This window comes from Notamacropus eugenii, chromosome 6 (genome assembly GCF_028372415.1).
Source record: "Notamacropus eugenii isolate mMacEug1 chromosome 6, mMacEug1.pri_v2, whole genome shotgun sequence".
In the NCBI taxonomy this organism is placed as follows: Eukaryota; Metazoa; Chordata; class Mammalia; order Diprotodontia; family Macropodidae; genus Notamacropus; species Notamacropus eugenii.
Genome location: NC_092877.1, coordinates 257,299,349 through 257,443,527, shown reverse-complemented (window position 1 = coordinate 257,443,527; position 144,179 = coordinate 257,299,349). Strand labels below are relative to the sequence as shown.

The following is a 144,179-nucleotide window of genomic DNA, read 5'->3' as shown; positions in this document are numbered from 1 at the left end:
CTGGGACATGGTAGAAATGGAATGTTGTTATTTGAATGTAAAGTGAGAAAGCAATTGGTAGATAGTCATAAAACCCATGATGACAAAAATTGGGAACCACTGAAAAAATATTGTAAGAGTAATTTAAGTTAAATAATAACTTAAAAAGATGATTTCAATTATTGGGATAAAATGGATGAAAGAGGTTAGAGGTATACAAGTCACTAGCTAAGTCCTAGACTATTGTTAGAACTACGAGAAAAGAGAAGAAATCGATCCTTGAAATGTAATATATGAAAAAAAAAGAAATGTATGTGATAACTTTATCATATATTTAAAAAGAATAGATTTGCAGTTTCATGTGCAATCATCTTTTTTACTATATTATGTTACTGAAATGCTTGCTTTATTCCATAAATTGAAATAAAATAAAAACAAGAAGCCATAACAAAAAAAAATGTCGTATATGAAACAAGATTTGATGACAGACTGGAACTCAGAAAATAAAACCTAGAAGTACTCCAAGATGATGAACCAAAGCTATTAGACTCATAAGATCTGGAGTTAGAGATGGAGAATTGTCCTGCCCTGAAGGCCAGTTAAAATGTTATGGTCCCTTTCAATTCTATGGTTTGTCAACATTAAACTACTTATTCCCTCCTTTTTTTTACTCTTTACCTTGATAACTACTCTGTCCCCAAGAAAGAGTTCTCTTCTATAGCTCTATTTCTGTCTCTTTGATCCTTCCACCACTCTTCCTCCTCCCACCCTGTAATGATGAGCATCAACTGAGGCTTTGTGGCCAAAGAATTTTCCTTGAGCACTGGTCTGATTGTATCAGTCCCCTATCCAATAAAAATCAGTGGCTCTGTATTGCCTCTAGGATAAAATAGAAACTTGTCTGTTCAGCATTTAAAGCCCTTCACAATCTGATCCCAACCTTTTTTCCAGACTTATTTATTATTCCCCTTCCTTCACTCTATGATCCAGCCAAGTTGTCCTTGCTGTTTGTCACACACAATGCTTTCTTTCCCATGTCTGTGCCCTTGAATTGACTCTTTCTCATGTTTGGAATGCATTTCTTTCCCTTCTTCCTAATTTGCTTATTTTTATAGATGGCATTATCATTTCAGGCATCAGGAGCTCAAAACAGGCACAGAATCTTTGACTTCCAAAATACATCTTGATATATCTGTCCACTCCCATTGCTACCACCCAAGTTTTCACCCTCATTACCTTTTGCCTGTACTTTTATTCTCCTCTTAACTGGTCTCTCTACTCCCAATCTCTTCCCACTCCAGCCTGTATTTCACCCTGCTGACAAACGAATGTTCTTAACACACAGGGCTGATCGTATAACCACCTTGCTCAAAAATGTTCAGTGGTTATCAAAGTTCTTGCAGATCTCATCCTGTCTTTTCCTTCTTCGGTGGTATTTGTCTTTATATTATGCAGATCCTTGTTCCTGGAACACTGCACTCTGTATCACTGTATCACTGCATTCATTTCTGTCCATTGAAATCCTTCTCCTTCCAGTTTCAGTCCAAGAGTTACTTCCTCCATGATGCTTTACCCAATTCTCTCAGCTAGAAGCAACTCCTCCCTTCTGATCTTCATGAACCTCTTAGTTCACTCTGTTTGATCTTTTTATATGAGCTTAATCATATTATATCATTTCAAAATCGTGTCCATGTCTCACACCCTCCTCCACTAGACATAAGCTCCTTGAGGGCACAGAATATATCACTATGTTTCCCTAGCACCTAGTTTTATTATTGCAAGACATGTAATTTGTTTGTTGAATTCAATCATATTCAAGTTGATTTCTTAGTGAAAAAATATAGTATGGCTTCCTTAAGAGGTAAACAACCAAGATTTTTAAAGTCATAAGTCTTTCAATTAATCTGAAATTTCAGGTGGCCAACTAAAATAAACTCTGTAGCAGAAAGTGCACTCCTGTAAACAACACACTCAGTAATCTTCAGAATTATACACAGAAGCTGCTAGCATCTCAGTGTCTTCCCTGAAACAAGCTACAAAAAATTCTGGTCAAGATGACTGTTTAGCAGAGGCAGACCTCCTGATTCCCAAATATCTACTCCTACAAAACCAAGTATTCACCAAGCTGAGTAATTAGCAATAAATCCAATGAGAAATTACATCAAGTTATTTCTTTCATCCTATAATTGGACAAAATATCAGAGAGAGACCTCTGAGAAACAGAAAAGGAGCTCCAACTACAAATATTACAGCATTGCAGGATAGCCAACCAAGAACACCAAGGATAGATGTGACTTTCAAGGCTCTGTGTCTGGAGGCAGCAAGAGCACATGAGGAAGCCCCATGGTGAGGACCTTGGAAGTTCTGGGGAGTAACAAGGCAGCAGGAGGGACCAGTGCAGTCCTGCAGCACTCAGAGGAAAGCAGTTCAGAACCCATGGTTCTGAGGTCCCTAACATTCGTCCTAAGATATCAGAGAGATCTATCACTGTGAACCTCAAAGATCCAAGAAGAGGCTATCCTCAGGAGGCAGAGGTCAGTGCAGGAATCCAAAAGGTATAGGGCAAGACCAAGAAGGACCTGCTACCCCACCCAAAAATGGGGTAGAGTCTATCCCTAAGGAAAAGCTCTTAATTCAAGAACTAAAGCTGGAAAGACTGATATGCTGAAGAAAATACTGATCAGTATTAAAATCTATTGCAAATTAGTGATCCTTCCAAAAGAAGGAATAACTTCATAAAAACTATATGTAGAGACTTAAAGGAAAAAATTATTTTGCACAAGGCCTATATTAATGCCTAGAAGAAATGAAGCAACTCACAAAAAATGAAATAAAAACTCTAGAAAAAGTTAGGAGAATAAGTAGCTTAGAAGAGAAAGTTGTAAACTATATCCCCACGATGAGCTCCTTGAAAAACAAAATGGACCAAAGACTCTACGAATACCAATGACTCTACGAAAGAGCAAGAACTTGATATTTTCTCATAATGGGGATGTGTAAAGAATATACAAACATGAGGGAAAAGGAGAGAGGACTAGGCTCTTTGCTTTGTATCTGTAATCTTAAATGGGGGAAAAAAGGTTGAACACCCTCATACAAACACTTTGGTGTAGAAATATATCAAATTCAACAGGAAAATAAGAGAGGATGGTGTGTGGGGTGAAAGGGATTAATAGGAAGGATAATACTGGAGATGAAATCATTAGAAGCAAACAAACTTCCTGATCATGAGGACAGTATTAAAGGGCGGGTGTGGGGGTTTAGGGGGTGGAGGGGTAGAGAGAGAGAAACAGCTGGAATCTAACGAGGTACATTAGAGTTCTTCTTCAATACTTGAGCAATAGCTGAATAAATTGTGTTATATAAATATAATAACATAATGATGTAAATTTATAATATAATGTCAGTGTAAGAAATTATGAGAGATGATTTTAGAGGCTCCTGAGTAATATGAACTGACACAGAGTGAGGTAAGGAAAAACAACTTTGGCTTTAGCAAACTAATAATGCAATGAGCAGCTGTGCTCCACTCGACCTATAAGGAACCATGCTACCCACATTGTGACAGATAACTGATGTTAAGGGAGATATACATTTTCAGACAAGTTCTCTGTATGAATTTATTTTGCTTAACTATGTTTATTTATTACAAAGTTTTCTTTTTTCTCTATTTTTCTCTGTTTTTATTGGGAGGTGGAATGGGATGCTGGTGAGAAAGTAACAATAGTGATGAAAAATGAAAGACCTAATATTTATTAAAATGCATGGAGCAGAATAGGGAGCTATAAGGAAGTACAGAAAATCAGGACAGTCTTGAAAGTAATGGAGCTTTTATTATATACTTTCTGATGAAAGCAAGAGATATGAAATAAAAATTCACAATTCATAAAATTCTCTTTTGTGTTTTTTTTTTTAAAAAAAGCTGTAAAGTAGCCCACCTATCCTGGAGCCATTTTAAAAGCATACTTAACTGGAAATCTTTGAATACCATCTTCACTGTTGATTTCACATTACACATAGAACACATTAAGAGCTTTAAACGAATTCAAGTTGAAGTAATCAGTGAGTTTCTGTGTCAATATGCTATGACTACAAAGAAGAGGGCCTGATTTTCTTCTAGGGTCATGGGAAATAGTCTTATTGCTTTCTAGTCACATCTCATAGCTTTTAAATGGACATCAAGAAAGGTTCTTATTCTAATACCTGCAAAGGGTTTATTGTTGAGGCAAGTTAATAGGATATCCTGAATCAAGTTGGACATAATACACAGAAGGACTTAGGAAACATGCATCTTACATACCATTGAACAAGGCTTATTTGATTTAGTGTTCTGTACCCAGGAACTTCATCCAATATTTTTAATACCATTTCAAAAGGAACCATTTGAAACCTTGATTAAAAATGTATACTTGTATGTCAGGCTGCTGTATGTTATCAAGGAATCGGAATGTGCTTTTTCAAGGCCTGTTATACAATTTTTTGGAGCTTGACGAATAGAAACTAAGAAGCATTTTCTTGTGCTCTGACCCCCACAGCTATTCTAACCAACCTATCCATACATTTGCCATACCTACAAGATTACAGAAAGAAGTACAATTATCCATGGGGAGAGCACATGAAGATATACACCAGTACCAAATTGTAAAATCAGTTTAGGAAGGGCAACCATAGTTGTCTTTTCTAGGTTTTTAATTATGTGTTTGTTTGCCATGGTGGCCTAATTTAGTCAAGTAGATGAGCCAACATTAAAAGCTGGGAGGAGAGGTAAGTAATCCCCAGGGTGGGCTGCTTGTGCAGAGAGTTTAAAAGCCACATGTACAGAAGCAAAAGGCAAGGCACATTGGAGAAGGGGGTCCACATGATAAACAGGGAAAGGCTAGCAAATCAAATTTTTCACAATTAGTTGAACAACAACTGTGACAGGTTCAGCGCTTAACATTTTCATTTGTGTGCTCAAATTTGGTTATCCGTCCTCTTTTATGCAAATGTGATGTGACAGGAGAAGCTGGGAGCACTGAAGCAGGCCGATCATTCACAACAGGGGCTAGGTCTGTACAGCTGAGAGGCCTGGATTAAATGGACTGAATGCTGATGGATAAATGACATGAGCCTCCCTGAAAGCCTCATGAACTGATTTAAAACTTCTAAGGGAGGATGCCCAGAACATAATTATGCTTTATGTCCCAGCCTAAACTGTCAAAAATAAAAAGATAAAAGAAGAATATAAATTACATCAAATTAATATTATCTGCATTTATAATTTAGTTCAACCCAAATGTTTATTGCATGTTAGAAAATAGAAAAGATTGAGAAACCACATCTTTATGCTGCAGAATTCTTTTATGATAAAAGCAAACCTTTTAAAGTAAGGCATAGCAGAAGGACAATTGAAGAACTCCTATTTCTTCTTAAAGGGATGCTGCTGGCTAGGCTGCTCTCTGTACAATATTGGTATGGGATCTTGATTTTTCTTTAAATTGATCATGATTTCATAAAACTACAATGATTTCTTAAAGTACATTAGAACTTGTACAGTTCTTGTACAGTTATGGAGAGAGCACTTTTAAGTATATATGAGATTATTTCTAGGACTTTTGATGATGTCTATGGCCTATCAAGTAGAAAAGATTCTAAGCTTTAGGAAACACAGGAGTTTATCATCTAGTATGATACCAAGGAGAGTGGCAGAATTTCATTTCCTAGAGATTTTTCAATTTAATTCAACAAATATTTACTGAACGCCTACTGTGACCAAAACACTTTGCTAGGCACTATGGGGGACACAAAGGAGCTTATAGTCTAATTGTGGAGATAAAACATGCTCACAAATTACTGTAACAGATTACAATATGTGCCATGAGAATTCTAGTACAAAGTAAACAGTGTTCACAATATACTATGGATTCAGAAAAGTGAAAAATCACTCTTAGTTGAAAGCTCAGGAAAGGTTTTTTGAAAGTAGTATCATTTGGAATATAGGTAATATTTTGGGAGGCAGAAATGGTTGGCAGAAGTTATTTTGGGTAGAGGGAACACTAAAATCCAAGATGCAGAGATACAGAAAGTATTCAGAGCAGTCCGAGAGATGAGCAGGCTCTCTTGTCCACGCCTCCGACATTTATCAGTGGTTGTACTATAAATGGATAGTAACAAAGTGAGCATTGCCACCACACTAATAAAAGGTAAAAGCAAAGCTCATTGTAAAACTTGTGTATTTTACAGTTAGATTTATTGGAGGCAATGATACAAGCTGGATTTAAATGGATAGCAAAATGTGGCTGCTGTGAGAGCCGTCTTGAGTGTTTTCTGTTAAGAAGGCCATTCCTCCAGGCCTATGCTAGTCATCCGAATACAAAGAGCCAGTATCCACATGAGAGATTTCAGGACAAGTCTTTGTCACTGTGCTTTGAGGGTGATTTGCCCTTGTTTATTCAGAGAAAAAGCCTCTCTCTGATGTAGCTAAATAGAAATGTCTTGATTTTGATTTGGTCTTATAGTTTTAGAGGACCCTGATTGGCCAAGCCACTGGTAGCTAAGATCATGGGCAGTCTTTCTGAAATCATATTTGATCTGTTGAGCAAGTTTTCTTTGATGCACATATAACATTCTCAACAACCTTAGACACATGTGGCTTTTATTTGGACAGGAGGCCTGAAGTAGGCAATTTTTCTCAATTATCCAAAGATGGCCCTAGAAAAAGTTACTGTCTCCTTCACAAACATTACAGTGGGGGTAGGGGTGGGGGAATAACTAATGAACTTTTAGCAATATGCTAAGAATTTAAAAGTTCAACTTAAATCCATTAAATCTTAATCTGTAAATGAAACTTTTTTGTCGTAATATAGAGACTGATCAATAGTGGCCCAGTCCTTCAAGCATGTGCTGTGTATTATGCCTAGTGTCAACTCACATGGAGCCTTGCTGAGTTTGCTTCAGGAAATGCTTGGTAGAGATCCTTTGTCTCCCCCATTGTAGAGCATGCTCAGATATTTCCTTACTTTGTTTGCTGTCATCTTGTCTCTTGGTGATGAAATTGGATGTTAAAGCAGAATTGAATGTGCTTACAGACAAAAGTCTCCTCACTTTCTCTGTCTCTCTTTTTCTCTGTCTCTCTGTCTCTCTCTGTCTCTCTCTGTCTCTGTCTCTGTCTCTCTGTCTCTCTGTCTCTCTCTCTCTGTCTCTCTCTCTCTGTGTGTCTCTCTCTCTCTGCCTCTGTCTCTGTCTCTGTCTCTCTCTCTCTCAAATGAGGAAGAAGGAAGAAATGCTATAAAACTCTGGATGGGGGAGCTCCTCCTTAACTTCATCATCATGTGGCCACAAACACATGGAGCTTTTGTTTCTTCTGTATTTATTAAGTTTCTTTTCTGACATTTGGTGAAGGAATTCAGGGTATGGATGGACCAAATTTTGACCATGTGAGCTTTAAATGATTAGAAGAGCAACCAGAGGTCCTGCAATAAATTCATGGCAAAGTCAGCCCACAGTAATAGTAGCCATGCTCAGTGAAGAGCCAGTCCTAAAGAGTAATCTGTAAGAGTATTCCTTCCTTCCCTCCAGCCTAGCAGTGAATCCACCCAGCAACCAATGCGACATGTCCTACAAGTAAGGGAATGATTTGGCCATCGTCTAGACAACAGACGGAAGTGACCTTGATGGAGGGAATGCTTACAGCAGTCACCTCAAGTTTGAGTCCATTATCCCCAGAAACTGAGCAAATGTGTAGAGAGTAGGTGTGGTTTGGACAGATGTTTTTGGTACTTTAGGTCTTCTTTTGTCTTTTCAATAAATATCCCTTTGTGACGGTTATTAATGCCAACTGGTAAATATGATGCAGAGGTAGTTATCATTGGTTAGATATTAAGGAGCTGTCAGTAGGTTAACTAATATTGGGGAAATAACTGCTTCCATCCCCATGTGTTCTGCCATCCAGGGGCACCAGCTTTCTTACTGTTTGTCACACCAGTTATTCCCTCTGTTCACTCTAGGCATTTTTACTGGCTGACTATCTCCCATACCTGGACTTCTCTCTTTCTTCATGTCCTGCCCTGTCTTCCTTCAACTTCTGACTCAAAGTCTGTATCCTACAAGAAGTCATTCCCAATCCCTCTTCATGCAAATTCCTTCATCTTGTTAGCACGAGTTATTCTCATGTTGTTCCTCCATTAGACTGTGAGTTCCTTGAGAACAGAAACTCTTTTGCCTTTCTTTGCATTCTCAGCACTCTTAGCACAGTGCCTACCACATAGTAGGCACATTGTTAAATGCTTGCTCACTGACTCGTTGACTGACTGATTGACTGACTAGACAAATTATATTGCAGGGAATGCACTTGATGTAAGCTTATGCTCTATAGCATTAGAAAAACACTCCCATAAAAAACGAAATTCAAAATAACCTCACAGTCTTCCATCACACTCAGCAAAGTGGCAGAGACAACAAAACATGGCCATAGCCAATGTTGGAATGCTTGTGGAAAGACAGACACACTAAAGAGTTGCTGGTAGAATTATGAATCAGTACAGCCTTTTAAGGAAATAATTTTGAACAATGCAAATAAACTGACTAAAATATTCATAGATTCGACCAAGAGATTTCACTGAAAGGCTCCAAGTAGGTCACTGATAAAAAAGGAAGTATCCGTATATGCCAAAATACTTACAAAAGCACTTTTTATAACAGAAAAGAACTGGGGGAAAAAATAGATCAGAATGTCTAAACAGAGGGTGGCAAATGAATGTCAGGGAATATTACTGTTCTATAAGAAATGACAAGAATGGTACAGAAAAGCATGGAAAGACTTACAGGAACCAATGCAGGATAAAGTAAGCTGAACCATAACATGTAAATGGAAGGATAAACCACAAAAAAAAATCAAAAGTGAATGTTGTAGAATGACAAGGAATATCATGGCTCTAAAGAAGACACCTCCCCCATGGATGTTGAACAAGGTGTGTAAATATTTTTAGACTTTTCTTGATCTAGTGATCAATTTGGCGGATTTTTTCTCATCTTTTAAAAAAAATTCTTTTTTTTTTTTTTAATGAAAAAGAATTTATTTATTCATTTGTTACTATACATCAGGCACTGTGCCAAATGCTCGGCATACAAAAATGAGCAAAACGACCATCCGGGGCATCAAAGAGCTCTTACATTCTTTTGGGGGGTGGAGGGGAAGGAGACAAAAAAATGGAGAGCTACGTCGTGAGAAAGGGGTGGAGGACATGGGCATATAGTTTGGAAATAGTTGGGAAGTGGAATGAAGCGCTGGAGAAAGTTCTTCTGTCAGAATCCAGTGTCCGAGGCCCAAGGTTCAGGAGCTGGAGTGAGGAGGAGGAGGAAGAAGAAGAAGAATGACCAGATTACCGACAACATGTTTGCAAATGTCTTGTATTAGGGGATCCTTGAAAGATGTAACCTCATCCAATCTTGAGCAGCTGAGGGGGTGTCCTTCAAAGTCTTGGGCTCTGCACAGAATTTACGGAGGGCTTCCCGGGTCTCTTGGCATAGCTTCTCCCCCAAGGTGGCCTCCACCTGCCCACGCCAAGCTGCCCTCCACCTGCCCACGCCAAGCTGCCAGCTTGGGCCGTCCCTCGAAGACATCAAAACCAGCATAGAAGGTCTACATCAGCTCCTCCATCGCCATCAGATCAGCCACAGAGATCTGGTCACCAGTGAGGAAGGGTTTGTCCTGCAGCAAACTCTGCTCCAGATGTTGTAGAAGTTTTGTTATGAAGGCTATGTTCCTGTCCACTTTCTCCTTGGGGATATGAACATCAATGAAAGGGCCCAGCACCCGCATCCATAGCACTGCGCCAAATGTGACTCGAATGGAATCTGTATGCCAGAACAGGTATTCTTCAACCCGTGCCGGTGCCTGCAGGTCTGAAGGAAACCAATGATCTGGGGTCCTATATTTCTGACTCAGGTAGTGCAGAATGGCCACACTTTCTGCCAAGGTGAAATCTCCATCTTGCATGACCGGCACTCTCTTCAGTCTGTTCACTTTGGCAAAATCATCAGTCAGGTGCTGCCCCTGAAGCAGCTCCACCCTCTGCAGCTCAAAGGTGATGCGATTCACCTTGGCGAAGAGGTAGACGGCGCGGCAGGGCTGGGAGAGAAAGTCCAGGTTGAGTTTCAAGTCCATGGCTGCAAAGACCTGTAGGGATCCGATGGGTCCTCTAAAAAAATTCTTTTTCTAAAAATTGTTGTCTGGGAAGGGGGGGAAAGGGAATATAGAATATATAAAAATTAAATATATCCATAAGGTACTTGTTTTTAAAAAATTGACACCCTCAAATCCTCAGTGCCTCCTAGAAGTCTAAAGGGAGCTGTCCCTAGCTGAATTCTAGCTGATGGGAGTTATCGCTAACTGAACCTTTCAGTCTTAGTGGGAGTTGAAAGAAAGAGCCCCAAACATATCTGTGTGACAGTGGCAAAGAACTGGATACCTATTGACTGAAGAATGACTGACCTGCAGCACATGGATGTAAATAAAATATATCTACACCACAAACAACAATAACATGGTAGGAACTGATCTTTACTAAAGTACACGGAATTGGGAAAGTAATATATACGATAACTACAACGTAGATATAACAAATAAAAAAAAAATGAAACCAAAGTCTGTGTAATTATATTAACCAAGGTAGACCCAAAGAAGTGATGAGAAAACATACCTCCTTCCTTAATTTACGGAGATATTAGACAACAGGGATGAAACATTTCATAAATCATCATACTCCATTGATGTGTGGATTAGTTTTATTTATTTGCTTTTTAAAATTTCTTTCTTTTTCATTCTTTGTCATAAGGGATAGTTGATTGGGGAGGTGATGGCAGAGGGATATATTCAGAAACAAGGTGACATAAGAAATAAAATAACAATGTAAAAAGTAAATAAAAATATATTTTGTAAAGTTATCTTCAGGTTTCAAAGAAATCACTTCTTAAGATATACAAACAATGAAATCACTGCTACTATCTGCTATCATCATTGACTTGACAAACATTTTAAATTATAAAATTGATTCTCAAATAAAAATGCAAGCAAAAAAGGGTTAGGGAGGGAAATAAACTTTTATTAAACACCTACTATATGCCAGGCACTGTGATAAGCAGTTTACAAATATTATCTTATTTGTTCCTCATAACAATCCTGGTGTTATATAATGATCCTCATTTAACAGTTGAGGAAACTGAGGCAGATAGAGGTTAAGTGACTTGGCCCAGGGTCACACAGCTAGTAGTCTCTGAAGCCAGTTTTGAATTCAGGACTTCCTGACTCTGTGACCAATACATTAGCCACTGTACCACCTAACTGCCTTTCCATACCCATACTTGATTCACAGGCTACTCCCACTGAGGAAGGAAATCTCCCTAAATGAAGGTGGTGAAGGTGGTTTTTGTTATATGATGATAACAAATAAATGGATCCAATCCATGTATGAATTTAGTCCATCAGTTAACTTTACTATTGCAGGTAGAAGTGTGAGTGTGTGTGTGTGTGTGTGTGTGTGTGTCTGCGTGTGTGTGTGTGTATGTGTGTGTGTGTGTATACATACACAGGCACTCCAGGAACAGTGCTAAGTGCTAGAAATGAAACATATATCCATATACACACACACATATATATGTATGTATGTGTGTGTACATATATATATACATATATGTAGTCCTCAAGGAATTTACATTCGAATAGTCTATTGGAGAAGAAAATGTACATAAATTACTACAATATCCATACAAAATTGAAGAAAATAGCCTTAGAAAAAAAGATAAGAGCAGGGGCAGGATAAAGAAAGGCATCCTGTAAGAGGTAGATCTTGAATTGAGTCTTGAATGGCATCAGGGATTCTGGCTGATAAAAATACAGAAGCACAGAACACTGAACATGGCAAAATTCAACAAAACTGAAGGTATTATCAGATAATTCAGGTGAAGCATGGGGTACATAAGAGGTAGTAATAAGAGAAGTTGAAGAGATCCTAGGACATATTAAGAAGGATCAAAAATGCCAAGCTTGGGAACTGGAACTTGTCTCAGTAATGGGAAGCTACTCAATTCAATTAATGTCTGTTAAGTGCCAGACCTTGTGCTGGGGATATTACTGAAGGTTTTGAGTTGAATGGTTTAATTTGGTCCTATATGGAAGTAGGGCTATTCTTTGATTCCTTCAAGATTTTTGACTATGATTCTTGTACTATCTAACTCTTTTTCTAGCTCTTGGGCATGTTTCATGTGATATAGCATAATGCATGAGGAAAGATATTAGTGATTTTAGATAGATGTGTAATTAATGTCCATTTTGCATTATATAGGAAGGAAGGGAAGATGCAGAAAGAGTAAAAGAGATAAGATGGCCCAAAAAAACCAAAACCCACACTGTTTTGATGAATTCAAATCAGAAATAGATAGATTGATAGACAGACAAATGAATAAATGAATACATGAATAAGGATCAGTATGAAAACAGGACTTCAGAAGGCATGGCCTTTTGTGGTTATTTGTTTTGTAAATCAAGTTTTGACTATGTGTGTGTGTGTGTGTGTGTGTGTGTGTGTGTGTGTGTGTGTGTGTGTGTGTGTGAACTTAGTATGGATCTCAAGCACATAATCCTCTGCTGTGGAATTTATTATAAAGAAATTCAGAAAATACTAATATCACATTTTATTAATATTTAAAGAGGTACCAAATCTTTTTTAAAAAAAGAAAAAGACTGATTCTTGTTCTTTGTACAAAAGAAGAAACAACTACTAAAACAAGAGACATCAAACCTTATAAAAACAAAAGTTGGAAATGGACTATTAATGAAGCACTCAGTGCCAAATAAAGCCCTTTATAAAGAGCAAAGAATTCTCACTGTCCCCAATGAACTTCTCTTTTATGTTACAGAAAGAGAAATCAAGGGAGAGAAGTTTTAAAAACAACAAATACTCAGCTAGAGCTCTGTGTGATGCCACAAGTAGAATACAAGCACTCTTTCCTCCTTGTTATGTTCCTATTCCACAGCTCCCATTTGTAGAGATAGAAGTGGTATTCAAAGCCAGTCAGCATTGATGAGGTCTATTTTAGGAGTTCATTAACTGAACTAGAGAAAGATAAATTAGGCCAGTGGTTTGCCATGAAGGATATCTGCCTTTAGTCACACACAGTACATCTGTCCACAAATCCTAATTGCATGTGACAGACACAGCACCCACTTAACAATACTTAGACTTTGAATTATATTTTTATTCCTGTAGCACATCTGACTTTACCTTTTTAGAAGAAAAACAAAAGCAGTGATGCATTTTTAATCTGTAAATGCACTTCCTCACCATATAAATGGATAAAACCGAACCGTTCCACCTCAGCTAACTAGAACCATGCAGGGAAGGGGTCAGCCTACTCCAGCAACATAACACTCAACTAATAAGGCTGATCTGCTAAGCAATAGATGCACAGAAAGTGATACACAAAGGCCATGATGCTAATTCTGTCCCTATCCTATGAACAAGAACCTATTGCTTATTTCTACAACTCAATAAACCCAACTGTTAAAATGCTATGGATACAGATTCTTTGCTATTTTTCTTCCTTTCTGTTGTTTTGTCTGAAAATGTTAGCCAAATCTTTTTGTAAACAAACTCCTCTGACTGAAAGCAATGTGTATCTTTTGTGACACAGATTCTTCCGGTGCAAAGGACTCAAGCTACATTCTGGAGGTACACATGACCCCATTGTCACTCTACCTCACCTGCCTGCCAGATGTCCCATGCCTTACATCTTAGCATCGCTTGAAACTTTTCTACTTCCCAAGATCTTGAATATCACTTTCTTCTGTCATTCCTGGCTCTCTTTCCCATCTTAAATCTCTCCTTAACTATTGGATCCTTCTCTGCTGCCTATAAACACATCCATGTCTCTCTTATCCTCAAAAAACCTTCATTTGATCTGACCATACCTCCTAGATCTCTTATAACGTCTCTCCGCCCCATCTTGGCTAGATTCCTTAAGGAAGTCAATGTTACTAGATGAAATCATCTACATTCATTTCATTGGCTTATAAACACTCAACAAATCGACAAATGATCTAATCATTTAATTGAAACGTCTCTCTCCAAAATGATTTGCCAATCAATTTGCCAGCAATTTTTAAATTTTTTTCGGTCCTCAGCCTTCTTAGCTTCTCTCCAAACTTTGGCATTATCAATCCCACCATCTCTTCTTGAATTCCCCCTCCTCTTTAGATTTTCATGACCCCATTCTCTGCTGCTTCTTGTACTGTCTGACCACCCCCCCATGTCCTTTGATGGGTGTTCATCCAGGTCACCCCTCCGCACCAACCACAGGTGACCCTTAAGGCTATGTCCTGTCTTATATCTCACTTGGCCAACTAATGAATCAACAAGCATAAATTAGGCACTGTACTGAGTACTGGAAATTCAAAGAAAGGCAAAAACATGATCCCTGAACTCAAGAAACTCACATTCTAATGAAGGAGACCTGAAAAATGCAAATACAAGTTATATACATTCTAAATGAAAGGCAAAATCAGAGGGAAGACATTAGGAGTTTGGAAGAGGAAGGGAGAAGATGTGAAGACTGGGAAATCCCTCTTGCAGAGGCCAGATTTGAGCTGATTCTTGGAGGAAGTCAGGGAAACCAGAAGAGAGAATTGAGGAAGGAGAGCATTCCAGGTATGTGAGTAAAGCATAAGAAGACTGAAAAGGTAGGAAAGGGACAGGTTGTAAAGGGCTTTAAAATCTAAACAGAGAATTTTATAACTGACCGTGGAGTCACTTGCATTTATTGAGTGAGAGAGAGGAGTGACGTGTTGGCAGAAGTGGGGGAATTTGAGTCAGGGAGATCAACCAAAGGGTTATTTCAACAGTCCAGGCATGAGGTGGTCAAGGTCTATATCAGAGTAGTGACTCTGTGGGTAGAGAGTAGGGTACTTACATGAGAGATGTTTTGAAGGTAAAAGCAGGACTTGGCATAATAGTGGAGATGTAGGGTGAGTGAGATTAAAGACAATTACACCAAGGTTTTGAGTCTATATGACTGAGAGGATGGTGGTAACCTGGACAGGAATAAGAAAATTCAGAACAAGAGTGAGTTTGGGAGGATAGATAAACAGTTCTGTTTTTGCACATGTTGAGTTTGAGATATCTATGGGATATCCAGTTCAAAATGTACAAGAAACAGTTAGTGAAAATGGTTAGGGCTAAATATAAAGATCTAAAGATCTGGGAATCATCAGAATAGAGATGATAGTTGAACCCATTGGAGCTGATGGGATCAGAAAGCTCACTCGCAGCGGTGTCCAGCTCTTAAATCTATATGAAGGGACACTGGCCAGAGTACACTATAAACTCCTGAGGTTTCGCTGTAGTTGCTCCTACCGGCAAATATATGTAAGAAAAACAGAACTATGATCCAGGAAAATAGAGGGATCATAGGATCATAGATCTAGAGCTGAAAGGGCTCATAAAGATCATCAGATACAAGCCCCTCATTTAATAGATAAGGAAACTGAGGCCAAAAAAGCTGTGACTTGGCCAGGGTCATACAGCATGTAAAATGTCTAAGGTAGGACTTTAATTCTGTCTTCCTGCCTGAAAACCAGTTCCTACATATCAGACTTGCTTTTTTCCTTAGATATTTTTATTGCTCTACTCCATTTATCATTTACATAGCAATCAAAAACAATTTGGGGATTAAAGAATGCTTTGTTTTCACGAATTCTATAGACTTTTTGTGGGGTTTTTTTGGAGATGGGAGCAGTAAGGAGGTAACAGAATTTGGGAATGGGTTTTGGGAGCACAGAATTCCTATCAGGAATCATACCAGAATTAAAAGGAATTTTGTAATACTAAATCAGATAGTCAGTTGGGACCATATATTTTGAATCAGCACCAACAGCAAATAGTCAAAAGAAAAGAATTACTACTATTTTGGGGGCATTCTAGATGCCTTTTGTTGGCTTCTTGGCTAGGTGTGGTGACTTGTAAGATGTCAGCCAGCCTTTGCTAGTGTGTAGAAATCAGTGAATCAGGCTTAAAAATTCCTAACCTGGAGACTCATTCAAGCACACCTCTTACTTTGCTAAGATTAAGTGTTTTCGGGGGCGGAGTCAAGATGGCGGAGTAGAAACACACAAATACGCTAGCTCCGAACCCACAGCCCATGAAATATCTGTAGTAAAGAGCCGCCAATAAATTCGGGAGCAGGAGAAGCCACATAATAGTGGAGCGGATAAGATTTCTGTTCCAGAGGGACCTGCAAACCTCTCGTAAAAGGTCCGTCGCGCTGCGGACGCAAAGCCCAGCCCAGCCCTGCACCGAGAGGAACAGATCCCAGCGGACTTCAGGGACGGGATCTCCAGCGGCCGCGCGGGTCCCTCCACCCACAGGTGAGGAGGGTTGGTGAGAAGGTCTCTTTGGTGGGTCGAGAGGGGAGTGGGGTGCCCCCATACTCAGGCCCCCTCGGAAGGCAACAGCGGAGGTGGGAGCAGACCAGGGCTCCCCAAGCAGGCAGGAGCCCGGATCCATTGTTGAAGGTCTCTGCATAAACCCCCTGAGGGAACTGAGCCCATGAGGCAGCCCTGCCCCCACCTGAGCACCTGAACATAATCTCACACTGAATAGCAGCCCTGCCGCCGCCCAAAGCACTGAGGCTGGGAAGCAGCATTTGATTCTCAGACCCCAAGCGCGGGCTGGGAGGATCCGGAGGTGAAGTGGGTGTGAGGAGAATATTCAGAGCTCAAGTCACTGGCTGGGAAAATGCCCAGAAAAGGGAAAAAAAACCAAGACTATTGAGGGTTACTTTCTTGGTGAGCAGGTTTCTCCTCCCTTCCCTTCTGATGAGGAAGAGCGGTGCTCACCATCAGGGGAAGACACGGAAGTCAGTGCTTCTACATCCCAGCCCACTCAGTGGGATCAGTTCTGGGAAAAGGTCATAAAGAGCCCAAACAATTTTCAAAATCATGTTAGAGAGGTGGAGGAAAAACTGAGAAGAGCAATAAAAGATTAAGTGTTTTCCAGTTATTAAATAATCAGTACTATTCTCCTCATTCTCAAGTTCTCACCATTTGTCTAGGGATAGAGCCTGAACCTAAGGCAGCAAGAAGGGTCACAAAACATTTGCTACTTTTCTTTGAATTATCTATATACTGTCCATGCCTCGTATCCCTTACACAATGATACATCTATGTGAAAGAAGAAAAATCCTGAGGAATAGTTAGAATACACTTGTTTTTATTTCCTAAAAACTAGTTTAAAATTCCCTCAAAGGAATAAATGAGTTTCTTCTTAGTGTTCCAAAAGTGGCATAAAAGAGAAGAAAAAAATGGAAATAAATTAAAATTAAATTCATTCCCCCCGCCTTCTTTGAGTAGAAAACATAAGTAAATTCTCAAAGAACCAACACCCAGGATACCTCATTATGAGACATACTGAGGCAAATGAATTGAACTTCAGAGAAAAGCAACAACTGGAAATGTCTGAGAAGAGATTAAAGAAGTTAAGTAAGTCACTTGGACAAGGGACACCAAACAGTTTAATCACTAATGGATAAGAGATGAAAGAATTATGTAGTAAATTACAGTCAGTAATAGTGATTTGGATAAGATTTCTGATTCTGTGGATAAAGGAAAACTAGTTTCATCTGCTCTCAGATTGAGATTTGGACAACATGTTTAAATTATCATCTCCTGTTTAAATGAAGTCAAATAAATAGAAGGAAAAGTCCTATTCCACATAGTAAATGTGATATAGAGGGAAAAGCACTGACTCTGGAGTCAGAGGACCTGGGGTGAAATTCCACCTCATACTAACTACTTCTATGACCTTGGAAAAGTCACAATCGTCCTGGACCCCATTTTCTACATCTGTAAAATGAGAGTTGGACTACTGGCCTCGAAAGTCTCTTCTAGCTCTAAATCTAAGTTCCTATGTAGAAACTGAAGAGTGAGCCCTTGTGGTTCTAACAGGATAATGAAGAACATTTCTGCTAGACTTCCACTTAAAAGTTTCTGAAATTCCCTTCTAATGAATTCCTTCCTTCCTATAAGGGCTTAGGGACTGCCTCACCTTCCCCAAGACCCACAGATGAATGAGATTAAACCTCAGATCTCTACTAGTATTTTCTTCATATTTCTTCTTTGCCGTTATAATTTATAGTTTATAATATAGAAATTTTTGTCTTTTATTTCACACCTTAAATTACAAACTCTTATAGGTTAAAATAATAAGATATTATTCATTCAATCAGTAATTACTTGACTAATAAACTGTTTGGTTAAAATAATGTGGGTTTTTTTTTAAAATACACTTGTTTGTGAAGTAGGCATTTTGGGTCTTTCAGTTATAACCAGCAAGGGGAATTTTTGACCATGGCAGAAACAGTTTATGCAATAAAAGTTCAAAGCTTTTGTTAGAAGCTCAAATATATTAGGAGGGACAATGCAAGAATAGAATAGGGATGTTCTCTAGGTTTCCTAGAACTTTTTCTTCATCGAAATCAAATTTCCCTTTTAGACTAAGACACTGATAAGGAGAGAATAAGACGCAGGACAGGAAGACATGTTTGTCCCCCCCCCCAGTTTGGGGGGACCATGGAATGCAAGAAGTGTATTTCTTCTTTCATTTTCACTGAGTACTCCTTCAGGTCCTGTAGCCAGTGCATTTCTTTTCCTTTGGGACTTTACTTGAACGTGTAGAGTCCCATCTTTTCTGACGTTTATCTCTGGGCATACTCAGAGACATTATGGAATATTGGAAAGAGTAAGGGGTTTCCATGTCTGTAAAATAAGGTTGGATTAGCTGACCTCTGAGATCCCCCTCTGACTCTACACATATGATCATGTAATCTAAATTGCCTGCTTCAAGCAACCCATTTTAATGCCACAATCATAGCCATCCTCAAAGGGAATAAAAAAGGTCAAAGATTTGGACAGAGAATCCTAATGTTTCTACACTATGAATACTTTATTTGAGAAACAGTTTAGTAGGCACTAGATGTGACAGGCCCCAAATAACATCACATAAAATAACACTGATTATGTTTGAACAGAAAGGGAAGGACTCATGACTGAAGTGGGAGTAATTCCTGAATCAGCTGCTTACAGAGGCAACCAACTTCTTTGAGTTAAGACCAGACTTAGTACAGAGCTAGAAGAAACAAGAAAAAAGAAAAAAAGTGCATCCTACCAAACCAACTCAATCCTGACCTATTTAAACAAGTTATTGATGGTGAAAAATTGGTCATGGATAGCAGAAATGAAACAGACATCAGTTATACTAATTTCATACAGAAGTTTAGGAGATATAAATCAACTGCCATAACAAAGACTCCAAATGAATCACTCAGCAAGGCAATCTTACTTGCAAATGGAAGGAAATGGTGACTAAAGACAACACTGGTTTAGAATATAACATAAACTAATTTGTGAAATTTACAAAGAAGGACTATAGAAGATGGTGGATAGTATTATCTCATAAAGTAGAGAGAAGTAGAAGATGCCAATTTAAAGGAAAATTGACTTGAGGGCCAATTAAGCTAAGTCATCCCTAGAGGACATGAAGATGAAAATATGAAAGAAGACAGCAAACAGAAGAAAAATGAAAAATATTTGCAAAGATTTTTATAACAAATTGTTTTCAACATCAAGGACAGAAAAGTAGCCACATTTGCACAATCCTAGATGTGAGAGCCCCAATTCCCAAAAGATTGTTACATTAGATATTTTATGAAGCATAATTACCAAAGTCTTGAAAAAATCTGCAATCCTAGTAATAGAAAAAGTAACTGAGAGGAAAGGGAAAACTACCAACCTATATACCAAATAGTGCCAAATCCAATAAGGAAAACATCAATAAAAACCCATGACCTGAGATGTTTATGCACAAATGTACAAAATGTGGATACTAAGAAAGGAGAGAAATTTGACTAACTGCCTTGGTGGAATGAGACCTTCAGTTCAAATATGATTCTGAAAAGGATATACCCTTATTCCAAAAGAGGAAAAGAGTTGTATTATGTATCACTATATATTAATAAGATATGGTTGCAAGAAAATACGTGACCCAGAGAAATCACTGTAGAAAGCAGTTAGGTAAAGATCCACAAGGAAAAAGAAAGCAACATTGCCATGGGAGTGTATTACAGACCACCCGTACAAGAGCATTAAATAAATAAGGAGTTCAGGAAACACATCCCAAATCTAGCACAAAAACTTGACCATGTTGAAGGGAGACACCAAGCTATTTAGATCATTCCTAGAAGTCTCTCTCTGCCAAAATCAGATACCTAATAAAATGCATTGCTTGCTCCAAGCAATTATTCATCTTTCAAAATGTAGAGTAGATATGTAGGGGAATTATTATTCTAAAGCTAAATTTAAAATAACGAAATTAAGACATTAGCTGGAGAAACTTGATGCAAAGGTTATTTTTTATCCTATTTGACTCTTTTGTTTCTAATCTTAATTATGTTGGATTTGTTTGTGCAAAACATATATATGTGTGTGTACATACCTACATACATATATACATCATATAAAATATGTACATATCTCTATATATGCAGAGAGAGAAAGAGAGAGAGAGAGAGAGAGAGAGAGAGAGAGAGAGAGAGCCAATATGGGTTAATCAAGTACAGGTCATAGCAGAAAACCTCTTTACTTTTTTTTTTATGTTTTGTTACTAGTCCAGAAGGTCAGGAGTGCCATAATCATATTTTGACAAATAGTTTATATAAATTTTGATGAAGTTTCTAATATTATCCTTGTAGATAAGATGGAGAAATGACAACAAGAAAATAGTACAATTGGGTGGAATTTAAAATGGAAAGGGACCCCAGTCAAACTCTCCATACTTCCTGACTCTAAGACGATGAGGTGGCCTGGTCTCTGGAGAGGTTGAGTGAGGGAAAAAATCTGGACAGGAGAACACAGGAATGCCACAAAGATGGAAAGGAAGGGATTGAACTGCACAAAGGTGTACCTTATAAAAAAACTGGAGTAACATAAAGGGAAAGTTCTGAAAGAGAAAAAGTCCAAGAGAGAACTTTAGAACATCAATTCAGCTTCCAAGTAGATAAATCAATGGTGAGACTCATAAAAACAAACAAGAAATCTGGAAAAGGCAACAACACAATTAACAACTATCATACTTTAAAAGAAAGCAAGGCAAAAACCTCCAACAGGAAAGAGAAGATACAATATTCTACAGACTAAAAATAGATGGTTAAATGCAGAGTAGTTCAGGATAGATGGCACAAGCAAGTTCAAGAAAGCCTTTGTATCAGGAAAGGGGTGCTTGAGCAGAGTCTTGAAGAAGGTGAAGGATTCTCTGAGGCACAAGTGCAGAAGGAATGCATTCTGGGAAAGCAGTACAACCAGGACAAAGGAACAGAGATGTAGCTGGAGCTGGAGCGTGAGGCACACTGAGAAGGCCAGTTTGGGGGGACCATGGAATGCAAGAAGTGTATTTCTTCTTTCATTTTCACTGAGTACTCCTTTAGGTCCTGTAGCCAGTGCATTTTTTTTCCTTTGGGACTTTACTTGAACGTGTAGAGTCCCATCTTCTCTGACGTTTATCTCTGGGCATCTCTGAAACTAAGGTATTTCATTATGGTGGTCAGAGTTTTTCTTGGTTTGCTCAGAGTAGGGATCTGCTTTTGAACCAAGCTCTGGAAATGAAAGCTGTGAGGCGGGCTTGTTGGATCCTAATGTAGTGAATGGGTCAGATTATGTGCTTTCTTTAGGGAACTCCTGGAGCTCCTCTTGTCACTGGGCTCCAGGCCCTCTCCCTGCTGGAGTTGCTCCTATTTGGTGCTGGATTCAGTTCCAGGGTTTCTATACTGCTAGGTTCCCATCACAAGCTTCAGAAGCTGCTTTTTAAAAAATACATTTTATTTTTTTCCTTCAATTACATGTTGAAACAATTTTTTTTTAACATTTGGGTTTTTTTTTTTTTAATTTTTGAGTTTCAAATTCTATCCTTCCCTTCCCCCCTCCCTAAGATGGTAAAAGGATATAGGTTATACATGTGCAATTACATAAAACATTTCCATGTTAGTCATTTTGTACAAGAAGACTCAAAGAAAAGAAAAAGAATGAAAGTGTAAAATAGTATGCTTCCGTCTGTATTTTAACAATACCAGTTCTTTCTCTGGAGGCAGATAATATGCCCCATCGTTAGTCCTTTGGGATTTTCTTGGACCATCGTATTGCTAAGAATAGTTAAGTCATTCACAATTCTTCACTGAGGAATTAGTTACTGTGTACAGTGTTCTCCGGATTCTGCTCACTTCACTTTGTATCATGAAAGTCTTTCCAGGTTTTTCTGAAATCATACTGCTTGTCATTTCTTACAGCACATTAATATTCCATGGCAATCATATACCGCATCTTGTTTAGCCATTCCGCATTTGATGGGCATTCCTTTGGCTTCCAATTCTTAGCCACCACAAACAGAGCTGTGTTTAGGCTGAGTTCTGCCTATGGTCTTTCTCTGCATCTTGGTTAGGGGCACTGGTGTCTTCTTGGATCCTGTCCCAGAACAGGCTGACACTTCTGTCTCTGCTGGACCATGGTTAAGTTGGGACTCTGTTGGAATGTTGCCATCCTTGAGCACTATCTGGAGAAATGCGGAACTGGTCCCTCTATGAAACCCTGGCAAGGTTGCTCCTTCCTAAGATGAAGCAGTCAACTACAGGTTTGGGAAAGAGTTCCTTTCCTTGCCTAGAATGCCATGATGGATCTGCCTAGAATTACCCAGAGTCACTCTCCTGCTGTAACTCCCCTGGGAGAGTCTCCCCAGCTGGACTTGGGCAGTTCAGAACTCAGGCAGGGAACACTGGGTCTGCCCCAAAGGGATGGCTGCCCACCTCCACCCTCTGCAAGTGACTGTCCACCTGCCCCAACAGCTTGTCTATCTCAGGATTCCTGCAGGACCCTGGGGCTCCCTCTATGGATATCTGGATTTGGTTGAGGAATTGAGGTAATTCTTTCTACAACTTAGCAGAGCAGAGCATCTCTACATCCCGGTGGCATACTTGTAGGGAATCTGAGATTCTGTTCATCCTAAATAACCACCATCTTCTCAGACAAAAAGAAAAAAACTGTGAAAAGAAAGAAGAAAAATGAGCATGGTGAAGAAAAACAAGGATGAAAAGAGAAAATGAAGAAATAAGGGTTGAGTATTGAGAGAAGCAGCAGTATCAGGAACTTGCTGGGGAGGAGAACTCACTGAAAGGAAACTAGCTGAAGGGGGACCCACCCACAGGAAGGATGCTAAGCTTAAGCCCCTTTTAAGTAGCCGTTATCAAGGAGCCTCAGGGCTGTGAAAGTGAATTGAGCCCAAGGTGCTGGTAATGTGTGCAAGCATTTTTGTTGCCCCTTTAAGCTTTGTTTTCCAGAGACAGAAGTTGGGGGCAGAAGGCCTAGACTCAGGCAGGAGCAGAGAGAGCTTGGAATGGAGCAATGCCTTCTCCCTTGAGCTGCAACATGGAGCAGGAGTGGAAAGCTGCCTGCATGTGAAATCAGGCAGAAGCCAAGAGCAGTCAGCCCACAGACCTGCAGGAAAGGGAGCCATGGAGCTTGGGTCTTAGCCCTGAGTCAAGATGAAGGCTTTGCAGCAAGGTAGAAGCAGTGAGAATGCTTTCCTGCCTCTCCCCACCCTCCCCACCCCAGATGGTTTGGGACTCAGCCAGTGGAGCTGTTTATGGTGGGTGGGGGGAAGTGTTATATCCCCCAGGACCCAACCTATTGATTTTGTTGCCCAGCTGTCCCTCAAAACTTGGAAGCAGGAGCTAGAGCAGTGTTAAGACTTGAAGACTTGGACTCTTTGAGGTTCATTCGAGCACACCTGCATCTAAGAGTGCCAGGTGGGAGCCTGTAATAGCAGCATGGAAAGGACATACCCCAAGAAGACTTTTAGGATTTGGACACTTTATTTTGATTGAGGGGATTGTAACCTACTGTGACCGAGGGGTGGAGTGTGTTGTATTTTCTGCTATCACCAGGAAGTGTTGTGCAATGGAAAACGTTGGCCTGGGATTCCCTGATTGTATAAACATGTATTTTGAGATACACCGAATGATATATTTTGTCTTAAGCCATGTGGTCATCCTAGAGACATTTCTTAAGCTGTTGAGTTGTTAGCATAGTCCCACAAAAGGTATATCACCTTGTATTTGGTTTGTATATTTATTTTTACTTGTTTATGCATCCATGTGACTTCTCATCCCCCAGTAAAATGTGAGTTCCTTGAGAGAAAGAGCTATTAAATTTGTCTGTTCTATATAACTATCAAAGTCCCTAAGACACAGCAGGCATTTAATAAATGCTTGTTAAATTGAATTTAATTAAGCACAAGCAAAAGAATCTTACAGAACCTTACCACCCTTTTACCTGATCAGTGCACTTCAAAAAGTATACTCTACTGAGGAGTTCCTCAACCCAGAAATCCTAAGATTCTCTCAGAGAGTATTTCTTCCTACCTTGGTGTGACTTGGAGGTGAGTTAATCAAGAAGCAAGGCTAGAAGATAAGGAGTTTAACTAGTCTGAGCCGATATACAGTAGCTAGCTTGATAGCAAGGACACACAACAAAGGGAGATATACATCCATACAGGATTTTTTACAACCTAGAGAGAGGTTCCCCAGGAAAAGGAGTCATCAGGTAGAGCTGCATGTCTACTTTTCTAATTTGGAAGATTGAGTTGTTACAGGATGCTAGGTGATTTGGGGATGCATGGGTTAACCCTGGGGTCCAAGGAATCAGGTTTGTTACAATGGGATAATTTATTCTTCCAGTTAATCTCATCAGAATGTCCTTGGGCCATATATCTCTCCAAGCTAGTAGAGGTCTACTTCAAAATAGTATCAGTCAGGAACATCCTGTCCTTGCCAACCTGAGGGTGACAGCCCTGAAGTTCTGTTTCCTTCTTTGATCTCAAAAAAATTCTTCTCTCTGGGAAGATGCTTCCTCCAAACTCAGAGTATTCAGGTTCATTTATTTCTTCAACATCCCCAGTAGCTAAAATAACTTCATATAGTCAAATAAACCCAAGGCTCAATGTTCCTATATTTCTGGGAGACATTAAGAAATTCTGGTTCTCCCACTTCTCTTAAGCCATTGAAGATAATGTATTAAAGGAACTCTAGCTATATTATCCTTGGAGCCTACAGACCCTGAAACATCTGGAATAATTATTGTAGTTTCATACTAATTAGATATCACAAATTTTGACTGGTTAAATTCAAATTTACACATCCACAAACTGTAAGAATGAGAATGATCACTTTGATTTTTGGAAATAAAGTACTTTACCAAATACTTGTTTCTATTGAAGAGAAACATTTTCACTATAAAACAGAGCTTCATAAGGTGAAGGCAGTGCCAAATGAATGCTCAATTAAGTGCAAAATGCAAAGTAATCACATTTAAAATCTTAGACTTTCAGTGTTTGCTTTAAGCTGAGGTTGAAAACTTTCATGAAAAGTATTTGCAGAGGAAATATAGACTGTTTAAAAGTTGCATCTCTCGAGGAGCAGGGCCAAGATGGCAGAGTAGAAAGACATATATACTTAACCTCTTACCCCACAGCCCATAAAATACCTGTAAAGAAACACTATCAACAAATTCTAGAGCAGCAAAAGCCACAGAAAGATAGAGTGGAGGAGATTTCCAGCCCAGGGTGACCTGGAAGGCCAATGGGAAAGGTCTGTCACACCAGACTTGAAGTGGAGCCCAGCCCTGCCTTGGCGGCAAGACTCCGGGAGGAGCAGGACCAGAGCAGGGACAAAATTCCCAGAAGCAGAAGCAGTTCACAGCTCCCTCAACCCACAGGTGCCAAAGGTCAGTGAGTGGGCTTCTTCAACCTGAGCTAGAAGGGAGCAGGGTCCACCCCTGGACCCAGCCCAAGGTGGCAGCGAGGCAGCAGAGGCTTCTAGAGCCTGCAGCAGACTGGCAGCAGCTGGTGTCCATTGTATGTTCATCCTTCACTGACTCAGATCATGTCATGATGATGATGATAATGACACGACTTGCACTTTGTTTTGAGTGAGGAAGGGCTGTGCAGATCACCAGACTCATTTCTCCTCCAGAGCCTTCTGAATCCAGTGACCAGATATTCATCAGTATGACTGCAGATAACCCAGGATGAGGCAGTTGGGGTTGAGTGACTTGCCCAAGGTTGCAGGGCTAGTAAGTGTCAAATTGTTCCATTGTTGGAGAACTGAGTAGCTGATCTGAATCTCAGCCCTGAGCACGGTCCTGGGGTAAGCAGGAGCACTAGGACCCTCCTCTTGACAAAGGATTCAGAAATCAAGTAACTGGCTGGGAAAATGCCCAAAAAAGGGGGAAAAAATAAGACCATAGAAGGTTACTTTCTTGGTGAACAGATATTTCCTTCCATCCTTTTGGATGAGTAAGAACAAAGCATACTGTCAGAGGAAATCAAGGCTTCTGCATCTAGTACCTCCAAAATGAATATACAATGGGCCCAGGCCATGGAAGAGCTTGAAAAGTGAGTAGCTTGCTAAAGTAGACCCAAAAAATACCTTTAAAAATAGGCTCTCAATTGGAAAAAGAGGTCTAAAAAGGCAATGAGGAGAAGAGGATTTAGAAAGCAGAATTAACATAATAGAAAAGGAGGCTCAAAAGTTCACAGAGGAAAACAGTTCTTTAAAAAATGAGAGTAGAGTTCAGGGAAGCTAATGACTATATGATAAACCAAGAAGTTGCAAAACAAAACCAAAGGAATGAAAAAATAGAAGATAATGTGAAATATCTCATTGGAAAAACAACTGACCTGGAAAATAGATCCAGGAGAGACAATTTAAAAATTATAGGACTACCTGAAAGCCATGATCAAAAAAAGAGCCTCGGCATTGTCTGTCAAGATATTATCAAGGAAAACTGCCCTGATATTCTAGAACCGGAGGACAAAATAAATACTGAAAGAATCCACCAATCACCTCCTGAAAGAGACTTGAAAAGAAAAACTCCTAGGAACATTATAGCCAAATTTCAGAGTTCCCAGGTCAAGGAGGAAATATTGCAAGCAGCTAGAAACAATTTGAGTATTGTGGAAATACAATGAGGATAACACAGGATCTGGCAGCTTCTACATTAAGGGATCAAAGGGCTTGGAATAGGCTATTCCAGAAGTAAAAGGAACTGGAATTAAAACCAAGAATCACCTACCCAGCAAAACTGAATATAATACTTCAGGAGAAAAAGTGGTCATTTCATTCAATGATATAGAGGACTTTCAAGAGAAAATTTTACTTTCAAACACAAGAATCAAGAGAAGCATGAAAAGTTAAACAGGAAAGAGAAATCATAAAGGACTTTCTAAAGCTGTACTGTTTACATTCCTACATGGAAAGATAATATGTGTAACTCTTGAGACTTCTCTCAGTATTTGGGTAGGTGGAGGGATTATACAGAGAGAGAGAGAGAGAGAGAGAGAGAGAGAGAGAGAGAGAGAGAGAGAGAGAACAGGTTGAGTTGAATCAGAAAAGATATTCATAAAAAAAATGTAATTAAGGGGTGAGAGAGGACTATATTGGGAGGAGAAAGGGGGAAATGGAATGGGGCAGACTATCACTCATAAAAGAGATAAGAAAAATCTTTTTCAATGGAGGAGAAAAGGGAGGAGGTGAGGGGAAAAGTGAAGCTTACTCACTTCACATATGGCTTAAGGAGGGAATAACATGCTCACTAAATTTGGTATGAAAATCTCTTACACTACAAGAAAGTAGGGGAGAAGGGGACAAGTGGGGTGAGGGAGATGATAGAAGGGAGGGCAGATGGGAGAAGGGAGTAACTAGAAGTAAACACTTTTGGGAAGGAACAAGGTCAAGTGAGAGAATAGAATAAAGGGGGGACAGGGTAGGATGGAGGGAAATATAGTCTTACACAACATGGTTATTGTGGAAGTCTTGTGCAAAATGACACATATATAGCCTGTATTGAATTGCTTGCTTTCTCAGTGTGGATGGGTGGGGAGGGAGGAAGGGAGAGAAGTTGGAATTCCAAGTATTAGAAACGAATGTTGAGAATTATTATTGCATGTAACTGGGAAATAAGAAATACAGGTAATGGGATATAGAAATCTATCCTGCCCTTCAAGAGAAGAGAGATAGGGATAAAGGAAGGGTGGGGTGTGATAGGAGAGAGGGCTCATTGAGGGAAGGGGTAATCAGAATGCAAGGTGTTACGGGGTAGGGGGAGGGAAGAGATGGGGAGAAAAATTGGAACTCAAAATCTTGTGGAAATGAATGTCAAAATCTAAAAGTAAATAAATAGAACTATTAAAAAAAAAAGTTGCGTCTCTCAGTTTTGAAGAGCAGAAAAAAGAAACTGGCCTATCAACAACTTGAGGCCAAGTCTGAAATTCCCTTAACATCACATTATTGTTGCAATTGCCGTTGCTAAATAGCTGACTTTTTAATTAGTTTCTTGAGTTCACAGTACTGTACTCTCACCAGAAACCTATCGTTGTAGTATATAGATAAAAATACAATTTGCCTAAAAGAAAGGTCATAGCTCAATTGCAAAAAAAAAAGAAAAAGTTGCAAATTAACATGTAACGTACAATGAGCAAGTAGGCTTTCTAGCTTACCACATTATCATTTAAATCAAGTTTACAGGGTTTTTTTTGTGTAAAGCATGGGGAAAAAAAAGAGTAAAGGCACATTGCTTAGTCAGAATTTAGTCTTATACTTTGCCAGTCGTATTATAGGTACCTTTTTACTGTGGCTTAAGAACCTTAAGACCTTAAGAAAAGGCAAGATTCTATCTATATCACAAGTAAGCTTGCTGATGAGTTGTCTTTGAAACAAAAGTTTAAGATAAATCCTGGCTCTGATATGTACTAGACCATGTGATGCTTGGCAAGTTAACTTACTCAGTGTTCTAGGCAACTATCCAAGCCAATACTTGCAGAGAAGACAGGGACTATGTTGGCAGAGAGAGTTCCTGCACCCAGCAGTTCTTTGAACTGTTGAAATCACAAGTCCAGCCCCTGTTAGCTCAATTTTAGCCTTCAAGAATTTCAATACAGAAAAGCTCATTTTTCATTTTTTTACAACAAACCTGTGATTTCATCAGTGTGTCTGTGTGTGTGGCGGGGGGGGGGGGGGGGGGAGAGGGGGTTCCTCTATGAGAAAACTTAACCTCTGCCAATGCAAAACAACTCCTGCTCAACAGTAGGGAAAATTGTTGTTGGTAGCACTGGTAGTACAACTCAGAGCCTAAATTTGAACTCTGAATGTCCTGATGCCTTCTCTTTATACATCACACAACATTATATACTGTCTCTCCAGATGGAGCAATGACTTGGATTTATGGAATAAACAATCTTTGAAATAAAGTACTTTTGTAAGGAGGCTTCTAAAATACTTTAGCGTAAAACAATTTAGAAAATCACTAATATTACTTAGAAATTATAACTTTCTTGATCCCAAGGTCTGCTCATATGAACTATGATGGGTCAATTTTTGCACCTTTAAAGTAAAGACAATTTTTACTTCATTTATAAAAGATCTGGGGATTCATTCACCTAAATAAATTCAAAAGTAGTTGGCACAGAATTTCCAACACATGCCTCATTCCCAATTCTTATTTTGATTTTTTAAGGTTGGGTCTATCTTGCCCAGAGTATAAGTGTAGCAGCCACTCATGGACTCTTTCCTAATACTGATTAGCACCATTCTAATATGTCAACCGGAACCAGTTTTTCCCTTCTTGACTCTCCTGGCAACCCCTGGCCTAAAGGATCACCATATTGATATCAGATTTAGTGTGGACATTTGATTGGCTTTCTCTCTACTTCAGCTTAAGACCCCCAGGCTCAAAGAATCCACCAGTTGCAGTCTTCTGGCATGTTGGTCTCAAGTGAGTTTTTAAGAAGGTCCCTATAAAGAAATCATTGTACTTCTTCATGCTTTGTGTATGTAATTATTCACAGGGAAGACAAGGGAAAGAGGAAGCATGGAGAGGAAAAGGGATTTCGTTCCCAGTCCAAGTATCACTGATTTTATGTGCAAGTAAAGCTTTTTTTCCAGGAAAGAAAAGTCAATTACTTTTAGAGCAGTCCAACTACTAAAGTCTTACTCCTGGTACGAAAGTGACCATTTATCTTAGAAGGATAAAACTAGAACATGAGCTCTTGGTATATCCTACACATGCTAGAATGGCTTTGACTACACATCTGTAGTCAAAGGACCAGCCTAACTAAGTGTGGAGAGTACCTATTAGTATTCAGAACATGATTAATAGTTTCATTGATTCAATCATTGGATAAAGTTTTGTAATCCACAAAGCAGATGCGGACAGGCTATGATCTGTATAGCTGGAATGCAAACCCAGCAAACTGCTTTTCCCAGCTGGAAAGCAAAAGTAGCTTCAATAAAACAGATTCTGAATGTGGAGCCTTATTTAAAACAAATTTTTTTTTTGCTATTTCAATTGATTTCCTTTGCAATCCTGTGTTTTATTTACTGAGAAACATCCTGAGAAGTACACAGATCTCAACACATTACCAACTTTTAAAATACTCAATAAGCGATATATGAGCTTATCACACAAAACATCCCTAGAACAATCTTTAGCTTGCAAAAAAAAAAAAAGTGACAATAAAACAAGTACTTTTTAAACTTTCTTCAAGTTGATTGTTCCTAAAGTTTATTTAATTTTTCTTTTGGAACTTAGAAATTCCATTTCATAAAATTTTAAAGTGGTAAGACTGCCAGGTTAGTCTCCTGAAGCTAAAAGGCAGAGGAGTGCTGGATTTGGAGTCAGAGGCCCTGGGTTCAAAACCTCTCTCTGGCACTCCTTAACCTCTTGGTAAACTTAAGTCACTAAACCTGTTTCCATTAACACATTTTTAAAATTAGAAGGTTGCAAGTGTGGTGGCACATGTGTACAATTCCTACTCAGAATGGTACGTAAGGCTGGTGGACCTCCTTGAGTTCTCAGGTTCTGAGCTGGAAGGGGACACTCAGAGTGGGGATCTGCATTAAACTCAATTATCAATATGGTAAGCCTCTGGGAGTCAGCTGGCCACTTCAGTGACTGAGGAAGGAACAAACTGATTTAAATCAGAAACAAAGCAGAAGTGCAGGGGCCACTTCTAACCCACGACATAGGGAGACAAAAAAATTAGTAAAATAAGGGGCTTCTATTTAACCTGGTTTCAGCTCTAGACCTACGATCCAAAATATAGCTTAATGCTATGCATTAGCAAAGGAAGTATAGAAAATTCTATTATGATACTGGTCATTTGAAAACATTTTGAAAAAAAGTCATTTCTCAACTTATATTTAACAGTAATTAAGGAGAAAGTTCTAATCAAAAAACGAATTGATAGAATCCTCTCATAATGACTATGACAAGTCTGACTACTTTCAAAAGCTTTACAAGTTGCTTGATAATTTCATTGTCACTGTTTTCCCTTCCCCAAAACATACATGTACCACCACCCTTAACTGGTAACCAAATAACCAGCCCTAACCAAGGCTTGGGCTACTTTGGTTTTGTTTCACAAAATGGAAAAAGAAAAAGGGATAAGGAGGAATTTTCTGAGGGAGGTTAAGTTGGAAAAAAGTTAGATGTCTACATATGTGTGAAAAATACTACCTAAGGGGGAATTACATGATCTGTAAGCAGTTAAAAAGGAAAAGGAGGGAGCATGAATATGCATCACATGAAAAGCAGAGAGGATTGGAAGAAATGTTGGCTCATTTCCCACACTGAAAAAGTAAAAGTGATGTTACTCAAATAAGGGCAGAGAAAATAGCGTATGAAGGTCCAGAGAGATGGGGACTATCTGTATCTTACCAGGACCTAATTTTTTTAAATCTTTCTTTGCCTAGTCATTTGGAGTTGCTAAAAATAGTCACCACGCGGCAGCACTGGGGAAGGGGAAAAATTTCATTAAAGAATTGTTTTCAGGAAAATTTTATTTCAAAAATTCTCAAAATATAAAAATAACGAACATGAATATTTAACAAGCAAAACAAATCAGCTATAAATAACAAAAACATTGACACAAATATGTAATACTGTATTTCAAGCAAATAATATTAGTATTCGAGTTCAAGTTTTTATCACAACTCTTTCTCCCTTCCACTACCCCCCCCCCCGAAAAAAAACAAAAAAAGCTGGTACAGCTTAACCAGTTAAGAGTAGGGAATGTTTTCCCGTGCCAGGAGACTTTCTTGAAATGGGACATTCATGAGTACAGAATTCATCAATCCACAGAAACTGAATTGGGACTTTATTAAACAAAAAGCAGGGGAAAATGTGTCAAATATTTTAATATACTACAGTTTAGGATTATGAAAACCATTAAGTTTAAGATCTATAATGTTCTACTGATCCCTAAGAATAGTTTATGGAAACATTCTTTGCAAGTTTTTGAATTGAGAATTCTTAAAAAAAAAATATCAAGAATTTCTTACACCCATCAGTTTTTAAAAATATGTACTCAAGAACTACTACTGCATGAACTAGTAACTGCATAGAATGTTATGTTACACAACAGTTTGGGGAAAAAATAAACATTACTACTAATTTACTGTAAGGAAGTTCAGGCACGGAAATATTATCCTGTTTGGAATTAAAACTTTACACCTCTTAGAAAATTTAACACAGGATCTCATGACAAACTAAAATCTTTCTTTGAGAAGGGATAAACACAATGAAAAACAAAAAATCTCCTGTCATTTTGCATTATTACATTTGTACTTTTATTGGGTATTCAGAAGGCTGAACACTTTACCCAATTTACAAACTGAGTAGTTATATAAAATACTGTTTTAACAGGATCAAAGAGCATGCTGAAATAAATGACAGAATTTGAGTCAAAAGCAGATGCTGGAAGGCTGTATGTAGCACCAACAAAATTGTTCAGACATTTGTGTAGAAGCCTCACTTGTGGACTAATAATTATCAAGACAGTAGTTATTCAGAAGTCTGCATTTCTGTATTTTGTCAGCACTCATTATGTAAAAATGTAAACAGAAATACACAGCATAGCTACAGCAGCTAAAAGTATAAACACATTAAATTTCTTTAAGATAAAAAAGACTTCTATGACTTAGTCATGTGGAGATGAAATACTTCAATCAAGTGATTCTGTGCAGTTATCTACAGTTTTATGAGAATCCTGTTGAACTATATTGATAAAAGCAAACCCTCATCCTTTGACAATATTGCTGCTTTTCAATAATCAGATATAGCTAAAACTAGTGATCTATTAGTAACAAAAAACACTGATCATAATGAAAAAATTCCCAGCTCAAAAGCCCAAAATGAAACGGCAAGCGAACAATCAGAAGTATCTCGTTCCTGGCTGTGTCCAAATTTTTGTTTAGAATAAAACTCTAAAGCACCAGCTCTCTTGCCTAAACTGCATAAGTACTCTGTGAGTTACGGACTCTCTGCTGATTCACCAACGTAGGCTAAGTCAATGGCTATAATTAATATTCACTTGATGGCCATCTAAAATAGGCACTTTATTTATTAGTCTCTTAACCTAAGTATATCACATTTTCCACTACTGCAAATCAGTATTAAGAACTTGCCCATAGTATGACAAACGTTTTCAAAATTCTTATTTTCTTTATTTATGCATCTTTTAAATTAGGCAATAAGACAAAAAACCTGAGTGTTTTCCTAAGCAGTCGTTGTGTAGCAAGTGAATTAGGAAACAGCATGGTAAAAGGAATTAGGAAATCATTTCATTTTTGTCTCTGTCATCCTGATACGTGCAGCTTTGTCCTTTAACATATTTATAAACATATTTACCCAGGATCACTATTCAAAAGATATACTCTAAAAACACTCTGAGGTTAAGCCTTTTCAATGAGATTTTATGCAAGTTTATTGCATTCCTTTTACTTTAATCTAACAAAACCCCAAATTATATTAAAACCATGTAATCTTTAAAAAAAAATTATTTCACTTGGTGTCTGTTGCAATTCAGTCTTTAATGAAAATCCCTCAAATGCACAGATGCTAATCTGACACTTCAAAATATTTATGAATCCCCAGGTTAAAACATGTCCCTTGAAACGCCAGTGAAGTTCCTCTCTGTTCTGAAAGATTAATGACTCAGAAACAATTGTCCAGGTAAGCCATTTTGGCACTTTTAGAAGAATTTGTAAAGTTATTAAACAAAATCTTGATAGCTGATAGTCACTACCCTATTTCCAGAAACAGATCCCATTAAACAGAGGAAACTTAAAATCCAAACCAATTCCACAGCAACTGCCACTTGAAGCTATTTTGATTTTCATAATTCCCAAATGCTCAGAAAACAAGAATGGCTTTGTTGACATACTTCATAAACAAAGTTCTTTTCAACTTGACTGACATTTAACATATTTGATGCTAAGAAACTTCAAGTTAAAAGTTTTCCCTTATGTGTCTGCAATTTTTAGCAGCCTGACTTTAAAAGGAAGAACACAAATACCCAAATGGAGAGACTGTTACTCAAAGATAAAACTTCAGACACCAATTCAGGGGATGAACAGTTGCTGCCTTTCATACTACCAAAGAACTAAAGCTACTATGCACCGAAACCAAACATGAATTCAAGTTAACAGGAGACAAAGCATACAATGGTATCACATCATGTAATAATAATGGTCTTCTTCCAGACAGGAACAAGTTCTTGCTAATGAAGCCTCTAAGCTAAAGTTCGGCCAATGTTGATAGAATTCTGCTGGAGAAAGAGAAAACAATTAATCAATCCAGAAACGGAAAATCCTTAAAAACTCCTTATATAGGTTTATATGAAAAATAATTGCAAAAATCCAACCAAAACCATGATGCAAACTAAACAAAGGTTAGGATAAAGAGAATTACTTGGGGCAAAGGTAGTTTTAAAACTCTCATTGCATCATAATGCAAAAGACATAAGTTTCAATGACAAAAGACAGTACACTAAAATGTTATATTAAAATTCAAATTTTTAAAAATCTAGCTAATGTTATGTAGAAGAGGTAAGAAATATGGAAGAGTGGGTAGACCTAAATTTTTAAAAATGTAACAAAATTAACATTCTAATCAACAAAATGCTTGGCAGCAAGCCAAACAAAATGCTAAAATCCATGTCACAGAATCTTTTAAGTAAAAATTACTTTAGAAATACATTTAATACAATTTCCTACCAATTACATGAATGAATCACCTCTACATCCTTGACAAATAACCATTCAAGCTATGCTTGAAAGCAGCTTTATAAAACAGCTCACCCCATTTTTAGAAAGTTCTAATTAAAAGAAAGTTATTCATATAAACCACAATCTGCCTGCTTCTCTTAAATTCTACTAATTGGTCCAGGTTTTGTCTACTGAATAAACCCAACAGACCCTATGCCACATTAGTTTTTCGAATATTTGGAGACTATACTCTTAATTTCTCTTCTCTAGGTAAATATACCCAGCTCTATGAAACAGCCCCCTTGATAAGAGTATTAATAACTCACATTTATTTAGCACTTTAAGGTTTAAAAAGCCCTGATGATTTCAGTCACTCTCCTCTGGAAACACTCCAGTTTGTCAAAGACCCTCTTTAAAATGAAGTGGTCATAACTATGTAATACTCTAAATGTGGGATCATCAGTGCTAAGTAATGTTGACTTGTAACCTCACCGATTCCAGATCTTACTTCTAAAATAGACTAAGAAAAGTTACATTAAACCCAAGCATACTGCACATGTAGCCAACTAAAATTCCCAAGCTTCTTCCACATGGATTACTTTCTAGTCATATCTTCCCATTCTGTGCATTTTTAAAAACCTAAATGTGAGGCTTTACATTAATCCTTATTTGATTTCAAAAATAAATTCAATCCATCCTTCTAGTCTGAATTCTTTTTGGGGACTGACTATGTCACTCAATGAATTACTTCTTTCTTTAAGTTTTGATAAGTAATCTCATCTCCATTCAAATTAGAGGAAATCACTCAAAAATTCTCAAAGTGCATTTCAAAATGTATGTATGCATGTTGACTAATGATAAAAATGAATTTTTCATGATAGCAGGTGCTCAATAAAATTACTCTTATTGCTTATATATTGTATAAAATAAAAACCTGTCCAGGAAAGACAAAACAGAAGAGTAGTCAGAAAACCAAAGAGAAATATAATAAGTGAATTTATGAAAATAGGATAAATGCAGAAAGAAAGAACTGATTAGAATGGGAAAAATAAATTCTCTAAGATACAATAGAGTCTGGGGACAAATCAAAGCAAGCATAAAAAAAATCAATGAATTGCAAAGAAGTTATTTATCAAAATAGTAACTACAATTTCTATTTGTTTATAAGGATGGTTCTTTTCTTAAATTAGGGCCCTTGGTCATGTTGATTCAGATCATATGCATTTATATCATAGTACTTTCAAGAGCTGCTTGCTTGTATCAATACAAAAAACTCAAGATTTTCTGCAGGTCTTTGTTTACATTCCCAAACTAGTCTACACAGGAAAATACATGATTTATGGGGTTACGTATTGATTCAACATGCTTCTGTAATGTTACGGGGTTAAGATAGAAGGGGAAGGAGCCAAGGGAGGGCGGATAGTTTCATATAAATCAAGTTGCAAATAACTGTCTTACTGTCAACATAAGACTGTTACATCTTAGGAAGGGGAAGAAGGAACCATGAATTAACTGGTAGTTAGCCAGAATTTATTTTTAAATCAACTCTTTCCTTTATTCAACGTCTCAGATAAGCTTTTGGCAATAAGGGGATGGATGAAGCTTCTGTAATATGCTAGGAAATCATAACATTATGACAAACAACATCTAAGTCACTATAATTATTCAGAATAAAACTGAAAAGAATATTTTATCTGAATTTCTGATAATAGAAAATTTCATTTTAACAAGATCCAACGTAACTCTTAATATGATGAAACATCATCTAGAAATCAGAAAGGTTTTCCTTTCAACAGTAATAGCAATCTCCCATTCTCAGAAAAATGTTATTAGATATATAATTATTAAATTATTTTTTTGATGTGGAAGGCAACAAATATTTAATCAAGATGTAACAACATGGTAATGGAGAAAAAAGCAAACTTGAAATCAGGAAACTTTCAGACTAACTCAGGAAATGTGTTTAAGTCATTTAAGTTGAATGCCTGTTTGCTTATTTGTAAAGGGAGAATACTATTAGGGCTGTATACTCCAAAGTTGCTAGGAAAGAAGCAATTTGTAAACTGTAAACCACTATAAATAAATTATTACTATTATTATTACAACTGCTTTTCAAAAGTGTATTACTTCTATTATTGTTTTAGAGAAAATGAAAAAAATGGATATAAAATAAAAATATCAAGTGTTACAACCAATTATTACGAGGTAACTTCAACTAATCTTTCAAATATATTTCCCAGTAAAGAATGGGTTGAAATCCTTTGCAATCACCTCAAATTATAACTTCTTTTACATTCCTACCATCATTTTTAATATTCATAAACTCATAGCAGCAAACCCTACTGTTACAATAGAGAACACTGGCTTCTGAGTCAGGAGTCAAAAGTCATGGGATTCAAGGCTTGTTCCATTTCTATAGTCATATGATCTTAGGCAAATGAATCTATAAGTTTCATTTCAATCAACTTTAAAATGGGTATAATAAATTACCTACCTCACAGGGGACTGAGGTATAAGATTCAAATATATATATATATACACACACACATACATATACATATATATGTATATATACACACACATACACACACACATCTCTCAAACTAAAACTATAATGTATTATACAATAGTAGTGGCTATAATCACACAAAGAGCAATAAAGAGGTTATATGGTAAGTGTAAGCATGCTACTACCTACAGGAAATAAAAACCTTTAAAGAACTTGAGTAAAGGATGTCACTAGGCAAACATAAAAGCAAAAGAGATGGTCATGTAGTCATGAAGTCAGATTAAGGAATCACTCCCAAGTGCTCTAGAGATTACCTATGTCAGGAAAAAATGCACAAAAGCTCCCAGGCCCATTACTTTTATGTGTGAAGAACTCATAAAAGAAAATGCACAGAAGTTTCACAACATGGCTGGGCACGGATGAGCTGCCACCTGTATCTGTGGAGGTTCATCCATATCAGTGCAACCATAGACAGCAGGCTACATACAAGAGCATAATACAAAGAATTTGCTGCAAACTCTGTAGGGTCACAAACACATAGTTTTGAGTAGTATATGATACAGGGAAAGACTAAGGTTACTGGGTCTAAACAGCCTAAAGACTATGATATTTTACTTACTTTGGGGAGCAATAGTTAAGTCAGTACTAACCTATATTCTGTAGGTGTACTGCAAATTTTATAGATAGTTCAAATCGTAATACTTTTACTACCTACATTATAGAGTCATGAAGAAAGTGTAAACTTTAAATCAATATAAAAATGTGGATCATTTTAGAAAGCTCTTAAAGAAGTTTTTTCTAAAGATTATGTCAAGAGATGTTATGCAAGTTTTAAGACCTTTATTTGTTTCTTCTGAAAATGATTCTTCTGAAGATAAGCCAACATGAACCCCCAAATCCCTCTAAAAAAGATTTCATAGTTTGTTTTCAAGAACTTTTTGATTATTAATGGTCATAAAATACATAATAGTATAAATGGTGATTGTATAGTCACCTCATGACAATTTCTAGGACTGTTTCAATGTACTTCTCACTAAAGTTAGGGAGACATACTAGAAAACCAATTTTTCATCAATATTTCTATGAATGTAAAAATCTTCAAAACAGAGACATACTGTAACATGGTATGACTTGAGGGAAAGATTCACAAGTATCTAACAATATTCCTACCACATTAGTACTACTTTAAAGTAAAATCCAGAACTCTCATGCACTGAATGAAGGGGTACAGGAATGAAACTGTAGGATATGATTTCTGAGGTCCAGAACTGACATGCACTATATTACTCATTCACTCTATCCATTCATCCATTAAAATAAAAATCTTCATAACAGGTCTCCTTTAAATTACTACCTACAGTTAAAAACACATTTACGCACATTTCATATGACCTTGGCCAACAAATCTATGAGTTCTAAGTTATTATGCCCAAGGGAGAATCAAGAAAACTGAAGCTCAAGTAAGTTAAATAACTTAAATAAATCTTTTGATTCTTTATACAACCTTCAAACCTTACTGATCACTGAACTCAAAGCAAGAAGATACAAAGCACTTATAAACTTTAAGTTAGTACATGATTTTAGACCGAGAAAACTAGTATTTTCTCAATAGTTTACATAAATAAACACAAAAACCACTAACCAAAAATTCTTAAAGCCAAAAATCACTCGGGATAATTAACTGGCTTTTAAAGCTAAAAGACTTATTTTTGCTGTAGTACCTGTTTGGTGCAAAGAGAAGGAACTTGTACCTCTGTCAATTTGGCATCTTTCATGACTACTAAAATTAAAAAAAAAAAAGAAAAAGAAAAAGAAAAAAGAACACACTTACCTAATGAACCAGAATAGCACAAGCATACACTAGATAACAATGTTAAGTATATAACTATACCACAGAGCTAAACGCATAATATATACATGTGTACATATACATATATATGTATATATATATGTGTGTGTCTATATACATATATATACGCACACACATATATGTATATATATGAATGAAAGTCTAGGAAGAAATATCAAACTAATTGAAATTTAAAGTTAGCATATGAAATCTGAAGTCAAAATGTTCAGCTAAATATCACCATTAACCAAATAACATAACGACTTCTATTGCAGTGTACAAATGGGATGCATGGTGGGAAAAGAGCTGAGGTGAGTCAGGAAAAGGTGGGAGAGAGGAAAAGAGAGCAACTGGCACATAATTCTAAAACTGGTGTTAAAATGCCTTATGTAAAATGCTTTGAAGACTAGAAATTTTCAATGGTGTGGGTATTATTTCCACCAATGCCAATTACAACATCTCTGTGACTTAATAGTAAACAGTTAATCTGAGTTGACTATGCTTGAAAAAAAAAATTATTGCTTGGTAGCCAACATTCTGGGGATGAACCTTTCTGATCTTAGCTATGTCGGTCATCAAACAAAAGACAGACTTTGAGAACCTAGGGTGACTTCCTCAGCATAATAAAGAGGAAGTGAAATATACAGAATGACATTCACGGTAGGCATCAATGGATCTTAGGACAGATGGGATGGCAACTTTTCCGTTTCTTATAAAAATCTTTTTTAATGAATAAATTTCTTGAGAAGTAACCTCCTCAAATGGCCAAGAGCCAAAAAACATTCTGAAAATGAAAGAATCTCAGTTTAGGGGAAAGAGGGAATACTTAAATCACTAAAAGGAAATAAATGTATTAACATTTTCTCCTTTAAGGTCATACTATACAAATTCTGATAATTGGATTCATTATGTCTCCACAAAGATTGTTCTGAAGTAAAGATTTTGTAAAAGTCAAGGAAGTTTACAAAGGTACAACAAATGTACACTATAAAAATTTGAGGTTGGTGTACTTACCAAACATGTTTTCCTAAGTACTAATTTATAGTACATTTCTTTATTCATATATCTTCACATGGTCAAGTTTTCTTTCATATATCCAAAAAGTAATCTGATGGTTTTTCTTATTCATCAAATTAGGTCTACTTGAAGTGTGGTTCCAAACTAATCAGTCTGTTTTTAAAGTTTTTTTTAAATTTTATGACATCTGTTGAAAATTTAAAGGATCAAACCAAACTGAAGTGGTATATATTTTAGGCATCAGATTGCACATTATTGTGAAGGTACCATTAAACTACTGTTATGAATAAATTAGTGATTATAGCTCTTTTTGTGAGTACTGGGGGAAAGGGGTGGTCACCATTTGGAATGGTCTTTTTTATTTTAGTTTTTTTTCTTTTCTTTTCTTTTTCTTTTTTTTTTAAATTAGGGAACATTGCCTTGGTTTTTTTTTTTTTTTGGTTATTGCTTTTTTCTTTTTCTTTTTTTTTAAAGAGACCATTCCACTTTATTTTTTTCAAACATCTTAAAGTCATAAGGATTTATATGCAAAGCAGTCATACACCGTTATCATTAAAACCCATTTGTAAAATACATACACAAGTTAAACAAAAGGCTAGTACATAGTAAAGCCTAAGCATACTACTATGCAATATTATGAATACATAACTTGGAGACTTTAGTACTATGTTATCTATTCATTTTTGGAAACATTCATTTAAGATTTTTAATGCAAATCCATTTGATACTTTGGAATAAAACAAAAATTCTCTAAGTTATAACAAGTATTGGTCATATATTTTTCAGACCTATTCATTAAATTACAAAGAACCCAAAGAATTCTGTAACGCTCAGTAGAAGTATGTAATAAAAACATTGCATATGTTTCTAGTGTGATGTCTTTAGCAATTGTTTACTGAAATAAAACTCAAACAGCAATCTTTCAAAATACAGGATCAGAAGGTAGTTTCTTCTCTTTAGTCTATTTTTGAAATCCATCTTCATCACATTTTACCAAAAATTGTTTTTACAAATATGTAAAAGTACATTAGGTAATACTAATGAAACACAGGTAGAGTCCTAGCATTTGCAGACCAATGATGAGTCAAATCATCTTCTCCAAGAACGAGATTCATTGTCCTCTTCCTCTTCATCATCATCTTGAAGCAATGAGTCATCCACCAAAGACTCTTCCTGAAACTTTAGGTTAAAATGTATTTAGGAACTTACCAAAATAAAAAGTGGGAAACTTTTATATATATTCTCAGAGTTGAATACAAAATGTATCTCATCTGACAAAAATGTCAAGCAACAACTGAGGGGAAAGCAACGACCTCAGCCCATCAAACTAAAAACAATGGACAAATGAGATCCTATAGCCTAGTATATTGGTATGCATATAACGAGCAATAAACATAAAATAAGGTCTGTACATGCCATTACCATGCCTTTAATTGCCCTCCCTCTCCTATCTACCCAAATGTTCCTGCAATCTGAGAAGCTTGCCCATCATGCTCTGGTAGTTTCTAATCATACAAGTAAATACCTTGTGCACAACAGCTGTTAATGCATTTACACTCACTGCATGTACTTCCTGTGACTCATTCCTCCATTGGTGGAGAGATGTTTCTCAGACAAGTGTCTTTTTGTACTAATCCCTCTACTATTCACAAACCCAAAAAGTAATTAATGTTGTAAATTATTCTGTATCTACGTACTGTTCATTTTTATGGCGGGGAAGAGTTATAGATGCTTCAGTATTGTGGGAAAGGCACTGGGACTTGTAATCCAAGAACTGGACCCTGGCCCAGGTTCACTCTTACTAGCCCTAAAACATGAGGCAAGTCACTGACCATCCAACACTTGGTTCCCTCACATATAAAATGGGAATAATAGTACTTGCCTCCTGACTGCATACAATTGTTGTGAAGGAAGTACTTTTGTAAACCTTAAAGTGCTATATAAATTATATGCTATTATTAATACTGTTATCAAATAATGCCAAATCACATAAGGAGCTATCTGATCATCTGGGAATTCACATGACAAAAAAAAAAAAAAGATATCAAAGCTACACTACACCAAGATCTGAGTTGGATAAAAATGAGGAACTGTTAAGTTTCCCCAACAGGCTTCCCTTCCCATGCTTTAACTTTTTCTCACAGAACAACTACATGCTGAAAAAGAGAATCATCTTACACTGATATAAAGCAGCAAACTAAGCAGAACTGTCCTACCTTGGGTTTTTTGGCTTCAAAACAAGGATGTAGACTTTATGAAAGGGAAAGACAAATAAAGGGAAAGCTGGGATGTCACAGGAACTAGGTATAGAGTTACTCTAAAACTGCATAAATTATAAGATTTCTTATTAACCAACCAGAAACAGTAAGGGGAAGCGGAAAGGACTGTGATCTTCCTGTCAGAAGGCAAGGGTTCGAATCCTAGCTCTGGCACTTACTAGCTACATGTGCCTGAGCACGTAATGTCAAACTCTTTGGGCCTCATCCTTATTCTCTAATCACAGGATGGTGGTCAGGAAGCACTGTGTAAACCATCAAGCATTTACCACCACAAGCACTGAGTTAAGAGCATCCTCATATAATGGTAAATTGCCCCTGGAAAACAGACTAGACACATGATTTTTGACTGATTATTTTCAAGTATCATAACTATCACTGCTTAAGTCCACCACAGGACTCACGATTAAGTTCTGAAGCTGACAGTCTACACACCCCTTAGACCCCTCCCACCCCTCCAATGACAAAAATGACCTACTTCCTCCTCATCAGGCTCAACTTCTTCTGCTTCAGCAGCTGACATGTTAATTACAGGCTTATTCCAGGCCAGCTTTAGATCTTGCCCTTTGAAACGAGATCCATGAATTGCAGCCTAAAAAGAGTAAAAATGTTACCTTAATACCTCTGAGAAAGATTAATTCTTCTTATAATTAACATACTTAGAATAAATGTTACTAAAGTGCAGCATTAGTGTTTAGTTTAGTTTTTCTGAATTTTTCAGGTGGTTTCATCTCCCTGGGCCTAGTTAGGCTAGAAAACATGTATGATCCCCCCTGATGCTATTTCATTTTTTTAAAAACATTCAATCAACAAGCAATGTGAAGGTCTTAAGTGGAAGGTAATACTTGAGATGAGCTCAAAGGAAGTGGAAATCTAAGATCCAAGATGAGGAAGAAGTATCCTCTGAGCACAGGGGAACATACCAAGTAAAGTCACAGAGATGTGTGGATGTGTGTACGTGTATACACATATATGAGTATAATACACGCATACACACACGCACATCCACACATAAATATGGAAGAGTTGGGCTGTAAAGGGCTTTAAATATAAAACAGAAGAGTTTATATTTGATCTTATATGTACCTGAGAGTGACTAGGAGTTCTGGGAGTTTACTAGAGTAGGGGAATAACATGGACACTTGAACTTTAGGATTATTACTCTGGAAGCATGTGGAGGATGGATTGGAGAAGAGACTGACGAGGCAAGAAGATCTATTAAAGGAGATTATTTCAATATATAACTAAGAGGTAATGAAAGCCTGAATTACAATAGAGGTCATGTAAGTAGAGAGAAAGAAACAGATACAAGAGACACAAGAGACAGAGTATAGACTAAAGACCTGGCAAGTAATTGGATATGTGAGATGAGGGAGAGTAGAAGTCAAGGATGAGGGAGGTATGAATCTTAGTGAGTGGACACATGGTAGTTCTTGATAATAACAGAGAAGTCAGTAGAAGGAATGGATTTGGGAAAACGGAGGAATTCTGTTCTAGACACAGAGATTTTGAGATCCCTATAGTATATCCAATCAAAATGTAAAACAGGCAGCAGCTGATGTTAGACTGGAACTTAAGAGAAGGTAGGGATTAATATTAACTGCATGGTAGGCAGGTAAATAGGAGATAAATAGTTAGTATTAATAATTTATGCATGACACATATGGAAACTTACTATTCACATTCCATATGAAGTAAAGTGACCTTACTTTTTTGAGTCTCAATTAATATGTAATAACAAAAGGCCACATTTGACACTGAACATTAAATTGGAACCCAGTACTATAATATTCTGAATGTAACACTGTTCCTTTATAAAAGAATCCTCAAATTTCAAATAAAAATGCTTCGATGTTGAAAATTTTTTTAACTTTGCTATTATAATCTGTTCTGAAAAATGTTCCATTTTCAGTAAAGTCTTTGTAATTGAAAATGTAAAAATTTTAACTTATAGGATATTCATACCTTTCTAAGTATCAGCTGCATTAAGTGGCTGCTTTGGAAATAGTATGTTCAAATTAAAGTAACATGAACTAGCATAAATCAGTGTTAGCAACATACCGAAATAACTGTCACAGTCACAAAAGATTTATAGTACAATCTCAAACTACAGCATAATGTGAAATGCAGAAACAATTACATGTTCAATGACATCTGCACATGAGCTGTGTGATATTAAAGTCCCCAGGTATAAATTTTAAATCTGTACATATAAATTTATGATAAATGTAAAAGATTCCAAGCCTATTAAAATACAGCTCTGGAGTTTTTAGTCCATGGTCTCATCACAATGTCACACAACTGGAATTTTTAAGATGTACTTACACATGACATTTAGGTTCAAGGAACAACTTGTAATCTTTTGAAGAAATGACTACTACGTGAAAATGCAACATTTTGTAGTAAAGGATCTTACCTTATTTTCAGGCTAAAACATAAACTCATAAAACAAGCCTTTTCGCCCCCACTAGAAAAGCTACCTTTTACAAAATAAGCTCCCATAAAAATTCTTTCTATACTTGTTTACATTTTTCCAGTTACATTTACTCATATTTATGTAACATTTTAAAGTTTGCCAAGTTCTTTCCTCAAATTTATCTCTGTAAGGTAAATATTACTATGACCATTTTATGAATTAAGAAATTGAGGTTCAGAATTTACGTGATTTGCCCTTAGTCACACAGCAAGCCAACATTCCATGTCCAGTTCTCATTCCAACAAACCACAATGATGCTCTGCTATAAAAGTATGAGTATATTATATAATACACTGACTTTGCTACCATTCTCATGATCTGAGTTTCAAAGTAAAAAGATACCTGAAATTATGAAATAATCTTCCCAAAAATCTCCTAAGAAGGTTCTTTAAGCATGAATTTGATCCAAAATTTAATACAGTAAATACTACATTCACTTTGAGGTAGAATCATGCAACATAAAATCTATACTGCAAATCATTTTACATAAAAGTTTTGTTATCCAACACTCTATCAGCTAGAAAGTTCTAAAAAACCAGCACTTTTCATATCCTCCCACTGAAATCTAATATCCAAGATACTTCTACTGAAGTTCAATCAGGGTATCAATATTTTGATAAATATTTAATAAAAATACAAAGTGAGGCTTCTCTTTCATGATTCTTAATAGTGTCAACCTATAAAGAAAAATAAAGCATTTGCCCAAAAATTAACACACATAGAAAAGTAGAAAGCTTTAAAAGTCCAACAGAAATTAAATGTTACTTTAAAATAAAGTTTAAATATAAATATAGTAATATTTATGATAAATTTATAATAAATATTATAATAATAAAAATAATAATAAACTAAAAATCCCCCCTCCCCTGGCAATGAAATTTAAAAGTGTTTGTACTATAGGGTTATGGCAGTGATGAAAATGTTCCTATATCATTAAACAGAATAAATTTAGGTTAGTTAATTTTGTTTCTCTATCACATCAAAATTTCAGTTTTTACAGGCTAATAGCACCAAGAGAAACCTGCAAACTAAGAAATTCTTGGGACATGGCAAAGCAGCAGCACATGAGAGTGAGAATGAACTGGACTTGGCGTCAAATAACTTAATCTTAAATTTTTAATTTTAACAAGTCACAACCTCTACAAGTCTCAGTTTCCTTATGTACAGGATGAGGGATTTCAGGTCATCTCCAATTCAAATATTCTATTTGTAATGATTCTCTTCTCTTGCCATGGCTCTTAAATGCTTCTTTCTTGCCCCTTCAGGCCCAAATCCTGATTTCTCCTTGGCTTTACTCTCCTCCAATGCTAAGGATTCTGGAGGAAAATTCAGATATTCTTCTCTGTTTATTTACTCTACCCATGGACAGAAAAAAAAATATTAAGATGTATTTTAATGCTATTTAATTCAACTACTTCTGGACCAATCAGCACCCTCAATGTGGCAGATGATAAATAATATCTAGAAATAATCAATATAAGCACACCACAAATGTTTTGACATATTTAAACATCAAATATCTTATTTGTATGTCACTTATTCAAGAACTCTGAATTATCAAGAACATGACCACAAAAAAAAAAAGAAAGGGGAAAAAATCTTTGAACAACCACATCAAGTCTATGTACTAGAATTCATACACTCAGAAAAGTAAATTTTAAATCCTCATTTACATCCTATTTATTCTTACTTCAGTTTCTAAAAGCTTTCAAACTCTACTTTCAACTACTACATTAACGTAATCTTGTCTAGATACAGTAGCTGTACAAATTCTAAGGACAAAGCTGCAAATTTTATCTTGATTCAGGTAGAATGGAGATCAACTCCAGCTACCTCATTTTACATATAAAGAGAAAACATGTTTGAGAGAGCACAAGATTACAAAGGCATTACTAAGATAAAACAAAAACTAAAGCCAGAATATTCAGAGTAATAGGTCAAGTTCTACAATGAATTTCATCTCATTTTCTAAATCCCACCCTGCCCCACTATTTTGTAAGATGAAAAAAGCTCACCATATTTCTAAAACAGGTTAACTTCATTTTTTAAACCATGTGAAATTCTAATGACTTGTTGTGAAGTCCTTTCTCCCTGCCTCCACCTCTCCAAACAAACTCCTTAGTCTTTTGTTCAAAATCCTAAAGCACCTTTGTCTAAGAGTTGCATTTTGTCCCACATATTCCAATCAAGTCTCTTAGAAGTCAATTTACTATGAATTATGGGCTAAACCTCAGCATTTCATCACTAACTTCCAAATAAAAGTTAAATTCAGATGAGTGAGGATGGAATTTAGTATAAGTTTAATGTGTTTTCTCTCAAAAGGTATTTAGGTAATGAAATATAAAAGGACCTTATTATTCAGCCGTTTCTTATAGAAGTTAAAAAGTTAAAAAAGAAAAAAAAGTTTAAAATCCCCATTTTACAGATGAGGAAACCAAAGCTCAGAGGAATTAAGTGACTTGCCTAAAGTTTAACAGTCTTGTTGGAGCTGGAATCAAACTCAAGTCTTTCAGCTACAAATCTAATACTCTTTTAAGCCATATTCTGAGCATGAATGAAGACTAAATATTAATTTTTTATTATGAGGCCTGTTGACTGAGAAATAAAACTAATGGTCCAGTTTTTAAAGCACAAGTTTAAAACAAATCTGTAACAGTATTATAATTAAGGGAATAACAGGGAAATGCCAAGAGGGGAAAGGAAGAAAAGACTCCAGGTCAATCATATTAAGAGCAATCCCTCCTTTCCTTCCTCCCTCCCTACACATATCATCACTGGGAGAGAGAGAGAAATAACATCTACGGAACATTTTTTGGTTCTTGTATTTTTAAGCCATGGGCAAGACATCACAAAGGGCAGATATCTGGGCAAAAAGTTTCAGAAGTGGTTTTTGGGTTAAGAGTTAAGATATGAAAGAAATTATTTTCTTCAGAAGATAAAGGACATAGTTTCTGCAACATGGGCAGCATTACTAGCTATCAGGATTTACATCCTGACCTGACAAGTAGAAGCACAGATTTCAGGAGACAGGGGAGGACAATAAGAAAATAATTTCCCTTATAAGGGAGAGACTACTGCATCCACTAAAAAGAGGGCTGAGAAATTATAGTCTCTGAGGCTGAATAGAAATTTAATTTTGACCTACTGCAGGCAGGTGTGAGATCACAGTGCAGAAATCAGTGACCAAACAGCCAGAAAAGGTTAACTACTTCCTCCCCCTAGGTGGGGAACTCTATAGCTGGGTCTTTAATAGAGTCCCCTGGGGCAAAAAGGTGGCACAAGGGAATCATAAAAAGGACAAAGTAGAGAGGGTATTCTTTTGATTCAATTTTTAAAAATATCTTTATGTAATAAACATGAGACAGCCTGGTGCAGTGGATAAAGCTGTCTTAGGACCCAGGAAGACCTGACCATAACACACACTGCGAATGTGAACCTGGACAAGTCCTTTAGCCCTAAGAGAAGGTGCCAATCTACAATCAATATAAGGAATTGTCTAATCTAGGAGTTTCTTATAACAAAGGAATCACAGATGCAGTCCTTATACTATTTATAAGTACTTTTATACCATGTAATTCATTAACTACTAATATGGAAACAGCCTTAGGTAAAACACCAATTTTCAGCCAACTATATCAAGTCAAGGTAACATGGATTTATTAAGTACCCACTATGTGATAAGTACTCTACAGCATTTTGGAGATAATAAGAAAAGCAAAAACAATTCCTGATTAGTAGATTAGCATTCAGGGAGATTGGGAAAGGTACCCTACAGAAAGGGAGATTTTAGTTGAAGGAAGTTAAGAGATAAATTGGGAAGGGAGAGAATTCCAGGCATGGATGAGAGACAATAGGGTGGAAAAGGTCAGGTTATGGAGGACTTTGAAATTTCATCTATTTAAATTTGTTTTCAATCTTAAAATACTATTCAACCAAATGACAAAAATAGAATAAAATCAGTCATCTAGAGTCCATGTTCTAACCGTTATAGTATTAAACAAATTTTTACTGTTCCTTAAAATATGTTGATTATGTCTTCAAATGGGACAAAAAGAATCTAAACTTTTATACCTAATAAAGATATCTTTAAAAAGCTTAGAAATGTGTTCTTTCATGCCTCTTTCTGCTCATTTTTCCAAATGATTTACATGAAATCCTCGCCTTAGATTTTAAGCAGGTATATATTTTTAAATGTGCACTTACCTGCAAGGATCGCTTTTATTGCAACTGTGTACATATTTCCATTTTTAAAGAATTATCCTTCCACGCTAATCCTGGTCCTTTTTACTAACACTGATCATTTCTATGCATCTGTTACATTAGTTTGGTGCATAATGAAAATTTTATAAAACTCCATAAACTGAAGAACTACGAAAAGCAAGTGCAATATTGTGAGGAGGTTAACAGAATACTGCACAAGCAAAACTTCCACACTTTGTTAGAGGTGAGATCTTGGTAATACTCAATTAACATTCACACTGAATGTCTACAAAGGACTTTTCTAATACATTTAGACACTGTCAAGGAGCCTAAAATCTAGTGGGGGTAGGGGTGAGGTGGAAGAGAAGAATAAGATAAACATACAATAAATACAATATGGGATATTAAAAGTTCATATGAGGGAATAAAGACCATTACAAAATTTCAAGATATAATGGTTTAATTCTGGGCTCAGAGCAAGCAGACCAAACTGATTTAAAAAATGTACAGTAAGGTCTCACCAAATATAGGAACTATTATAACCTTTTGTACAGTGAATGCAACATATTACCACACCCTAAGTTTTATTTCTTAAAATGAAACTGTATCATGCAAATGATTAAAAAAAAAATGCGAATTAAATTAGTATAGGCTTATTTTGTCACCTTGCTCACTATCCTCCCTCACTATGTCCCAAGGAGTCAGTCACCCAAGGCTACACTTTCTTCATGCAATGTTGCCCCAAAACTATGTCACTAACTCAATTCTTCACTAGATTTAGCATTGACAGAAACAGGTAAAGTTAATACGAAATCAAAATTACGTTCTTTTCTTTATGTAACTTATAAAAGAATATTACAAAAGAAAAAATTTTCTTGTAAAACTTGGATTTGTTGAAATATAACAGAAACAAGATGATTAAAAGTTTTCTGTGAATTATAGCAAAAAATTCATGGTAATTACTAAAACTCACTCCACAATACAAAATGTTAATCAAATTGGGTCAGAACAATTTTATTTTCACAATATAACATATAAGTAACAGTGTATTGGGGAGTCCACTGGACAAACTTAAATGGTCACCACAGTTCTATTTTATCTAGGACGCCATGCTGTTACATGGGGGATATATGTGTGTGTGTATGTACATGTAGTTATCATCTGAAAATGATCATGATTCTAATACAAACCTGACTATATTATACACAAATGGGGATGTGGGGGAGGAAGAGTGTCAAAAAATAAAGTTGTGGTACAGTTCAAAATCAGTAATCTATATTTTGCTACTATCCAAAAGAACTAGAACAGACAAGAATTTTTAGTACTCATTTCCAAAATGCTTCTTCCTGCAATAATTAAATTTTATTCTTTTAAATTTCCCCCTCTTTTCTATTCTATTATGTTGTGATAAGGGGGAGAATGACTCCATCTTCAGTCTTTTGCTCATTAGACATTCAAAATGAAAAGCAGGAAATGAATATACTTGAATTTTCCCAAAAAGTCAATTTTATAATAGATGAACTAGCTTTATTTACTGTCTTCTGATATTTTTTGAAAGCATGATGATGAAAAGGCACTGAATTGTGACTGTTCTATGTTATACTAAAACTCATAAGGAACGTTTATTATTGAAAGTTTAAGATGGAACAATCTAAAAGGACAATGCAATGAAGACAGACTGAAATTTTAGTTAATTTGAGAGAAAATTTGACTTAAATATAAATATATAACCACCAGGGAAAAATAAAAAGCAAAACAATGCAATTTTAAAAACTATTACCTAAACCAAAAAAAATAAAATAAAATAAAATCACTTTGAATAGTTGCAATTAGGCATATTCAAAGCAAAACAAAAAAAAAAATCCTAAGCATATCACCTCAACTTTAAAAGGCCTTCACTGAAATGCAATACTCATTTATGCTAAAAACACCTGTGGAGTCTAGGCAGAGAAAGACTCTTTCTTAAAACTATGAAAAAAAAAAAGGAGGGTCCCAAACCAAAAGCTAGCATTTTATACAAGGGAGAAATACTAAAAACTTTATTAACGAAAAAAGAATAAAGCAAAGTAGTCCTAGCTCTTCATCAGTTATCTGACAGAGCTTTGGGCATGCTAGCAATAACAAAAAGATAAAGAATCAAAAGCACATACAAAGGCATAGACCAAGAGGAGATAAACTATTCCTAACTTTACACATAATGGTTTGCTTATAAAATCCTGGAGAACCCAACAAAGAAAGGCATAAAATAGCTTCAGTGAAGTAGTGTGAGTCAAAGTAAGCCCACAAAAATCTTTTCCATAGGTCTAGAGTAGAGCTCTATGTCTAGGCCAAAGGATCATGATTACAGCTAGAATGTCAGGAAGCTGCCCTTGATTACTACAGCTCTTATTCTGGAAACTACACTTATTCTAATGGTCCAGAATCCAGTCTGGATGAACCCTTTAATATTTCCATCAAGAATCAAATCTTGTTGTGTCTCCAAATGCCCTCAGGCCAAGTCCTCCCCTTGCTAAGCCCTTCAGCAGAGCTCCTGGGACCCACTGGGAAAGGTAGAAATTAAATTACCTCTCTAGGAATTTATCAGTCAGCAAGGTATAATGAAAAGAGGAGAAATCAAACTTTTAAAAAGTTGAAAACTATTTAAGACCATACTGACTATATCATATACAATAACATCTTTGTGGTTTTGGGAATCAAACCTGTGATTTCACTGGTATAGGGCACTTCTCATCCAAAAGCTCAGTTCCACAATGCAGATTAGCACCTATTCTGCAATTTGTCATCTTAGAGAACATTCCCACCTGGGGCACTGTGAAATTGAGTGAACCAAGCCCAAGATATACAGTCCGTAATTTTGAGAGGCATGACCTAAAAACCCCAGTCTACTTTACTCCAGGACCAGCTGTATTTATCTCTATTACCACCACACTACTTATCTACATACTAAACACACCAAGTAAAATTATCATATTTTTAAATGAATATTGCTTATAAAATGGAACGTTACCAAGTATTCATCTAGCAACCAAAACCTAAAGCATTATTCAATTTATGCTACCATGATAAAAATAATTCTATCTATGGGCTAAACCAACAATTAAATTAACCAAAACACCTAAAAGTGGAAGATTTAAGAATTTGATTTTCATGACTTTTTTATGTATGAGGTTAATATAGCAAAACATAGCAAACAGCTGATTTTTCAAAGTAGGGCAAAACCAAGCAATAAATAAGTTAACTTAAACATAGTGCTTAGAAAATTTCAAAAGTCCTGAAAGGCTTCAAAATACAGAGTCTATTCACTGATGATTAACTGAATTGCTCTCTTCCAAATATTGCCCATTGAAATGGGGGAAGTGGGAAGGTACTGTCCTTTGTTTTGGAAGAGGACCATGACATCAGGGAGGTGATGCCATGACACGCAAGTGAATTGAATATAAATGAAGGAGGGCTGTGTGAAGTCACCAGCCTCGTCTTCTTCCCCAGAGCCAAGTGGGTCCAATGCAAGATATAGATCAAGATGACTAGAAATGGCCCTGGATGCAGTGCGAGACACCTTGGCCTTTTTAAGTTAAGGTCTTTCCCAGGTCTCAATCTGTCTAAGGCAATGCCTATTCAGTGATTATGGCTAGGTAAGAAATCAGGTAGAAAGTGGGAAAGTAGATTGAGAATAAAAGCACTATTTTAAGAACTGATTGATAGTAGTAACTTTTTTGTGTGTTAAAAAGGGTGTGGTACAGAGAATACAGAAATAGACTTGGAGTCAGAAGACCTGAGTTCAAATTCTGCCTGTGACTCTTGCTTGCTATGTAATTCATAAGTAAGTCATTTAATCTCTCTGGTCCTCAATTTCATCATCTATAAAATGGTAAGATTGAATCAATGACCTCTAAAGTCTCTTCCAACTCTTAAATCTATGCTCCTATGAAATCCCACTTTAGACACTTATTTGCTGTGATCTTGAGCAAATTACTTAACCTCTTCCAGCCTCAATTTTCTCATCTATAAAATGGAGATAATAGTTCCAACATCACAAAGCTGTAGCAAGGATCGAAATTACGATTGTATATAAAGCATTTTACAATCTTTAAAGTGACACATCAGTAATAATAACTGTTTGATGATAATATTTTGTTGTTGTTATGCATCTTATCTGCTACCTATCAAAACAAGTTTTTTAAGTGTTCCAAATAACTATTAAGAAAAATAAAAATCAAATGAAAACAACTGAAGATTAACATCACACTGGCAAATTGGCAAAAAATGACAAAAGGAGAGTTGATATTGGAAGAACTATGGCAAGAAAAACAGACTAAAAAGGAGTTGTGAGAAGTGGGAACTAGTTCAACTGTTCTGCAAAACTATTTGAAAATATGCAAAAAGAATAATTGCTCATACTTTGTACCCCAAAATCTCACTATTCAGCATGCATTCTAGGAAAGTCAGTGATAGGCAGGTCATATGTGTATCAGAATATTCATAAGTATCACACATTTTGTGATAGCAAAAAAAATTGGAAATTTGATTTCTGTCACCTGAAGAATAGCTGAACAAAGGATAGAATGCATATTATGGAATTATTCTACCTTAACAAATGATAAGTATTAGGAATTCAGAAAAATATGGGGTTTGTATGACCTTAGGCAGAGCAAAAAGCAGAACTAAGGCAAGAATTCCATCTAGAAATTCTTAACTGTTTTGGTTTTGTTTTTTATGTCATATATCTCACTTTCGCAGTCTGGTAAAGCCTATGGAATCCTCAGAATAATGTTTTAGATGCAAAATAAAATATGTAAGATTATGAAGGGGAAAAATTATACTGAAATAGTTATCAAAAAAAATTTTTAAAACATGTTCATGGACCTTAGGTCAAGAACCTCTACTTTGGACAACAAAAGTATACAATGTAAATGGGAAAAAAAAAAAAAAAAAACGATAAGGCAGCTGAACTCATATTCAATGTAATGACCAATTTTGATCCAAGAAAGCAGATAACAAAATATACTTCCTTTTCTTGGGAAGAAAAGCATTAGGCTATGAGTACAGAACACTCCATATGTTTGTTTTGTTTAACTGTTTTTTGTTACAAGAGTAGAATCTATCACAGTGCAGGAAAATAGGGATCTATTAGGAAACTATGGCGGTACTATAAAGTAAGGCCCCAGTCATACTTTCAAAATGGATTTTTCAAATGGTTAAAGTACTGTTGAACTTACTGCTTCTGCTTCTGCTCTCGTCTTGAATGTAATTACCGCATGAAGAGAGGAGTCGTCAATCTGACAATCTTCAATTTCACCGTATTGCTTTAAAAAAAAAAACCCATTTAAATGCATATGCAATTTAAAATATCAAACATTATTAAAAACATAAAATCATACAAATAAACCCATGCCACAATAAAGTAAAAGAAAACAGTAATGTGATATTGGTCCCAATATTCTTGCAAAATCTGAGGACGTGTGTGCGCACATGTGCGTATGCGGGGCACAACATGTATGTGGGCAGGAGAAGAAACACTGTAACACTGGATCTAGTACCAATATTCAAGTCAGAAAACCCAAGTGCCAGGTCTGATACATATTAGCTATAATATCCCGGGCAAGTTACTTTAACCTGTCTAGCTGCAGGTTCCAAAGGCTATAAAATTGCAAATCAAGTTCCTCAGCTGCAAAGGTAGAGGAAATTTTGTGTAAAACATTACCTATAGGTCCAGACCAAAAATATGATTGGGTGCAACACTTCTGTTTAAAGCATTTTCAGTTTAAAGATATAGACCATATCTGAATTTAAACTATTCACATCAACATAACTGATTTCAAACACTGTTGCAGACAAAACCCGCACATTTTCCAAGCTTATTTTTAGTGTTGTTATAAATACCTTCACTTTTGAAAATTAGAATGCCAGAATATATTTTTTCTCACAAAGCTTTGGGTATTAGATATCTCCATTTGAAACTTATTCCCACTTTGCTCTTAGTAAAAGTAGAAGAAAATTCATTATCAAAAAAGGCTACCACAGAAAAGATTTCATGTGATAAAGATAAAATGATTACCCACATAAACAATCACTTGTTCTGAACATACTTATTTCTAAAAATAAATATTCTTTATCAGGATCCTGTCCAAGTATAACAACTGTTCTCAAACTGAACAAAAAATAAAATGATGGTATAGGGAAAAGACAGGCACAGTCTGACACTTCTGCTGTTGCTCAGTTGTGTCTGATTCTTTGTGACTGGTTTGCCATTTCCTTCTTCAGTGGACTGAAGCAAGGAGAGGTTAAGTGACATGCCCAGTGTCACATGGCTAAAACGTATCTAAAGCCACATTTCAACTCAAGTCTTCCTGATTCCAGGCCCAGAGCTCTATCCATTGATCCACCTAGCTGCTTCCTACGCAAACAGAAGTTAAGCAATTTGCTCAAGATCACACAGCTAGTTAAGTGCCTGGGGCCAAATCTGAACTCAGATATTCCTGACTCCAGCATCAATGCTTCATCCATGAGTCATCTAATAGCCCCTATAGTCTAGCATGTACCCCCATATTCCAGGAGAATAAGGTTCCAAGAAAATATAGAAAGAATCCAAAATTTAAAAAAAGGATCTAAAATTCTACAAAAGAGATTAGAAGCTCTCAAGAAGGAAATACTGAAGACACAAAAATGACTAATTCTAATAGTGAGGTATCAAAGAGAGATGTAGACACACCAGCAAAAGAAGAGACAAATTCCAAAGGAGGAAGCACATTTTGAAGCAAGTAAAGGTAAAGAAGAAGAAGAAAAGGAGGAGGAAGAGGATGTCCCAGTTATTGTGGGGAAAAGAAAAGAACAAAAGAGGGGGAGAACCACTGATAATACATAACATGATAATAAATAATAAAAAAGAACTTTTCAACTATTTTTTGTTTCGCATTTTCCTACAACAAAAAAATAAGCCAAACATCTGAAAACTGAGAAAAGGAATAAAAATACATAATAGGAAATAAATACGAAGACAACTAAGGAGATAGCAAAAAGAGCACCCTGCTGTTCTGATTAGTTCACATCACTAAGCAATCAGATGAACTACATTATAGGGAACTGAAAGAACTGGCGGCTATGACTGTTAAGCCACTCTCAGGAATCTTTAAATGACTGTGGAGAACAGCAAATACACACACAAGTGGAACAGGGCAAATGTCTTCATTTTTTAAAAGAGGGAAGGAAAAAGCAGAGCCTGCAAACTACAGAACAGTAAGCTTAACTTAAATATCATGAAAAATTTTACAACTTATTATTTAAAGAATTCCTTAGTTGTCATTTTATCTAGAAAGGAAGCAATGGTTAGAACAGCCAATATGGCTTAATTTAAGAAAACAGATCATGTCAAAGCTATACATCAAATATAAAGGTCTAAATCAAAATGTATTAGGAAACTGATATAAATATATAAAACCAAGAGTCATCCCCCAATAGATATGTGATGTGAAAGGATATGAACAGCTTTTTTAAAAATTACAAATTATTAATAAGCATATGACTCATTGCTCCAAATCATTCCTAAGAGAAAGGTAAATTAATAAATTTCACTTCATACCCAGCAAATTGGCAAAAAGAGCAAAAGAAAAATATTCAACACCTAAGGGGCTTCAGAATATACATGAATACATTATTTATTGGTACAGCTATAAACTGGTCCAATTCATATACCCTTGGACCCAAAAAATTCACTGTTAAGATATATAATCAACCTAAGGAGTCAAAAGATCCCATATGTATGAAAATATTCACAGCAGTACTTTCAAGGGGGTTAGACAACATAACCTCTGAAGTCCGTTTTTGCTCTAGATCTCTTATACTCTATCAAGTCTTATACTGAGGATCCGAAGACCATTTTCACAAATACAAGTTGGTACTAACAGGGCTAGAAAGCAACTCAAGATCCAGAAATGCCACTCAAGTGCAAATTTGACCTGAGTCAAAATTGGGGTTGATGCAATCTTAGGATGGCCTGAGACAGACAGTGTCCAGGACAGAAGATACCAGTCTTGCTGTATTCTACCCTGGTCAAATGACATGGCGGGGTACTGTGTCTTGTCTTAAGCATCACTTTTTAGGAAGGACATTAACATTAAGAACTACCAAAACAGTGAAGAGCTTTTGAGTTCATGCCACATGAAGCTCAACTGAAGGAACTTTGACCACAAAAAAAAAAAAAACATCAAAATCATTAGATACCGCAAAATGGGGGAGAAGGTCTTCTCTATCACTCTCAGTAAATGCAGAGATCTCTAATGCTCTTGGGCGATGATCTACCACAGCATGACCAGGAACACCTCTCCCTCGACCGCGACCCCTTCCTCTGCCCCGAGTTGTACCTCGGCCTCTTGAATGAATTCCTCGCCCTCGACCAGATGAAAGAATCCCTCTTTTTGCAGCCTAAAACAGATTTTAAAATGTATGCCATTTATTTACATTTAAGCAGTACACCAGTCACTTACCATCAACATTATCACAACTGCTATATATGGTACTTAAAGATTTACAAAGAACTTCACAAATATTATTTTATCCTTACAACAACCCTGAAAGGTGGGTGCTATTATTTTATAGATGAGGAAACAGTTTCCTCATACTTACCATAATTAAATGACTGAGATCTGAATTCAGGTCTTCCAAACTCCAGGTTCAGCCACTTAGCTGCCTCATAATAAGCTAATGTTTTTAAAAATTATGTTTTGGTAGGAAAATTGCAATTATAGGGTTTTGTTTTGCTTTTGTCTAAACATATGACATGTACTATAGATCCCCTAACTTGGAACTTCAATTGTAAAGGGAAATTCTTAAACTCAATTTGCTTCTTTTGCCTAAAGAATGCAACTCTCATTTTATAGTCTGAGACCATTGTGTATGTTCTCTTCTAATCTCAAATCCTCAAATCACTAAAAATGTCATCTAGACTTGTGATGCCATACAAATAGGGAACTCTTGAAGAAGAAATTCATCCCATCAACACAGATTAGGAACTACTATAGCCTGGAGCTAAAAATGGTTATTAATTTTAAAATAAAGTTTTATTGTGTTTTAGAATATAAAAACATCCTTAGCTTGTAGGCCATACAAAAATGGGTAGTGAATAGGATTTGGCTCCCTGGCCTTGGAACCGAGGGTGCTGACAGTACAGTAGCTTACCCCGGGCTAAAAGCCAGAATATATCAGATGCAACCCAGATCATCCTTATTTTTAATTTTTTTAAAAAAATCATCACAAAATAATAAGTGCTACATTTTTTTCAATATTAAAAGGAAACAAATGATAAACTTGATTACTTAGATTAAGAGTATTAATAGGGCAGGAATCTTTATATACGTACCATATATTAACAAGCCAGAGTTCTTGAGAGAATGTTTAATCTTAAAATTAGACAAAACCAACTAAAACCTAAATAATGTTTTCAATGTAGATGTTATTAAGTAGCTGCAATTTAAACTTTACCCACAACAAAAGCAGAATACAAGTATGCCATCTGTACCACTGTACAAGTGTACAGTGTACCACTGCAACAACTAAAATGCTTTATTAACAACTGCTTTAATTGAACTCTACTTTTTTAACCTATTAAAAAACCAACATAACACAATTAAAACGCCAACATTCAATCTTTCCATTTTTAAAATGAAATCCATATTATTTCCTTCCCTCCAAATGCTAAGATATTAACTAGCTTCTAACAATAAAACAAAATCTGCAAACTATGTAGAAAATATCACTGAACCACACCATGAATGGGGTTTGTCTTTCTTACCCCGTCTCAAAATATTTACAATTTAAAAAATTAATTTTCTTGTTGCAACTCCAGAAATCTTAATGCAGTGGAGTAATAAAATTAATAATTTGTTAAGAAAATGAAAAATGTAGCCAAATCCAAAGGAAATTATGTGTTATGTTTTGTTTTTGTAAACATCCACAGCACCACCTATAGGCAAAACTTTCTTAAGCACTATGTACAGTTAGTCTATTACATTTTAAATGATACAAAATTGACTAGAAACTTCATGATTCAACAAATAAGGTGAGGATGACTTCATGTGCTAAGCTGCTAAAGCTCAGAGAGGAAAAAAAAGTCCCATTTCTAATTGGGGAAAAAACTGAAACCTTGCCCTCTTAGGTAACATTATAGCACAAAAGAGTAATGAAAAAAAGTCAGTAATAGATTTAGAGCTGCAATTCAATAAATTTTTATTAATCAGGATATGCTAGGCACTATGCTAAGGAGACACCACAAATACCAATCAGTCTGACACTTTTATTTTATAAATAAACTGAGACACAGAGAGATGCAGTAACTTGACCAAGGTTACAATGCAATTAAGGTGTCTTGAGGCAAGATTTGAACATGAGTCTTCAGTCTGCAAGTTCAGTGCCTGCTCAATGGCAGCATGTTATTCCTATACCATGACACCTTTCCATAGGCTATGAACTATTTGTAAATGCAGAAAGTTAAAAACAACTTGACAATAATAACTGAAGAATAGTTGAATAAACTGTATATAATATATATTAAAATAACATATGTAAAAGTAATAGGATATTATTACCCATAATAAATAACATGAAGAATTCAAAGGAATTTGATAAGATTTATATGCACTGATTCAGAATGAAAAAAAATCAGATCCCATAGAATGTACATATCACCTAAAATTTATATGAAAATAATGTCAAATGTCAACAGAACTTTTAACTATGAACACTGGCATCACCATGGTAAACTTAAGTACATAACCTCTTTATAAAAAGTGGTAAATTACAAAGGTGTACATTTATAAGGACAGTGAATAGTCACTTTTCTTAAATTAATTAAATGTGTATTTGGGGGCTTGTTTTTTTTTTTTTAAATAAAAATAGGATTGTGATCTTCCAAAGATTACATCCTACTGTATGCTTGTCACACAAATAAAAAAAAATAACAATACAGGTGTGGACTGAGATGATGGCAAAAGGCATGATTTTGATCCCTCTCTTCTACCTACACTATCAATATACCTTTCTTACTTCGTTCTTCTAAACTCAGACTCCAAAACATGGAAACTAGAGCCATAGCGAGTACATTCATGCTTCTTTGCTTCCTTACTCCCTACAAATATACCAGTAAAACAGGGTCTGTTACTGAAACTTTTATGTCCCCCAAGTCCTGCTCATAGTTCTTTGTACACTCAAATGTTGAAAGAAAATGCCAGGTGACAGTGAGTGTGCCATGCCCCAGAACATGTGGCAGGTGCTAATTACTGCATTCAAACACAGAAGCAATGTTTACAAGCATCCTTTTATCTTCTGATATTAATGAAACATACTTCAAGCTGTAGTTCTGTATATTTTCTCCTAAGTTCAGTGACTTCTTCTCCAGCCTGCATCTTCTTATACAAATCCAGTTCTGTGTCCAGTAATTCTTTCTGCATCTGAAATATTACAAAGACTAAACAAATGAGGTATCAGTTTACATCTATAGCTCCTTCCCATCTATAAAAATCTTATCTAATCCTTCAATACCCAGCTCAATTCCTGCATGAAGTTTTCTCTGCCAACTTCAGCATTCATTAACCATTTTCTGCTTTGAAATTCTACAGTTCTTATACTCTGTTATCACTTAATTTTTAATCTCCTGTACACTGTTTGCCACATTTAGGGACCAATCTGCATTCTCTACCTCTACCCTGTACTACCCAAAGTACCCTGCAGAGTCCTGGGTACACTGGAGAGGTTAAATAAATAAATACTTACTGGTTAACAAGTCAATTTATTTGGGTATCATTCTAGGTTAAAAAATTTACTAAGACTTGAGACAAAACCAATCAAATGCTACAAAAATATGGTCAATCTAACACTGTAGATAAAGGCATTCCTGACATGTACATAGCTTGGGGGCTTCCGAGAGTTCCTAAAGTAGTAAGATACCACCCATTCCCTCATGGCCCAAATCAAAAGCTTCAAAATCCTTCCACAACTATTCCCAGATTCCACATCACCTTCAACTGCCTTCATTTCTTTTTTCCTCCGCATTTTTATGGCACTTATATATGGTCTTAAAAGGTAAGAGAACTACAGACATGTTACCTCTCCAATCAAATTGTAATTAGGGACTATCTTAAGCAATTTTTTTATCTAGCACAATGCCCTACGTGTAGGTGCTGAAAAAACACAGAATGGAAGGATGGAATACAATGGGAGTCATTACTGAAGCATAAGTTATTCAAAGAACATTCTGAGGAAAAATGAAGTTACGGGTCTTCAGGATTTCACTTCCCTTAAGCCATTAAATTTGAAAATTTTCATATTTCAAGAATTCCTTAAAATGTAGAATTCCATAACATACAAGTCTGGACATGCAACAGCTGTCAAATACTCAGTACTCTATTTATTTTGTGGAAAATGAGGGAATATGGATATGGTTATAATTTTAAAATCAACAGCTGACATATATCACTAGAAAATCTATAAAGAACTTTACATACATGTCATTTGGGCCTTGCACTAATCCTCTGAAGTATCAACCATAGATAGATATTATCTCACTTTTAAAGAAAAAGGAAACTGAGGCTCAGGAGAGTGACTTGCTCAACAAGTGTCAGAGGTGTGACTGGAAAGACTGGACTTCCTGATAACTCCACTGCCTCAATTTCAATGTCATAATGTCAGCATGCAACTAGAAAACCCAATTTCTCAGGATGGAGTATGAGGTAATTCCTGTAATACCTAGGAAGGAATAGAGAATTAAACCTGGAGCTGAGAAGAGCTAGATACAAGTCTTGGATCTGAAACAAACTACCTATAAGGACTAAGGACAAGTAATGGCACCTAGTAGGGTCTCAGGCAGTTATCTAAGACTCTAGCTATGGATGAGGTGCTGAAGCCCAACAGCAGGAGTTTCTACACAATGAAATCACAGATTGAAACCCTTTAATTGCCTAACAAAGCCACAGCAGAAAGTCCTAGGAACTGAAGTTTCCACTCTCAGGTTCTTCGTTTGGGTTACAGAATTTGGTTGTGACCCTCCACAGTTTGGATGTGGCCGTTCTAGTGTACAGCTCTGAAGTATAAATCATTTCTAATACTTAAACTCAGGAAACAAAACACTCAAGAAATTTAGCCTCTACTACTTGGTTATCCCTTGACTCACTTCGTCGTCTTCTCTAGGCTCCAAACTTTTAAAATAAAACTGGAATCACACTATCTCTCATTTTCATGAGAATATCAACTAAAAAATAAAGATTAGGAAAAAATGCTGAACTTCCTAGGGAATGGCTTTATTAAAAATGACATGATGTTATTAGTATGTTTTTACGGATAATGCATTATAAGCATGCTACAAAGATTAAGATACAATTCATTTTAATTTTTAATTGAATAAAGTACCTGAGCTTTGGTTTTCACACTTTTGGGAAGGGAGCTTCCAGATGAAACAGCTTTCAACTCATCTTTTAATTTAGTAATACTATTTGTCAAAGCCTCCAAAGTTTTCATTATTTCAGCCTTATCTTCAGACTTCATTGCTTTGTTTTTCTCCAGTTTTGAAATTAACATCTATCAAATTTTTAAAATTTGTTAAATTGTTAAAGGAAAATACAAAGGTATGTTGTTGAAAATACAAAGTATAGTAAAAAATAGGAAAGAACACACATTTTAAATTAACATATACATATAAACATCAAAATGTTAGCAAATTCAGACTATGGACTGTCTTCAACCAAAAGGTTTAATTTATTTCAATGGATTAAAATGATTTTTTAAACCTCAAACAACTTGAAAGCATACAAAATTCAAGCTCTCAGTTTTGTTTTACATATTTTGATAATGTTGTCTGTCACCTTTCCGGTATATTTTTACTCTATTTGGAACACAGAAACAGTCATATAAGGAAAATAGGTTTAAGCTTTCCATCCTTGTAATCTGCTACCAAATCAAAAACTTTAATTGCTTCCCTTTTTGGAGATAGGTAAATCAGTAGCTTTTTGAGTTAAAACTGAATTGTCATCAAAAGAACTGTGAATTTTAACCAATCACACATTTAATGAAATTAAGTACAATTCCAAAGAAAATCTAAATGACTGTGGGTCACTCATAATTTTAACTTACTCATGACACTATTTTTGTTAGTACTTTAAATAATCTCAAGAAATATTCATATAAATATCATGGTATAGAATTTCAAGAAACCTATAGTAAAATTCCATAAGTTCTTAAAACTCATTGAAAACTAGAAACCACTTATAAACGTATCCTCAAATTTCAATGTTACCTTCTGTGTTTCAATGTGCTTTTCTAAAATCTCTTGCTTCTTTTTTCTCACATCCTGTTGCAGTTTTAGTGCTTCCTAATAAAGGAAGAGAGAGTAAGAGGAGAAAAAAAAACCACAAAGTATCAATATACACTCCTCCCAAAAAATGATTATTTATTTGGAAAATGGTCAATTTTTGCTTTAATAGATAAAATTAACTATAAAATGAAGTAATTCCAAAGTATATATATTATGGTTCACAAGAGTCCACAAGATCCCAAAATCTACACACTGGCTATCTAGTCCAATTCAGGAACCAAGAGAACCCCCAATATACTACTCTTCGAGTCACTGCTTTAAGACCTCTCGAGAAGAACCCAATGCTTCTTGACACAGACTGCTTCACATAGAGACAACTCTATTTGTTACCAAGTTTTTTCTGATATCAAGCATGACCTGTTCTTTTTGCAACTTCCACCCATTGCTTCTAGTTCTGCCCTCAAATAAGTTCAAAATCCCTCCCTCCACATAACAATCCTTCAAATACTTGAAGCCAGCTATGTCTTCTCTTCTGTGCTTTCCTCTTCATATGACACGATACTCAAGGGCCTTCACCTTCTGGTTGCCTTCCTCTGCATACTCTCCAGCTTCTCTGTCCTTCCTAAACTGTAGCACCCAGAACTGAGTACAATGCTCCAGATGTGGTCTGACAGGGCAGAGTACAGAGAGATGATCACCTCCTTATTCCAGAAAGCTATGCCTCTTAAGACAACCCAAGACTCATACTGAGCTGACAATCCATTAAAACCCAAATACCTTTTTCAGATAAACTTTTGCATAATTATATCCCTGCAGGCAACTTGTAGTTGTGATGTTCATTTTTTGAACCCAAGTCAGTATAGTAGGATTTTTATTTACTTTTAATCCTACTGAATTAAGATTCAATGCTCTAGCCTTTTAATATCCTATATGGATTCTGTCACTATAATCTTGAGTGTCTCACTGACCCCTCACAACTTTGTATAATCTGCAAGGTCTTATTACTATGTCAGTTATGCCTTTTACCCAAATCAATAATAAAAATGTTAAACAGCACTGAACCACACTAAGAATTCTATTTATTAAGAATATCAAAGGACTAAGCTTGGTCTTATAATTGTGGCTATGTATTTTAGTCAAAGGACAGTCTCATTTCTCTCAGGATCTGACAAAGGTGGCCCTTTTCTTTGCCAAAGTCAACTCCTTTACATTTGCACTTGATGCCATCCCCCTCTCATCTTCTCCAGTAGACTGCATACTCAATCATCTCCCTCTCGTGTATGAATTTCTGTTCTCTCTAGAACAATTGGATCATTCCCAAATGCCTTCAAATATGCCCAAATCTCTTCTATCTACTAAAAAAACTTTCAATCAACCATCATTCCCTTGAGCTAATGTCCTTTTCTCTCTTCCCTTTCTCAGCCAAAGTCCTTGAAAATGATGTCTACACTGGCTGTCTCAAATTCCTCTCCTCTTACTAACTTCATTCTTCAACTCTTTATCAATCCAGCTTCCAATCTCATGAATCAACTGAAATTATTCCCTTCAAAGTTACCAATGATGTCTTAATTGCCAAATCTGATAGTCCTTTCTCATTCTTCATTCTTCTCATCCTATCTGCTGCATCTGACACAGTTGACTGCTGTCTCCGCCCTTCTTTGTGGGTTTTAGAGACGCTAATCTCTGCTTCTTCTGCTTCCTATCAGTCGATTGCTCCTTCTCAACTCTTTTTTTGGCATATCACCTACATCTTATTATGAAATCTTCAACAGCCCTCTCATTGGGCATGTCCCCTGAGGTTCTATTCTAAACCCTCTTCTTTTCTTCTCATGGTAATCTTATCAACTTCCACGAGTGTAACTATCATCTTGATGAAGAAGATTCACCAATCTATTGTCCCCAGACCCACGTTGCCAATTGCCTACTGGATGTTTCAAATTGATATCCTAAGAGACGTCTAAAATTCAGGGTGTTTAAAATTGAACTCATTTCCTCCAATGTGTCCTATCTTCCAAACTTTCCTGTTTCTGCAAAGACATCACTATCCTTCCAGTGTCAGTATTATCTTGGACGCCTCACCCATCCTCACTTTACGTATCCAATCAGATACCATATCATGCCATTTCTGCCTTCCCAACATCTCTCACAGTGGACACCTTTCTCCACTCACACATCACATTTATTCCACCTTAGTTCAGGCCCTCATTACCTCTCATCTACTATATTATTATAATAGTCTTCTAATTGGTGGTCCTGCCTTAAGTCTCTTGCTACTCTACTACATTCTGTAGACTGCTGCAAAAGTAACCTCTGATTTCCTTCTTCAAACAACTATAACAGCCTGCTACTGCTTCTAGGATAAAACATAAATCCCTTTGTTTAGTTTTCAAATTTCTTCACGGCCTAGCCCCAATCTATTTTTCTATCTTTGTTTGACATTATTCCCCCTCAAGCACTGTATACATCCAATGAATACTGGTCTCCTAGATTGGCTCTTCCTATCTGGCTTGAGATCAGAGAGATTGATTCCTCTGCGTGCCGGGTCTCCTAGGTTTGGCTCTTTCAGTTTCCAGGGTATAAGAGAGATGCCATTCTAGCATGTACTAGTCTCCTACACTGGTCTCTTCCCCCCTTGCAGGTGACCATTCCTGCCACAAGAGACAAAAAGATGTCATTCCACTACCTGCATGGTCTCTTAAGACTGGCCTCTTCCCACTTACAGGGAACACTTCCAGCCTGCAGAGGATAGAGAAACAAACACCATACTTGGTCTGGACTGCCTGAAGGGATAGGAAAGAAAAGCCACTCCAATAGTTAACTCTAACTTGTCTCCTTCATAACCTGCCTAACCCCCTGAAAGGACTTAATCCTGAGGTCCAACTCCTAGCAATGTTTATAATACACCTGAACTCATTCCTCTATAACTAACAAACTCTCACCCAGTCATGCCTTCTGAGAATCTCAGTGATTCTGAACTCTTGACTGTTATTATTCTAACATCATTCTCCACAACCCTCCTAATTACCTCTTCCCTTATTCCTATCTCTCTCAACCCAACTCCTCAGTGTTCTACTCTAAAGCTATCCACCTCTTCCACTATACTCTCTGGAATACTTACTCCCATAGAAAATAAACTTGTTTTCATGTTAAATCTTTCATATTAAATCCCATTCCTTTTATCTTCTGGTGGCCACCAAGACCTGGTTTCCTCCTGATTATACAGCTTCCCTTTCACTCATCCTCCCCCTTTCCCTCGCAACTCCCTGGATCTAGGTAGAGAAGGTGGAATATTCCTTGCTTCTTCTAGGTTCTCCCTCTACCAACACCACTTAGAAACCTTTCCTCACAGCATTCTTTATACTAGGAAATTTCAACATATGTATTTAATACTCCCATCAAACACCCTTCCTTATCTCCCAGTTTCTCAACTTCCTCCAAACCATCACAGCTAGATACCGAGATTATATTGTCTTTCCATCATTGACAAATGCTCTGCTTCCATGTTTATAAATGTTAAAATCCCTTATCTGATCACAATCATTACACTTCTCTCTCTGTTACCTTGAAACATATTCTCCATCTTCACTAAGGCTCTAATTTCTTAGCCCTTAAATTCTTTACCATGTGATAGCCTCTCTAAACCCTCTGGTGTACCAGTTCAACTCCACATTGTCCTTTTTTCAGATATCCCTTGTCCTTTTCATCTTCCTGCTGGTCTTGCCCTGGCAAGCAACTCAGATCACTTCCACCACTAGCTGTCTTCACTCCTACTCATGTGCTGCCAAATAAAATTGAAAAATTATAGAACCTAGCTGACTGAATACACTACAAACTTATGCTAAATAATCTCACCTGGGCCCAGCAAAGCAATGCTTTTATTTTACTACTCTCTAATTGACTCACTATCCCACTTGCCACAGTAGCTTTTCCACACCTTTTCATCCTGCCTCAAACTTTCCATAGTTCCTCTCACTTACCCGCTCAGCTGAGAAAACCTTTCCTCATACTTCACTGAAAAACAAGACTATTCACTAAGAGGTTCCAATTCTCCCCTTTTCCTCATCCAGGAATCATCACCCAGATGCCTTCTGCCATTATCTCCTCCTTAACCCCTCTCTTCTTGTCATGGCTACAAGTAAAACTAAACTCATTTTACCCTGTCTCCTCCAGTAGACTGCCTATTCTATCAACCCCATTCTCTCATTTATCTCCAAATCTCTCCCGATCTACTCTCTACTTCCCCAGTGCCTACAAAATGTCTTTATCTCCCATATCCTCAAAAAAACCTTCATTTGCTCAAGAAATGGCCCTACTGTCTAATATCTCCCCAGTGTTTTCTCTAAAGTTATCCACCCCTTCTACTATTGCTCTCTGGAATACTCATCCCAGTAAGTGACTAAACTCTTCGAGAATGTCATTTCAATAGGTATTTCTACTTTCTTTCCTCTCAATCTAATCTTACCTACTCTTAGTTTGGATATTGACTCCATTATTCAACAGAAACTGTTGTCTCCAGTAATCAATGGAACTAGCTTTTCTTAATCTTCAGCCTTTCTACAGCCTCTGACACTGTTTATCATCCTCTTCTCCTTGTTACTTTATCTCACCAGGCTTTTGCAACATTTCTCTCTTCTTCTACTTATCTGACTACTCTTTCTTAGAATCCTTGGGGGGAAATCTTCATTCAGATCAATAGCTACTAACCTTGGGTACCCATGGGGCTATCCTGAGCCTTCTCCTCTTCTCAATCTTATTAGCTTCCATGGATTCATCTCTGTGCTGATATTCCTCCAATCTACTTATTCATCCCTAATATTTCTTCTGACCTCCAGTCTTATTTCTCCAACTGCCTATTAAAACATCTCAAACAGAAGGTTCTGTATTCATCTCAAACTTAATACCTTCAAGAAAGAAATCATTATCTTTTCCCCAAACCCTTCCCTCTTCCTAGTATCTTTATTATTGTTGAAGGTACCACTATCCTCCCAGTCATCCAGGCTCACAACTTGGGTATTATCCTTGACTCCTCACTCTCTATTACTGCACCATGTCCAATCTTTTATCAAGTCAAGTCACTTCTATATTCCTAACATCTCTCATGCATGCCCCCTTTCTGTTCTATGGCATGCTATCACCCTGGTGCAGGTCTTCATTTCATCCTGTCTGGATTGTAAAACAGAATTAGCCTACTAGTTTGTCTTGTTGTTTGATTCAAGTCTCTTCCCTCTCCCACCCCTCCTCCACTCAATGTCAAAGTGATCTTCCTAAAGTACAGGCCTCAACATGTCATGCCTCTGACCCCAACCAAAAAAATTCCATTGGCTGCATATTTTATCTCCAGGATCAAATACAAAATCCGCTGACTGGCATTCAAGGCCCACATAATACAATCCTTCGACCCTTTCTAGTTTTGTTTTGTTTTGTTTTTCAAACGACCCCTCCCATTCTTTATCCCTATATAATCCCCATTCCAATGACACTGGCCTCTTTCTCCTTCTTCAAACAAAACATTCCATCTCCTGATCCCAGGCATTTTCACTGCCTTTTCTTCCTTCATGGAATGTTCTCTTATCATCTCCACCTCCTGTCTTTCTTCAAGTCCCAGTTAAGATTCCACTCTCTATAAGAAACCTTTTTTTATCCTTCTTAATCCTGAATAAATCTTATTCGTATACTGCTGTTTACATGTTCTCTCCCCCATGAGACTATGAGTCCTTGAAAGTTAACTATCTTTTGCCTTTCTTTTCTTTGCCAGCTCTTAGCACAGTATGTGGAACATGGCAGGGACTTAATACTGTTACAATTCAGCCAAAATTATTGGCCCTCTATTCCTCACACTCCATTTTCCATCTTCATGCCTGGATGATCCCCCATTCCTGAAATGCAGACCCTCACCCTATCACTACCTCAGTCCTCCTCTTCCTGTCAGGAATACCTGAGGCACAATCTTTTACATGAATGTTTTTCGGATCCCCATATCTCAATTACTGACCTCCCTTACAAAGTACATTACATTTAACTATTTTGTGTGTAGCATATGTGTGTGTGTATAAACTTTAAACTTATACTGTACATACTTTATATGAACTTGTTTTCCCAATTAGAAGATAAGTTCATTGTTCGCAGTTATTGTTTCAAAATTTGTACTTGTATTCACAGTACCTATCACGCATTAGATACTTACTAAATACTGGCTGATTATTGTTTGCAATGTGGTATAGATGGAAGAGAACACTGGACCTGGAGTCAATGAGACTTTAATTCTAAAAAGGGGTTCAACTTGGTAACCCTTCTAACTCTAAATTTATGATCCTATGCCAGATGGAAATTATAAAGATGCACTACATTGGTAAGTTCATTAAAACTAACATTTTCTAAAGGAACTGACTTGCCCAAGATCTACATACTAATTAAAAAGATTTTTCTTTTTTGGGTCCTGCTATACTAATTATGCCTAAGAAAACAAACATTAAAAGCCAATCATACAGATTCTTTCTGCAAACAAACCTTTTGCAACATCTTAATTAAATTTACCTGTTTTTTTTTCTGTGCTTCGCTGTTATCTAATGTAGAGATGGAAACAGCAGGTAAAGACTTCTGCGCAGCTTTCAAAGCAGCTGGATTATACACTGTTTTTGTGAGGCCAGTAGAAGTAGACAAAACCTAACAACACAAATTAATTATTTTCTCTTATGTCTGTTGTTTCTTACAAAACACTTAAGATTCCGTTTTAAAATGAGTATCTTAAATATCTAAAATGTGGTAACATAAATGATAAATCATATTAACACAAATTTCACGTTGAACAACTTTAAGATACAGCAAAATAATTGGTATTTTCCCTAAGTAAGAAATTTTACAAGAATCTTACCCCAAGCAAAAACAGATTGGGGGATAAGGGGTCCCCCTCAGGGAGAAATAAGGAAAGCATAATTTCAAGGCAATAAAGTATGATCACTACGTTACCAATATATATGAATTACTGAAAACCATTCAAATGACATTTAAAACTACAATTATAATCTTGAAATAAAATATAGGCATGTGCACTCTTCCACAATTGATTTACATATCATAGATACTATTTATAAATATTCTGTTTATTCTTTGCTAATTGAGCATTAATTATACTACAGTCAAATGAGATTATGGATCAAATTTATTCTATCACTAGTGGTAAAAAACATTAACTCACAGTCTTTTTTAAAAGGCTTCCTTAGGTGAAATATATCTAATCTAGTGCAGTCCTGAAAAACATCCTAGAGTGTGAATTAAATGTTAGGTTAATATTGATCTGGCCATGTCCCCTAAAGATAAAAAGAAAATAACCCCAGGCATGTTCTGGATATTCACAATTTCAATACTACATATACTTCATTTTCGATTCTGAAACTATCATCACAATCAAATAATTTCCCCTGTTACGGTAATACTAATTCTAAAGTTCTTAATGCAAAATAATAGAAAAGGCCTAGAAGAGTATCTCAATAGTTAATTTAACATATCTAAGGAACAGAGGCAGTAACACTCTAAAGGTCACAAAGCAAGTCAAGGGCGGGGAGTAGAAATAATGAAAGAACTCCTATCGTTACCGGGCTAATATATTTTTCTTTGTTAGGAACTATATTAACTTCTAAATTCCGTAGGAACACAATATTGGGGACATATAGACATAAGAATAACGGAAAAGAGGGTGAGGAGGTGGGATGAAAAGCTGAAGTAATAAAGAATATTTCCCCAACTTCCTTAGTAGCATTTTGTCTCCTTTTCAGAGACATCTTAAATCATGCTACGGTTCTGACCAATTTGTACTCCAGAAATTCATGAGAAAGAAACCCTCTTGAACGCTAAAGGGGATGTGACTTTACTAATACCTTCCAACCAACTAACAGGTCCTCTTTTGCTTCTCTTCATACTCTTTGGTCTGTCTCTTTTTGTTTTATGCCTGTCTCCTTTATTTTGTAGTCATTTATCCACTTTTCTTCTCCCTCTTTTCTTCCTTTACATTCCCCAATAGACATGATATGAATTGAAATATATTTTTTAATATCTGCGATATATATGTGTTGTGTGTATGTTAAATATCTGTAGTATAATTTGTTCAAATTTTTTAAATCAGGTAGGTTCATACAACTTTTACTCCCCCAAAACCAATTACATATTTTTTGTTTCAATTTGACTTTAGGTAAACCATGCAGCAATAGCTTGTGAAGGAAAAGAAACCTTGTTCTTCTCTTGAAACGAAGTGAGGAAAACAGTACTCTGCAAATACTAAATTTAACACAATAAAAGTTTAAGTTAAGTCACCTAAGTACCATATGCATATTACTTTTTCATTATCACTATCATTTAAAAATAAGGAAGCATCACATTTTCATAAGCGAATATGCTTCTGCTGCAAACATCAATATAGCTACAATATGTTGACATGCGATTTTAATACCCATACTCATGATAATGTGAGGAAATATGGCATAGCAGACAGAGAAAACTGGCCTTGAAGTCAAGAAGACCTGGGTTCCAATACTGCTTCTAGCATATACTGGCAGTGTGACCCTGGGCAAGTAACTTAACCTTTCACTGCTCTAGGCAACTCTTTTAAGACTCTCATAAGTTGGAGAAAGGCACCGTCCAGCTCCTGTCAAAACTACTCCATTGACCTAAGAATGCCACATCCAGAAGTGATTAGGAAATACTACAAAACTACAAAAGGTTATTTTTCCAGACCAAGATCACAAGTCTAACCTATAAACAAGTGACCAGAACACGAACTCTAGAAAAGGAGTGGGTTGGGATTATGGATTTAGCTTTCAGGACTCAGAGCTAGGCCAAGAGAGCAGGATACTCAAAGCTGATCTTTGACTCAGGCAGGCCCTGGCCCAGCCCAAAAGCAAGGGTCTTCCAGAGGGCGAGAAGCCCATACTCAATGCCCAGAACCCAGAGTTAGGATCAGCAGCACAAAACTCCCAGAGGGCAGAGAACGTGGATGCAGCACTCAGAGCCCGAGTTAGACCAGCAGGGCAGAGATGCCCAAAGTTGATCTCAGACTAAGGTCCCTGCCCAGGCCAGCAGTGCTGGATTTCCCAGAGAGCCCAAGATCAGGACCCCGAGCTAAGGTAGCCTTACAGGTTGTCTCCCAGAGAGATCAATATTGCAGATATGATATTAAGGGCCCAGAGCAAGACTAGAAACACAGAAATGCCCAAGCTGATCTTGGTCTCAGCCCCAGACTAGGTCAGCAGAGCTGGATCTTCTAGAGGGCACAAGAGCTCAGACTCAGCACGCAGAGCCTCCCAGTTACGCAAGCCTTCCACAGGGACTAAGAACTCTAACTCAGAGTCTAGGGCCTGAAGCTAAGGTAGAAGCACAGGAACGCTCAGAGCTGACCTCAGACTTAGGCCCCTACCCAGGCCAGCAGTGATTCATCTCCAAGAAGGCCTAGGAGTCCAAAATCAGTGCCTAGAATTCCAAGCTTTGGTTCTCCCAGAAGAAATTGTGGACATAGAATCCTCCCTTTTCCAGGAAAGCAGCTGAGGGACAAAGGTGACTCAAGAGTGTTCTAGAATAAAGACTCATCCCTCAGAGCTTCCCAGTTAATAACACTAAATTGTCCAGAAGATGTAACTGGAAGAATAACCACACAAAAAAGATAAAACACTATTATGAGGCCATGGATGCCCATGGTACAAATGTAGAAGAGGAGAATAATTCCAAAACACCTATAAAGAAAAATCTATCATGCCTGTAAGAATAATTAGAATTACTAAAAGAAATCATATAAGACTTCTTAAAAATAGAACTTAAGAACAGGATAAATGAAATAAAAACAAGAAAGGAAAGAACTAGAAACGAAATGAGAGCTATCTAGGAGAGATTTGGAAGGAGAATTAGCAACTTAGAAGAGGTACAAAACCTTACCCAAGTAACAAAGTCCCTGATAATAAGAATGGACCAAACAAAACTTAACAATTCTATGAGACAAGAAATATTAAAACAAAGTCAAGCAATAGAAAAAAAAAGTATGGTATCTCATACCAAAAACACTAATCAAGGAGAAATAGTTGAGAGTCACTAAATTACCTGAAACCCAGGACCAAAAAAAAAAAGTTCAGACCTCGTATTGCACAAAATCATAAATACTCAAGATACCTTGGAACCAGAAAGAAATCCCAAAATGGAAACTTCCAGGAATGTGTCAGCCAAAATTCAGATCCTCTAGATCAGGCCTGTACAACCTGCAGCCTGTGGGCCACTTATGGCATGCCAAAGGATTTCTGGACCCCACAAAAATGTAGAAGAAAACAACCTCTACATTTTTCATGGGTAGCCAGAAATCCTTCAGGGTGTCTGCAGGCTGCACAGATCTGCTTTAGATGAAAGAAAAAGTACTGCACTCAGGCAAAAGGAAAGAGTTCAAGTACCAAGGAACCACAGTTAACATCACACAAGATTTAGCAGATACTACTAAAAGACTCCACAAGATACAAGATATAGGCTTACAACTAAACTGAGCTTAATTCTACAATGGGGAAAATGTAATTTTAATGAAACAGAGGAGTTCTCCAAGTATTCCTAATATAAAGACCAGAATTAAGTATAAATTTGGAAATGAAAACAGAATAAAAGAAACATAAAAAGTAAATACAGAACATTTGCGAAAGACTTTATATGGAAAAAGTGTTCATATTCTAATGGGAAGGGTGATATACATTATTATCAGTATGCCCTAAGAACAATAATGTTGATAGGATGGAAGGAACTAAATAAGATGGAGGACATTCAGGTGACTTGAAAGGAAAGGGAAAAGAAAAAGGGACAAACCAGAGAAGAAGGGATTGGGGTGGAGAGAAGGATTTATTTACTCAGATAATCTGAGGGAGTGCAAGTAGAAATCTACACAAACACATAAGGGGTGAGGAGAAGCAGGTAAAACTCACTGAATTAGCAGAAAGTGAATAGAACCAGGAAAACAATTACTATAACATTAGGAAAATGAACAATTTTCAGAGTTAGGAACTGTAATCAATGCATAATGATCGGTCATGATTCCAGAAGACCAATGATATAGAACAGTGTTCACATTCTGACAGAGAGGTGACAGATTAAATATGTAGGTTTAAGACATGTATTTCTGGACATAAGCAAAGTAAGAATTTGTTTTGTTTTACTATGTATATTTGCTGCACAGGGTTTTGTTTTGTTTTCTCGAGGATGGTAAAGAGAAGAAATGAGGAGCAGATGCTTGTTAAACAGAAGGAAAAACACCAAGTTGCGGAGAAGCTGCCAAACTACATTAGTAGAGTTCTTCTCCAGGGAGATGTCTGTCCCAGCTCTAAAATGTTTAAAGCAACACTTTCAATATAGGTATACTATTGTGCACAACAAGTACGCTGACAGAATTTTAGAGCTGAAGGTACCTTTCAGATAAAATCATCCAGAATCCCCCTTCACTTTCTGGAAGAGCAAAACGAAGTCCATAGTAATTAGCTAATTTGCCAAAGGTGATACAGCTTGTTAGCCATAGATCATGGTGAAATTTATACAGTGCTTTAATTAATATATTGCTTTCCTCATTAGAATCTTTTGGATATAAGAAACTTGTTTTGTCTTGGATTTTTTTTGGTTACTTTTTCGGATCAAACCTGATTTTGTTGATGTAGGGAGCTTCCAGTGAGGAAAGTCCATCTGGCAAATAACATCATCAATCCTTCTGTTATTTAGTCTTAAAAAAGCTGCCTTGGTGCAAAATTAGTAACATGATCAGTAGAACATGGTCAGTATGTGCCAAGGGCTGAACTTGAATTCAGATCTTCCTGACTCTGAAGCCAGCTCTCTAGCCACTATATCCCCATGCCTTCAGCTTATTATTATCCTCCTAATTACAAACTGAAAACATAAGGTAAGAGAGGGGAATAGAAGTCAGTTCCAATATAGTTATCTTTCCATTACAACATATTGCAGTTTAAAAAGCCCTATAAATGTAGTATACAAACTGACTACGTCAACAACAGCATGTCTATCACACACAAAACTGTAACTGAAGTATCACAAATGTGATAAATCATGTTAATGATGGCTAATTAAAAACCTCCAAATTGAGGCCACTGCATGATCTTAATATTTGAAGGAACTATAGCAATTTGTTTCTTAAAGCTTGGACTAATGAAATTTTTTCATGTCTGCTATTCTCCATCTCTCTTGCTTCTTTTTATCATTTTCTACCTCCAATGTAAATGAGAGTCCCAAAGAGAAAAAGATACAGAAAGTCTAATTTGACTTTTGGAAAATTTGGAAAATTTTACTTTCCATTACAAAAAGGTATGTTTCCAGCTCAACCAAAAAAAAAAAAAAAAAGCCTCACATTCTAACAATTAAAACAATAAAACTGTCCAAAAATAGAGTAAGTTTTCTTCAAAGGTAGTAGGTGGGGATTTTTAAGCAAAGATTAGACAAGTACTTATCAGGGAAGCCATAAGAGAGATTTCTGTCCATAATCTATAAGGTCCCTTCTAGCTTTAAGATGTTGAGACAATAAAAAGGCATCTTTCACTACTGTGAGTAGTACATAGCATGATTAATTCATGAAACTTTCAGAGTTATCATGTAAGGTAAAGAAGGTAAGTATATAATTTTTCACAAGTTGAAATATGTTCTCTTAGAAATATATACTTTCATCTGGATTTTGCTTACACCTTTTCCTTAGGAAATTGTGGGAAAAATGATAAAAAGAAATCTTAGTTTACCTTATTTGCATATTTTTTGACAAATGTGTAGTTCATACAATGCAGAATGAAAGTGAAGTATTTAAATATAAATCAGCTTTGGTTAGATTTTCAGTCTAACCAAATGCCTGAAAAGCATCAATAAGAGCAGAAGTAATTCTCAAGATTTCTGAATTATAAATCCTGTCTGATCATCTGCAATCAATAAACAAGTATTTATTGAATGCTTAAGATATGATGAACATTGTTAAAATGAATGTCAAATAAATAAATTAAAAAAAAAAAAAGATATGATGAACATTAAACTAGGCTCCCTTGTAAAGAAATATAGCATGATTCTCACTCTTCAGGAGCCTTGAATCCAACTGGGCAGACAAAACTAACCTTTATAAAGAACAGTTTATGATATAAGGCTAGATAATTAAATTATACAGTTCTAAGGACAAGATAGAAGGGAAGATCAAAACAGATAGGGCTAGTTAAAGAAAGCTCCACAGCACTAGATAACTGCATTTGGATAAAGTAGAAAAAAAATTAAACGAGAATGACCTAAGTGAACAGACAAAAGCAGAAATAAACACAGCATGTTCAACACACAATGAGAAAATGGAGGCAAACTGAATGAGAATTTGACTATGTATGGCCAGGTCCAATTATGGAAGCCATGAGAAAGAATATAAATTTTAATGCAATAAGAAATGGTATAGTCATTTAGATTTGCACACAGAAAATTTAAAACAAAGTAAAGTGTTGACTAAGGAAAATAAATCTGGCACAGGTTTACAGTATGGAATAGCAAGGAAATACTTGGAAGGAAGGAGGGAGAGGGAAAGGTAGGAGTTAGGAAGATACTGAAATAATCCAGATGTAATGAAAGGAAGATGCTGTAGTGAAGGGGATAAGAGGAAATGGTGTGTTTAAGTCAAGGATACTTTTAAACAAAAGTAACCAAATTGAATTAAAAATTATGCCAAGATACTGAAGCTTTTTGTACGTTAAAAAAACGGTAGCACTGACAGAGATTACAAACGTGGGAGGAATACATCATTTGAGAAGAGTACAAGTATGACCTTGGAAAGTCCAGTTGGTCATTAAAAGAATCCCAAATTCCTGGGATGGTAAATTCAAAAACAGCAAGAGATTCAGAGAAGCAGAGCAAACCTAGATATTCAATGAATATTCTAAGCTGTGTGGGAGAAAGAAGACAAGAATAACAACCAGGAGACAGGAGGATTACCATCTCATCTCTCCCAACTAACTAGCTCCTTGACTCAGCCAGTTCCTTAACATTTCTCTACTCTTTGAACTTTGGTATCTTCATTGTATAAAGTGAGAGGGATAGATAATCTGAGGCGTAAAACTCTATTATCTTAAGAGATCAGAACACAAACTGGACAGCAAGTCTCAGTTGTAATTCCAACTCCTGGTGGAGCAATTCAAGTGCAGATCGAGAGATACAGACTACATTTAAGTCAGAGGCCACTTTTGTCAAGGAATAAAACATTCTAACTAACAATTCGTCATTCTAATTTTCCTTGTACTTAAAATGATGAAGAAATTTAATTCAACAAGTTAACGGTTTATGTATAAAGAGACAAAGAAATTATCAATAATATCTCAGAACACTTCTTATAAGGAAAAGATAAGAAGGGAATAGCATACTACATCAATAGTCTGGCTTACAGTATTTCGAAGTGTCTTCCTTAAAGCCACCCTACACCGTACAGAATCTAATTTTTATTATCCCCATTTAATAGATGCTAATGCTGAGGTTCTGAGAGGTTAACTGACCTGCCCAAGGTCATACATCTAGTGGATGATGAAACTACAGTAAAAACACAGAAATAACAGGGGATGTGCAAGATGGGAGAAAAGTATCTTAAAAGCTGGATGCAAAAAGAAAAACAACAACAAATGAGTTACTTTTCTTTTTCATGGAACTGACAGTAAAATAATTTTTAAAAGAAAATTGAGACTAAAAAGTACAATGAAACAACAGCTTCCAGACACAAGGGAAAAGCATACACTTTTAAAAAAAAAAATCAAGATGCCACCTGAAATCATAACTGAAAACAATAAGGAAGCCAAAATAAACATATCATGCTATTCTTCTTACCTTTTCAGTTGCTGAAACAGATGGCTTTGATACAAAACCCAACCTGTCCTTCACAGATAACTTAGTTACATTCTAAAAAAATTAAAATGAACACATTCAGTGTTTCCCCAAGCATACATAATTCTGTTGGGATCTATGAACATTTTGTTTGCCACTGTTTAAAATCCATTAATCTATACTGAAATTTACTAGTATGGGTGAAGGTACTAATAATGTTTATAGTGTTTTATTTTGCTTTGTTTTTGTTTTCAGAAGAGAAAGAGTACTTTGGAAATTTCTAATAAATTGTGGTGGAAAACACAAACAAAAAACCCAGCATGCATTATAATCAACCACTAAAAATTAAAAACTTTAAATGAGGAGACTAGATTAGTGAATCTTTTAGGTCACTTGGCTCTAGGAATCTATGGTTTTATGATTCTATGCTGTTAAATTAACTGATTCTTTTAAATAGCAAAATTTTTAAATTCACGTTTTAATATGTTTTAAAACTTTTTACAAAAACTTTGCCACCAGATAAAATATTCTTTTCTTAAACCCAAGTAAACATGTTCTGTATTCAACTGGGAAATTTAATATCTACTTTCATAATTTGATTAAATATTCAAAATTCCCCCAAAATCCTTTGTTCTGGAGACACAAAAAACTGCTAGTTAAACTAATGTCAGACACTTAAGGTATTTTCAGATTACAATATCTTCGATAAATTTAATGGAGTATCATAACATGAGCCAATTAGACAGTACATATAGTGAACCTTACATAAAGAGATATAAGAACAATTATTAGAACTACAGAAAAAAGAGAATCACAATGTTCTACATGTATGAGGAAAATTCATATGATCCAGGTTGGGGGCAGGCAGGTAAATAGGGAGATGTCAGAGCAGGATGTAAAGTTCTGAAAAGGCTAACTATTGCAGTACAAAAGAGAGGATGCTACTTTCTATGTTTAAATCTTCCCTGAAAATTTTATTTAGTTCACTAGTAAATTTTCAATAACACATGATAAAAATTTTAAACTGAATTGGAAAACAGAAACTGATTAAGAGAATTTTACTTCCCAGAAAACTTTGCTATTTCGTAAAGGGAGGGATTCCTATGGTCTTAACTTGGATTTCAGATGGCAGTACTAACCAAAATTGAGTTATAACTAGTAAGAAATTTTTGTGGAAATTCCAGAATACCTGTATTTAATCTGGTTAAAATAAAAAGGCATAATTAAAAAAAAAAATCAACAAATTAAAGAATTGTCATTTTAATCAACAGGTAATACCTGAGGAATATCCGTATTAGCACTCTGGGCTTCTGCGGGTTCAATATTACTTGAAGGTACTGGACCTAATCGTTCTTTCACAGACTGCTTCACAACAGGTAAACTGGGCTGCTGAACTAAAGGTTGTATAACCTAAGAACAACAAAAAAATTTTAAATCAGTTAATGTGAAGGTGATTTGCACTGAGAAAAAAATTAGAATCACTAAAGCACACAAAGACCTTCAAATTATCACATACTTAACTACCCTCAAATTTCATTCATAGTTGTAAATGCTTTCAGAGCAAGTCTAAAGTTGAGTAACAAAAATTTTAATATTTTATACAGGTGAAGAAAAATGCCTGTTCCCCTAAAATATTTTGTTTCCTTTTAAAAGGTTAGAAGAAACTGTGGACAAAATTAATCAATAAAGATGACTTTCCAGAAAATAAGGTTTTTAAAAATGTGCCCTCAACATTGATCTTCATGTTACAGATCTATTAAAGAAATCTCCCTCCCACCTGGGTTTCTAGGTACATGTGGAAATAAAAGAGCAAACAGTTGTTTCACCCATACAATTTTCCCCTTACTTTCTGGGAAGCTGTTTGCAGTTGCTGGGCAGCCCCCTCTCGGTGCCAATAGACTTTAATAAAACGATTATTCAAAATTGCTTCTGTACTAGAGATTGCTTTTTTTGCTTCTTCATATGTTGCAAATTGGATAAGTGCACCTTCAGGATCACCATGAAAGGCAACCTAAAATGTAAAATGGAAGACAAGGGACATTTTAAATGAATCCCTCTAAACAGCTCACAATTCAATTGACCAAATATTTATCAAGTTCCTTCTCCTACCAAGTACTAATCTAGATGCAAAGGAGACAGAGATAATAACAAAACTACTGTTGTCCTTAAGACGAAAGGGGGTATAATAAAGGGTACACAAATTAGTAAATAACAAAACTATATACAAAGTAATTTTAAGAAGCAGAGAACATTAAAATTGGGGTAGGGAGACAAAGAAAAGGCTTCATGAAGGTGGGACTTATTTTGAAGGAAGCTAGGGGTTCTATTGAGCTGAAGTGAGGAGGGAGTGCAGGTCAGGAAGGAAGGACAGTTTGTGCAAAGGCACACAAGATAGAATGTCCTGTACAGAGAAAAATTAGCAAGTCCAGTTCCATTAGAACAAAGAGTACCAGAAAGAGAGTAACATGAAATAAGACTGCAGAGGCAGGAAGTCCTGGCAGTTCACAAATACCCTCCCTCACATAACGCTGTGCACTAGGTAAGTGACAGACCCAATTCCTGGATTCATCACTTCTGCCTCCAAGGTCAACATTCTTCACACAAGGACAAGAAGTCTCCCTTAGTTGCCATAAAAATAAAAACACCACTGTATTTTAGAAAAAGTTCTTCTTTTAAAATTCCTCATACATAGCTCCAGAAACATGTGATAAAGACAGAAACAATGTAATAAAAACCATACTAAGGCATAACCATGTGAACTTTGCCAAGGCAGATTTGGTAAAAAAAAGTAAACTGTTTCATGTATATGTACTTGCTACCCTCAATTAAACTCTTCTCAAGGTCAATAAAGCAAATGGACACAGCAATTACGTCAGCCGGAAAATGTAGTGAGTATTATTCTTACTTTTAACATTAAAAAGCATAGAATATTCACCATTGTACGAGACCTGGGTGTGAATCCAGCCTCTGACATTTATTAGCTGTGTGACCAGTTAGGTCATTTGAAGCTCTTAATCTGTTTCACCATTGTCAAACTCCAAGGACATAGTGAATGCACTGGTATTTATATTCTCTATACATGTTTTAAAGGCTACTTAAAAGAAAAGACTGTTTTGAATTTAATTTCCCTCTCTAAGCTTACTCACTCTTCTCCCCAGTTTTGGGAGGGGTAGAGAAATAGGTATTTATACAGCACTTATCATGTGCTAGGCACTGTGCTAAACACTTTAAAAATCCTATCTCATTTGAACCTCATAATAGTCCCTCAAGACAGGTGCTGTTATTGTTCCTTTATTATAGATGAAGAAACTGAGGCAAACAGTAGCAGAATGACTTGCCCAGGGTCATAGAGCCAGTAACTGTCTGAGGCTAAATTTTAACTCAGGTCTTCCTTAAAACAGGTCTAGGAGTCTATCCACTGCACAAACTATACAGTGTCAAAAAACAATAATTCTCAGCACATAGTATTTCCAAAAGTCAGTCAAGAGATTCAGAAATGAAAGTCTAATGTAAAGTAGCTACAATTATTTTACAGTCCTGAATATGCCAACTGGTGTTAGCTTAAATAAAGTATAAATGCTTTTCACGTCTATTTCAAAAGCGGACAAATATTTCAAAATTAAGTTTTCATTCAAACTGGTTTGCCACAGAGGAAGGGCCTGCAGGTATGTGTTGCTACTGGAAAGGGCACATAATTAACAGTATAAGAAGAACAGCTGATTTTGGTGAGAAAAAGGACTATCCATCAGAGACAGGAATTACAAAGAGAACGATGGATAATTCTGAGGGGTTTTGAGGTGTAAAATAGAGGGAAAGAGAATTCTGCTTAAAATGGAGAGGTGAATATTCCTAGAATGTCTGAGTTATTCCTTGTTTTATAAAAAAAAAAAAGTAGTGTTGTTAAAGTTTCTTGAGACTAAATATCAAGGAAATCTTGTTATAGAAGACATACTGTGTTCTATTGCATTGTAGTGGTTTGCATGTGTTAACTCATTTGGTTTTGACAACACCCTTGTGAAGTAGGGGATATTATTAAATGAGATAATATTTGTAAAGCACTTAGCACAGTTCCTGGGATATACTGGCTTATTCTCTTCCCTCCCTCATTATCCCAATGTTATGGACAAGGAAACAAAGAAGCTAAATAATTTTCCTTAAAAGTGCTACATAAACACTAGCTATTATTAAGGGTGTTCTTACTAAAAATATGAAAACGGAAAGGCAGGTTTTCACAGAAGATTTTTATTAGTAGACTAAATCTTCATATTCATATAATTAACCGAGAGACAAAAAATACAAGATCCACTTATGGCCACTGTTAGGTGATTACTGAAATTATTCAATACAATAGAACACAACATGTCTTCTCAAACAAGATTCCTTAATATTCCATCACAGAAAACTTTAAGGCTACATTTTTTTAAAATTATAAAGCAAAGAATAACTCGGACATTTTCATCAAATGTGGTTATCAACTGTATCAAAATCAGAGTTCAAATGGAACTGTAAATGGCAGAAGTTCTTCAGAAGCTCTTTTGCAGGTGTATGTATACCAATTACAATAATCTGAGGTCTTCTTCAATAAGTTCAATGGCCACTAAAAACAGATTGGCCTAGCAAGTCATTCACGAAAAACCCAGTGGATGAGAACATGTCCGCTGCCTAATTTATATGAGACCATAAAACTTGTACAGGGAAAAGATGACAATAATCTATATGAGTTGATAACTGAGGGTTGAAAAGAAGGAAGGGAAAAGATCAAACTGTACCCAAGCAACTGCTGTGTTTTCCATGGTTTCAAAGCTATCTTCCCCCCCAAAAAGGTGACACAAAAGTCCCTATTTCCAACACCAATGCTCTTTTGATGATATGATATGGCTTTCAGACAATGAAACGCAGCAATCTCCAAAGAAAAAGAATATACTTGACTCAAAGGAGAGAACAGGTACTTTTACCCAATACTACCTCAATTTCAGGAAATGACATAAAAGCTTCATCAAAGACAAGTATGTCCAGAAAAAAAACATTTCCTAGCCTGGTCCAAAATATTCAACAACTAATGGAATCATTCCATCCCCATTCTCCTCATTCCTAACTAGTAATGCCTCTGTATCCCTCTGCTCTGATAGCTCAGCTTTTGCCTCATCTTGCCCACTCAATGAAATTCCCAATTCCCTTCCTGGCCCCACCACCTTTCCCATCTCTTTTCTGTGTCAGCTACCTCCGTTAGAATGTAAGCTTCTTGAGGGAAGGAACTGGTTTTTTGTTTCTATTTGTTTCTCTGGTGTTTATTAGCACAATATCTAGAATATAGTAAGCACTTAATACAGGTTCTCTTGGTCTTTCTATTTGTCTATCAATTAATACACATACGGAAGTGATATAACAAAATCAAGAAGATTAAAAAAAACCTCAAACAACTGAGTATTACAGACACAAAATGTTCTAAAGAAAGCCTCCATAAAGCTAAACAGATGCACTCTGGAGGATTTAATGAAGAATCTGGCACAGGAAGAAAAGAAATGAAAAGATGGCAATCTGCACTAATGGAAATTATCAAAATCAGTGAGATTACAGCTCTATGAGCCTGACAGCTAAAGATTATGGAATCCTTTTATAGTTCTTACCTGTAAGTTGACCAGAGTTCCAAATCGGCTGAAATGTTCATTAAGTTTGCTGATATTATTCAATTCTGGAGGAACTTTCCTGAGTTCAAGTTTGGTATTTTCATTTCCAAACTGAACTTTCTTCTGAAAACCTGGACTATTTGTTCTATTAAAGTTTGGCCTATAACAAAATATAAAGTTACTTCATATACAAAAAAAAAAAGAAAAAAGAGGGAGACATTAAAATCCAATTACATACTCAATGCTGGAATACATGAATTAGTGGTAACAATACTGCTCATAGGAAACAACAAAGTAAGGAAATTTCTCTCCAACCCTACATATTACTGTCCTGGCCTGATGTTCTATCACTTCCACTGCCTTCCTTGGTGTTATAATTCATGATCTATTATTACCAAATCTCAGCTGCCTTCTTGTATCTCAATTTTAATATTCCCACAATAAGTTATGATATATCTGGAAATTGAAATTTTACTGTCGCTGGCTCACTTCCAAAAAGCAATAAAAAAGTTTTTCATATACATCACGTAATTATTTGCACAGCCCTATTATAGCTCTTACTTTCTCTCATCCAGCAAAGCCTAAACCTTGAGTGAAGAAGATGAGATCTCAGAGGCTTCATGAATACACACTCAGAACAAATTCACTAACAACAGTTAGGTAACTGCATTCAAAAGTCTTAAAAACAACATTAAAATGGAGGGAATTAAGATTTTTACCAGCATGATATCTGCCAGGCCAACTGTGAACAGGACCTACGTACGTATCTTTTGCCCCAGATTTCAAAGGAGTTTTTATACCTATGATGCCAACTATGTCAGCACAAAAGACAACACAGCAGGGGAGACGGCACATGAGGAGGTGTATGGTGAAGGCCTCTGAAGCTCTCTAGCTTGATGCTCTGTAGATTTACTGTCAATAAAAGTCCTTATTCCCAATCCCACCCTGGAAATCTCACCACGAGGCTCTGGACACAAATAATAATCCCCAAATGGTTTAAAGGACTAAAGAGCTTGGAAAACTAATAGTACTATAGCTCAGCCACAATATAATTAAAATAGGCCCTTATGGACTAGTATGAGAAACTTACAAGCATTTATAACACTTTTATCCATGTGAAAATGAATTTTGAGTTCCAGACAAATGACTCACAATAAAAAAATGACCAAGAGATTGGATGATTACATAATGTGAAATGCTTCATTTAGGGAAAAAAAAGCTATGGCTATATAATATTATTCACACACACACACACACACACACACACACACACACACTCTTTTAATATTTTAACAGCCTAAAGGTAGATGAAAAGTAGTATTCCTCAATGTTACCCCCACCAGCTTACTTGTCAAACCAAGTCTTCTTAGCAGGAACTCCAGGTTCCCCCGATCCAATGGTTCTTTTCCTTGACTCTGAATCGACCACTATCCTCATACTGCTTTTATTAGGAGGCTTTTCTGTGAAAGAGAGTCAGCATCAACTGACATTTCTTTATCTCATAGCTAATTAAACTATTTACATTCACATGAAATATGAAGAGTGCAAGAATAAGCAAAGAAGAAATAAAGGTAAATAAGTGAATCTTAAAACAGGAATTTATTTATTTCAAGACAATGAAATATCCCTTAAACTTAGACTTCCACTACAATTTTCTAATATGCAATGCCGAAAAAAAATTACACCCCCCAAAAATTCTATTTTATCATTTGTACAAAAAAGTTCTCAAACTTTCCCCTCTTTGGACCACATCTTTAAGGGGAACGTGGCCCAATGATCTGTCTCTAACATTGCTTCCTTTTGTTACAATCAAAGAAAAACAAACAAAAATCATTATTTAAGATAATTTTTTAAAAATGTTAAGAGTTCCACTATTGCAGAATCTACTATGATATAATCCAACTTAAATGTTTTTGTGTGACGAGCACTTAGAGAAATTCAATGAATAATTATGACAAACTTGAAAACTAAACTACCCCTGTGAGAACCAGTGATCAAGCCAGTAGACCTTGTCTCAATTTAACAGGGTTAATAATATTATTTATATTGCAAAACATCTTTCACCACGCAAGCATTTGTGAATTAAAAAGAAAACAGGCTATACTCAAAAAATGTTCAAGGAAATATGCAAAACAGCAAAGGTATTTTTATTAGCTTCCTATACGCAACGAGCTTATGTTAATTGTGTGATTATAAAAAATAGCTGTATTGTTGCAAATGTTTATTTATTTATTGTTGCAACCCTTACCACATTTAAAGTTATATGCACTTTTAATCCACAAAGAATATAAAGCTGCATGCCTAAAACCTTCCTTGCTTGAAAAAAACTAAAATAGGAAATGAGAGAAAATGGCTGTTTTGAAATAGCAAGCACTAGAAACAAAAATCTCTGAATATATACAACTGACCAAGAATTCAGATTTGCTTCCAGTACAACATGGAAAATATTTTTAAGTTTTTGCAAGAAAACTTTACCCTTCAAAAAAATTGAACAATTTTGAAGAAATATGGTATTCTCCATAAAGAATAACAAAACATCTTTAAAAGTTTAAATTATAACCTGGTGAACACAGAATAAAGCAAAACTGTATCTTAGATCTTTTTAGATGGATATATTTAACATGATTTTAAGGCATTTTTGTGTGCGTCTATGTATATGTACGTGTACATGTATATGTCCTCATAGGAGTGATATGTATATTTCATGATCTACACTGAAGAACTACGTTTTTAAAATACCATAACAATGGCAATTACAGAAAAAAAACCCAAAGAGGTGTTCAAATAAAAAGTTACGTCAGAATGGGGGGCAGGGTTGTTAAAGAAAGAAAAAATTTTGCTTATACTTTCTAATTATTTTTAGGAGAGCAAGATACTTTGTCAGGTTACACCACCACTCAATTATTTCTTATACATTTTCAAGTAGCAGAGAGGAAGATGACATACTGACAAAAATACTGTCAATACCAACCCCAGCCCTGCCTAGTCATCTTAAATTACCAACAAGATTTCTAATAGTACCCCCAATATTTCCACATATGCATATTCATGCTAAGTAAATGAAATTGTTGTTTTTAAGGTTTTAAAAACTATGTAATAAAACACTAAATTGGAAGGTACCTCAGAGGTCATACAGGTCAACCTCTACCATAAAAAACAGACTGCTGTGGTAGTGCTGGACTTAGAAATATCTAAGTCTGAATCCCATCTTAGATATTAGCAAGTCACTTAAGCCTTTCAGTCTCAGTTCCTCTTCTGTAAAATGGGAATAATAAAAGCACTTAGTTCAAAGGATCACTGTCAGTCAAATCAAGTGCTTTGGAGATCTTCAAAGTGCTATATAAATCCTGATACAAAAGATTTGCAGTGGTCAAACTATCATTATCAGATAACTAAATGCTATAAAAAGAAAAGTATCAGACCATAAAAGGAAAAATGAGGAAATAAATAAACACAGCCATGCTGCTACTACTACTATTATTGAACATTCAAGGCAAGTGGTCATCCATCCCCTACTTTAACAACTTCTATGAGGAGAACTCACTACTACAACTCTTGAGGTAACCTATTTTTGGATAGTTCTAATTGCCAGAAAAATTTCTTACATGAAATAGAAATCTGCTTCTCTATAAATTCCATCCATTATTTAGCTCTTAAGTTTTGAAGCTATGCAGATGATAAAGTGTATTCAAAGAAAACTCTCCATGTGCATAGTGTTTTCTCTACAAAATGAAAAAATTTAAAAATGGAAATTACTGAGTAGATAAAATTGTATTGAGCACAAATCCTACAACAATCAAAATTCCTTGAGCATTCCCTCACCCAAAGTATTTAATTAATTATTATGGATAGTGATTTCAATTTAACCTATGATGGCCTATTCTATTTACAGCTGAGTAGAGTTCTTGAGAAACATTCTATGTATACACACAATCCATAAGGTTCTAACACCTTTCCAATACCTTCTACAATATAGTTGGTGATATACTCCAATTTAATTTTGTTGAACGTTCACTGTTCACCTGTTAAATATGCTAGAAAATGGAGGAAAGATGCAAAAATAAAATAAGCTCTTCCCTGCCCTTGGGAAGAACACAAATGAGTAGAGATACATAAATGCACAAATTCTAATATAAAACAGAATCTTATGTCTTTAACCTAAGAGGTAAAAGCAAAGTACTACTTGAACTAGAAAAGGCGGTATTGGGGGGATGGTCAAACTATACTTGTCAAATAACTAAATGCTGTAATAACAATAATAGTGACGAGGTCTTTCCTGAGTCTTTCAGCTACTTGCATCTCCTGCACAAAATTTCATGTTTAGCTTTTTCAGTCATGTATGACATTTCACGAACCCATTTGGGGTTCTCCTTGGCAAAGACTACACCATGGTTTGCCATTTCCTTCTCCAGCTCATTTTACAAATGAGGAACTATGGCAAACAGGATTAGGTGACTTGCCCAGGGGGTTACACAACCAGAAAGTGTCTGAGGCCTGATATGAGCTCAGGAAGACAAGTCTTTGTGTCTCTAGAAAGAGAATCCAGGATTGGCACTCTGTCCCTTGTACCACCTATCTACACAAAATATTTTAACTTATTTTATGTATTTCTTTTTGCATAGTCTTTCTATTTATAACCCTGATAGGGTACAAACTACTTGGGGATAAAAATTCTTAGCATTTCTGTCTTTGTATCATCAAGACTTAGAACTGGGTCTGGACATGCCCAGTCTTAATAAATGTCTGCTGAATGACTTATTTGGGCACTCATCTGAGAATTAAGGATTTTACATTTAAAACCTAAATCTAATTAGTACCAATTTATAGAAATTATCTGGATAAAAACAAGTAAGAACTCTCATTATAGAGGTATTTTCCTTTAAAGTACTGAAGGTATTCTGAGGTTGCCATTAAATCTTATGAGATTCTCCTAACATTGAATAAAGCAGATGTTTTCCTTAATGTCTTTTGAACTTAATATAATCAAAATAATCAATTAAAATTTCAAAATTTAGAAAGGTAGGCCCATTCTGACATTTAATAATTAAAAATAATAAATCTGACCTTAAAGACAGTGAAATTCTGTAGTGTACTCGCAGAAGACTTAAAGTCTTCTATGCTATAAGATATAATTTGCTAAACAGATTTAAATTTACCCCACTAGAATTTTTTTCTATTTATATTTTGATTGGAATGCTGCAGTTAATAGAATGTACCAAAAAAAAAAGACTTGAAAGGTTCTATAATAAAAGATACTGTCTTAAGTAATTTTTACAAAGAACATAAAACCCAGGTCATATCTATCACAGAATTTCTGTAATTGACCAGTAAACTTCCATTTCTTTCAGATTTTTTGACTGATCTATGATATATTTAAGTAGCCTAAGTGTAGGACATTTAGTTATATTTGAGAAACAAACCTAAGATAGGGTTCTTCTAATCTTTCCTAATATAGATACAGCCTTCATAATCCAAGGAAAAAGGTGGCAAGTACTAGTAGCACTGGCTCTGCATTCTAGCTGCCTTAAGTGCATCTAAACACAGTAAGATACTATAATCTAGATACTGACAGCTGTCTATAAATAATTAACAATCAAATAACAGCTGTCATATTAAATCAATAAGGCATAATTTTTATTTAAGTTCTGAAAACATGAAGAATTTCTCCCAAATGATATTTGTCTATTAATCTATTTGCCCCAACAGGATTTCACAGATTTCCTCATGGTACAACAAAGGTGGTGTGCACACTGGTTCTGGTCCGAGGACCCTAGATCATCAAATGCCACTTGTACCATTTACTATCTGTATGATTGTGAGCAAGTCCCTTAAATCATATAAACTTAAGTTTCTTCATTTGTAAAACTAGAAGGTTGAGTTAAATGGTCTCTAAGGTCTCTTTTAGCTGTAAGATCTATGATCTTATATGGCAGCAAAAAGACAGGGCAAACAGCTATTGGGCCAGTATGCAACAGACACTCCCGCAAAGATCTCTAGGGAAGTCTGACTTTAGGTGCAGCTAAAATCTTATTCTTCTTCTCATGTAAAAAGACATTTTCCTGACTAGGACAAATGCCCACCATATAAGAATTGCTCATTAAGTTCCCAACTCATGCACATTAGATTTAAAGTTAAGCAGACATTTATCTATCAAGTCTTTTATGGATGTGTGCCATTCACGCTTCTTTCCACCCATGAGATGTCAAGATGCCCCAAAAGGGATGTAAAGCAAAAATGACTCCCACTCACACAACAAAGTAAGGTTTACAAAGCACTTTCCTTAATGCAATCCCAGATATACAAGTACTATAAATGATAAAATAGGGACTAAAAGGTTAGGTAACCTGCTTATAATCACAGAACTGGAAAATGATGGGGCCACAATTTGAGTCAAAAATCATGAAAGCTAAATTTAAAGTCAGGGGACCTGGATTCAATTCTTACTACCTATGTGACCTTGGACAAATTACTTCCTTTCTGGGTTTCAGATTCCCCTTCTGAAAAATTAGGTGGCTGAAACAGCCTCCAAGCACTCTTTTAGATTTCCAGCCTACAATCTAGTGCTCTTTTCCCTATACTATAATGCTTCTATATAATAATAATTATAGATTATGGTTATGTAACATGTTGAAGAAGACACATTTTTAAGTAACCTAATCCTACATTAACTTAATCTGGCAGTATGAACAAATACATTTAACATAGAGTAACCAACTTGTGGGAAGCTTGTAGAGCTTTGTAAAATTATCTGTTTAAGCTATAAAACTTCAGGTCTGAGCTCAAGTGCTCTGGTGTAATTTATATACTGAACTGAGACTCTTAAGAAAATTTCTCAGGCCCAAGGTTTTTAACTGATATAGATGAATCACTTTTTCTACCTGGCTATAAGTAGAATGTGATTCCAAAATTCCAAATTATTGCAGAATAATAAAAAGGCTTCCTTTCTCATCCCCTTAAATTCTCTTTCTTCTTTCAGTAAAGCAGTATGGTAGTCCTTTTACTTTATTTCCACCCAGGATTCTCACGGACAGTGGGGAGGAAAAAAAAAATCAGACCATCTTATCTTCAAAGATCTTGCTGTTGTTTTTTCTCAACAATAAACTTTATCATCCCCCAAAAAGTTATACAGTTACAAAAGCAAGTTGAATTTTTCTCATACTTTTTTCTTTTTCTCTTATTCACTTACCTTATTTTATTTCCATTATAAGTCACTGTGAATACATCTTAATCTTCCACGCTACAAGTTCTCTTTTTCCCCCAGATTCTAGCACAGTGCTATGTATGTATGTAACACCTGTACCATAAATGCTTGCTGAATTGAATTTTCTTATTTCTCCTGCTAGTCTCCCAAATAAATCTCAACTTGACACTGCTTAGCAGTCTCTCAGCATATGATTCATGTTGTCTTGCCAGAAGAATTCATTCTATTGATGAAAAATAAACTAGAACTGTTTGATTCAATTGTGTGACATAATAGCCAAAAAAGCTAATTCAACTTAGGCTCCATAAAAATGCAAAATGACATGACAATCCTACTCTGAACTCTTTCCTTATCAGATAGATCATATGAGGAATATTCAGGTCTAGAAATCATATTTTTAGGAAGGACAATGACAAATAGTAGTTTCACCAAGATGATGAAAGGACTAGAAAACCACACTGTACAAGAAGGCCGGTGAATAGGTACCATAACTGAGTCATTATGAAATTGATGGCCATTTACTTTTTTTCCAGTTCTATGATATTGCAAAAAGTACAAAAATGTTTTATCACAGATCTCCTTTAAGGTAAGACATATGCCTAGCAGTAGTACTGCTGGGTCAAAGGGTATGGCTTAGTGACTTTCCTAGAATAATTTCAAATTTCTTCTTGTAATTGTTAGAACAATTAATAGTTTCAACAATACTGCATTAATGTGCCTCTTTTCAAAATCTCTACAACCTCTATTGACTCTGGCTTATTCTTCACCTTTACCAACTTGGTAGATATGTTTCCGTCATTATTAGTATCTGGAGTATTCTTTATTATGGTTAATAGTGTTTCAATTCTTTTGAGACCTTTTTATTCATAATCTTATAAAAGATTTGATACAAGTTGTGGCATTGAGTGTAATAAAATATTATTGTACTATAAGAAATGATAAATATGAACAAATACAGACAAACAAGGGAAGACTCATAGGAATGTATGTAAAGTGAAGTAAGCAAAACTAAGAAAATATGTAGGACTATTCTAAATGGAATTAAAAGGTTGTAAAGGAAAACAACAAAACAACTCAAACTGAATGCCATTAAAATATAATGACCAAATGTGACAAACACAAAAGGATAGAAGGCAACTCCTCTCTTTCTTTGCAGAGTTGGAGGAAGATGTAAGCTCAAAACAGCACCTATCAGACAACTTCTACTTTTGCAAAAACAATTTTTTACCCTCTTTTTATTTTGTTATTTCTCCAGGAGTGGAAAAGGAATATACTGAGAAATATATATGTAATTTTTTTTAAAAAATTATCTATAGACTTATGATGAAAGGTACTGTCCATCTCAAGAGAAAGAACTGGCAGAGCCTAAATACAGATCAAAAATACTTTTTCTTTACTTTGATTTCCTTGGGGTTTTTTTTAGTCTGTGTTTTCTTTCACAGAATGACTTACATGGAATTATATTTTGCATGACTGCACATGTATAAGTTATGTCAAATTATTTGCCTTGGGGTGGGGGTAGGAGGTGAAGGGGAGGTAGGGAGAGAATTTAGAACTGAAAATTAGGAAGAAAAAAAAGAATGTTTAAATTGTTTTTACAAGTAATTGGGAAAAAATAAAATATTAAATAAGATTTTTAAAAAGCTATCTGTAAAAATTTATTTAAAAGATACAAAGTTTGAAGAAAACACATATAAGACTGCATATACAAAACAGCTATTCTAAAGGATCTGATCTGGTGACAAGAATTAGACTTGCTCTAATTGACTCCACTAGGCAAAACTAGGAATAATGTGTCAAAATTGTAGAAGAGTCAGATTTGGACTCAATATAAAAAAAAAAAATCTTCCTTAAAATTAGAGCGTTTTAAAATAATGAGATGAGTTTATTGTACCCCAAATTCCAGAAATTAGTTAATTCCTATTACCAGAAAACTTCAAATGAAGCCAGATGATTATTTCAACCAGATTCCTGTGAAAAGGATTCATGCTCAAGGCAAGTCAACTAGATCAGGGCTTCTTAAAATTTTTTCTCTTGCGATTCCCTTTTCATGTTTAGGCAAAGTTTATTGGCATGATAGCACATGCAGTGCAAAGTGTGCATGCTCTGTGTTTAGAACCAAAGTTATAGGGAAGTTACATGAGACAACACACGCAAGCGCTGTCAGAAAGACCTTGGATTCATTAAGCATTTATTTGTGGTCACTGTGTGTTCAGAAACTTTTTGCTCTTGTCAAATTTTTCACAGCCACATATGGGGTAACTACCCACACTTTAAGAAGAACTGGACTAGATAACAAACTGGAGAAGTCTCTTCCAAATCAGACTCTATGGTAGGATCGAAAGATCTTTAGAAATATGTAAACAGGAGTGGATTATTCCACTCTTCTCCCTACCACCCAGGGCCCACTGACACTGTAAAGTGCCAAGAGAAATAAACTTTAGTATATTTAGTATAAGTACTCCCTGAAGTGTGTAAGTAGATAGCTATTAATTCCAAATTTACTTATTACTTTAGTTAACATCAAATCTTGAACTTTCAAAAGTAAAGCACCCAGAAGAATTCTTTCTCCAATTAGTTTTAACAGAATGAACATATAGCACAATTTAACAATTTGCATTTTATTACAAATACACGGCATTAGTTCTGTAATTGTAATGAGGGGCCTACCTACAATATTTTCAAGAAAACATTCCATCTAAAGAATACTGTTATTACAAACATTTAATGAATGTCAACCATGCTGACAGCTTAGTATCAGAGATAAAAGAGATAGCTTTGCAGTCAGAAAGATCCTGGGTTTAAGTACTTCCCCAAGACATACTAGGTTCTATGATCATGAGTAAGCCTCTCTGCCTTCTCAGTGTGACTCTTCAGCAGTTGTTAAGGAATTTCCACAATGGAAATTCTCTATACTAATTAAGTCACTGGTTAAATCTGGACCAAAAGGGGGTAGGAAGGGTGATGCAAGGAGGGGAGAACCATCTTGTACCCAAAATATCAGACTTGTCAATGCTATGTCTGAAATTATGGGATATATGTCAACAACAAAATTTCCATCTCAAAAATGCATTATGAAAATGGAAAAAACTACTTTAAAGTGAGAAGAGCAAAAAGAAGGAAGAGAATTGAGTATATTTAACTATTTTAGTTCCCCATGCAGGACAAAAAAGCCAAATCACACAAATTACATGATTTTCTATTTTCTCAAGAATTTATATTTCAATTAAATAAATGCATATGTTTGTGTGTAGAGGGGGAATATTTCTTGAATGTTCATGGCCATATGAAACTATAGAAACGTACAGAACAAAGCTGAATAAACAACCAAAGCATTAGAAAATCAAGCAAACTCTACTATACAAATATTATTACCTATTTAGTCTCAGCTGCATTTTTACTCCTCCTCAACAGGAGGAAGTGATTTTTCTGGGATGGGAGGGGGGAGGCACACTGGGATGTGTGTGTTTTCATCCTTCGTTGTTGAAGACCATGCCATCAGAGAAATAATGACATGACTTGCACTTGACTTTGTTTTGAGTGAGGGAGGTGGAATAAAGAGGATATCACACCTCAAGAGAGAATTTAAGAGCCAAATAAAACTGGACGTAAAAGGCATTTTGTTACAGGAAAAAAGGATGGAACTTTTTTCAACATTTTCCCTTATGACTGTTATCCCTAATTCTTCATCTGTGCAAATTTCATGTTTTACCTTCTGGAAAATGTCCATCTCTTCTAAGAAACAGAGCAAAACAAATACTGTCACCCCCTAAAATAGAGACTACTTCAAATTTAATACAGAAGTAAGATTATAATAAACTAAAGCTAAAAAACCAATTTAAACATATTTAAATAAATGTTTGCTCAAGATGTTCCATTATGTAAGTCTTAAGGGGGAAAATCCTAACATAGTAGATAAACATGATACAAAGTCCAAGGAAAATACCACCTGGGGAAGATACACAGTTTGAAAAAATTAAATCCAGCATAAGAATGCAAAAAATTTAACTAAAAACCAATCATCAGTACTATGAATTAGCTCAATCTTTACTATTCTATGGAACTGAAAAAGAAGGATGTACAGCAACAACGCAACCACCCATACACTCTGATCCTTCACAAGTGATGATGGAAACATGCTTCTTTCACAAATGACTGGCTATGGTACAATATTACAAAGGTTGACCAAGGTTGACCCAAGACCTACAACTGGTATCTAGTACATGTCCTTTCATCTCTGATGTTGGGAAGATGAAAAGAACAAACTTAGTCACAATACCTCTGGGTGGCAGATCCATATCTCCTGAAGTAAGTCCTATCAAATTAGGCCTTTGGGCATGCACTCTGTGTCTATACATAGGTCTGGAAGTGTTTGTTATGCTTGGGGCTTCAGGATTATAGCCATCTGTGTCATATGTATCTGGTAATACAAAAACTGTAATTAAACAACAATTATAAAACTCCACTTTGAAATATTTTGTCATATAAACATAAAACATTGACACTATATAATACAATGTCAGCTAAAAAGATCCTCAAAGATAATTCACTAATGTCACTAGTATCAAAAACATAATCATAATAAACTTTTAAGACTTAGAAATCATCTCAGTTTATTCTCAGAACAATGCTAGAAAGTAGGTGTTACTGTCATTTTCGCTTTACAGATGGGGAAGCTGAGGCAGACAAAGAGGTTAAGTGACTTACCTAGGATCATACAGCTATTAAGTTTGTCAGGCCAAATTTGAACTCAGGTCTTCCTGACTCCGAGTCCAACATTATATCCTCTGCTCCACATAGCACACTCTGTGTGTGTGTGAATGTCTCTATACCCCCCCGCCAAGAGTTCATAGAACTGACAATTTTTATCACAAAAAATTTTCCAGCTGTAAGTGCAACAATAGTACAAAAAAAGTTTAGTCACCTTGGCCAGGTCTCTTAACCTCTCCAGGTTTTAGGTTCCTCACTATTAATAAAAAGACTGGACTAGCCATTCCCTCTAGCTGTAAAACTACTATATCTTATGACATGAATTGCCAAATCACTTTGACTTTTCAAATGTGAATTAAATAACTAAGTTTTTCAGTTCTGAAATTCTATGACTCTTTGAATGGATAATCTTAATAAGTCCATACTGCACCTGCTGTAAAGAGAGAAGGTGGAGCAGGCGGAGGCTGGTGATGAATACCCGTTGTTACTACAGTAGGAACAGAACTGGTTGCAGAGTTCGGAGGAGCATCCATGCCAGATGGCTGCAAAGGAGGAAGTGGAGGTGGTGGTCCTATGAAAATCAAGAATAAGATATATCAACTGAAAGTAAGTCAATTAAATATTGTAGGCTAATCAAAATGTTTCCTTTGGTCAGGTGATGCTCTGATAGGACCTGTGATATTACAACTAAGGTGAAATCATACGTATGCAAAGATGGGTTCTTTGCTAAAGAAGAAGTGTATCTTATTAGAAGCAAGGATATAATTGCCTAGAAAATTCTAGACTTAATCACAAAGGCTTCACATTGAGAAGAAATAAAAAAGAAAACTGTCTACATGTAATGAAGCCAAACCAGAGACCAGCCATCACTGTTAATAACAAACAACAGCTAGTAGAGTTGTTAAATGATTCAAAAGAAACAATATCCAAAAAAAGGAACAATAACTCAAGTCAGATGTAAATAAAATAATTCACAACATGTGACTAAGAATCAAGTGAACTAGAATAACAGAATTTGAGATTTGAAAGCAACACAGTATGCTCACAAGTTACCACAGAGACTTGATGGGCTCAAGACAACAAACATTTATGTTTTAGCCTGCCAAAAGTTTGTCATACATCATCTCACTTGAGGCTAATAATCTTAAGAGTCAGGCACCAAAATGGATGCAACACCTCATTAGAACAGGAAAACAGACAGTAGTAATTAAACACCTACAATGTGCCAAGCACTGCCCTAAACAATGAAAATACAAAAGCAACAGTGATACAGTATCTGCCTCCAAGAAGCTGACATTTTATCAGGGGAAACAACATAGATACCAACAAGTATATACAAAATGGATACAATGTAAATGGGAGGAAACCAGGAGACTAGCAACTAAGGGGTGGGAGAGGGAATCAAGACCGCTTTATGTTACATGGTTGTGTATCACTTGAGTTTTGAAAAAACAACGGATTCTAAGAGGCAGAGATAAAATCAGACAAGAGGAACAGAGAGTGAAAAAACCTGCCACCAGCTGATGCTACCAGAGGTGGGGAGCCTGTGGGCCTCAAGGCCACACGTGGCCCTCTACATCCTCAAGTACAGCCCTTTGCCTGAATTCAAACTTCACAGAACAAAGCTCTTTAACAAAAGGGTTTGTTCTGTAAAACTTGCACAGGCAAAAGGCTATATTCGAGTACCTAGAAGGCCACATGTGGCCTCAAGGCTACAGGTTCCCCAGCACTGTAGCTAATCTGCAGCTCTCTAGCTTCTGGTTAGCGGATATTTTAAATCAGTATAAATAACAAGGTATGTCATGCCAAAACAAACAACAAAAAGGTCACTTTGGCTAGAATAAGCAGTATTAATACATAAAATAAAGCTGGAAAGGTAGGTTGCATGCAGAATGTAAAGGACTTCGAAACAGAGAAACTTCTATTTGCTCACAGAAGCAATAGGAAGACACTGACATTTACTGAGCATGGAGTGACACGGTTAGAACTGCACTTCAGGAAAATCACTCCGACAACTCTGTGGAGGACAGGCAAAAGAGAGGAGAGATTTGAGGCAGGAAGACCAAAGTGCCTCTAACTAGTCCCGAAGTGAGGAGATGAGGGCTACCTGAGTTAACTGAATAAATGAAAAAGAATGTAAGAGTCTATAATGTGCAATACACTGTACTAAGCAATGGAGATACAAAGAGAAAAACAATAGTCACTCTTACCAAGAGCTGTAGAGATGACACATATAATAAATAGGTTTCAACTTTGAGTCAGATAGAAAGTTCCCAAAGTCCTTGGAGAGCACTGGCAGATGGTAATGCCATCTTCTTTAATGTCTTTTCAACGGATAAAACAATATACATTTTTAACGCTGAATAATTTGATTCTGCACCAAGGGGTTTAGAAAGCAAGACCTTTCTTGTCAAGGTGTCCAACAGTCGTGGCTGTTCAGGAGGTAGGGTCTTCAACTACTGCTGAAACAGGTGCTAGTTCCTATCTCCATAAGGGTTGATTCCCTGGACCATGGCTGCAGCAGCCAGGCTGTAAGTTGGGAAAGTAGACCAAAGTTGGTGTTGGTCCTTTCTATGACACATTCAGAGTCCAGACCTGTCTTTGCCAGGTTTTAAATTAAAGTCGTGGTACATGTGATGGCAATAGTCTGAACTGCCTAGCACATATTGTACCTCAGTACTGTATGCCCCTAGAAACCTTTGCTTCTTCAACTAGGCTGACTAGCCTATGCTATGTTCACTGGTAGTTGGAAGTGATGGTAGTAGGTCCCTTTTCAACAGATGTTACACTTATGATGCTAGAGTCAAGTGAGCTAGGCTGGCAGTTTAGAAGGTACTGTTATTCCTGGTATTCCTGGGCCTAAGATATCCACTGGTGACAGTTGGTAGGTACCTGGTGGTGGTAGCAGCAGTCCTTTTCTCTACAAGTGTTACTTCCTTTCAATGGAGACTATAGGGACGAAGCTAGCAGCAGAATCACTGATACTGGGAGCATGACTATTTCTAAGACTCTTGGGCACAGGTTCTTGTGTGTCTCCACCAGGGCATGAAAAGCGAATGTTATAGTGAAGATGGTGAGGGTGGGGGTGCTTATATATGTTGTTTCTTATCTGTTAGGTTGAAAACCATGTGAGTAGAGAGAAGGGAATGGGTGTAAGAGATAGTGTGAAATTAGGAGAAAATATTAGATAACTGATAAGACATGTAAGTGAGGGAAAGTGAGGAACTGAGGATAATACCCAAGTTGTGAACCTGGATGACTATAATTATTATGGTACCTTCAAGAGAAATGAGGGAATTTGGAAAAGGGATAGACTTCAGAGAAAAGATAATATACTAAGTTTTGGACATGCTGTATTTCAGATGTCTGAGAACACAAAGAATACAAAAAAGTGGCAATAAAATAACTATCTATCAAGAAGATGTGCACGTTTTTAGAAATCTGTAAATCTAAGGAATGCATGACTGAATAGAGGTAGATAAGGAACAACGAAAATAAAGACAGAATCTATATTGTACAGGGAAGCTCTTATAAATAACATAGCCGAAAAGGTGAAAAGGACCATACATTCTAAAGATAGATAACCAAGAAGGCAGAGACAGCATATATTTATGAATTTTCTCATTAACTGCCAAAAATGGAGATCTAGTTCTGTTAAAATACAACCTCACATTTCTACCGTGAAATCAACATGAAGAGATATTAAATTATTTGCTCAAAGTCACTAAGCCACTAAGGGCTGAGATGAGATTTAAATCCAGGTCTCCCCTGACTTCAATCCCAAGTCTTCTCACTATGAAACCTGGTCTCGGCAAAAGCAGTGTATCTGACAAATTTTTAGAGAGACAGATATTCCGATTTGATTCTGATCAATAAAAAGAAGCAGGGAAATGAAGCAGAAATAACAGAATCATAAAAGAAAAGTGTTGATGCTATTCCAGAGATACTGATAAATATGAAGGAATATCAGGTGTAATTTAAATTATAGTAAATTTTAGGAGAGTGGATTCAGAGTTCAAAGAAAGTATAGTTAGAATCCTAACATCTAAAATGTTTTGTGGGAATGAACTTAAGAAGAAAGGGTGACTCAAAAACAAAATCTGGTCTAGTAACCTCATCAATGATTATGATGAGGAAAAAAAGAACAATGGGTCAAAAAGGAAATACAGAAGTAACTCATACTTTTTAAAACTATGCATAGAAAATCAGTCATTTGACCTAATAATTTCATTTTTGGTAATATTTGGTAATATAACCTATTCTAGTTCAGTAATATAATCTAAAAGTGACAAAAAAACTCTCAAAATTTTCTGAGCAGCAGTATTTTTAATTACCAAAAAAAAGCAGTCTATTTAGTCTAGCAAAAAGTTAATGCATAAATAAATGGTGGCACATTACTGTACATTACATTACTGTAATGGACTATAAGTGCCATTAAGACAAGAAAGTAGGATGAGGACAAAGTAAAAAGAATTTTATTAAAAAAAGCAAAAAGAACAAAAAGGAACTTTAAGAAAAAAAGCACAAAAAAACTAGTGTCAGCCAATAAGCATTAACAAGTTCCTACTACATGCCACGCACTATCCTAAGTACTGGAAATACAAAGAAAGGAAAAAGTCAGTCCCTCCTCTCAAAGAACTCAGAGACTTTTCTCAGTATTTCGGTAGTTGGACAGGTTACATACATATAGACAGAGGGCACAGGATGAGCTGAATGTAAAAATTAAAATTAAGGGGTTAGAGAGGAATATATTGGGAGGAGAAAGGGGAAAATAGAATGGGGTAAATTATCTCTCACATAAAAGAGGTAAGAAAAAGCTTTTTCAATGGAGGGGAAGAAGAGGGAGGTGAGAGGCAAAAAGTGAACCCTACCCTCTTTACAACTGGCTAAAGAAGGCAATAACATACACACTCAATTTGGTATGAAAATCTATCTTACATTAAAGTAGGGGAAAGGGGGAGAAGCTGTGGGGAAGGGGGGAGGGATGATAGAACAGAGGGCAAATGGGAGGAAGCAGTAAAAGAGAGAATAGAATAAATGGGGGACAGGATAAGATGGAGGGAAATATAGTTAGTCTTTCACAGCATGACTTGTATAGAAGCCTTTTGCACAACTACATATGTATAACATATATCGAATTGCTTGCCTTCTCAGTGGGGATGGATGGCAAATGAGGAAGGGAGAGAAGTTGGAACTCAAAGTTTAAAAAATGAATTTTAAAAAATTATTTTTACATGCAACTGGGAAATAAGATATACAGGTAATGGAGTATAGAAATCTATCTTGTCCTACAAGAAAATAGAGGAGATGGGGATAAGAAAAGGGAGGGGTATGATACAAGGGAGGCCAAATTGGGGGAAGGGGTAATCAGAATACATGCTATCTTGGGGTGGGAGGACAGGAGAGATGGGGAGAAAATTTGGAACTCAGACTCTTGTGGAAATGAATGTTGAAAACGAAAAATAAATAAATGAACTTAAAATTTAAAAAAAAAAATGAGAATACATGGACAAAGAATTCTAATGAAGGTACTGACAAGAAATATCTTAAAAAGTTCTATCAGCTAAAATTAACCGAAGTGTGAATAGTTCCTAACCAATTTATTTGTTTTGATATTTGTTATTAGGATTATAATTTTTTTTTTAAAACCTGAACAGAAAAAGAAAGCAAAAGCAGGTAATTGAAGAGACTACAAAAGCACAACATGGTAAGGAAAGCTCAATTCCATTATGAGGTAGGGATTTTCCAGAATGCTAAAGAACAACAACAACAAAAAAAAAACTGCTAAGGAAGGCACATTATGTAAGGAAAAGGACCACTGATTGGTGTGAATTAGTTGATATTAAAAAGATCATAGTAAGAAAGAAAAACTACTAATATTTTATTCTGTTTTGTCTACCAAAGAGAAAAATCTTTAAATTGGGAAATAAAGAAAAAAATGTTTAGTAAGAAACAGAACCTTGAAAAAAATACAGAGAATGAAGAGTACCTGTATCTAGCAACTCTAAATGAATACATATCACCAGGCCAGACAAACTACAACTCAAGAGTTTTAAAATAGTCTGCATATGGTACATAGTAGGTACTTAATAAAGACCTGCTGACTTGACTTCAATGATTTTGATATAGATGGAAGTGGAGCAATATACTAAAGAACAAGTCATCTGATTTTCAAAAGAACGATTTTTAAAAACTATAATGAACTTTTGATTGCTGCCAAAATTATAAAATGTGATATTACAAGGATTGAGTCAATATAATAAAAATGACATTCTACCTACCTTAAATTACTATTCAATAGCATACCAAACTACCAAAAATTTATTTTATAGAGCTAGGAAAAATAACAGAATTCATCAAAGGAATCAATGAAAAAAAATGTTAACTAAGATAATCATCATCAAAACAATCTGATACTGGCTAAGAGACAAGTGGTAGATCAGTGGAATAAATCAGTTACACAATTATTACTGTTTAGTCATTCAGTCCTTTCTGATTCTTTGTGACCCTATGGACCATACATACTATCCATGAGGTTTCCTTGACAAAGACGTTGCAATGGTTTGCCATTTCCTTCTCCAAAGGATTACAGTACACAAGTACACAATAATACACAGTAGTAAATGATCATAAAAATCTAGTATTTGAAAACCCAAAGATTTAGGCTTTGGAGGAAAAAATTCACCATTTGACAAAAATTAGGGAGGAAACTAGAAAGCAATTTGGCAGAAACTAGGCATAGACCAATATCTCCCACCATATACCAAAACAAGTAAATAATTTAGACATGAAGGGTATTATCAAAAGAAAATTGAGGAACATAAAAAAATTAACCTGAGAGAGCTATGGATAAAAGAGAGTTTATAACCAAACAAGATATACAAAGGATCATGAGAAGTAATATGGATAATTTCAACTACATCAAATTTGAATTTTTTATACAAACAAAAACTATACAACCAAAATTGGAAGGAAAGCAAAAAACTGCATGAAAAAATTTGCAGGATACTTCTCAGAAGAAGGCTGCATTTCTCATATGTGTGTGTGTGTATATGTACACGTATATATGTATGTATGTATATATACATATATATGCATGTACACACACATACACATGCATATATGGAAATGAACCAAATTTATAAAAATAGGAGCCATTCCCTAATGGACAAATGGTCAAATGATATGAACAGGCAGTTTCCAGAAGAAATCAAAGATATCAATAGTTACATAAAAAATGCTCAAGGCGGGCAGAGCCAAGACGGCGGAGTGGAAAGATGAACCTGTAGAAGCTCCAGAATACAGCCCACAAAATACCTGTAAAAAATGGCTCTAAACAAACTCTACAGCAGTAGAAGCCACAAAAGGAGAGAGTGAAAGAGATTTCCAGCCCAGGACAGCCTGCAAGCCCGATAGGAAAGGTCTATTGCACGGGTCACGGCAGGGACAGGCCCCGGAACAGGCTTCAGGGGGCCACCGGTAGCAGCATTTCCCAGACTGGTCAACCTACAAACACCAAAGACAGCTTCAAGGGTCACCCAGGAGAAGGCAACAAGGTCTGGACTGCCAGCAGCAACTACTGCAGTGGGCAGGGCCCTCTGCCTAAAAGCCCTGGGGGAATTGAGCTGCTGATCTGAATCTCAACACTAAGCACAGGCCTGGGATGAGGAGGAGCCCTGGCAAGGCTTGGGGGAGCTGGAGGCAGTTATGGAGAGGGAATTCTACTACTCACAGATTCTGGGCAGAAAAGTTTTTGGTTGCTTCCAGACCAGTACACAGGCCAGGAGGAGTAAACTCCTCTCCCTTGATTGTGCCACCTTGGAGGAACTAAGAACTTACAGGTTCTCAGAGTACGCCCTCCTCCTCTTGACAAAGGATTCTAAAGTCAAAGAACTGGCTGGGAAAATGCCCCAAAAGGAAAAAAAATAAAACTACAGAAGGTTACTTTCTTGGTGAACAGGTATTTTCTTCCATCCTTTCAGATGAGAAAGAACAATGCTTTCCATCAGGGAAAGACATGAAAGTCACAGCTTCTGCATCCAAAACCTCCAAAATAAATATGCAATGGTCTCAGGCCATGGAATAGCTCAAAAATGATTTTGAAAATCAAGTAAAAGAGGTGGAGGAAAAATTGGAGAGAGAAATGAGAGAAATGCAAGAAAATCATGAAAAGCGAGTCAACAACTTGCTAAAGGAGAACCAAAAAAATGCTGAAGAAAATAAAACCTTGAAAAATAGGCTAACTCAATTGGCAAAAGAGGTTCAAAAAGCCAATGAGGAGAAGAATGCTTTAAAAAGCAGAATTAGCCAAATGGAAAAGAAGGTTCAAAAGCTCACTGAAGAAAATAGTTCTTTAAAAATCAGAATGGAGCAGATAGAAGCTAATGACTTCATGACTAACCAAGAAATTACAAAACAAAGCCAAAAGAATGAAAAAAATAGAAGATAATGTGAAATATCTCACTGGAAAAACAACTGACCTGGAAAATAGATCCAGGAAAGACAATTTAAAAATTATAAAAGCCATGATAGCACAAGCCATAGTTTCTGAACATTATCTTACTCAGTGCCCTCTGTTCGGTGCCATATATAATTACTTTTACTTAATACTAATATTTGTATTTTTTTAAAAATGCATTTAATATCTGAATTCTTCATAAAGCAAATAAAAAACACATTTCATTCCCCCTAGAAATGAAGTGGCTTACAGTTAATTTGAAACTGAGAAGATCAAATATTTTCACAATAAAATGTAAAATCCATAAGGGGGAAAAGTCATAAAAAAGATAAAGTAAGGTCAAATGGCACCACTAATGGAGAGTGACCCTATCATATACCACGTGTTTTAGTTTTCCTATTTTACTAATATTGAGTATTGTTGAATTTTCTTCAAAATTCTTATTTGGTTCAAAACATTAAATATCAATTTTAAAGAAAGTAAAAGAGCCAATTAGCAAAATGAGCTTATTTTACAAACCAAAATACATAAAGATACCATACAGCTATTTCTAGAAAGAGTTATATATGAGTACAGAGATACAAACACGCAAATTTTACAGCAACACATTTGTTTACCTGTGACAGGAGGAAGGCTAGGTGGTAATGGACCTGGAGGTGGCACAGGAGGTCTAAGATTCACAGGTGGAGGTGTCAAAATTGGTGGAGGTGGGGGAAGTCCAGGAGGAGGTGGTCCTTCAACAACAGGTGGTTGTGCTGGGAAAGGCAGCATGCCAGGAAGGTTTACATCTTCTACAACTACAGGGTCACTCCCATGATCAAAAGGGCACATGTCTCCTCTCATACAGAATCCCTTTTCTGAGAAAGAAAAAAACCTTATTAAGTCATGAGAAAATGTAAGAATAAAGAACATCTGTAGTTTTGAAACCATTTCGCAAAAATTAACGTGAGCTAACAAATTAGAAATATTCTAAAAATATGTTCTGCGTGAGTGCATTGTGAATTTTTTTTTTTACTTTAATTGGGGAAATGTAATTGGTCATTTCACATAATGATTCTCTACTGCTTCTCAATGACAAAGGACCCATCAAGAAACAGTGTTTTATATATAGGATAATACTGAAAAAATCTCAAAGACAAAAATTTACACATGTAAACATAAATGAGGCAGAATACCTAGCACATATTTGTTCCAATGCAAGCATAATATCTGACTTTAGAAATCAAGAATTCATTTTCTGGCAGTGCTTAATATTTCTTCCACTCAAGCCCTTTTCCAAAGGCTAATTATCATATAAGAATGACCCTAGGATGTCAAAGGCTAAGCCACTGGAACAAGAGCTCTGGCAGAATCCTTATAAAGATAGAAGGGCTTCTAAAAGAGGACCAGTGACATAATGGCATTTGAGGACCAGACTAGCTAAGTTCAGAGACATTAACAAAACGTTGACTACTAGGTGATTAATTTACTCAGCCCTAGCAGTTCATGAAACTCTCTACACTAAGGCATAAAGGGGTTGCCATCTGCGTTGGTGGAGGGAGTACCCACATTGATGAAATAACAGATCTTTTGAAGTACTGAAGTTTGGCATTCACAGTAAAATCTTCCTCCAAAGCTCCCTGTTCATCTACCTTCTCATTTTCTTATACATAGGAGACACTCAAATGTCTAGGTCCAATATGTGTATATTATTTCCCGTTTCCTAAGAAGTTTTTCCCTGTTAATTAAAAAATGTTTTAGTAGCAGTTCCTTTGAAAAAGCACATTCATAGGAATTTACTGTGGTTTTGGAAAAAAAGCAGAATTACTTTTCAGATAAATGGTACTTAAAAACTGACATTCAATTATTTGCTTCGACATAAGGGGAAAAGATAAAACTGAAGAAGCATTTAATTAAGAGGAACAACATTATTTTGGGTTAATAAAAGGGAAATTTCAGCAACACTAATTTCAACTACTCCCACTATCAGCAATACGTATATGAATTAGATATGTATAACACATTATGTTATGTAGAATATACTTAGCACACAAAAGTTGAAAAACTTACCATCATAATCTCGGCAACGTTTCTTTGGCATTGGAGGTCTTACATAAGAGTTATGGTCCACCTGGTCTTCATGAAATTCAGACCAGCTTTCCGTAGTGTTATTACCATGATGAGTAGGAGCAATAACAGTAATAGTACTGCTCAAAGTAGGAACAGGGTAGTGGCCAGATGAAATGTTAGTTACAGAAGAAACTGGAGTATAGTTGTTTTCTAATGGATCTGTTCTATCCAGGTCATATTTTGGTTTTCCCAGATCTCTTTCTACAAGAAAATATGATTTTCAAAAACATTATTGTAAAAGATGCTTTAGAAAATCTCATCTTAAAGAATAATATTCTGCTTCAGACATCATACAAATATGAAATAAAAATTTAAGACTTCATATGTATCAACACTCTCTTTTGGCAACATCCTCCTCTGACTTTCTAAAGCTTCTTAGTCACATCTTACCCAGATTTCAGACTGATCATTTATCAGGATGAGGATAGGAGCTGCTAATACAATTATCCCTATTTTCCAGATGAAGAAACTGAGAGAGAGAGATTAAGTGACTTGGCCAGGGTGTCACACAACTAGTAAGTGTCTGAGGCCAGGTCATCCTGCCTCCAAGGCCTCTATACACTTACACCCCCTAGTTGTCCCTATGAATTATAAAAACAGGCATTAAGTTTTTTGGAACATAAAAGCAAATTATTTTCAGTGATTTTTTTTCTTAAAATATTTTCTTTAAAAGTCTTGCTTTAAAGTTTTCCAACAGAGTGTGCCTGGGAGACTTCACATTAACTTCCAGAGTCAGTCTTTATCATCCATTCATTCACCTATTAATTCATTCAATATCAATTTGACAAGTATTTACTTAAGAGAGACAGCATGGTGCAATACAAATAAGACTGAATTTGTAGACAAAGAACAGGAATTCAAATTCTAGCTCAGCTACTTACTATCTTTTAAAATTCTGAAGGAGCCACATGACCCCTAGAGCCCCTTTCCTCTTCTGTAAAATGTTAGGACTGAACTAGAGATCTTCTTTGAGTATCCTTCAAGCCCTAAACCTATGAGTCTATAATTTGCAAGGCACTATAGTAGATAGATAGATGATGAATATATATAAATAAGAACTCCAAACTAACAATTTTAAATCCAGACAAGAAATTAACATTTAAAAAGGTACATTACATTAGAAAATGCCATGTATTCATATTTAAATTTTATTCACCACTGTTGCATTCTCACTCAAAACTAAATGAGGAATAAAGAGGAATGCAAGAGATAAAAAAGAGGACCAGACAGAAAACACTTCCTGTGTAACTTGAACAAGCTATATACCATCCTACTCCCAACACTTAAGCTTTAAAAGACAAAATGGAACAAATGGAACAAAACACAAGTGACTTTCACTAATTCCTTTTCCTTCACTGCTCCAAACGTCTTTAAATCATTCTTCATCTTTCCCTAAGCTCTGAAGTGCCACAAGTCTTGCACCAGAAGAGAATACTCCAAAAAGAATTAACAGAAAAGTAGAGTCAGGTCATTGGTGAAGAAAGAAAAAGAGCCCAAGAAGTGTATAATCAAGACTAAAAACAAAGTTAACAGTGAATGATACAAATCATGCTTTTTCATTACTTTGCTATCCCATTGTCCCTTTAACAAGGTATACTGAGAATTACATTCATATACATAATGACACTCAACTAAAATCCAAAGCAAATACATAATGACACTCAACTAAAATCCAAAGCAAAATCTTTACCAATGTGTAATCAATAAAGAAAAATCGCAAGTTTATTCTCTTAACATAAATAAAATTGTTAAATTTACATAAATTATATAATGAAATTAAAGTTAAACTCCTAAATAAGAAGAGTGGCTAATTGAAGTTTTAATATAAATCTAAAATAAAATGCTGGGGGAGCAGAAAAGAGGAAAAGGTAGAGAAAGGAGGGTATTCCTTATATCTGCTTACCCCTACTTCGTGTTCGACTTCGGCTTCTAGTCCTGCTTCTGTCTCTATCTCTGTCTCGCAGCCGCTCCTTACTCCAACTCCTACTACGACTGCGACTATAACTTCTGCTCCGTCCTCTTCTTCTATTGTACCGGTCTCTATAAGAATCTCTTCGAGGTGGGTTTCGATCATAATCTCTTTTTCGAGATCGGTCATCCTTTTTCCTTTCATCCCGGCTCCTAAAATCAAATTACCATCTTTTAGGGTACTTACAAATTCGGCTACTAGAAACAATGTTTCCAGTTAAAAATCTAAATGTTATCACCAAATCTCATATCTAAATCTTAATCAATCTTACAATCATAAAAATTTGGTAATCTTTAGAAAAGGCAAAAATAAGCATGTCTTATTTTACTATTCAAACTTGTTAAAAAGGGAAAAAATTTAAAAATCAAATTATTGATGAGGTTTTGATGATCTAAAATGAAAAATTCAACAGCCTACATCCCCACATATATGGCATTTGACTGTATCACACGCATGAACTATATTGTTTTGTTTTGTTTTCTGCATAGGAAAATGCTGACATAATAAAAGGGAAAAAATTGCAGGCCAAAGGAAGTACCAGAAGAAAATGTTGCATTAGAATATGAAATTCTAGGTAAATGTTAAGCAAAATCCATGCTTTCTTTAATAAAAGAAAAATGAAATTTAGAATCAAAACCCATTTTTTTAGCATGTAATAAGCACTCATTCAATTGCATATGTTTTCTTAGATAAGAAAAGATATTAAAGATATTCTCTTCATTACTGATTTAGTTGCATTGAAATTTACGACAAATTTTCCTTCAAATTTCTATTACTTAAGGTTATATCCTACCACCCACATCAACCAGAAAACAAATAATTCTATTCCTTTTAATGTGTGATAGAACCCAACCTTGAAAATAGTTTAGGTATTTAATGCCTAAAGTGAGTACAATGAAGACCTGATAGCTCCCTTTGGAGGTAGAAATACCTACTTGTCCAAGCTGTTCTGTCTAGAATGCCTTTCCAAACCCATTCCCCAACCTCAATTTTGAAATCCTCCCCAACCTTTGAAAACCAGTTAAAATACCAACTTCTCCAAGATGTCTTCCCAGTCCTACTCAGTTAATCTATCTAGACCTTAATCCCTTTCATTTATCTACACAATAAGGAATTTGGCCAAGGTGCTCTTTAAAACCATTTCTACTTATAAGTCCTATAAGCTATAAGGAAAAAAATGACTTTTTTTCTCTGACCTTGAAGAGTACTTATCTTAATTACCACTCATTGTACAGTATGAGTAACTAATATTCACATCATATTTACTATGGGTCAAGCACTTTAGTAATGCTTTATGATTATTATCTCATTTGTTCCTCAAAACAGATATTAAGGCAGGTGCTATTATTAGTCTTATTTTACAGATGAATTATTACCCCCACAAGAAATGTCTCAGGCTAGATTTGAATTCAGGTCTTCCTGACTCCAGGCCCAGCACTCTACCCACTTTACCAGGTAGTTGCCACTAATAGGCAAACATGTCTGTCTGTATAAAAGATACTTCATGATGGCACAGCCCATGTCTAAATTACCTTTATCTTTTCCCTTAACCATAGTACAATGCTTTGCAGACAATTTTTGTGCTTTATAAATTCTACGGAAAGGAACAAATAAATGGAATCAGAAATGTGAAGCTGAAAGTTCTTAAGATCATATAGAAAAAGATTTTCTTGGGACCAATTATACTCCCAATCACTAAGTATACAGTGCTAACTTAAGTCTAACGTAAGCATTCAGTCTTAGTTATTTCAGCTTAACAACATATAAGGAATTTATCACCTGTTTTCTCTGTACCGGGAACTTGATTGGGGAGGACTATGATTTAACCTTCTAGAAAACTTCTTCTCTCGTTCTTCTTCCTTTGCAATCTGCAGTTTAGAAAAGAATTTTTCAAAAAGTATATTCAGCAATGAATACTACATACCAAGTTAAAATTTTAATAAGTTAAATAACTTGTAATTTTAAGTACTTTGCAATAAGCATTAAATGAAAATATATAATTACCTATCAAGTATATTATTTAATTCACTTAATGTAAGCATGTGTCAAAATGAATTATTTAAAAGTATCACTAGAAAATAATTAAACTCAACAAACATAAAATAGTAATGACAATATTTTATAAAGTAAGGACATTTTTAAAGATAATCAGAAAAAAAGGTTTTATTTCATTTCTTCAGAAAGTAAATATTTTTGTACATTTAGCCTTAATGACTTGGCCAAATTCATTAACACCATTAAAGGGAAGTGGAAGAACAAGTTAGTATTCTGATGGGACTATCACAAAATGAGTATTTCAGCAAGACAACAAAGTACCTAAGATGAAGCAGTAATGGTCTAATAACAGATAACACCATTATGGCCCCACACAGTCAATCCTCTAGCTAGTTTTCATCTCATAGTACAAAAGGAAAAAAAAATCCTCAGATAAACTCAAATCAAATACTTTCTCTAACCCTTACTTTTTTCTTAACACTTAGCTTCTTCTAACACCCCAAACCTGATGCTCAAAGGCTCCTCATGCTCTTTTCCATACAATTCCTTCCAGGTTCTAAATTCCATCTCTACATTGTATTAGGTGATGCCATCTAACTCTGGGATGCCATGTTAGGCTACCTCCCATAGTGTCTCACTTCTTTCCCTAGGAAGAATTATAAAAGCTGAGAGGGGTGGGGTGGGAATGAGGTGGGAAGGGAAGAAGACAGACTATACATGAGGTAAGAGGACTAGAAAAGAATTTACCGGGAAGGTAGATAAAGATACTACATAAATCTATCAATAAGCATTTATTTGAAACTATATGCCAGGCTACACAGGCATAAGATGAAGAAAAGAGTCTTAAAGTCAAATTAAAGAAGATAGCTGAGATGGATCCAATAACATGGAGGTAAGGTAACAGTCCCTTACCTTACATATGGTAAGTAGGTATTGGGTTGCTAAGGCAAGACAAGAAAATAGAGGCCTTCTTATGGAAGTGTAGTAGTCAAAGAAAAGACAATTTAAAATGATGACTAAAAGTATATGCAATTTAGCTTACTTCTGTTCAACACTTCTTTTCTCTAAAAGTGTTATTTTGCTAACCATTCCTCCAAAAATGAGAAAATTGTTGGAAAACCAGGTTAAATTTTGCAAGAACTATTGCTCTTCTCATTTTTCTAAAACTATGATAAATTTTTCAGAGAATTATTTAAGGGGCTGTTTCTTTAATGATATATTTCTTAATTTTAGGCCAAAGTAAATTTTGCTTACAATTTAAGATTATATAAGTGCAATTATATTTTAAAGCCAGGCACTTTTTTCTAAAAATGTTACAATTTTGGAGTTGGGCATTAATACATATATAAACCTAAATCAACCACAAAATGGGGGAAACTAAAATAAATGAAGAATTACTGAATTTAATATGGTAAAAATCAAACACTCAGAATTAAATTTAACAACCTAAAGACAGATGGTCTACCAAGAAATTTTTGAACCAAGTGACCCATTAAATCCCTCTATCTAAACTCCTCTATCTAAATAAACTATCATGATCACCTTGAAGTCTCAGAAGGAAAAAAATACACAACTCAAAAGTGGCTAATTTGATTCATTTTTTTTTACAGTTATGTGAATTACATGCTATGTTTATTCTTCTTACAACATATGGCAGTTAGAAAATTAACATCATTTTGCCATCTAAATAACTATAGAGGAATAATTTTTAGATTCAACATAAACTCATATTCTCCAGCTAAGAGCAACATCAAGTGAACCTTTCTGCTTAGGCACCCTATTTTTGAAATCTTAACTTCTTCAAGGGCAAGTAACTACTAAACCATCAAAAATAAACTTTCTACTTTCTAATTTTTTTTATAGCTTATATTCATGTTATTTTCACTCTTGTTCTTCTGCATCATCTTTTCATCTCTAAACATATTTGAAGACATGAGGGAAAAAAGCTCCTACAAACAATCAAATTTTATACATAAAACTTACCTAAATTTGTCTTCCCTTTTGTTCTGACTCAAAGCCTAATTCAAGAGATAATTTACCAGTAGCTCTTAGAAAGCAACTGTCACAGAGGATTTCTATTGCCTACACCAAAAAACAATCCATAATGGTTAGCCCAGATGGCCAAACTGATATTGATACCCGCAAAATGCAACAGATAAAAAGATTAGGACTAAGTCAAATAGCCAAAAAGTTGGCAATGAAGTAGTAACTGGTACATCAACAGTTCAGATGAGGTAAAAGGTCTGATATATAATTTGACAGAAGGATAGCACTCCTCAAAAGGATGGGCAGGTCCTCAACTCCGGTTCAGAGATCTCAAATATTGACACCCAAGTTTCTCACTGGCCCCTAGAATCTGCATCTGACTCCTTGACAAAACTATTCTCATCTCTCTCTCCCTAACCACAACAGTGCCAGAAGCAGTAATTCTTAGAGCATTCCTGAGTGTGAATTCATGGCAGGATGATCCACAACAAGAATCTCTGAATACAAATCTGGAGGAACCTAAACCACATTTTGGGAAGTAAAAAACCACTCTATTATATTTTGCTCCCCACTCTAGCTCCTGCCAAAACACTTACTGTATTTATGTGAATTGGTATGGATTTATTTCCTCTATTTGTGTACAGTGATATTCCTATGTTACTCTAGTTCTTCCACCAATACTGACATGCTGTCAGACACTAAGGCCATCAATCGTTTTTGGTGTGAATAGCTCAGGTCATTTTCTGATATGAAGGTAGACCAGAAGGGTCATGAACAGATGTTGTTTGAAGGGTATGGTTAAGAAATCACTAAAGTTAAAAGACTGACTCACCCCATATCACCAAGTAAAATGGGAACCTTAAAGCTCATGTTGCTTAGAGGGCTGAAGGGAAGACAATTCCCATAAGACTTGGATTTGGGTCAAATAGGGCCCCACAAAGGACAAAAGTGAACATTTCTCATGGCACTCCCTCAATAGAAGCAACCTATTTGGTTGTCCCTTTGCAATTCTACCACAATTCCTACTTTAAAAAAATAATAGTCTACACCCAGGTTCTTAAATTCCAACCCCAGAAATATCTAAGATTTCATTATCCTACTTAAAAATTTCAAGACATTTGTTAGCATTTTCAGCTATTTAGTTTCTGCAATTAGTGACTGCTTTGAGATACCAAGTATCTTCATGCTCTTCTTAGACAAGATTTACAACCTGCAAGGGCCAAGATTACATAAGTATGCTACCTCATTTTTTGATACAAATGCGTATGAAATTTAACAACAGTTGATGGCTAATCCTCAGGGTAAAGGTATGAATCTCTTTGGGAACAACCACAGCAAGCAATTTACCTGCTTGAATACAACTAGCAATGGGAGAGCTTGCAGAGAAGCCCATTTCCTTTCAAGATAACTCTGTCTTATGATGTGTGTCAGAATGTGCCTCCCCTATAAATTCTCTCTTTACTCTTATTTCTGTACCCTGAGGCTACACAGAATCAGTTTAACTTCCCTTCTACATGAGAGCCCTTCAAACAGCCCAAACTCAGTCTTTTTTTCTCCAAGCTAATAACCCTCAGTTCATTTAAATGTTGCCCAGACATGATTTCCAATACCCTCACCATTCTAGTTATTCCCTGGATACACTACAATTTTTGCACATCCAACTTTAAATGTGGCATCCAAACTGAACACAATGCTGAGACTATGGTCTGACCAGGGTAGAATATAGTGGAACTATTCTCTTACTTGTTTAGGACACTATATTTCTACTGTTGCATTCTGAAACTGCTTTACTTTTTCTGGTAGCCATATAACACTATCAATTCACGCTGAGCTATCTTAAGAAAAACATAATTCTTTTTCATATGAACTTTCTAACCATATCATCCCCAACCTGAACTTCTGTGCAGTTAATTTTTTTCAACCTAAGTGCAAGACTTTATACACATGACTTTTATGTTTGACACTGTTAGATTCAGATCATCATTCCAATCTGATGAGAGTATTTTGGATCCTGATTCTGTGATTCAATAGATTAGCTATCCCACCCAGCTTCATGTCATCTGCAAACTTGGTAAGCATGTCATCAATGTCTTTGTCCAGCAAGTCATTGATATAAATGCTGAATGGAATATGGCAGAGGACAAAGCTCTTTGGTAAGTCACTAAAGACCACCCTCCAGGTTCACGTTGATCCATTAATCAATACACACTGGGGTCCAGCTGTTCAATCAGGTCTGAATTCACCTAACTCAACTATATTCCAGCCTACATTTCTCCATTTTGTCCATAAGGATGTTATGAGAAACTTTGTCAAATGCCTTGCTGAAATCCAGATGTAATATTTTCTATAGCATTCCCATGCTCTAACAACCTAGTCAAAAAAGAAATGAGGTTATCCTGGCATGACTTGTTCTTAGTGAACTCATGCTGGTTTGTAGTGATCACTGCTTCCCTTTCTAAATTCTCACAAACCATCTGTTTAATAATCCGTTTTAGAATTTTGCCTGGGATGAACATGAAGCTCACCGGTCTGTAGTTTGTGGAATCCACCTTCTTCCCCTTTTTGAAAATTGGGACATTTGCCCGTCTCCAGTCCCGCGGCACCTCTCCCGTTCTCCACGATTCATCAAAGATCACCGACAGCGGTTCAGCGATCACATCTGTGAGTTCTTTCAGCACCCTAGGGTGTAATTCGTCCAGGCCAGGAGACTTGAACTCATTTAGAGTCGCTAGGTGCTCTCTCACTATCTCCTCACCTATCTTTGGCTCCAATTCCCTTTTAACCATGTTTGTTCTATCCTTTCCAGTCTGAAGATCATTCTCCTTGACAGAGAAGACGGAAGCAAAATAGCAGTTGAGTAGTTCCACTTTCTCTCTGTCGTCGTTAATATTACACCATCCATCCCAAGCAAGGGGCCTACCCCCTTTCTTGTCACCCATCTTGCCCCAAGTATTTCTAAAAGAAAAAAATCTATTAATGTAATAGTTCTGGCTAAACACACATGATGGCTTGATTTCCATGAATTATTAGTGGTGCTCCTGCAACCCTCAAATACTAGTAGGCAGCAGCTACTAGAATTCCAGTGTTAACTGGCAGCAGTAAATAAAATGGAAAAGTCTTTAAAAAACGAAACACAGAACATGACATTTCAGGGATCCTTTATGTCTGAAGTTAAGAGCTTTTACATCAGTCTGAAAGGAGGTATGACTTTTGGCTTTTTACTAAAGAGGGATTCTTTCATTACATGCATCTAGTAATATCGCAGAGTAAAGTAGGTATTTTGCAAATTTGATTCTAGTAATTATAATGGCATAATTATATAAGCCTCAAAGACAACAGGACATGGCAAATAAAATTCACACAGTTCAATGCTGATGTCATATGGACAACTTAAACAGCTTGTAAGATATGACCCAAATTCCTACCTCTTCCTTTTTTATATCTTTTTCTTGGTGTTGAAAAAATTCTACCTTTAGACTTCCTGATGATGGCTGTTCGGGCGGAGGTAGGTAGCTCTTCGTATTCACAGCATCAAAAAGTTTTTCTACAAATATCTGTGTCTCTAAAAAGAGAAATTAGAAAACCTAAGGGTTAAGGGACAATTCTAAGCTATTAATCATCCAATATTGCACAGTAATAAATGACTTATGCCAGCATTCTGATATTGCTTTTTAATTTTTAATTAATAAAATTATAAATAACATTACAGTTTTATAGTCTCAGCAACTTTCTTACACAACTAACAAAAAAGACCAAACTGAAAAAAAAAATGTTGGCATGGTTATAGATGGCAATGTGACCCAGTCTTTCATGTTAGCAAAATTTGAATATGACAAGTAGTGCTATTACTTACTGGTTGTTAAAACTGTATTCTACCTATATTTCAATTTGATTGTTTTTTTAAAAAAATATTTTTAAAGTTTATTAAAATATGGATAACAATTTCCACTCACCCTTCTGAAGAAATACATCCAGCTGATCGATACATAATGCCTTCAGCTCTTTTTCACTTTTATCTTTCTTTACCAAAGCAAGAACATATTTAGCCAAAGCTGATGGGTCAGCATCACAGCTAAAAATAAAAAGGAATTTTTAATATAAGTATATGAATGAAAATATTTGCAGACATAAAAGAAACTCTATTACAAATATCATTCTGTGTGCTTATCATTTAATTATTAGTATGTATAATGCTTTAATTCTGCCAAGAATGACCACAAGGTAAAGCCCTGTCAATTCACATACCAACAAAAATAAGTCAAATATCTGTGATGTCATCACTGGAAACTGTGATATAAGAATTTATTTCACATACTAGGGGCCCCAACATATTAACAACTTCAAGGGTCTTGTCTGAGGTTCAGAGACTGTAATTTGTCCATAGCATGGACTGGAGGTAGAATCTAAAGCTACATCCTCCTGATTTCAAGTCCAGAACTCTATCCAATATGGCATGCTGCCTCAGAAAAAGATCCAATATAAACTTTAGGCAAAGTTTGTGAGTTTATATCAGGGAACCTATTAAAAAGACTCAATTCCTATTTTTTAATTTCTTGCAAGCACAGGACAATAATCAATGATGGAGCTATTTACAGAAAGTTAAGGTATAGTAAAATGCCACTGCAGCCTTCCTATATGAATGGTCTCTGGTCACAGCCAAACCTGAAGTATGAAATTACTATTCTCTTTTGGTATTATCAGTGCTGGAAATTTTGGACCATTAATCCACAGGGAACACTAGACATTAGGAACATAAAGTTCAAGCCTACTATTTGCCTTCTACCAATTCTACAAACAACAGAGGAAAGGGAGAGCACCTCAAGACACCAAATCACTACAACCAAATTATCTCATCGTAAGAATTTCCCTTTATCTCTCCCTTCTCCCTTTCTTCGTTCTATTTCCAAAAAAAACAACAGCAAGCTCCCAATTACAAATGCTGGCCAAATACTATAGAGCTTCTATCCATTTACTTCCTCATCCAGTGACAGCAAGCCACCATTTTTTCCTTTACTGGCAAATAAGTGATAGATAATAGTAACAGCTAATACTTATACATTATAGTTTATAAAGTGCTTTATTTACAATTAACTCATCTAAATGGTACTACTGAGGTACCCTAGTAATTATTAATATCATATCCGAATTAAGTAAATATAAATACTTTAAGTTTTCAAAAAGCACTATGCTAAACTATCCTGAACTCTAGAGAAGTCTAAATAAGTTGCATCAAGCAGTTTATATAATGTCCAACAGTGAAAGTTTCATGAAGGAGGTAAGCATCTGAATGGTGCTTTAAAAGATATGAAGGAATTGAAACAATCATAATTCCAGAGGACCAAAAATGAAGAATGCTACCCATCTCCAACAGGAAATATACTAATACGCAAAATGAAGTCTATTTCTAGACATGGCTGGAAATTTATTTTTCTTAACTGTTCATTTGCTACTAGAGTTTTTTCTTTTTTCCTTTTCCTCTTTTTTTTTTTTTTTTGGTGGGGTGGGGGGGAAGGAGAGAGATACAAGAAAGCAAATGAATAAAAAATGAATAAAAAGCCCAGTTTGGCTGGATCAAAGATTTTGTGGAAGGGAGTAATATAAGACCAGAAAGGTAGATGTCAGATTATGGGGAGTCCTGAATGACAAGATAAGGAATTTGTATTTTACAAGATAGACAATATGTCATTGAGGGTTTTGATCAAAGAAAGGAGTGAGCTATAAAGAAAGCTATCTGGAGAGCAGTGTGAAGACTAGATTGGACAGGATACAGAGCAGAAGTGAAAAGATTTGTTGGAAGGATATTGCAATACTTCAATGCAGCAAAAAGGATTTGATCTAGTGTGGTAGCAGTGGAAAGAAGAGGCACCAGTGAGAAATATGTAAAGGATCTGCAAAGTGATAGGATGAGAGATGTAAAGGAAAAAGGAAACTATCACTGTAACTTTTCAGAATGACTGCTCTGCCTCTTTAAGTTTCCATGATTTCATTTATTTCATTATTTACTCAAGGGTAAAGGTAAAGTAGCTTTTCAAGGTGTAAGTGTCTTCCTATGAAAATCAGAACCACACTATATAAGTATTACATCCTATAAGAATAGCTTTAAGCATTCTTCAAATTCTTTCTATATCTGCTAGCAACAATTGTTTCTAAAACAGATAAAAGCCAGGAGATACCAGACATTTTGTTACCTCTCACCATCACTGATTTATAATGAAATGACTTTTTACTGTTTTGTTAAAATATTCCAAGCTCTCCTCTTCTCACTTGCAGCAGTAGCTAAGTCTCAGGCAATCTTTCCTTGATTTTGTCCTCCTTTTTGGCTGCTAGTTTTCATTTATAATTTCCTGAAATGGTATCTAGATTTGTTTTGATATTTGTCTTATTAAGTCACTTGGCTTATTCCAGTTTTCAGGGTATTCAGGTCTCGAATAAGGTCTGTCTTTCATCATCTGTTCTAAGGTGTCAGTTTTCCCTGCTAGTCTTTTTCTCTCCCCCCTCCACTGCCCCACTAGCTTTTCTATTCTGTATCTCATTTCATTTCTTCCAGATCCTCTTGAAGTCCTCAGGGCCAAGACAATTTTTTCAAGGGATTACCTATTGGTCTTGTAGGTTCATTATCCTCTTCTAGGTTTACTTCTTAGATTTCTCTCATACCAAGGTATTTTCTCATGCATATAGTCTTCCTTGTAGGAATGTTGAGGGTTGAGGGATAAGGGCTGAGTTGAAGAGGAACCTGAACCTAGCTCCAAAACTGAATAGTATGGGCAAGGTGCAAATACCTGGTCCTAACAACACTGGGTCAAATTAGGAGGATCCTAATCCCTTCTTTCAAGGGATGATAGGGCCACTACCCCAACTGCTGAGCTCTGCTTGAGAGCTCCCTCTTGTTATAGGGCTCTAATACTTCTATCTGCTGTAGGCTGTGCCTACAGTTCTTTTTCCTTACCTCTGGCTCAGAAGCTACTCTCATTCTGGGTTCCTACTGGCACAGGCTTTGGAACAGATCAGACTAGATTTTACCTCTGGCCTTTTGCTGGGTTTCAACACTAGTGATGCCCTGGAACATCCCAAGGCTGCTCTCTCTCCACCAGGTTAATGCTGGGTTTGGAAGCTGTTGGGACTGAGTCAGAGGCCCCAGGCTCTGTTTGGCTTGGGTCTAAAGTGCTGTGCTAGCCCTGTGTAAGAACAGCCTTCTCTCTCAAGAGGTACTTAACCAGGCAGCTACTCATTTAGATAAGGCTAGGGCTAACAGAGATAGAGGGCTTGACTCAAGCAGAATACCCTAAAGATGTTCTGATACAGAAGGGCCTCAGGGAAGGCTCAGTCTGGCCTGGAAATGGGCACTTTGAAGTTCAGTCAGATAACGTTAAAACTACCTAGCTAGGATCTCTGCAGGACCCTAGGGATCCTTCTGTGGAGTCCTGCACTAGGTAAGGAGTCCAAAGGTGATTCTCTCAATAGAGTGATATACCTCTAAGCTCTAGTAGTCACAATCTTTCCACCAAGATTACTTAAGGAAACAATTTATAAGTATGTTGTTTTGGTGATACTGTCCTCCAAAGACACATGGCCAATTTACACCACCTTAGATTTTCAAATGTACATAAGCATGGGGAAGAATTTAATATCTATTTTCAATCTGCTTTGGTAGATGGTGGATACATTAATTACATCATCACTCCATACTCTTAATAATCTACAAAGTAATCATTGCTTCGAAGTGTATAAAATGAAATCTCAACGTGTAAAATTATAGCAAATACAGGTCACTACTATATCATAGGTAAAAAGCAGAGGTCAAATGGGAAAAGAATTTCTATAGATCAGGGGTTCTTAACTTTTTTGTCACAGAATCCTTTGACAGTCTGATGAAATCTTTGGATTCCTTCTTAGAATGATCTAAATGTATAAAATAAAATGCACAGATTTATAAAGGAAACCAATTAAATTTCGATACAGTTATCAAAATATACTATTTTTAGTTCACGGAACCCAGGTTAAGAATCCCTGCTACAAGTTATAAGGTCTTCCAGATTTACTTGCAGATGACATTATAATTTTGTTTCAAGTTTTAGAATTCTGTAGAGCCTCAAGTGAAATATGTAGTCACTCAAGAGTCTGGCTCTCTGTTCTTTCAAATATATTATGCTGACCTCTGATTCTTTCAACTATTCTATTTATATCTCTTCTTTTGATGATTAAGACACAAACTTTTTTTCCTTTCCGCTGGCTCTGCCATATTCCAGTGTGTTGCCAAAATGACAAACACAAAAGGAAAAAGGAGAGGAACACCATACATGTTTTCTAGGCCCTTTTGAAAACATGGTGTTTTCCCTTTGGCTATGTATACGCGAATATACCAAGAAAGGTGATATTGTAGATATCCAGGGTATGGGCACAGTTCAGCAAGTAATGCCCCACAAATGTTACCATGGCAAGACTGGACGGGTCTATAATGTTACTCAACATGCTGTAGGCAGTGTTGTAAACAAACAGGTTAAGGACAAGATTCTAGCCAAGAGAATTAATGTACGTATTGAGCATATTAAGCATTCTAAGAGCAGAGATAGCTTCCTGAAGTGGGTAAAGGAAAATGATCAGAAGAAGAAGGAAGCCAAAGAAAAAGGCACTTGGGTTCAACTGAAACGCCAGCCTGCTCCACCTAGAGAAGCACACTTTGTGAGAACCGATGGCAAGGAACCTGAGCTGTTGGAACCAATCCCCTATGAATTCATGGCATAAATTAAAAAAAAAAAAACAATAAAAAAATCTTGGATTATGGAAAAAAAAAAAAAAGACAGAAACTTTTCCTCATTCTTAGTTCAGGTTTAGAATATATATATGTATGTTCCATTCCCACTTACCTAATCCTTCACTGACAGATGTTTTGAACCTTTGGAGCTTCCAGCAAATACTTAACTTTATTTCTAGTTCAAAATGAAATGTGACTGTAATTTGCTTCAAAAGTTCCTTACAAATTGAAAATTTGCATATTATAACAAGCACATGCTGGTTAAGGGATACATTAACCAAGACACCTACTACAAAAATTGACTTTCTCTCAATTCTAGAATACCTCCCAAATCTCCAAAATACAGATCAAACTCTATTATAACAAATAATAATTTTCCTATACTTACTGTTTCCAGAAGTTATACCTCAAATGGTATGTCTGGAAGGTATTCATAAAATAGAATATCATGTGTCTCCCATTGTGAACTGAGCACTTTTAGGGCCAGTGTAGAAATATAGCATTTACTCTCCCTTATCTCTTCTCTCCCCTCAACAGAAATGTTTTGAGTTTCAACTGTTACCTTTTCTTAATGATTAAAAAACTGATCCAGCATAAAACTGAAGGAAATATTTCAAAACTAGTTTTCTTATGCTTGTATACTTTTTCCCTTTTCTCATACAGGAGTACACAGCCAACTCAAGCCACTGGCATTGTATTGCTTTCTTTAAAAAAAAAAAAGTGAAAAAAAGAAGTGAATAAAACTGTCTCCAGCAATTTTTCTTCCACTAGAACAAAAATGGCAAAACCCATTGGGAGGGTTGGGAAATGGAAACTGGTAAGATATAAAACAATCAAGGTAACTCACAGCATATTAAAAGGAAAATCTTATTTAACAGCAAAAAAAAAAAAAATACAATATCATGGCTTTTCCCACTACACTGTCAATTTCTTATCAGGAATAAAAAGGTGATAATCACAATAATCATGAAATGACGAAACTATAAGGAGACTACAGTTGTATTCTTTTCTGTTTTTATGTTAAAAATTGGGAGTATGAATGGAGGGCTAAATTTGATAAAAAAAAATTTTCCCAGTAAGTTCACAATAATGTGAGACTCAAAATGAAACATTTCTCTTACTCCTTAAATTAGTCTGGAGATTAATTAAAATACCAAGGGGATACTTCATACACCTAGACAAAATAAAAAAATTCATTTGGAAGAAAACATTTACAATAATAATTTTTTAAAAGTAGGAATGAAGAACTGCACACATTCAAACCTCAAATTCTATTATAAATTAATAACCATTAAAAAACTACCTGGTACTATTAAAACAAAAATTCCCTGAGAAAGAGATCTCTATTTAATCAAAATTGCTTGAAAAGACTGGAAAGCACTCTGGTAAAAATTAAGATTTAGGCCAACAACTTGCACTATATTTCACAAACTCAAAATGGATACATTACCTAAATATTAAAGCACATACCATAAACAAAATCAAAGAGAACAAGAAGAGCTGTCTTTCATAGTTATGGCTAAGAAGTAAATTCTTAACCAAAAAAGAATTGAGGTCATTTCAAAAGATAAAATAGGTCATTTTAAGTGTAGGCAACTAAAAATAAAATACAAAAAATAAAAATGTTTATAGAATTCAGAAATAAAAAGACAAATATTGAAAAGAACCCAAGAAAGAGTATAACTAACTATAGTTATTTTAAAATGAAAATCATTTTGTTTTAGGCCCAGACTCTTAATTTCATTAAACTTTCAATATAGATACTCCCTCTACTAATGCGGATCAGCATCCACTCAAACGCTGACTCTAAAAAAATGTTTGTGGGCACTAAAGAGTTAAATGATGGTGGCCCTTGGCAAACCAGATATTCTGCATCAGAAGTGGGATTTGAGACAAACATCCAGAACTTCAAAGCCAAACCTCTAATCTTTGTGCCATGCTGCCTCAGAATTTTTATTTAATTTTAAAGTTTTAAATTTATGCTTTTTTAAAAAACTAAACTTAAGGCAGAATTCACAATAAACTAAAATAAATATTTTTTCAAGTATTTGCTACTAATAAAAGGTCTTTCCCCCACATCACAGGTTTTGGAATCTGGGCTTTTATGTTAAGGAGTATGATTTTAGTATCATTGCTTAGCTTAAAAAAAAAAAAAGGTCAATGAACACTGAAAAAAACTTGGAAAATATAAATAAATACAATCAGGAAGTTAAGAGCTCAGAGTACAATGTTCACTCAGACAGATCAAGTAATAACATAGCTAACATTTTTATAGTTCCTTTAAGGTTTGCAAAGTGCTTTTACACTTATTATACTATTTGATCCTCACTATAACCTTATCAAGGCAGGTAGGTGGTACTGTGGATAGAGTACTGGGCCTGGAGTCAGAAAGACTCATCTTTCTGAGTTCGTATCAGGCCTCAGACACTAGCTCTGTGACTCTGAGCACATCATCTAACCTTATTTGCCTCAGTTTCCTCATCTGTAAAAAAGGAAATAGCAACCACTTGAGTATCTTTGCCAAGAAAATCCTACATGGAGTTAAGCAGAGGGAGATACAGCTGAAACAACTTAAAAACAACGTAACCTTGTCAGGTAGGTACTTGTCCCCATTTTACAAATGAAGAAACTGATATCTGGAGCAGGGGATAAGTATCTGGGGTAGGATTTGAAGACAGGTCTTCCTTCTCTCTGCCAAGGTCAACACCTCTACATGATTCCAACAACGCTAGCCAGTTAGCAAATTTTCAAACTCAAATGATTCCTTCCCCACTGCCTTCAAACATGCTCAAATCTCCTCCATCCATAAAAGGCACTCACTTAAACCTGTAAGTCCTCCAAGCTACTATCTCGTATATCTCTTCCCTTTATCCAGACAAACTCCTGGAAACAGTTATCTACACTTCTTGCCTCCACTTTTCCTCTTACTCACTCCTCAACCCTCATCAAACAGGCTACCAACCTCATCACTAAACTATAACTGCTTTCTCCAATGCAGTCTCCAGTGACTGCTTAATTACCAAATCTGATGTTTTTTGTTGGTTTTTTTCCTCATTCCTCATCCTTCTACCCTATTTGCTGCATTTGCTGTGATAGACACTCTCTCCTCTGGTGTATTCTCACATCTCTTGGGTTTTCCTGACACTACCCTCTCCTGGTTTTCTTTAGGTACCTAACTATTCTCCTTAGTACCTAATTATAAATGATCCGCAGAGGTTCTACCATGGGCCCTATTTTCTCTGTGCATGCTCTCCCTTGGTCATCTTATCAGCTTCCATGGGTTATCATCTCTAAAAGTAGATGATTCCCAGACTGACACATCCATCCCCAGTCTCTCCCATTTCAGATTCTCATCATCAACTGCCTACTGGACAGTTCAATCTGGATGTCCAATAAACATCTCAAATTAAAAAAAGAAACAATGAGAGTAAACACCTTGAAGAGATAGTAGGTACTAGGAAGAGTTTTTTAAGGATGAGGGAGACCTAGGCATTTGATAGGCAACAGCGAAGGAACCAGTAAATATGGAGAAGCTGAAAATTAACGTGGAAGTAACCTGAAGAACATAAGAACAGATTAAAAGCCCCAGAAGGGATAAAGGACACCTCTTCATCAAAAACTTGACAAAATACACTGAGAATGGGGAATGATGTCAAGGGACTCTTGAGAAGAAAGAACTCAAAGTGAAGAGAGTTAAAGGCAAACCTGGCCACTTTTAGCCAGCTCTAACTGCTACTTAATAGATTTCCCTCACATCAAGATCAAACTAAGGATTACAGATGATCACAAAAGATAATTTCAATTACAGGAAACTGAAAAATGATGCACAAAACCACTATATTTTAGATTGGGAGAAAAAACCTTTGCATCAAAATACATCACATAAGGGTCAAAGATATACATGGAACAAGTCAAGAAAAAGCAATTTTCCAATGGATAAATGGTCAAAGGATACACAAAAACAACTCTCAAAAGAAATGCAAAATACAAAAGATGGATCTAAATGACTAACTGATAACAGCAAGAAAAAGCAATTCAATTCTAAAGTTTCGCCTTACAATTTAGAAAATCGGTTAAGACAAAAATAGAAATAGTCAATGTTGGGGGCTACATAAAGTTACAATGATGGAAACTGTAAACAAGTTCAACCATTCTGGAAAGCATTCTGCAGACATGCTAAAAAAAATAAAAGTGTCTAAAATGTTTGTGTATGTTGTTTATATATAAAATATCCTCTAATCCATAGATTCCATGATGACACACCTCCAAGGATGTCAAAGTCATAAAATAGGTCCTATGTGTACCAAAATATTCATTCACAGCATCAAAGAACTTTTTGTGGTAGCAAAAATTACAAATAAAATTTGCTGGGTGAATGGCTAAAAATCTGGGGTATATGGATACAATGGTATCATCTTATGCTGTAAGGAATAGTGAATATGAAGAATTGAGAAAAGCGTTAAGACTTACTTGAAATGAAACAGAGAAAGTAGAACCAGGAAAAACATTCATAATGATAATGTAAAAGAGTAACAACAAACCTGAATGTTGCATAATTAAAATGCTCAAGCTTGGCCCAGGAGAAAAGATGAGAAAATTCACCTCTCTCCTTTCTTGCTAATACAGGGAACTACAAATGGACAGCATTTGCATATACTGGTGAAATATCAGTTGGTTAGTTTTTCCAAAATTTTGATTTCCTCCTTTTTAAAAAGGCTGGGTCACTTGAGGGAGGAGAGCATAGGTTGAGTGGAGGATATTTCAGGGAGTGGTGGTAATATAAAAAAAAAAATCAGTTTTTTTAATGAAAACAAAATCTGCCTGCATGCCATTTGCACCCATTACTACTGGCTCTGACTTCTTGAACCAAGCAAAGTAAGTTAAATCTCTCTTGAACATGACAGTCCCTCAAATAAATAAAGAAAGCTAACATCTCCCCATTCCCCAGTTTTCTGTTCAGTCAGACAACAAGCACTGTTGGCATTTTTACTATGTTCAGGCAAAATGCTTGAGATACAAAGAAATGGGGAAAAAAAATTCCCGCCTCAAAGGGCAGGGAGACTCTCTTGGGAATATGAGCAGCTCATATTCTAATGGGAGAAACATGTGAATAACTAGGTATGTACAAGATATACCAAATAAATGAAAGTGCCCTCAGAGGGGAAGACACTAGAGTAAGCTGGGAGGACAGGGAAAACCTCCCGCAGAAGGTAGCATTTAAGGTGAATCTTGAAGTCAGGGAAATGAAGAGTGGGAAGTGAGAAGAGCATTCTAAACATGGGGCAAAGTAAAAGGCAAACAGCCTAGATATGGAGCAGCAGCTATAACTGTACAATCTACAGCAAGTAGACTAGTGTACCTGGATCAGAGAATGTATGGAAAGAAGTAAAGCATAAGACTGGAAAGGCAGGAAAGGGCTAGACTGCAAAGAACTTTAAATGCCTAATAAGACTTTTAAGAGTAAATCCTAGAAGTAATCAGGAAACACTAGAATTTAAGGGGCAACGGTGTTACCATGCTTTACCCAGTCTCTGTTTGGAAAGTTGATTTTTGTTTTTACCCAAATGTAGAACAGAAGGTCCTTCACAATCTTAAGACATATAGTACATATCTGGTACATAATAGAACATTTAATAAATACTTTCATATAAGAAGATGGGCTATTGCTGGAGGTGTTCATGGAGATCCCGGATGATGATTCATGAAGAGCCGTTATGGGGGTACAAATAAATGTTGAGGGAGATCAGATGAATATTCTCCAAACTGTTCTGATCACATACCTTTACCAGTAAAAAATCTTTAAGTACCCCTAATGTTTACATTTAATTATTTATTAGTTATGCTGCACTAATAATGAATACGTCAAAGCTCAAAAAATAGACATTTAAAACATGTGAGATAAACATTATTGATCCTACAGTCAATAAGGAGCTGACTAGGTGAGTGACGTAGTCTGACCTGCCCTTTAGGAATGTCACTTTGGCAACTATTATAAGAGGAACTGGAGTTAGTAAAGTGAAACATGTCAAAGAGGTCAGCCTGATTCCAACCTTTCCAATCTCACTGGACAGTACTCTTTCCATCTCATATTCTGCAAGCCAGGCAAGCTAGCCTTCTGTTCTTCACACAGGGTACATTCCATCTCCCATACCTTTGCATTGTCTATCCTTGCCTAGAATGAACTTCCTCCATACCTCCAACTCAGAGTCCCTCTCTTCCCTTGAAATGCAGCTCGGGTACCATCTTCAAATGAAGCTTTTCCTGACTCCTGCTATTGCTGGGGCTCTCCCTACTAAATAAACTAGCTGGTATTTAGCTACTTTGCATATTTTGCATTTATTAACTTTATATTTAAGCTGCATATTTTCACATGTGGTTGTCTCTCCCATTAAAAAGCAAGATCATTGTGAGCAGTAATTTCTTCATAAGTGCTTAAGAGGTACTTGTTAACTGGTTGTTATTATAATAATCCAGGTGAGAGATAGCAAGTGCCGAAATTAGGATAATGATTTATGAGTGGCAAATTTGAGAGATGTTGGGGAGGTAAAAATGACCACACTTTGCAAATGAAAGCATATAAGGGGCATGAAAGAGAGAAGAGTCAATAAGACACCAAGGTTGCAAAGGTTGCAAAGATAAATAGGGATATTCAGGAGGTGGTTCAGTTTAAGGGAAAGATAATGTAATTAAAATATCATCTGTGAGACATGATGTAAGCCACACATGCCTATGTGATCCTATGTAATCCTCCCAAAATGAAGGCAAGATGGGGCTCTTTCTGGTCACTCGCCTCCCTCACCTTATGAGTGGCTCAAGGGTTGACCGCCCGCTCCAGAGAGAAAAATTGTTACCTTGTGTAGTGAAAAGGAAAAGTGAGGGGGGGGGGGGAATAAAGCAGGTGTGCTTTTAATGGAGGCAAACTTAACAATCATCATAAGGAGGCAGGAAGGATGTAATCTATCTTCCCATCTTCTGATTGGTTAACCACACATCCCTTGGGGTCAAGCCGTGGCCCCACTTTGTAGACCACAAGATCAGATTATCTCTCAAGTCCTTTCTAACTAAAAGTTTAATATTTAAAGAAAAATGCCCCAAGAAATGCACAGTAAGATGCTTTGAGGTAATAGTTGGAAAAGGATTATAGAAAGATGAGGAAGTAAAGGTGGCAGTTAGTATAACTAGCCTTGTACGAAGTTGAGCAGCAACATGAAGAAAACATTAAGTTCCCCCCACTATTATTGTATAGTTCTATAAAAGCTATAAACAGTCATAAAACAAGAAAAAGAAATTAAAGGCATAGACTACCCTTATTTGCTGGTAGTAGAATTGGAAAAACCTAAGGAATCGCAAAGACACTGTCACAATACCTTCAGCAAAGTTTCAGTCTACAAAAGAAACTCTCAAAAATCAACTGCATTTCTATGTAATAATAACAAAACTATAATATAACAGAAAGTTTCATTTCAACTAACTACAAAATGCAAAAATATCTGGGGATCAATCTATGAAAGCACACAAGACTTGTATGGATTCAATGACAATAAAACTTACTTTAAAAATAGCCAGGTAGGTAGAAAAATAAAGAGATGAAGTAAGCTGATGTAAGCTAAAGTAAGCTAAAAAAACAAAAGGTTTTTATCTGTGTTTTTTATGATGAAGATCTGAGTATATCTAGAGAAAAAAATGAAGGAGTCAGTGAAGAAACTAGAACGAACAACATAATTTATGTAGTAAGGTTCCAGAAGAGATGGAAGACAAACTTTAAGCACATACTCATCAGGCACAGTGCATTTTACAATATTATCTCACTTGAGCCTTACAACAACCATTTCAGATAGGTGCTATTATTATTCCACATTACAGTTAAGGAAATGGACAGAGGTTAAGTGATTTTCCCAAAATATCACACAGCTCATAAGTATCTGAGGTAACATTTGAATTCAGGTCTTCCTGACTAGGTCCAGCACTCTATTCACTTATTGTATCACACAAGAAAAAGTATAAACCCTGGAAATGAGGCAGAATTGACTATCTTTGAGAAAAGAGCTATCATCATTCCAGAGCCCTTTGTAGATCAGCTCCTATGCTAACCACTATATGATAAATTCTGTTATGTTTCCTTAAGCAATCACTCTGTGCCAGGCACTATGCTAGGTGCTAAAGATAGAAAGACATAAATTAAACAGTCTTTGACCTCAAGGACCTTGTTTTCTATTGAGGGGAAAAAACGAATGTACATATATGCATTTACAAAATATACCTAAAATAAATACAAGGTACTTTGGGGGAGAGACTGGGAAATCAGGAAATGCCTCATGTAGAAAGTGACATTGGAATTGAGCTTTGAAGTAACTTGGATTCTAGGGGTAAACTGAAAAAAAAAGTGCATTACAGGGAGAGGGGAAAGTTGTGAAAAGGAGGAGTATGTGGATGGACCAGAGTACTTGAAGGAGAGCAATGATTAACAAGACTCAAAAGTTGCAACCAGACTATGAAGACTTTTAAATGCCAGAGGGGTCTATATTCGATCCTAGAAGTAATAGGAAACCAGTGGAGTTTACTGATCCAAGAGTAATATGGTCCAACTTGTACTTTAGGAAAATTACTTAAGCAGTGGACTGCAAAAAGAGAGAACTGAGGCAAGATCAATTAAGTAATTAATTACTGCAATACTCTAAGTGAGGGATGATTAGGATCTGAACTAAAGTAGTGGCAGTGTAAGGGGGGAAAAAAGTGATAGATGTTGAAGATGTGAAACTGACATATCCTAAAAGGTCACCTAAGGTCAGATGCTTACACATCATCCGCATTAAATATCTGTTTAACTGAATCTAGATAGAGGGCAATTTTATGGTGGCAAGAAAGGTGTCATAAATACAAGAAAGGGAGAAAGATACTGACATTGTCTCCATACAATTTCCCAGGTTAGAATCTTAGAGGCCTAAGCAGGAATCAAGTCAATATTCTCTCAGAATTCACCAGTAAACTTCTTGAAGAGGGTAATCGACTACCTCCAGGTTCAGCCTGTTCCACCTTTGTATAGCTCTAACTGTTGGGAACTCTTCTTTACACTGACCCCACTTCCTGGTTCTGTAATCTGGAGCCAAGCAAGTCCACCTCCATATAACAGCCCTAAAATAATTCAAGATAGCTATCCTTGTTCTCCCATTTTTTTCTCCTCCAAACTATATAAATATTTGAAGTTCCTTGAACTCTGCTTTGCAAGTCAGGGTCTTCAAAACTATCTTGTACCTGTGCTAGAACTATCCTGTATCCTGTGCTAGCTTCTCAAAGCTCTTCCTAAAATTAACAATGCAAACTGAACATCATAAATGCATGTGCTTCTATGAGAGCAGTCGAGGTTTGTAATCAATTTTTAGCTGTCCTGACACAGTCAATTCAAATTAAGTTTGCATTCCACTAAAAACTCTAGCTTTTTCCTTGGAACACTTGCCTAGATCCATAGCCCTCATCCTGAAGGCAGAAAGTTTTAAGGTTTTGAACTCAAGGGTAAGTCTTTATATTTATCCATACTAAGTTTCATTAGTCCATCTGGACTGTCAAAACACTAAAAAGAATGATGTTTTTTTAATTAGAATTTGTCATCCAACAAGCATTAAGTAGCACCATAAGGTAAGAGTCAAGAGGCCCAGGTTCTGACTGCAAAGGTAGTTTTGAAACTGGGCAAGTCACTTAACCTCTCTATTTCAATTTCTTCATCTGCAAAACAACCTTCATCTGCACAAACAACCACTTAAGCTATCAGCTCTAAAATTCTGAAATTATCACATAGAGCATATTTAAAGATATGAAGGACCAGGAAAAAAAATTTTAATTCTGTTAAGAAAATCTGGGTAGAAAGTCTCAATTTAAAACTACTTTTTAAAAAATCTAGGTGGTGAGTAATGAAAATTTCCCAACAATTTCTCCCCTCCTCCCCAAGAAAATGTCTGTTGTTGTTTTTAAGGCCTCTCTATGTGGAATTAAATAATAATTTAAAAAGCAAAACAAATCCAACCTTTTCGGAAAAGAATAAAATAAAATGAGGTAAATTCCAGGAATAAAAGAGCAAAAAACGGGAGCTTAAGAAGCATTAAAAAAAAAACCCAAATCCAACCTAGCATTTTCAAATAATTTACAACTTGGCTACACAAATACACCCACACATCCACTTCTCAATTACCATATCCAAAAAGAATTATAATCAAACAATAAAAACTTTATTTTATTTTCAAACTAAGTCTATACTGATAGTCCAACACACGCTTCTAATAGATTCCAACTTCTAAAGCAAGTCTCCCTATCTTTGCAGGTTTTGATTTTTTAAATTCTTTTCTTTCAAAATTAAAACACAAATCTACACAAAATATGGTACCTATCAACACTTAAGTATACACATACACAGACATATGCACAGAAATATGGTAAAAGGTTATCTGGAGACATCTTGGTAAACGGGTAGGAAATCACTCCTATAAAACAAATAATAAACAAAATAAAAAAAGGACCAATGAGATGGAAGGATGATGAATTTTGGTAGGTACTGGAAGTAAGCAAAAGAAATTATAGGTCAATACTAAAATACATCTCAACTATTACCAAAAACAATGACTGTAGAAGCTTAGTAGTATGCAGCTAAGAGTTTATATTACACTTGAAAAATATAACTTCTCTGAGACTTAAAAAAGTATAGGTAGTTAATAATTTTTTCTTCTACTAAGTCAGGAACGGGGAAAATCTGTCACGTTGACAGGGCACTTGAAAGCATAATACTTAAAAAGGAAATTATTACTGTCTGTGCTTAAACTGGCATTTCTTTTTCGCATCATTTTTTAACACTCGTTACTTGTTTATGCGCTGTTCTCCAGACCCCTACATTAAATGCCATGTCTTATATCAAAGGGTGCTTTCTCCCAGTACCCAGAACTATGTAAGTATGTGTAATAAATACTAAATGTTAACGCAACAGAAGTTGTGTGAATAAGCTGCAGGGTATTTACCAGTCAATAACCTAGTTCTCTGAAAATGGGAGGGAAAAAGCACTAAAAAATACCAAAATTGTTTAAGACACCTCATTGTTCAATACTATCAACATTTGCAGAGAAAAATTAAGTATCCTGCAACTGCTTTTAACCCTGCCTGAAAGCTATTCAAGGACAGCTGATTCTGACAAAAACACTTTGTTCGGGGCTGGGCTCTCTCCTTTTCAGATTTTCAAAGGAGCACTTCTTAAATTTAAATTTTCTTTCTTACCCAAAATACTCCTGCCCTCTCAGAACCACCCACTGCCCACACTCCTGAAAGTACCAACCACACAGCACCCCGGGTCAGAGGTCAGGAAGCCCACAGGTTGGCCATTTGGGGGAGGGAGGACCGCGGAGAGCACCGAGAGGGGAGACTTCAGAAGCAGGGTCTTCTCCAGCAGGTGGACCTTAGAACCACCTACCTGTGACACTTGCCAGCCAAGGAAAGAGACGTGGCCTTCCGGCAGGCCTCCTGGCGAGTTCAGGGAGGATGAGTGGCAGCCTGGGCACTGCAGGGGCCCCCCGCCCCGCACCCCCACTTGATACAAGGACTGTGACCAGTCCGGACCTCGGTGTACAACGGCCGCGGGCAGGAGGGGGGCAGGAACAGGGCGGACAGGGGGTGGCTGCGCGTCGCGGGGGAGGGAGCCCCGGGGAGGAGGCCCGCAAGGCTTAGGGAGGGAGCCAGTTCGAAACCTCCCAAGTCACATGGGCCGCGGGGGGGAGTGGAGGCGGAAGGTATCTAGGTGCGAGAAGCCCGGACCTAGCCGGGCCCGGCTGGGCCATCTCTCTCCTCCCCTCCCCCCCAGGCAAAATCCAGGAAGAGATAGAGGAGAAAGACGAAGGTGGAAGATGTACACACACGGTCACGCGTGTCTCGGTACCCCCCCGCCCCCAAAGGACAATAACCCCCCGATACTCACATAGGCTCGAGGGTCTTGCTGAGCCAGGACTTGAGCGCTTCGAAGTTTTCGATGATCATTTTAGAAACCATCCACGGAGGCCCGCGGCCCGACTCTCTCCCTCCCCTCCTGCCCACGCCGGGACCCCGCCGCCGCTGCCCCGGCCCCCGCCGCCTCCCCGCTCCGCGCGCCGCCGCCGCCCGCGTGGGCCGCGGTGGGCGGCGCCGGTGGCAGGATCCCGCGCGCCCCGCTCAGCAAGAAGGCACGCGGGGCGCCTCCCGAGGCCGCGGGCACCTCGGGGTGCACCCGCACTCCCCTCCCCCCTCCCGTTCCCCTTCCCTAGCCCAAGGAGCCCCAACCCGGGGCGGAGGCAGCGGCCGCGGCGGTTTCCCTGGGCCCTCCCCCTTCCCGGTTCTGCGCCCGACGCTCCCCGGGTCAGGAAAGGGGACGCGCGTAGGCCCGGGCAGCCCTCCCCGCCGCGGGGGCTCCCTGGGTCGGGGTACTGACAAAACGGAGAAAGCAGAAGAGAGGAGGACGAGGGAACGCGCGAGGATTCAATGGAAAACGATTCCGGGGGGCTCCCCGCCTCGTAGCACCCCCAAGAAGATGGCTGACGGCAAGCCTCGCGAGAGGTGATGAGATCTCGCGGTGACTGCCGGGGGACCCGCGGGGAGGAGCTAAGGCGTGGGGCGGGGCCGAGGGAGGGGACGTGGGCCGCTTGGTGGGGCGGCCGCGTTCCGAGGCTCTGAGGGGAGTCTGGTTTGCGAGCTCCGGGGATATCTTAGCAGTTCTCTGGGAGATGGGTGACGCGGGCGGCGCCGGGCAGCACGACCAGCGGCCCCCACAGGCCCCTGCCCGGGTCTCTGGAAGTGACGACGGGGTTGGGCCCAGCCCCTTCCGACCTGAAACCAGCCGCACCTCGGGGCTTTTGGGCCAGGGCCGCCGAGCCGAGGCCGGCCCCTAGGGAAGCCGGGAGGCCTGCAGGGCACTTGGGGCGCGTCTCTGGGCTCAAGCCTCGGGGAAAAGAGATGTTTGTTCAGCTCTTCCCTCCCCACAGCTTTAGGGCCTCCTGGTGAAAGGGATTATTTTAAACTGGAAAAAGAAGCCACCCGGTGCCAGGTTACTTTACCTGGAACGTGACACCCGCCCTTGTTCTGTAGGACACCGGGTCATCCCCCCGCAAGCGGACATTTCGGGACCGTGAGCGTCCTGCTAACGTCGTGAGGACGGAATTGTGTCTTTTAAAGTCGGTGTTTTCAGAGCCTCGGCGAAACGGTTGGAAATGACAGATAAAAAGGCCGATTGAACAGTTCACAGGCTAACGAAGCCTTTTAATTGGCGATGCGATGTAGGACCAGTCTCTAATCAGTGGCCAGTCTTTTGGAGATACCTTCTGACCTGTCTCCAAAACAGAACCCAGATCGTCCCCATTTTTGGAGTGCTCTATCCAGTACCCTGCAAGTCAAGTTTTACCTTTCCACTGCTTAGTAACTAGTCGGGTATTTGTAGATCTACCAAAAACAGGAAAACCCTAAATTAACATGTTAATCAAGAAATAGACAATCTCAGAAAAAGAAGTTGAGAGAACTGTGAATAAACTGTCAAAGGGGAGGGGATTCCCCCCAGGCTAGAGAGGAATTAATTCGAGCATTTTAATAGTTAATACTTACTCTACAAAAAAAAATTATGAAAAATAGAAACAGAAGGCATTCTATCAAATTCCTTTAAAGGGACAAATACGAGCCTCATAGCCAAATCAGGAAGAGACAACGCAGAGAAAACTTGATTGATTTCATTAGTTTTAAAGAGTTAGTGAAATTAGCAGTTACCACAAAGGCTGGTGCATAGTAGGCACGTAATAAATGTTAACTGAGAGACAAATATTGATGTTTTGCAAGACTACATATAGCAATGCATCTAGCAAATTCTGTGATCAAGTTGGATTCATTTCAAAATACGAAGTTTGCACAATTAATCATCTAAATTACAAAAACCACGACTTTCAATAAATGAAAACAGGCTTTTACAAAATACAGTACCCATGTTTACAACTGTTAAGAAGCAAAGGTCCTTTAATATGACGGAAAGTATGCATCTAATATCCATAGCTAGTATTATTTGCAATGGAGAAATTCCAAAAGCTTCCCCGGTAAGAGAAAGACAAGGGTGCCCTTGGTCTTCACTATTATTTTAAGTCGTTCTAGAAAAGCTGGCTAGAACAATCAGATGAGAAGAAAAATGTATAAATGCAAACAATACCTTCAGTAAAGGAGTGGGATACCAAGTAAATCCACAAAATATCACCATTTACATGTAGCAAAAACAAAAGGAAGAAATCAAAAGTCCCATTGAAAATAACTGCAAAATGTCAGGCAGTCGACCAAAGCAAAGTCAAGACACATAATGTAAAAGTATTCTTTTTAAAAGTAAAAAATGAGAAATAATTGAAGCAATAGTTGTTCCTTATTGGTTGGGCTATTCTAATATAATCAAAATTACAAGAATACCAAAATCAATGTACAATTTTAGTTCCAAACTACCAAGGGGCTACTTTGGAGAAACAAAAGGAATGGAATCTAAGGCAAATAGTGTGGGGGGAGGGAGGAGAGGAGAAATTGAGTGTGCCACAGCACTCATCTGAACCTCAGATCATATTTTAAAGCAGTATAATCAAAATTATTTGGTAATGGTTAAAAACAACAAAAGCAAATCAAATGAACAGATTAGGTAAGAAAGAATCAGAAATAAATGCATCCGATAATCCAGTGTTCAATAAATTCAATAATATAAATGACTACAAGCTCCTTGAGGGCAAGAACTGTTTCTTATTTCTCAAAACTGGGAATTTTGAATCCCCAATGCTTAGCACAGTGCCTGGCATGACTGATTTGGGGAAGAGCTACACAATTTAAAAGAACTGGAAAAACTGGAAAGCAAGTTAGTAGATTTAGACCAACATTTTATGCTACATCAATAGTCAAATATTTATTAAGAGCTTACTACTAAGATCCTGGCTATCAGGATCATCTATTTATTAAGTACAGACACTGTGATAAATGCTGGAGATTAAAAAAAAAAAAGGTTACGATTTAATGGGGGAAAGACAATTTGAAAAAGAAAGTTGAAAGAGGAGGACAGGGAAAAGTACCCAGTGGGGGACATAGAAAAGCTAAATGAGTCCAAAATTAGTGCAGCCAAAGAAGTCCAGAATGAGTACAACCAGGTGGGAAATGAGGAATACCATAAAAACTTCATAATGGACACAATACCTAATAATTAAAAGTCACACCACTAAAACAAAATTTGTTTTTCTTTAGAAAAGGATGATTTCACAGTAATGGCTATGAAGAAAGAATTTGGGGGAAAGTGTTTTTTATCAAAACAAGCTTTAGCAGTGATCACAAAGGATAAGTAATTTTAATTACATGAAATTTGAAAGCTTTTGAACAAACAAAACCAAATCAGCTAAAAAAAGAACCTTTCAAGTGAGAAAAAAAATCTTTGCATAGAATATCTGAGAGTTTAATATCCTAGACACAGACTACTAATAGAAATATGTAAGCAAGAGCCGTTCATGAATGGATAAAGGATCAAAGGATACACACAATTCTCAAAAGAAAAGCTACAGTCTTAACCATATGAAAGATTAGTGATAAAAATTCTGAGACTTTATCTCTCACACCAGTGAATTGACAAAGATGACCAAAGATGGAAATATTCACAGTTGAAATTAATTTGGCACAGAGCCTAGACCACCTAAAATGGCATCAGCCACTTAGAAGACATTGGGGACCTGCTTCAAGGAGACTAGGACTATAAATGGACATTCTACATTGGCAATCCACTTGATTGCAAGCAGCTTTTCCCCGCCATTGGCTATGTAACTAGTGTCTTTAAAACAGTCTGATTCAGAAACTCAGGTGTTTTGTTTTTTTTTTTACAGCTTTCCTGTGTGAGGATAAAGGGTTTCACTTAGCCAATGAGACCATGTAATAAAGGAGAGGGCCTTAGGATCTTTTTTCTCTTTATCATTAGATGCAAGGCCCTAAGAAATGAGTCTGGAATTTTCATTTTTTTCTGTTCTAGGTTCAGGGAGTAGAGTCTCCAATCTGGGATGGGAACTTGAGCCCCAGGGGATCTGGAAATCCAGGAATCCAGGCCAGATGTTGCAATCTAAAAACAAAGCCCTGAGAAGCATGAGTCCAGAGACACTAGTCCCTGTGGACTTTGACTTGAACTTTGCCGAACTAATGCTGTGTAGGAACTGAGCTAAACTGTGAGCCTAATTTCTAAAAGACCTAGGGAGTAGATAGGTATAGAAGAGATTATGATCTTGAGGTGCTGAGGGTGGGGGAAGGGAGAATGTTTGTACTTTTTTTTTTATATCTTAGAAATAAATATATCCCTTTGTAAAAGCTAATCCATTCTTAAGTGGTTGAATGGAACTACACTTCTAGTTACTGGAAAAAATGGGGGTAAAAACATTTAGAGGGGGTTAAAGCCTGTGGCAGGAAAAAGAAATTCCTAACTCCCTCAGGGTACCAGATAATCCTGTAGCAATAAAATGTAATAAGGCCCAGATATGAGAGTGAGGCCAGAGCAACTATTGGTAAAACTATAAATTGATCTAACCATTCTGGAAAGCAATTTGGAATTATTCAAAGAAAGTAACTAAAATGTCTATGCCCTTTCACCAAGAAATGTGGCTAAGCATAAGAGCCAAGAAGGCCAAAGGCAAAAAGAAAATGTCCCAATTGCTCCAATCTATCCATGACAGTACTTTTGAGAAACTGAAACAAAAGAGATTCCAATCAATTGGAGAATGGCTAAACAAGTTGTAGTACATAAATATAATGGAATATTTCTGTGCTATAAGAAAAAATGAAGAATTCAGAGAATTATGCAAAGCCTTACAGATATAAAGTGAAATAAAAATAAGAAAGCAATATATACAATTACTGTAATAACAATATAAGTTAAAAGTACAGAAATATGAAACAATGTCATACGATTGTAATTTTTTATCTTGATCAAAGAGAAGAGTTGTATTTCTCTCTATTCTTCATAGAGAGTAGGGTGTTATGGGTGAGGCAACTAGATGACATGGTAAACAGAATTCTGACATGGAGTTAGGAAGCCATGAATTCATAATCCTGCCTTAGATAATACCTCGCTCTGACCATGATCAAGTTTCTGGAATTCTATTAGCCTGTTTCCTCTTAAAATGACAGAGGTTGAATTTGATGACTTTTAAGGGCCTTCTCTAAATCTATAATCCTATAATCATTGGCTGTATTCTAAGATTCCATGAATATACTGGATAATTTTGCTTAACTACTTTTTATTTGTTTTTTTCTTTGTTTCAACAAATAGTTCAATGAAGGAATAACAAACCCCTTCCAATACCTTCTTTTATAGAAGGCAGAAACTGGATTCTCAGCTCCTTCCTCTACTGCAGCTCTGACTGATCTTAACTCCACAGAGCAGGACGCCTCTATGCCAGGTACCCCTGGTATTCTTACTGAACCATCTCTTATCTCTTCATATGTGTTGTTTTCCCCATTTGACTGCAAGCTTGATGGCATGGGACTGCCTTTATTGATTGTATCCTCAATGCTTAGTACAGTGCCTGGCCCACAGCAGATGCTTAATAAATGTTGATTGAATTGGATTGAATTGGGGAGGTGGGAGGGATATATTTCAAAATGAAATAAAATAAAAAGCAAAAGATACATAGTCAGTAAACATTTATTAGGTGCCTACTGTGGGCCACACACTGCACTACGTGCTAGGGATACAAAGAAAGACAAAAGATAGTTTCTATCTTCAAGTTGTTTATAATTTAAAGACATTGCAACACTTGCAAAAAATTATGTACAATCAAGCTATATTATAGGTTAAATAGGAAGTTATTCAAAAAAAGAAATAATTAAGAAAGATTGGAAAAGGCTAACTGTAGAAGAAGGTAGAATTTTAACTGGTATTTTAAGGAAGCCATTTAGATAGAAATTTATTAAAAGACTAATATTTTAAAAATTCAAATTCACTGTCACTTGTTTTCCTAGAAATCAGAATCTATTGGTCATTATACTGTAAATGAAAACGCATATTTGAATACCCAATGTACGTCTCACCCAACTGATCTTTCTATAAACTCTAAACTTTGTAGCAACTTTGTAGCAAACTTCAACTGGAACTACTAGAATTAATTCACTTATAATAGCTATGGTATACCTATACTCAAAACTACCTGTCAGATCTCCCAGTTGGCACATCTGCACCAGATGGAAAGTTAATCTTGGATGGTTTCATGATTTACCTCTCCTATCTGAACATCCTTCATAGTGAACTTCAATGAACAGTATTCTTCCTCTGCCATGACAACCTGGAAATAGGTCATAGGGAGCTGGTCAAGACTTCAAAGCTTTAGTGGCCATGACTACAACATGACCTCTGCCAGTATGTTCAGTCTTGTGTCATATGTGCCAATAAGCCTATAGAGGAGCCAAGAGGTTTATTATAAGCTACTCTACTACCCCACTGCAGCATTTTGTTTTAAAACTTTGTTCATTTATCTATATGGCATTTACCTTTAGTTTTCTCTCATATATCTAATACAACAAAGTCACTCAGTCAATTACTTTATGGAGGAAGGAGAGGTTGATCAAGCTGACTTGCAATGCAATCAAAGTGGCAGACAAAGAGAAAACTTGTTTTCCTTAGACATAGAGGACCAGACCTAGCCATATGCTTCCAGGTGACCCTCTCAGAAACTAGCATAGATCAATAGATTCCTTTCCCATACTTCAAGTGATAAATCCCTTGGTCTGCTGACTAAAGTTACCCCTCTCACAATGTATTCACACTCTGTTAGATATGTCATTGCTATGACAGGCTCACTTTGATCTCAAGCTATTCCCACCCCACCAATGCCTTGATTATGTAACCAAAGTCCTTCTTAATATGGTTCTATGAAATTGACACATATTTGTGGGAGGGTATATATATATATATATATATATGTATATATGTATATATACATATACATATATACACACATATATATAAATATGTATGCATATATATGTATACATATATACATACATATATGTATACATATACCCACACATATACCTACCTAATGTTTTCTTTTTACCTGACTAAACATAGGAGAAGTAATCCAAAGCAATGAAATTTAATTAAAAATTCCCATACACAAAAGTACACATGGTCCCAAATCTTCAAGCCAACAATAGGATAGGGAACTCTTGTGGTCAAAGCAGCTATCATTTTTAGGGTTTCAACTCAGCTGGAACATGTCTTTTCCTCAGAAATTTTCATTTGCTTCTTCCCAAAGAACTTCTGACATCATTTGCTAGGCTCCTTTCTCCACAAAACTAATGCTTCCACTAACTGCCTTGGCACTGAATTTTCTGTTAAGCTACTTATCCACTGGGATTCTATTGCCATTTATTACTCTCCCTCACAAAGAGTGTCTACAATTCTTTAATGGACCAACCTATGACCTCAGCTATTTCAGCTCCTTTATGAGGCAGACCCAGAGCCACACCCAATCAGCACAGCAAGCAGTACTTCAAGTTAGGTCTATCTTTTCCAGTCTTCTACTTCCCCTTCATCAAGAACTCTCCCAGGTTTTCTTGATATTTAAGTTGTAGCTAAGTTCTTTTCAATTCCCACCATGTTCCTTGTGGAATAGAAGAGTCAGAGAACCTGGCTCCACTACTAACTACTTGTATAGCCTGGGACAGGTTAGTAATTTCCTCATATATAAAATGTGGAGTTGGACAAGATGATCTATTAGGAAGGATCCCTTTCAGTTCTGAAGCTATTGTCCTGTGATTCTCTGGCCACTAATGATAGAATCATGTGGATTGTCCTAGAGCTTCACTTAGCAACTGCAGAGTAGTAGAGTGATCTGGTGACCTTTGTTCTACAAAACTGTCAATTTAATAACTGACGTTCCTGTACTCTTCTCCCAGTTTAAAAAAAAATGACAGTTTCAAAAAAAAAAATCTCATCCCAGTATATTGGTAGAGTATGTAGAACACATCATAAACATCATCACTTGCTTCCTCTCCTTTCTTCTCCAAGAACAGTGACTCTGGACACAGACCTTCAAAGACAATGCACTTCCACACAGAAGTTATTTCATTCAGCTTTAGGATTCCACGCTGGAACTGAGCTGTCCCAACACCTCTTGACAATTGTAACATACACAGTGTACCTAGACACTCTGACCTGCAGTTTTAATCTTAAATTTACAGATGGCCCAGGCTGGCTATTAATGTTTGAAATCCTTAATGATTTAGGCTCTACAGATGGTATTCATTCCCTCAGGAATTACACTGATTATTAGGCAGTAAAGAAGGAGCCTTTGGATTCAGATCTCCCCTGTTTGGACAGAGATCTCCCTCAAACCTGAACAATTTCATTTGACTTCCCAGGTCTTCCAGAGGTTACCAACATGAAGCTTTCTCTTTATCCAAACTCTGGCCTAGATCCTCTTCACATTCACCATATTCTGATTACATCATTCCATCTATGTTGGACTAGCCCTTCTCAGAAATTTGTTAGCCCATTCTATTGCTCCCATCCCCTGATCATCAGTGATCCAGATTCATCTCACTATGGGCAACAGGTAATTGTGATAATATTGACATTGTAAGGCCTTAGACATTCTCTGGAGTGATTTTGTAACTGGAAGATTACCCAGTTTTTCAAAATATTTGCCAACTATAAATAACTACACAAAAACATGTTCACAATCACTAATGGTAAGAGAAATTCAATTTAAAGCAACTCTAAGGTTTCTACCATGCTCTAGGCAAATTGGCAAAGATGAAAAAATGAGAAGTCATCTGCAGAAAGGAATGATAGAAAGACTGTTTGCACACTATTTGTATTATTGGTGGAATTATGAAGTGGTCACTTCTCTTGAATAATTTAATTATCACTTTTCTTAAAAAATTCAAAATCTCCCTGAGAGAGGAATGGGCAAGATTACAGAGATATCCATCCACATGTCTCTGTGAGCCTCAATTAGACAAACCCTTTTGGACATATAACATAATCTACATGGGCAACAAACATATCCCACATGTCAAATTAGTGCTTATATTTATTGGGAAAGAATTATAGCTAGGTCAACAATTTGCTCATATTTTCATACCAATGACCAATGTCAATCACAAGATGACCACTGAGTCTAATAGATTCCTCAGCTACAAAGTACTAATGTCTTCACAAAGGTCTCAATAGTCAATACTGTATACAGACCCTAACTATTTCTCCAGCAGCCCTCCCCTAAAGAAATGATAGGATGGTTCATCCAGTAAGGAAAATTGGTTCACCTAGAAACACATATTTTAGTTAAATATTATAGGTTCTATCCAATATAGTAGTAAGGTTGCAAAGAAAACAATAATGAAGTTTTAAAAGACCCTGCCAAACCCAGGTTAAATGAAGTAGACTACATGTGCAACTTGCTTTCTACAGTTTAGCTAGACCAATGTGAACAATAAAACTTCTCAAGATGTGCAATTAAAAATCTTTGTTTCTTTACTCTTTGACTGACTCTCCTATTTACTCTTTGACCATTTTAATATTTTTTGTGTCATAGACCTATTTGGCAATCTAGTAAAGTCTATGAACCCCTCCTCAAAATGCTTTAAAATAAGATTATAAAGGAAATCAGTCATACTGACAGTTATTAAAATATTGAAAAGAATAAGCTTATGGACCCTAGTTTAAGAGCCCCTACTTTGTAGGAGGTGATAGAAAGAGGTAGCAAGTGGAACTGAGGTTTAAGAACTATCACTAATAATAGTATCATGTCATGTTCAACTTGAGTCAGGACTGACATTTAAATCAGTCAGTCAACAAAAATTTATTAAGTGCCTATTATTTAACTAGTGACTATGCTACTAGAGAGAAAGAAGGATTCAAATACAAAGAATGAGACAACCCCTCTTTTCAAGGATTTTACATTCTATAAAGAAAGGAAAACTTAAGAAGAAGAGTAATCTAGTAAAGAAAAGGAAAACTAAAGATGGCATGAGGCTAAATATAAAGGCTATATTATCAGATTGTGAGATTCTGATATCTAAGGGGCTTATATGAGATAGTGTAGGTATACTAGTCAGGGAATACAAAAATGCTGCCAAGTTTAGCAAGTAAAATACAGGGAGTGTTATAAAGATGTTGCTTTATCCAAGCTCAAGCTACTTGTCAGAAGCCTAGGTCTTTTTATTATGGGGATTTCATTTCTGCACTTCTAGCCAGCAGTGATACTGTATTTACACGTTATGTAGTCTTATATAGATCCATAATTCTCTATGGACTCAGTCATACCCTCCAAGACAAGTCACAGGCCCATTCTATACAAAGTAAATAGATTCTTTTCATCTGTGCTATTCCAAATATATCAGTGTAAGATAAAAAGTATTTAGTGTTAAAATTTTGTGAAAGTTACTCTCTTCCACAAAAGTCCTACTCTGGCATCTCATTGTAACACAGAAGTGTGTAACACATTAACTATTGATACTCTGTGATATACTTATCCAATGCTCACTAAGTCAACATACTAGCAGATGTAGAGAACCTGTGGTCTTGAGGCCACATGTGGCCCTCTAGGTCCTCAAGTGCAGCCCTTTAACTGAATTCAAACTTCATTCGAGGACACGGGTTCCCCACCCTATACTAGAGGAACTGAATCACATTGACATTTTCACTATAAAGGAAACCTGAAGACATATACTACTAAATGGAAGGATGGTTGACAGGTTCTTCTTGCATAGATAAGTAAAGAAGTTAGCAGATTTGA

General features: G+C 36.3%; 1 protein-coding gene and 2 pseudogenes across 24 annotated transcripts; 1 reads left to right on the top strand and 2 right to left on the bottom strand.

Moving 5' to 3' along the window:
* Window positions 1-9,369: 9,369 nt before the first annotated feature.
* Window positions 9,370-10,123, bottom strand: LOC140511361 (glutathione S-transferase theta-2-like; annotated as a pseudogene).
* A 21,800-nt stretch (window positions 10,124-31,923) lies between these two features.
* On the bottom strand, window positions 31,924-139,677 carry RBM26 (RNA binding motif protein 26). 24 transcript variants are annotated; one of them, XR_011969935.1, is made up of 25 exons: window positions 133,358-133,529; window positions 116,612-116,730; window positions 116,084-116,220; window positions 115,184-115,480; window positions 110,457-110,545; window positions 108,612-108,829; window positions 106,649-106,909; window positions 105,217-105,456; window positions 96,572-96,712; window positions 95,711-95,866; window positions 85,579-85,690; window positions 84,231-84,390; window positions 80,450-80,614; window positions 79,882-80,013; window positions 78,607-78,678; window positions 70,303-70,431; window positions 63,751-63,825; window positions 62,868-63,035; window positions 60,809-60,913; window positions 57,693-57,893; window positions 54,692-54,778; window positions 43,278-43,391; window positions 40,521-41,702; window positions 39,379-39,437; window positions 31,924-34,709 (listed from the first exon to the last, which is right to left on the bottom strand). XR_011969935.1 is itself a non-coding variant. In XM_072622149.1 (23 exons), the coding sequence occupies exons 1-23, from the start codon at window positions 139,646-139,648 to the stop codon at window positions 41,613-41,615; spliced, it is 3,330 nt and encodes a 1,109-aa protein (XP_072478250.1). In that variant the 5' UTR covers window positions 139,649-139,677; the 3' UTR covers window positions 31,924-41,612. The 24 variants fall into 24 exon arrangements, 14 of the variants coding, with proteins under 14 accessions (XP_072478250.1, XP_072478254.1, XP_072478249.1 ...); XR_011969934.1 differs by having other exon boundaries at window positions 31,924-34,706; XR_011969937.1 differs by having other exon boundaries at window positions 39,379-39,434.
* On the top strand, window positions 120,902-121,457 carry LOC140512815 (large ribosomal subunit protein eL21-like; annotated as a pseudogene).
* Window positions 139,678-144,179: the final 4,502 nt, after the last annotated feature.

Bases quoted from the DNA above. Each gene is read 5' to 3' on its own strand.
- RBM26 (XM_072622148.1), bottom strand. From the start codon at position 133,428: ATGGTTTCTAAAATGATCATCGAAAACTTCGAAGCGCTCAAGTCCTGG. The intron at 115,481-116,083 runs GTAGGAATTTGG...TTCTCTGTCAAG, and splicing joins AAGATATAAAAAAGGAAGAG to GAGAATGATCTTCAGACTGG. The intron at 105,457-106,648 runs GTAAGTTTTTCA...TTTCTTTCTCAG, and splicing joins ACGTTGCCGAGATTATGATG to AAAAGGGATTCTGTATGAGA.